Source organism: Aythya ferina (assembly GCF_964211825.1).
Source record: "Aythya ferina genome assembly, chromosome: 1".
Taxonomy (NCBI): domain Eukaryota; kingdom Metazoa; phylum Chordata; class Aves; order Anseriformes; family Anatidae; genus Aythya; species Aythya ferina.
The window spans coordinates 89,127,225-89,270,874 of record NC_140296.1 but is presented as its reverse complement, the minus strand read 5'-3'; the positions used below and the strand labels follow the sequence as shown (position 1 = coordinate 89,270,874).

General features: G+C 46.9%; 2 protein-coding genes and 3 long non-coding RNA genes across 8 annotated transcripts; 1 reads left to right on the top strand and 4 right to left on the bottom strand.

Annotated features, from left to right (window-relative positions):
* Positions 1 to 23,663: 23,663 nt before the first annotated feature.
* MID1IP1 (MID1 interacting protein 1) lies at positions 23,664 to 25,381 on the bottom strand. Its single transcript, XM_084506429.1, has 2 exons — positions 25,094 to 25,381; positions 23,664 to 24,888 (listed from the first exon to the last, which is right to left on the bottom strand). The coding sequence occupies exon 2, from the start codon at positions 24,785 to 24,787 to the stop codon at positions 24,287 to 24,289; it is 501 nt and encodes a 166-aa protein (XP_084362555.1). The 5' UTR covers positions 24,788 to 24,888; positions 25,094 to 25,381; the 3' UTR covers positions 23,664 to 24,286.
* Positions 25,382 to 25,906: 525 nt separating this feature from the next.
* Positions 25,907 to 27,699, top strand: LOC311430276. The gene is made up of 3 exons (XR_014688656.1): positions 25,907 to 26,336; positions 26,528 to 26,664; positions 26,787 to 27,699. It is a non-coding gene; the product is annotated as an uncharacterized lncRNA (long non-coding RNA).
* Positions 27,700 to 29,723: 2,024 nt separating this feature from the next.
* Positions 29,724 to 32,444, bottom strand: LOC311430277. The gene is made up of 3 exons (XR_014688657.1): positions 32,328 to 32,444; positions 31,238 to 31,343; positions 29,724 to 29,854 (listed from the first exon to the last, which is right to left on the bottom strand). It is a non-coding gene; the product is annotated as an uncharacterized lncRNA (long non-coding RNA).
* Positions 32,445 to 46,619: 14,175 nt separating this feature from the next.
* Positions 46,620 to 129,144, bottom strand: TSPAN7 (tetraspanin 7). Its single transcript, XM_084512878.1, has 8 exons — positions 128,986 to 129,144; positions 65,446 to 65,634; positions 63,179 to 63,253; positions 60,728 to 60,823; positions 58,324 to 58,479; positions 54,027 to 54,110; positions 47,892 to 47,964; positions 46,620 to 47,769 (listed from the first exon to the last, which is right to left on the bottom strand). Exons 1-7 carry the CDS (start codon positions 129,064 to 129,066, stop codon positions 47,896 to 47,898), a joined length of 750 nt encoding a protein of 249 aa, XP_084369004.1. The 5' UTR covers positions 129,067 to 129,144; the 3' UTR covers positions 46,620 to 47,769; positions 47,892 to 47,895.
* Positions 99,342 to 102,173, bottom strand: LOC311433597. Of its 4 annotated transcripts, none has more exons than XR_014690846.1 (4): positions 102,080 to 102,173; positions 101,740 to 101,836; positions 100,466 to 101,224; positions 99,342 to 99,667 (listed from the first exon to the last, which is right to left on the bottom strand). It is a non-coding gene; the product is annotated as an uncharacterized lncRNA (long non-coding RNA). The 4 variants fall into 4 exon arrangements; XR_014690848.1 differs by lacking the exon at positions 102,080 to 102,173 and having other exon boundaries at positions 100,466 to 100,987; positions 101,096 to 101,224; positions 101,740 to 101,975; XR_014690847.1 differs by lacking the exon at positions 102,080 to 102,173 and having other exon boundaries at positions 101,740 to 101,975.
* Positions 129,145 to 143,650: the final 14,506 nt, after the last annotated feature.

Below are 143,650 nucleotides of genomic sequence, written 5' to 3'. Positions count from 1 at the left end.
ACTGTCTAAATCTTTAAGATTGAGCTAATAGCATGGAAAATGCACTCTTTGCCATGCACATAATTAGTCCTGTATCACGAACATGAAATATTAATAAATAAAAATTAGCACCTATGTTGTGGCTGTGCTTCCAACTGCTTTTAAATTAATTAATTCTCACCAGCTTGCATGAGGCAGAAAACCATTATTAGCCTAGTTTTTACACGCGGAGGCGGAGAGCTTTCTCCAAACCGTGAGCTCCTCGTACGGCAGCATCGCCTCGCTCTTTAAATAGCACTTTTAACTCCTGGAGCTCAGATTACTTTGCAAAGGAAATTGGTTTCCTTTCCTGGAGCTGGGAGGAGCTGGGAGGAGAGGATTGCTGCCAAATCAGAGCAGCAGACATGTCTCCTTTGCAGGCACCCGGACCCAAGGAGGGTCTCTGTCTTGGCTCGGGGGCGATGCCCCAGGCCCTGTGCCACCCTGCTTTGGGCAGGCAGGATCCCCAGCTGCCAAGCAGGCTGACACACGGGACCTGCAATGTGAGCAGAAACCGCTGTGCCAGCTTTTCTAGGGCTTATTATCTGGTTCCTCTTGGCCAAGATCCTGAAGTCTGTCATCTCAGCCAAGGCTCCCGGGTCCCGGAGATGGAGACCTGAGCTGTGAGTTGGGGTTTGGGAGCCTCGAATCCCCTTCCTGGGGCTGGATGCCCAAGGACAGGGATGGGACAGGTATCCATGTGGCTCTCTTCCAAGAGGCTGCTTTTTAAGATGGTTTTGGAGGCTCCTCTCAGCTGCTACACAGCATGGGGGCAGGCTGAGAGCCCCAGCCACTGTCCCCAGCCATCACTGTAACTCATGCCCAAGCAGCCTCACTCCAGAGGAGCTGCTTTGTGCCGGGACAAAGCACAGCTAATGGCGCAAATTAAATTGTCCAGGGCTGGAATTTATGATTAAAATATCCACAGCCTTCTCCAGGGCTCAGTAAGGAGCACGACCCACCAGAACCTGCATATGGGCACAGACACAAGCCGGCCCTCCCTGCTGGCCCTGGACGTGAGAGCTCCTGTGGCGAAAGGCACGGCTGTTTTGTTTCAGATCTGTTTGTTTGAAGTAATTCCATGGAAGAAGGAAAATAAAAAGGGCATTTGGGTTTGCTGCTGACAGGTAACAAAGGCCATTTTCAGTAGGGCTTGGCCCAGCCTCAGCTCACCTTGCTGCCAGGTCTTCCTCCCCCATTGAACCCTTTCACGTGAGCCCTGTCCCCAGACCTCTCTCCCATTTTCTGGCACACCATGCTTCCCCTGACCTCCAAAACCCCAGACAATCCGGTAACTAACTTGCCCCTTTCCATGCTGGTAACAGGCAAAATGAAACAGGTTGTCCCCTGCAGCAGGATCTCAGCCCAGGTAAGTGATCCATGTCAAGTGCAGGGGACTCTACACAGCCAGAGGTTTGATTTAACTTCTGAGACAGTCCTGGGGGAAGAGAAACGAGAATTATAAGCACAGTTTTTGCAGAAGCATGCTATCCTTTTGCTGGAACACAGCTGTCACCATCCTGGCTTCTGCAGAAACATGGGCAGCAGCCAGATACTTGGTATGTGGAAACCTGTCCACCACCTATGGCCAGTGCAAGGCAGAAAAGCATGTTTTTTCATCTCAGGAGCTGATAAGGGGGGTTAGGGACCCCTAGATCAGCAGACCAGCTCTAACAGCTGCCTGCAGTAAGAGATAAATGCCCTCCCTGCCCTCTCCCCCTGACCATGGCACCCTCAGATGCCCAACTTGCTCCCCTGTGCCAACCCAAGAGCCATGGGAGATGCGTGGGAGCAGCACGGAGCCTCTGCCTCTGACTGCCCACCTTGCTGCCGTACCAGAGAGGGAGAAATGAGATCTGGGCTTCTATTAGGAGCCAAATGCCCCATGTCTTCACAGCTGGGGCTTGCTTGGTGAAGAAACCAACGGGGCTTCTCTGAGGGCAAAAGCCAGCAGAGCTTGTGAGGTCTGTCAAGTGGTCCAAAGTCTATGGGAGACCAAGGGCAGAGGCTCTGTGACTGCTGAGACACCAGACCTGGCGTCTGCTCTGTTTCAGCCTTTTTCTCACATAGGTAGCAGGTTTGCTCAGGTTTTACAGCAGCAGCATATAATTGAAAGGTAGCTGTTCCCCTTTCCAAATGCTCATTTAACTTTGGCTTACCAAGGCATTCATTTTATGCTTATTAACCTTTGGAGCATTGTTTTGTCCAGACTGCTAGACAAATTTACTTTTAAGAGGGGTCTGTATGGGTGTCTGCAAGCTCCCTGAGATGCAGAGCAATTCTTAAGGCATATTTAATGACACGCGTAACAGTCAGGTTATCTGTAAAGTAACACTTCACTGTGGTCAGCAGTTCATTGGAAGTATTGTGGGTAATTCCCAGGATTAAAAAAAAAAAAAAAATCATCTAAAGAGGTGAGTAGTGAGGAGAATAAGGTGGTCAGAAAACTCCAGAAGATTCATCCGTGGAAGAGCTGATCCCTGTGTGGAAAAGATTTACCTCGCTGTGGAAGGAGCTGCAGCTTCCAGGCGCTGAGGGTCTTGCAAAGATCCTCGCACACAGCCCCAGAGCTCACCCCATCAGCTGCACTCTTCAGCTCTCTCCTTCCTGATGACTGACGTGCTCAGGAAACTCCGTGCCCAACCCTGCCCCGTGCCGAATTTCCCTGAAAGGCCAACAATACGGAACTTGGGTCGATACTGCAAGAGGCGAAATCAAAGTCCGCTCTGAGCCTTGCTATCTCTTTAGAAAGGGACATGGTGCAAAGGTCAGCGCTCCCCTTCTCCTTTCTGCCCTGCACCAAACACACAAACGTCCCTTGAGGATGCAGGGTCCCAGTCCTGAGGAGCCCACGAGGCAAGCTTGGTGTGGTTCAGGAGCTCTGTTAGTGTGCTCTGCGATGCAGCTGACACAAATCTTTTAAAATAGGCTCTGAAAGCATGTGCCAGATCCCTGTGCAGCGCAGCAGTACCCAAGCACGAGCCTGAAGCAAGTTAGAGGAAGGAGGTGGCAGTTCCAGTCAATATCCTAAATCACTCGGGAGAAGCCCCGTGGAAAGCAAATTCCCTGAGAATTGCCTGGAGTCAGAGATCCTCTCGTGAGACATATTTGCACGCAGCCCGGGTCTCCCCTTAACATACTTTGCCTTTTCTCTTGCTTTTTGGGCTTCAAGCAACAGCCCAAACGAAATGCTGCAGACAATGAAGGCATTAAAGGGAAATGTCATGCCTATCAATATGCGCCTTTGTGGCTGTGGGAGTGGAGGATGCCGTGATGTCACTGGTGGGAACAGCTCAAAATTTTCCATTGAGAAAAGGAATCTGGCTCTCACGGAGCCAGCACGTTCCCAAAGATGTGCTGTGCCACCCGGACGGGCAAATGAGGGCCTAGCAGCAAGGCAGCACGGGCTGGGAGGCTGGATTTAACTGTGAGAGCAAGGATGTTGAGGCTAGCATTCCCTGTATGGTATTGAGAAATAAAAGCAAGCTACCCAGCCTGTTATATGTGGCACAGCGAGGCCAAGCAGTGCTGTAGGTGAGTGACTTTGCACTGAGCCTGGTGGCAGTGTTAGGAGTTTGCTCCCTCTCAGCTGGGGCCAAGCCGTGGATCCCAGCTGGTTTCGAGGGCACGCTGAAGGGATGGGTCTGAAGGGATGCCCTCCTGGTGATGGAAGTGTTAATTGGCCTTTTTAGCTTTGCTCCAAAGCGGACTGCAAGCAGCAGGCTGGCACCCTGCAGCAGCAGTGGTTCAGAAGGCTCCTCATCACCTCCCAGCCCATTTGGTTGCTCAGCTATTTTCAGTGAATTGTGTTACAGCTTTTGGGCTGGTGGCTCTCCCTTGTGCCAGATGTGCTGGATTTAGGTCGGGTGAACAGTTTTTGAATTTGAGACGGGCCAAAGCTGTGACTTACTTCCAAATCTGGATGTCACACTCCTTAAATTCCCAAGCAGCCAATTCCTCAGCGGGGGAATGAGAGGGGGTGGCTTCATTTCTGGGCTGGGGCAAAAGCTGCTTTAAAACACTTCACCACCTCTTCTACTCACCATAAACTTGCAACTTCCCCACCTGGGGATAAGAGTGAGAACACAGAGCCTCAGAGGGTGAAGTCCTGCCAAGTCTTCTGGTTTTCCTCTCTAGAGGCACCATTTCTGCTCCTTTCAGGAACAAATCCGGAGGAAAATTAGGGCAATTTACAACATCGCAGCAAACTTTGTAATGAGAAAGCAGGATTTCCTGTCAAGCTGCACTGGGATATACAGAGATATATGGACTTCCATGCAAACACCATGGGTATGAGCCTGACTGAGCAGCCTGTTCCTGAGGTCGTGGTCTCTGTGTAGCACATCAGTTGAGAGACCCCGCATCACACGTGGAGGAGGATAACTTCAGCCGAAGCGTGAGCAGTTCCTGCAGCCCAATTTTCTCCGGGAGAAGCGACGCCCTGGCAGTGCCGGGGCAGGGTTCAGAGTGCCTGTTTGCACTGCAGAGAGCAGCGCGGCCCCGCGCCAGCCGAGCTGGCTCTGAATGAGCTGCCCGAGGCGGGGAGGACGCGACCCGCTCTGGCAGACCTCCCCAGCTCACGTGAAACTCGGCCGACCGAGACCTTGGGCGGGCTGGGGCACCCATGCAGGCAGATCCCCATCCTGCTGCCCTGTGCCCAAGCCTTGGTGTTTGTCCCCGGGCACATCCTGCAGCCCCCCGATGTCCTCGTAGCATGCCCGAGCCCACCGGAGGGACTGCTGCGCCCTGCCTCTTCTCGCAGGGTGCAGAGGGCTTGCATTTCCCTCCCCTCACAGGCTACAGATCCTGTAACGTGCCCGTGAGCTGACCCTTTCGTCGGGACGGATGGTTTCTGGCTCACCTGCCCCAAAAGTCAAGTTGCTGCAGCTCGAATTCACTCGGGGCCCCAAGGTGTGACGGAAAGGCCAGTGCCGCTCGCATTCCCAAAGCAAAGCTGGATCTGCTCTAGTGAGAGAGAAATGAAGTATTAGCGATTTACTCTGTCATTAAATTCAGCTGTCCCAGCTTGGGCTTGCTCAGGAAGCAAACCAATTGAGGCTGAAGTTAACCAGGCACTTTTCGGGGTAGATTTGTACCGTAAAATGCAGCAGTTCTGGGTTGTCAGGCTTCCTGCACAGGGCTCCCATGCAATACTAGCGAGTGAAGGGTCACACCAAATGTCTACCATATGCTGCACAGGTATAGTTTCCTCTCTTGGTTTTCATCATATTACATTCTGATTTTTTCTTTTTCTTTTAAGATTTAATTCCCCAGGCTGTTGTTGTAAGTATATACGGTCGTAGCAGAAGGAATTTCACCTGCTCAAATCCAGTTTGAGGGTGCCAGACAGCGCTGTTTTTTCTATATGGCCTAATAAACATTCCACCCCTCGTCCCTCCGAGGTATGGCAGTCATTCCTTTCATATCCTCACACCTACCCACAGCACCCGTGGCTGTGCTGCACGGGGCTAAGGTAACATAAGAGCCACCTGCTTACTTAGCAGAAGTGTGTAAGTGAATGTCACTACCACCTCTAATGTCAAGCAAAAGTCAACACACACACAAAAAAATAAATGATTATATTCCACCAAAAGTCTTGGTCTGCAGGTCACCGTCCCCCTCTCAGCCTCCCCCTGCTATTCCAGGAAGGTCAACAGACCCCAGCAGGTCAGCTCTTCCCAGCGGGTCAACAAATGATACTGCTGACTTCATCCAGGCCTTTTAAGAGCATAACTGCTCAAAATGGGAAAGTGTATACAAAGCACAGACACAGTTAGCCAAATTACAGTACAAATCTTTCTCTGTTACATTTTCTCCTACAAGCATTGTGAGCAAAGACTAATCCAAGTTGCTAACTTGACTGAGCTGGTCACAAGCTACATCAGCCAATTCTGTATTTAAGATTCTCATCATGAATTTCTACATGTGCTGAGGAAAGCTTACCTGTCATGGTTTGTAGACCACTGTCTAGCACTACAGCTTTCACATCTTATGCCACTTGCTGATGCAGTTCTTGCGTTTTGGGTGGAATTGTTATTTTCAAGGGAACTAGTCTCAGGGAAGTTGTTGATCATATTTAACAGCCAAAGTTAAACAGAAGACAGCTGATCAGGTAACTTACAAAACAAATGCTTGGGAGGCCACTTACGTTACTCTTTACCCAGGCAGATTTCCTTGGAAGTACCTTCTATGAGCTATTTAAAACCAAATTACTTATCTTGTTGTAAAGGAGGAAGAACTGGGCTCAGAGATTCAGGGTAAGTATTGTTAAGAGTTAAAGGAGTACTTTTGCAGTGATTCATTCTCTGTTTCCTGACTAAATCTGTCTTTCAGTCTTACTAAAGACACTTAGAAAGTATTTTAAACTTTCATTTGATGTGTAACATAAGGGTTTGGTCTTATGTTTAGTTAACAGTTATGCTGCTCATGGCCACGGTAACTTTGACTAGCTGTTTTAAGATATTTCTGTAGCCATTAGGAAATGGAAATTGTAATATTCCACTTGTGTATAATAGAAATGTGAATACCAGAAGCTCTTGAAGCAGAACTCATCCTTCAAATCGTGGGTGGGAGCAACATCTTCCTCGATTTCATAGCTTCCTCCATTTCATAGCTTTATAGCTCAAGCATCAATAAACTTCCACCTCAACATCCACGTGCTCTGGAGAAGAAGGGTGCCAAAAAGGATGAGACTTTATATTTCTCTAAACTTTCCCATTTTATGGAACATGTATTTCAGACCTCAAGAACCATGGCTTCAGCTAGACATTGGGCTGTTCACAACCAGGTAGTGCTATACCAGCACTGCTGGGCTAGGAGGATGAGTAAACCAGAGAGGAGATGGCGTGGTAGGTGCATAGGCACTCCCCAGTCGATCATTGTACACTTACTGTTCTTAAGACCACTGGTCACACTCAAATTAACTCTTAAACAGTGGATAGATTTCTTTGGGACTTCCCTGAGCCCGTAAGAAGCTTTTTGCTATTTCTTTTTCCTTGATGGTTAATAGCAAGATATGAGTCAATGCACAAGGCTGTGTCTTTTTGGCAGCCACCTTTCCCTTCTCTAGCCTTATCTCTTTAATGGTGTTTTAATCTAGGCTAACCACGTCCCTAGCAGTGAATCATCTTCTAAGTGACAATGAATTATGTTAGGAGGAGGGTGCCACTGCAGGCAGCACATGGCTGGTAGGAAATAAGGGGGAGGATGAGGAGAGGGCTGCAGGAGTCTGGGTAGAAAGTGTTACCTGGATGTGAAAGCACAGATAGGACCGTGAGTAAACCATTAATGCCCAGCACTAATAGTCTGCACTAGCCTCCAGAAAAGCCCTTGATGGATCAGTACCATGCTCAGTATTGGTGTGGTGTTTTCTTTTCCAAGCTACCCAGTGGAAACATGGAGGGCACAGGGAGCAGTGCGGGATGGCTGTGCCAAGACCTGCAGAGCCTGGGCAGACACCAAGGACAGAGGCATGGAGCATGAGAGGGTGGCACAGCCCCCTCTGTCCCCTGAGCCCTTCGTTTTCCAGGGAGACACAGTACTGGGGATGCTGGGTGTCTGCCGGCCTTTCAGATACCCAGGGAGACAGGCCACATGTCAAACGTGCTATTTGCCAGGAAGCACTCTTATTGATTTTTTTGATAAGAGAGTAAAATATTGGCAAGGGTTTATCTCATTGCTTATCACCCGCTTCAACACAGAGCAAATTTCAGGCATTAGTCCTGTACGTTCTCGGCAATCGTGTAGAAAGCTTGTATAAATCCATTCACCTCCCAGCAGTGTTGTTTCTGGAAGAGCTGCTCTGGAGCAGTTATTCAAGTGCTGTGCAGGACAGATCACCAGGCAAAGCACAGCCAGTTCTGGCACTCCGAGAGGATTATTTGGGGCTCCAGAACTGCCCCATGCAGAAGTCTGCACTGGAAAGCATTTGCTACACTGGTGTGCCCTGTCCCAGAGCTGAAAAGTACCCAGACGGGATTGTGGATCGCAGCCCTTCCTCCATTCCTTGCACGTGGCTCTCATTTGCTTCAGCCCACACAATATGAAACCAGGCTGATGAGAAAGAAAGAAAGGAAAAAAAAAAAAAAAAAAAAAAAAAAGACATTTTGTATTACACATCTGCTACAAGCAGCACAAGGAAACAGGGCAAGTTCTTCTCAGCAGGGAGAAAACATCCTTGTGCCCTAGACCTAAGGGACAGCTCTCTTTCAGCAAGGCTTAAGAGAAACATGATCCTAAAAAGGCAGTAAATAAATTGAGATTCAGCCTGAAAGAATGCAGGCTGGTACGTTTTGGGGGAGAGGGGGAAGGGAGGAGTACGAAGTTAAAGGCACATGAAGTCATGAAAAAGCTGAGAATCTGTAAACAGACTGAAGCACGGCAAATGCAAAGCACCAGGGTTGAAAACAACAAAAACAACAAAAAAAAACCACCAACCTTGGGGAATTTGTGCTGCATATACTGCTGCAACAGGGTAGGGAAAAATAACCATGGGATCTAAAACTGTCAGTGGCCATGGCCGAAAACCCTGTGCCTCTTTATTTCCCAACTCCAGAAAAGCCCCAATGTTTTTCCCCCGCAAGCTGTCCATGCCTGGGATCCCAGCCCTGAGGAGCCAGCACAGCTGTCCCATGCCACACTCACAGCCTGCACCCGGAGGGGTCGGTCCCACCCGGTGGGGCTGGGGGCACCACCAGGAATGGAGGTTTTGGAATTTGCTTTGGGAGGTTTGTTAACACGACGTACGTACCCCATGTTCTCAGCGCTACACCGAGTTTCTGAGAAGCATATGTAATATTATATATTTATCTGCCTGTACTTCCTTCTTCAAAACATGTTGTCACAAACATACCGGGCTTGTTAAAGCATTGGATCCTATCTTTGCAAGATCCCCTTTTCCTGTTGGGGATATGCTTTAAGCCCGAGGTTGAGCACAGGGAGCTCCGACAGCAAAGCAACATAAACCACTCCCACCGCTGCCTGCTATGACACTGAGCGGAAAAATAAGATAATTTCACCAGCACCTGCTCCTGCCATGAAAATGCATGGAGAGGAGCAGAAAGCTGATGGAAAAGCGCCCCTATTCAGCACGAGCACTCCCATGTCACGGCAGATTTGCTTCCGCAGGGACGCGAGCTGTGTTGCCAGTCGGTGCAGGGCTGTGAGGTGGCGTGGTAATTCTGGCCCCAGCAGCCCCTCTGGGGCTGTTTCAGCAGCCTGGCCAGCCCAGCCAAGTGAGTGTTCCCCTCTGGGACTCCTTGTACAATGGCAGGGAGTCAGAGCCGATGCTTTCCCACTCGTGCATCATCAATCTTGCCGTGGAGGAGTGGACGAGCAACCAGAGTAAAACCAGCAGATTGCTCCCAGGCACGGGCATCGCTTATGCTTCTTACACAGAAAACAGACAGCCAGATTTTGATCTGGGTGTGCGTGAGTGCCTGGGTCTCCCTCGATGATTTTTTGAATCTCCAAGTTTGGTGATGGAGTTGGCATTTCCAGGGCTTCATCACGTTCACGTCAGGTCAGGTTCTGCCAGCAGGGAGCCCACATGCCAGAGGAAACATGGTGGGGATGGACCTCATAGCCTCCCAGCTTCAGCAAGAGCTTCAGCTGAAGCTTTTATTTCCTTAGTAAGTCAAAGCTGAGACAGAGATCTGTAGAAAACCATGCGGTCACAGCCCTTTTCCTTGCTGCTCTTCATCTTTCCTACCCGGCCTTCCAACACGCTCTACCAGCCTGCTTCGCTTTGGGAGTACAACACTTAAGAGGAAAGTGAAGTTAAACCTAATGGGCATAAAAATCATGTTTTATAATTTATAAAAATTTTATCCCCTGTACATCTTCACATGTGCCACAGGCTTTTCTCAAGGCCTCAGTTCCACAGCCAGGACTCTGAAATCACAAAATGATCTCATGCATTTTTCTTTGCTCTCATTTCAGTCTCCCCACCCTTTTCCACTGTATTTGCTACAAATGAAGCATGCCTTCCAGTATTCATTTTTAACACTCTTTTTAAAATTCCATTCTAGCCTCTTCCTCCTCCTTGTTTATTTTTTTTTCCTTTTTGCCTATCTTTTGTCTATCAGTCCTTCTTCTTTCCTTCTGCCCTATTTCAAAATCTCCCTATCAGCTAAACCTACCGTCTCTAAAGAGCAATGTTGTCTGCTTCAATAGGAGCCAGGTTAATCCCCATGGCTTTCATCTTCACATACTTTCACATAGTTATTTATTTATTTTTCCTGCATCCTGTTTCTGACCTCCCTTCCCATCCCCGTTCCTGTTTCAGTCTTTCTCCCCTGCACCTTGCTTGAACTTCTCTTTCCACTGCTCACCTCACACCGCTCTGCTCCAGCCCCTCCTTGCTTCTCTCCTGCCCTTTTTCATCTAACCATCTCAAGACAAACAAGCTGCCTAATCTACCATCTAGCTGGCTATTGAGCTTTCCTGTCCACACCCACCGCTGCTGTATGTGAGCACCTAATGTATATTAAGATTAGGATCTCTCTTGTACCCTCCCCCTGCCTTTCCAAATTATGTTGAAAAGATTGATGTGTGTGTTTTTGTTCCAGTAGTTCTGCCTCTTCCTTCAGTGCTCCTTGATGTCCTGGAGAAACAGAGAGCCAGGGATGTGTGGTACAGAAAACTGTTGTTAGTGCTTACCCTTTAAATACATGAGAGCTTCACTGCCTTTCTTCCAAAAGATGTAATGACATTCAAGTCAGTGGAAAGACTGAGACTAAACTCACCAGGAGCAGGAACAGACCCCTGGGAAAAGAGAGGTTGCAAGGGGACGTGTGAAAAAAAAAGAAACGGATGTGAGAGAGGTTTGCAGAAAATACAGGAATAAAAGGGGTCATTAGAGGAAGCCCATGTCACCTGAAATGTGATCTTCTCCCTTGTAATCAGGATCTCCATTGAATTTTGTATTTTCCTAAAACCAATCATCTCTTCCCAGGGTGGGTCTTCAGAGGCTGACCGAGACAGCAGGGTAAAGGAGGATCCACCCACCATGATTTCAGCTATTTCTTTGCCATAGTTCATAAGAAAGCCATTTTCCCACAGCCACTGCTTCCCCCGAACATCTGCGCTATTCCGGGAAATAAAACAGAAACGTGGGACTTCTGCTTCACCCAAACTGAACCACAGCAGAAATATGTGTAGGTCTGGAAGGGATTCAGTAGCCCTGACAATAGCAAAGAGGAATGGATTCTGCTCCTCTCCATCCCCAAGTCTTCCACAAAAACAGAAGAAGACAAAGAGAGACCCTTACTGGAGTCCCTGGTCTCTCCATGGGGCCAGGAGGGAAAGGACACAACAGAAACCAGCCAGAAGGGTGGAGAGATACAGACCTCTCCTCTCCTAGATGCAAGAGAGATGAGGAGATGGGAAGCGAGGACAAAGGTCTCTTTGTGGTCTGTGAAGTGTCTGGGAAAAGCAATAGCCCTGAGGGCAGGGTGCTGGGGGTTACACAGGAGACTGAGCACAGCCTGGCGGGTTGGAGATGTCTTTGGTGATACAGTGGGAGAGGGACAAACAGAATCACAGAATCACAGAATTTTCTAGGTTGGAAGAGACCTCAAGGTCATCGAGTCCAACCTCCAACCTAATGCTAACAGCCCTCCACTAAACCATATCCCTAAGCTCTACATCTAAACGTCTTTTGAAGACTTCCAGGGATGGTGACTCCACCACTTCCCTGGGCAGCCCGTTCCAGTGCCTCACAACCCTCTCAGTGAAGAAGTTCCTCCTAACATCTAACCTAAAACTCCCCTGGCTCAACTTAAGCCCATTCCCCCTCGTCCTGTCACCAGGCACGTGGGAGAACAGGCCAACCCCCACCTCGCTACAGCCTCCCTTGAGGTACCTAAAAAGAGCGATAAGGTCACCCCTGAGCCTCCTCTTCTCCAGGCTGAACAAGCCCAGCTCCCTCAGCCGCTCCTCGTAGGACTTGTTCTCCAGGCCCCTCACCAGCTTCGTCGCCCTTCTCTGCACCCGCTCAAGCACCTCCATGTCCTTCTTGTAGCGAGGGGCCCAAAACTGAACACAGTACTCGAGGTGCGGCCTCACCAGAGCTGAGTACAGGGGGAAGGCAGAGTCCTTCTGCACCCACCTTTTGGAAGGCATGCTGCCAGCTAAGGCTGGCTAGGCTTCTGCAGCAGGCAAGCACTTCTCCAAAACACAGGGGATAAGCGCAGAAAATGCAGACAGGAAAAACACCCTGAGCTGCATGCCAGATTTAAAATAAATAAGTAAAAGAAAAGGAGAGAGACGGAGAGAGACTGGAAGAGAGACAGTATGTGGAAGGAGAAAGGGGGAAATAAAAACAGGATCATAGAAAAAAATATATTCAAAATCTATTAGTTCACCAAAATGCAGATCAGCAATGTTCTGTTAGATCAATTGTGCCAGTAAACTAAAACCGCCTTGACTTGCCCGATCTAGTCACCAGAGTTCTTTAACTGTATTAGCAGTAAATGATGTGTATTTTCCACAAGGTTCTTGCCACCAGAATCGAGCTCCTGTAGGTTTAATTTCTCATCCTTTCCTTCAGCAGGAGCTGAAATGGAAACAATGAAAAACTGGATTCATGCTGCTCACTATTTCTCCTCTCTTGATTACTCACACTTTCTACTACAGGCTGTGTAGTCAGCAGCTCCTCCAGCCATGGTGAGGCTTTGCAGCACATACAGCATGACAGCAGCTGCATGTCCTATTCTCAGATCCTGAAACCACAGTATTTGGGGAAAAGTCACATTCAGACATGCAGTCCCTTTACAAGTCTTCCACCGGTACCTAGTCTGTGGGGCTGCTGCCTCTTGCCACAGGCTGAGGGAAAAGTAAAAAGGAAAAAAAAGGAAGGTACAGTGGTTGGAGAAGGTAAGTTATCGCTTAATTTTAGGCATGGGGCTCTACTTCAGTAGCATTTGTGGCCCAACCATCCTTTATCATACCCAGCAGATCCCAGTGATCGCCATACTAACTAAGCTTGCACTGAATCTCACAGGTCTGTTATCCTGGTATTCCTACAGAAGGGAGATCCGAGTAAGTACTAGTGCCTGCCAGAAGTACATCTCACATTTCTGCCAGGCCCCAAACCTGCTTCTTTACGTATACCCACAGGCAACAGCTCATCACTACTGGGTAAAATGTGGCCTTGCATTTCCTGAATTCAGTGCAATTACAATGTCAGTCCATAACACTGAATAAATATAGTTTATTTTTCCACTGATTGTCTCATAGATTCAGAGAAATATCTGCAGGAAGCAAAAGACATTAATTCTATGTCCATTCAGATGAATTACAACCCCAAAATAATAGCTGTGGAGTTGTTTGCAAAAATCAGTAGACTACAAAAACAACAGTGTGTAGTTTGGGAAGAAAGATAATTGTGTTGATGTACACAAGAAGAAGAAGGGTTGCAGTATAAATAATGCAAGAGCAAAGGAAGAATGGACAAACAAAAAGAGTGTATTATTGGCAAAAATCAATAATAATCATCATACAGTTTTTATAAGAACCAACCTTTCCTGGATACGTAAGTGCATGGGGTGTACCTTGGTAGCCTAAAAATCAGAACGTTAAGGAGAAGTAAGGAAAATCATGTTTTTACCACTTGTCAGATAAAACACAACATATTTCTGAATAATTAAGGCAGTATGCCTGCTGGCAGAGTAGCAGTGTACAATACTGTCATCGCTATATTGGGGGAACTCGGACCTGCCAACTCGGAGAAATTGTGGCTTCATAGAAATTAGCAATTCTATCTGATTAGCAATGAAAAGATTTTTTTCTCCTTCCTGATACAATGTGTTCCCTTTTGGGGATCGATTTCTTGGGGATCTCCACACATCAAACTTCAACACAAAGAGCGTGCCTGATGTAGTTCTGGAGACCAGCTGCATCGCAGAGCACAATTTAGGAAGCATTCTCAGAAAAGCACTTCTCTGATATTTAAATGCCCCAGGTGGCGAAGAGAATAGCTTTTCCGCCGTGCCCACAGGCTGCTTTTCCCTGCTGCAGTGAATTGAAAGGACCCCAGCTGAAACAGCAGATCATGCACCGTGTTCTCGGTGCATCTCGGGGTGCTTTTCTTTCCCTCCATAAGAGCGTCTTGATTTCTTAGTGGAAACTGAAGGATGCTTATGTATCTTCGTACATCCTTGCCACTCACAAATAATGGATAAGACTTGAGAAATGCATTTGTGTTTTCTCTGCAGAGAAAACTGAGAGGACTGAGGTCAAAGAAAACTCACCATCTCCCTGACACCAGTCAACATGTGGCATCTGCACTTAACTTTGCTCCACATGCTTTTGTGTTATCACTCCTAACTGTTTACATCTGTTACCTTGAGGCTGGAGCAAAGGTGTCCCACTCTCGTTCCTTTAAAAACGATTTGGAAAAGGGAAACAAAGAAAAGTGAAGACGTTTCTCTAGAACTGAAAGGATGACTGGGGGGTAAATGCTCAGGCAGCATGAGTCACGCTGCTTTGCTAGGAAGGGCCTCTTATCCTACACTGGGGGTGGATCACTCTGGGCCTTTTTTACTCAGAATGCTGCTTATAAACTGAGCAAAGCCCAGGCCATGTCCTTTGGGGTAACTGGGTGCAACAGGATCGCCTGTAAGCCAGCCAGCAGCGGATGAATTACCCACTATCGAGGCAGTCCCCCCGTGTTCCCCACGATACGTACTGTCAGCCCGTGGGCAAACAGCGAGCTATTTGGTCGGTGCTGGCCTCCCCTCCCTGCTTCTAGCTGCAGCAGCACCGTGTTAAAGGGAGCAGGAAGCAAGGGAAGTTCCTACTCCCAGCCGTGTATATAAACAATGGTTGCATCAATGCGAATGGAAAGGGACCCTGTCCAAAATAAACAGCCAAAAACAGTAAGTGCTTCGGGGCCTGACGGCCGGTTTCCACCGAGCCCAGCCCTCACAGAGGACGCCTGGAGATTTATTTCCCCTGCTGTGGAGCCGGGGGAGGAGGAGGAGGGAGCTGGCATGGCCCGGCTGAGGAGGGCAAGCCACTGCTGCCATGACGGCCCTGACCCGCCACAGCCCGGGGGGACAGCTTCCGGCAGAGGGACAGGCTGGGGACAGGGACATCTACGTCCTCACCCCGCGTGGCCCTCGGGTTCAGCACAGGGGTCAGGGCCCTGGGCTGCCTGTACAGTGGGAACTTTCCCCCAGGACTTTCTGGCTAAGTGGCTGCTACGTAGATGCAGGCCAAAGGGCCACTGTGGACTTGAGGGCATCTTCCGAACCCTCCATGCTGACCCCACATCTGAGGAGGGGCTGGTGAACAACATCCTCCTCTGTATCCCGTTTTCCATGTGAAGGAACCTGGGCAAGGAGGCTCTGTTTTTACTCCAAAGCTCTCAGACGCCTAAAATATTGTTTATGGCCCAACAAAAGCACCTGATTCTTGCAAGTGCTGAACTGCTCAGCATCTCTTCCAGGAAGAGTTCATGCATTAGGCAAGGCTGACTTCAGGCTATGGGGGTGATAAATCAGCTTGAAAGAACACTAGGGATTATCACCCTTGTTCCCACTGCAGCAGCTTCTCTGCTCTCCTTTCCCATGAAGGCAGCATCCCCTGGCAAACTCAACAAGCAATCCCTCCTCTTCTTTCCTGATGGTACAAGCTCCTGCCTCCACCCTCCCATGTTTTCCAGGTGGTTGCTGGATGAGCAGGGAGGGAGAAGAGGAGGAGAGGTGGAGCTGGGCATGGCAAGACTCCAGTGCCACAGGGAAAGGACGAGAGGGAGGCTGGCTGGGAAAGCCAGCACCACACAGAGCTGCCAACCCAGCAGAGATAATTGGGCAAAATTTGCTGGGAGAGGCTGCCTCCCTCAGCTCTCCACCTGCTCCGGTTGCAGCAGCAGCAACAGAAAAGTCAGCTTTAGACAGAAGTGTGGAAGCAAGAGAAGAAATACAGTTGTTCCTGCAGCACAGGCAGGTGCCATCTCCTACAGGAGATGAGCTGAGCCACAGAAGAGAAGAACTACATCAAAATCTGTGCTCCTCTAACTCATCAGCCCCCAAAAGAAAAATCTCCAGCCTTGTCAGCAGTCTTGGGGCACATCTGCTGAGAACGGCACCCCACAAAATGTGTTTTTACCCATTAGCAACTTTGAGCGCTAATGGAGACCTTACTTTCAATCCTCTGAGCAGCTTCTAGTTCACCTCTCCGAGTTCCTCGAAGAGTGTTTCCAGCCCCTTCAGGACCAACCTGCTCACCTGGCTCCCAGCCTTCCAGCTGGAGCTTGATTTTGCATGGCATCCTTTAATTAGAGAGCAAGATAGACCTTGTGGTCAGGGCGCTCCAAGGGAGGGCAAGTCCTGGGCTCCAGTCCCCGCGTCCAGACCTGGGACTTGGCACGCACTGGTGTCTGCACATGAGATGAACCCAGCATTCCTGTTGCTTTTTTCTCCTTCCCTCCCACACACTCCATAAATATTAAAGCCTTCCGCACCAAGCAAAATTGCTACCACAGCATACTTGGCATCGCTGCCCCATAACACCTTCTAGTTTCATGGTTCAGATGCTCTCCGGGGAGCTGGGACATTGTACTTCACAGCCACCCCTCAGACAGATGCCGGGAAGCCACCCAGCAGTGGTGGCAGGGTGACAGCATTGCTGTCAGCTGTGCTCTGAAGGAGCCAAATATCTCAGTCTTAAAGGCCACATGGAGATGTCTCCTCTTGGTGATGGCCACCACGAGTGGATGGAGGCACCCAAGTCCTGCTCTGCATCTTGGCCCAAGCAGCTGCTGGTTTCAGCGATACTCAGGCTCATCAGCATACAAATACCTTTTGAAGATGGGACTCAGAGTACACTTTCACAACTGGCTTAATACCATCGATGTGAAAGTGGCTGCCAGCAGGGACAGTCCCACTCTGCCTCCCGGCAGTGTGTTCCCAACCCTCCGTCTGCACTGATACTGCTGCTAATGCAGCTACCTGTTCTCTGAATGATGCTGGAAGCATCAAGCTGGAAGATTTTTTGTGTGTGCTAGTTTTCAGCTGGATCAGTTCTGTGGTCTGGTACCAGTATCACTGCAGGAGCTTCAGTGGAGGACAGGGGACAGGACAGGACCAGCCCTCTCAGTGCTGTACAGACTTAAGCCAACCAAGAAATAGCCACCTCTGTGTCTTAAAATACATAGCCCTTTGAAAACAGAATGTGTATTCTCAGATGGATCTTAAAAATAAGACTTACATGTTTACATTTACCATTTTACATTTAGATGATGAATTATTTTAGCTTTCATTAATATTGTATGAACAATACCAATGAAAGCTGAAAGAAATCCACCCTCTGTTTCGTTAAAACCAGGTTTCTCAACTTGTTTACATGGGGCGCTTTTTGCATTACACTGAACCTGAATACCAAAGCCAACATCATAAACGTATACAACACAATCCGCCAGCTCCTGTGCTTTTCCTTGTTTTTGTCTAGGCTCGCTACAGGGTGTATTTTCTTCCCAGTGTGAGTGTGACGCTACAATTAATACTAATGGCAATTATCAGGGCACATCAAAAGACGAGCACTGTACACATTAGCAGCAGAAACTAGCTTTCTGCACTGTTGGCTCTGTCTTCAGCACAGCACTCTGGTATTTCTCAAAGTACGGACTGGTGATCAGCCATCATTCTCAAAATGTTCTCAGAAAAGCAAGGCCTCCACATCAAAAATACTGGGATAATAAAAGAAGCCAGGTTTAATTACATGATTCAGACAAGGAAATATCATGGAATCGCCTAACATGCTGTTACTGACAATTACAGTTGAGTTCAAAACTGAGACCTTTCTCAGTAATGAAATGAAAATTGGTTTACCAGGAATTCCAGGGAGGAAAAGCCTCAGAGAGCTGGGAAAGGAAACTGGGAAGGGACGAGCCCCTAGGACAAATGGTCTTCAGGGAGCAAAGAAAACGTGTAAAAGGCATGGGCAGCCCGAGTGAGCAAGCAACAACCAAGGCAGGTGGTCGGAGCCATCCTGAGTGTCACCCACTGGCAGATAACTCAGATAAAAAACGAGTGAGGTCAACAGAGGTTCGGATGAAAGAAAGAAAGGCTATGGCAGGCTTCCTCTGTAAGCTGTTCACAGCTGCGGGGACAGGTTCCTTTGTGGTCAGGAGTTTCATTAGCGTATTGAGTTGGTGGCTTTGTCTGCTTCTAGCTTCGGCAAATGTAAATAGGCAATTTTGTAACTAGCCCCGCAAAAATGCCAAGTATCAGCGTACCTGTCAATGTACCCTAATGAGTGCGTATTTGCATAACTCTTTAGCTAGGTGCATACAACCAGGTTCAAGGAGTACGTGCCATGAGAAATACATGCATTCCAATTCCAAAATGATCTGATAATAAGAACGCAATGTAAAGTAAATGAACAACATGCACGAAGCCTTGTAGGTTGCTTATCCTACCTGAAACCTGAAGAAAACCAGACTTCAGTTCCAGACTTCCAGGGGAGTTCGCTCATTCCCCTTTTCCTGCTGACAGGCCTGGGGAAGCCATTTCAAATCTGAGCAAAGTGAAATGCAATACCTCAGAAGTACAGATATTAAAACTTGAAAAAATGCTTTTAGGTATGCCTAATTGGGACCTCGTGTCTCCTTGGGTCTGCTTTTAGACCATACACCTGCAAGAGAGAAGGGGAGCAGGATGTTACACATGAACGTTGGAGAGCTGAAACTCTTTCTTTGCACGCAAAAAAAAATAAATAAATAAATAAAAAATCATTCTCAGATTCCAATAAGATCCCTGCTGAGTGTGGTGTAAGTGAAAGCAGCTGACCAGTCAGGCTTCCCGCAGACCCATAAAAAAAAAAAATGCTGAAAGGGTGTAGCCTATCTAACATATCTAATCTCTGCATTCAAACAGCCTCCATCCATGCCACATCTGCTTGTCGGCAGACAAGTGCTGACTTGGCAAGTCTTTAATCTGCCAGCCTCCAGGTGTTTTGATAAACCACGAATGCCGTCAGCGTGGGCCTCAGACAAATCTCTCCTGCCCCGTGCGTGGTGGAAAGCCCTCTGAGCGTGGGCAGCAGCCCTGCCGCTTGGCAGCGGGGAGAGGATGCTCCTTTATTGCCCTTCCTTGGCTCCCCGTGAGAATCCACGCCAGTTTTGGGGCAGTTATGGGGCATGAGGCAGAGGGATCCCCCTTTTTGTGTGCTCCCTGCTCTCCTGCAAAGCCCAGCTGTGGTGCACACAGCTTCACCTTGTCCTACCCTGGCATTCCTCCCTCCGCGCCAGCACGCACATCAATGGCAAAGCAGCGATCCCACGGCGAGGGGATCATCCTGCTTTGAGTTATTGCTGCAGACACGGTGCCTGCCTTCCTGGTTCAAACACGGATGAAAAGGGAGATGTGTTTAAAAAGGCTCGGCCCCAAGCAGTGCGTCTGTGCCTCTGGGATGACAGCCCTGTTGCCTGCAGCCCAAAGTTGCTAAGGTAAAACAGACTGGCACCAAAAGAAGGAATCACATTAGGATCACTTGTATGTAGATAAACATGATAAAAAAGGTACAACACCCTAATTGGTACTGTGACAAACCTCACAAACATCTCTAGGTGAGCTCATTTGCTGCCTCGTGATTTAATGCGCAGGCCCTGGTTATCTCTCCTCTCTCTCCAAGCTTCTTCCGTGCCACCCCTTGCAGAAGAAAACTCAAAAGCGCAAAAACTAGAAGGTGTTTCCCTCACTCTGGATCAAGCAAGTTTGAGATCGTTTGACAGGAGAAGGAATATTTCTTCTTATAAAGAGTGTTGATTCTGGCAGCTGGCCGCTAACAAAGAGGTGTACCATTACTGCACTCCTATTTGCAAATTTCCTTTTGGAAAGGAGCTTATAATTTAAATCCTTAAAACTAATTTGGACTCAGACTTGTCGTGCAAGTCTGTGGCCGGGAACAAAAAATGGTTTTGCAATTTCAGAACTAATATGTTTGGGTATTTCTGCTTGTTTAAAGGTGACGACGACAAATAGCAGAAAAATGCGTGCAAAGCTGGAACTGCAATCGAAACGCTCACCTTGCATGCACTCTGTCCAGATTTTATGGCAGGTTATAATCCGATGTGAACCTTTATTTTATTTTTTTTTTTCACCTGTGCATATCATCATCTAAGATCCTTGAGCTCTTTGGAATATAGTACCTCGCACACTGTGAGCAAGATATAAATAATAAAAGGCAGTGCTTCCAGACAATCCCCTCCCATACTCAGTGCTTCAGGGAAGTAAGTCTCTGGGAGAAATTGCTGCAGACTTTTCCGCAGAGAGATAAGCTGTGCACCAAGCGAACAGGCACAAAGAGAAGCTTCCTATAATCTTTTTTTTTTTTTTTCTCCTTCTGGTAGAACAGGGTGCAGATCTTAACTCCATCATAATGAGGTCCTAATATACCCTTCCATCTGGCCGCTGATGGCTGCTCATCTTTCGCTACTGATGACTCGTGCCTCTTGGTGCAAGTGCCTGGGGAGAGAGGAAGGGAGAACAAAGCAGAAAACCCAGATCTCTTCATCAGTTAAAAACCTTTTGCAAGCAAAAAAAAACTTCCAGAGAGGCAGGAGGAAGATGACAGCCTGGCCTGACTCAGCCTCATCCACCCCCTTCCAGCAAGTATTGACCGCCGCGAGCTCTTGGCCACAGCACAAGAAGCTTGTGCCCAGGAGAGGAGGCTGAGGAGAAATGCAAGCCCCCAGCGGGAGGGACAGCCACCAGAAATGGATACGGCAGCCCACCTCTGGGAGGGGACGGAGAAAACCCGCTGGTGCCAGAGGCAGAGATGATTCATGCAACGCGCACTTAATCCAGCCTGTCCAGGACAGCTGCCGATGGTCAAAGCAGCCTTTGAAAGCCGTTCTCTCCGTAGGGCTCGTGCCCGATCCCCCAAACCCTTATTTTATAGCTATATACGCACACATGCCTTGAGACCAAACCTCAGCGTTGCCCCTGTTTGTCCTCCCATTCTTTTGTATATACAAAAATAAGAGTTAGCTCATAAACTGCAATGACGTGCGCCGGGCACTTTTATATACGAACTGATGCATCCCGTGAGGAATGTCCTTGAGGCTCCTTGGCTGTAAGATCCCTTGGGCTGTAATCAATTCACGAGTGCAAACTGTTCTGCGTCTCCTTATTTATTACTCTGCTTACTGTATATCGGGCCTATTTAGTTTCAACGAGCTAAAAACTCCAGCTGCTTGTCGCTGTGTGTCCGTATATCCCACTGCTTTGCACGTGGACACTGCAGCTCCACGAGCTGGCTTTCTGTTCAGGCCTGGCGTGGAGAGCAAGGCACTTATCAGAATATTTGGCATCATAAAGATACTTTAAGTTAGATTCGCGTCACATTTCATTATCACTTACAGGTATCAAAAGCGCTTTACTGGAGCAGACTAAAGGTTTGCTGGACTTGGTATCCGATCAAGAGCACTTAAAGTTGCCCAGTCCTTCAGAAGAAAATGCGACTCCTCCTAAAAATAAACTTAATTGTATTACCTAGCACCACTAATGGATTTTATTTTTCCCCAGTTCAGCATCTGACATACAAAATCCGGGCACTAAAACTTTGCATTTCCATCGTTGCTTACTGCAGTGTCAGGTGCTGGTATTTACGTAATTGCCCGAGCACTTTTCAGGCAAAGTTGCTTTCCTCAGCGGTGCCAGCCACCAGCAGCTCCCTTCCTTGTCCTTCGCGTGCCACACACATCCCTGTTGGTATCTGATATTATTTTCCCCTCCCCTGCATCATGAGATTGTTCTCTTGATCCTCAGAGCCTCGATTCGCCCAGATAACCTTGAAAAAGGGGAACTCTGAAGCAGCTCCCAGGTAGAAGGTGACAGAGTCTCTCCTGGTGGGCGTCTCAGCGGTTTCTTGCCCAGGCTGCTGCCAGTCATGAGGCAGGGCCCCACGCAGGAGCCACGTGCAGCTGGAGAACCACGGGGTGGTCACCCACACAGGACAAGCCCTCAAAATGCTGTGTCATCCCCTCAAAGCACCATGTCATCCTCCTAGAACCACATCTTCTGCCACCCACAGACAGATTTGTAAGGGAATTCCTCCTTTACTGCCAACTGCTGCTAGTTTTTAGCTGCTCTTTCACTGAAAGAAAATCTTTTTTTTTTTTTTTTTTTAGGATGCAAGCAGAACAGATGTCGTACAGGGCGATCCTGCACTAGCATAACACCAGCTCTTTTCCTAGCGTTACTCATCCTTCAATTCAGCAGCTCCCTGCCTCTTGCGCAACCCCCAAGCAGCGCAGAGCCTGAAGCTGGAAGTTAGCAGGGGTTCAGAAGTTAGCGCTGCTGCGTTAGCTGGTTGAGTCCGGGCTTTTACAAGCCCTCCTGAACGGGGCTGGAAGGCGGCTTTCAGCAGGCCCAGCACAAGGCAGCAGGGCCGAACAGCTTCTTCCTCTCGCCCTGGGGTTCAGGAGAGCAAAACCCCACCACGAGGCACCCCAACTTGTGCACCCCATCGGCTGGGCCATGCAACCAGGGTAATCCCCCTCGTTGCTCCCTGGACTTTTTCCTGGCATCCTCCCAAAGGGGGAGGGGAAGGGAGGGCTAAAAACATTACAAAAGAGAACAATCAGCACTAAGCTTAGAAAATCATCCGGCCTCCTGAAGTTCTCCTTTACCTTAGAAGGGCAAGCCTTCTAAAATATGCATTTTAAACATACTTGCAGGCTGATTCTTTTAGCTGCACACACACATCAACTGGTACGATGCCTGGAGTGCCTGTGCTTTACTACAACGCACTAACAGAGGAGCTGGGCAAAAAAAACAAAACAAAACAAAACACACATACAACAATGTAAGCAAAATAAAAATCCTTAAAGCTAAGAGGAAAAGTTATCTTTAGAAGACACAAACAAACCAGCCCTGTATTTGAGAGCAGTAACAGAGAATGAAATCTCAGTGTAAGAAGGTGCCTACACACACAGCATGCCCTTGCCTGCAGGCTTCCTACCTTACGGAAGATGTCTGTACTTATTCGATGGCTATACACACACTTTAATGTAATCAAAGACACTTTTAATATTAGAACTTACTCGAGGTCGAGCCTAAACAGCAAACCTGGTATGCAGACCCAATTCTGAGGCACATTACTTCAGCAAATGGAATAATAAAGAACACAGAAAATGAAATCGATACGATTTGCATAACATAACACCAGTTAACTTCTAGCTACCAAAGAGGGTTGCAGAGGAGAGGAGACAGGGGAGGCAAGTGTCCCAGACCTATTCTGAGGCAGAGAAAAGGGCTGCCTGCAGTGCATTCAGATACCTCCTGAAAAAAAACACAAGTCATTGCTAGGCTCCGCTCCAGCCCCCATGAATCGCTGCCTGCGAGTAGCCATGACTCCATCTTCTCAGATTCTGTTAAAGAGGCGCTGACCTTCACGCTCCTGCTCGTACAGAACCCCTGCACGACTGGGTTGGGAATAGCTGACCAGCACTGGGGACGCCTACAGTGTGCTTAATTCACTCACTGCCAGTTTTAGATCTGCCGAGTTACCATCGTACCTAGTCACTCCCTTTGGAAACAGAAAAAAAAACAAAATCCAAACAGCAAGTCTCTTACACACACAGAGAGATTTCTGTGTCTACAAAGGCAGTGCCGGAAATAAGAACAACAGATGAATTTCAGATGTTAAAAATATCATTTAATTAATGAAACATAAATCATACCAAAAAGTTAAGTCACTTTTAGTCAATACATTTGCATTTATTTTAGAATATACTCTACATCTGAGTAAAAAAGTTTTAAATAGGCTTCAGTACATGTACAACCGTGGAACCCTTCATCCTTCCCAGTGAACTGGGGTGTTTGCGAGTCCACTGGGTCCCGTCCCGGGTAAGACGAGCAATTTTAAGCCAGTCTCGTTATTTTCATCGGCTCCTCTTTAGCCTCAGACCGGCCAGCTATGCAACGCGCTCATACACGTACAAATCCACCCTCCCTGCCCGGAAGAGGCACAGCTCGCCCCACACCATACAAAAAAAAAAAAAAAAAAAAAGAGGAAAAAAAATTAATAAACTAGTATCGATTAATTTACATCTCGCTCGCTCTCTGTTTTGTGCGTTGGTAAAAACGACTGCAGTCCCGGGAGCACGCGGGGAGACCCCACCCCCGTTAGGAAAGTAGTGCAAAACAAGGGAGGGGGGGGGTCCTGCGGAGGGAACCCCGCTCCCACCGCCGCCCCCCGTCCCGTCTCATCCCATCCCATCCCGTCCCGTCCCGTCCCCCGCCCCGCGCTCCCACCCTCACTGCCCCCAGCTGCCGAAGCCGATCTCCTGCTTGTATCGGTTGGTGAGCACGTTGGCCTTGCGGGTGAGCTTGGAGAGCACCGTGTGCAGGCCGCTGAGGTGGTAGTGGAACTGCTGCTCCAGGTCCTCCTCCGCCTCGCCCTCCTCGGCCGGCCCGCCGCCCAGCTTGTCCTTCTTGCGGGCGGCCTCGTCGGCGGCCGGCGGCGGTGGCTGCACCACGCCCCACTCGATGTCGTTGCGGATGGACTTGAGCAGCACGTAGTGGCTGTACATGTCCCGCCGGGAGAAGTAAGCGCCGGGGCTGGCGGTGGGCAGCGGGGCCTCCCGCTGCGGGCAGACGGCTCCGGCCGCGTCCAGCTCCTCCAGCAGCAGCGGCACGTCGCGCAGCAGGCTGGGCACCATCACCGTCTGGTCCATGTTGTTGACGGCGCCGATGAAGCGGTTCATGGCGTTGAGCAGCGAGTACTTCTGGCTGTACGAGTCGCAGAGCTGCATCATGACGGCGGGGATCACCTCCTCCTGGTCCTTCTCCTCCTCCTGACTAGGCGCTGCGGCTGCCCTCCGCCGTGCCTCGGCTGCTGCCGTCCCGTGGGGAAGCCCTGCGGGGAGGAGGGCGTTAGGGATCGTGCTGCACCGAGCTGTGCTCCCCCTCTTATCCCTTCCCCTCCTCTCCCACCCCGGAGCCACCCTACAAGCGGCCCCACCCTCCCCCCTCCGCCCGAGAAGCCAGGAAACAGCCCCCAAATGACACCAACAAAGGCACCCGTGGATGATGGCTGACACCCGCGGATCCCCGGCACCCACCGTGTGGCGCAGCCGCTCCCCGCCGCCGCCCGTGTCCGCGCTCCCATCCCCGCCGCCCTATTTATAGGCGCCTGCCTGCCGACGAGGTGTTCCCCAGTGCCACCCCCCCGCGCCGCCGGGACAGATAAAGGCGGCGGGCGGCGGCCCCGGGGCTCGGCGGCGGCTCCGCCTCTCTCCCCACAGCCGGGGGAGGGAGGGAGGGGAGGGAAGAAGGGGAGGGGGGAGGAGGCCGCGGCCGCGGGGACAGAGCCGCCTCCGGCGCCCGCCCGCCTCCGCCGGGGGCCGCCGCGGACTGAGGGGGCCACGCGGGCCGCGCGTGCAGCCCGCCTTCCCGCCGCCCTCCCATTGGCTGCCGCCCGCGCGCGGGCGCGCGGCGCCGCGTGCACGGCTCCGCGCGCGCGCGCTCCCCCCCTCCCTCCCCTGTCCTTTTCCCATAATGGCGCCGAGCCGCCCGGCCCGCCATCACCCCACGGCCTCACCTCCGCGCCCAGCCAATCAGCGGCCCGGCTCCGCGCCCCCCCTCCCTCCCCAGCCAATGGGAGGGCGGCCAATGGCATTGCTTGGTGGGGGGGGGGGCAATCAGGAAGAGCGGCCCCTTTCCCCCCCCCCCCCCCCGCCGCGTCCCTGGTAACAGGCGGCCTGCCGCGGGTCACGTGGGGGGGAGCGCGTTGCCATGGCGACGGGGCAGCCGCGGGGAGGGGGGGGGAGCGGGGGGGGCGGGGCCGGCGGGCGGCGCGCGGGGCGCGGGGCGGCCGTTAACGGCCGGCGGGCAGCCGTTAGCGCCGCGCTGCCTCAGCAGCCCCTCAGGCGCCGGGCCGGCCGGCCGGCTGCCGTGTTTATTTATTCAGTTATTCATTCATTTATTTATTTATTTATCTATTTATCTATTTATTTATTTTGATTTTTAATTTTTATTTTCAACTTCCTGGCGTTCCGGTCAGCCCTGACGCGCGGCGTGCGGTGCACTCTCTCGGTGAATTAAAAAAAAAAAAAGGCGCCTTAATGCGAGTCTGCGTGCTCAGTGTTAAACCTGCGGGTAACGTGATAACGTGTGGCTCCCTCACCGGGTGAGGCCCATCAATGTGTATCTCTAACCCCCAAGTCACGCCGGGGCGCAAAGCTCTGTGTGCAAGTAGCGCTTCCTTAACGTGTTCCTTCGTCTGTGCCTGTTAGCGAGCCACTTCTGATATCGGCAAGTCCTCTGTCAGTCAGCCCTCCGTAAGCCACCGTTAGGAGCGCTGAGGTAGGTGGGTGCTGGAGGAGCAGCACCCGGCCGTTCCCCAGAAGGGCTGGCAGTGCTGGCAGCTCCCTTTGTAGGGCCGGCCGATGCCCAGATTGGCTCCTCAGCCAATTCAGGTCCCAGCGTGCGTGCTGGCACGGGGCTGGTGCTGTTGTTTCACACTTCTCTCCCACCCTTTCCCTTTCGGGGTCCAGTAGTACCGAGCTCTGAACCAAGGAAACCCGTCGCCCCTCATCCAGAAGGCACGCATGTGAATTTATTGTTTTAATTGATGTCTCTCCGTGAGTTTCGTATAATCAGCACTTGTAAGCTTAACATGCTAATGAACGGGGTAAGTAGGAACCTAATACGTTAAAGGAATGCAGACCAATTTGTCTGAGTCCCGCTGAGATCTGAGGCATAACTTTCGCAAAGATTTACTCGCGTTTCTGCCTCTTCCTGCTGCTCCTGCAGCTCCTCTGTGAGGGGAACGATCCTCCAGCAGCCATGGACACCTCCGGGAAGGAGCACGAGGGCTCAGGACGAGGCCGTTTGGAGAAGGCAGTGGCGATCATCCATCTCCTCTCCCCCCGGTGAGCGTGCAGCTCCGAGCGAGGCTGCGTCGTGGCAGGGAGAGCCCCGGCAGGCTGCAGGCAGAGCCTTGCTGCGAGCAGGATCACAGCGTGGTGGGAGGCAGCCCGGCGCGGGGCTGCCGGGAAGGCCCTCGGAGCCGCACGGCTCTGCAGCTTGCGCTCGGCGGCCTGCCAAGCCCCGGCTTCCTCAGCAGCGTTCCTGGAAACCATCCCAAGTTCAGCTTCAGGCTGCTTGCCGGGGCCTGGAGTCCCTCGCAAACAGCGCTGGCGGGTCAAAGCAGCCTGATATTCCCCAGACAGGAGCTGGGAAATGCTGCTCCCGTGCTGCGGCCCTCCCCCTATCCTTTTGGCAGCCTCATCCGTCCCCAGTCCCCACCGTCCGCCCGTCAGAGTCGGCACTGCGATGTGATGTGCGGTGCCCGGGACAATGGTGATCCTTTTCAAACGGCTCCTTAGCACTGCCATAATAAGCCTGATAAATAAAACATGGGCTGCAGGCGCGGATTTACTGGAGAGGGCTGAGGGGGCTGTAGCTCCCTCATTAGTATCTCCCGGTGCGGCAGGCGCGCTCCTCATTATGTGGCACGGTAGCAGTTGCCTAGTCATCCGCGGTGCGGCTGCAGCCACTCCAAGGATGCACCAGGGATCCGAGGGTTTTTTTTTTTTCTTCCTGCATTAATAACAGGAATTTACCACGGAAAGAAAAAAAAAAAAAAAAAGATGAAAAACCCCACCAAGTTGAATCTGAAGAGGATGAAGGGGAAAAGAGTGTGATACCGAGCCTGATTTTCTCTCTCTCATGTCTCAGTAAATGCGGAGAAATCCACCTGGCCTTGCCACCTCCGCTGCCCTGCCTGGCCCGGCGATGCTCCGAGCGCAGCATCCACCACAACCTTCCCACCCTGCGTCATGCAGGGCTCGCTACGCGGGGGCTGACAGCAGGAAAGGCATCGCCTGCAGCGTCCGTGCGGTTCCTGCTGTCCACCCTGCGTCCATCCCGACAGAGAAGTCCCCGGACAGAGGGGACAAGCCCTCTGCTTGCCCGTCCCTCCCCAGGCCCCGCCGTGCCTCGACTGCCTGTGTGCCTCGGGGGGCCCGTCCCCCCGCTCCCCCTTTGGCAGCGCAGGTGGTAAGGCGGGCATTGTCTCGGCGCAGGGCTCTGCGTCGGATAATCTCAGCGGCTCAACTGTTTTTATCTGGATCTCCCTCCTGAACTGATAAATCTAAATTGCACATTTTCTAAACCGCTTAGCTTAGGGGTAAATCTTGCAGGTATTCTCCGATGGCGAGCTGCTGTCTTTTGCACCTGTCTAGCACCATCTACCGTAGCTTCGCTGTACTGTTACCCCTTCCCTTCCGTCTGCGCGCTTGCCGGTCCTGCAGGAGCTGCCTGCACCCCGAGGAGCTGGCGGAAGGACGTGAGCTCTGTTTTCACTGGAGAGGCTCGCCGAAGCTTTCCCTGCTAGCTGGTGGAGCTAGAATTTGGGACGTGGCAGGACGAGGGGTGGGAACGGGGCTTTGTCTGGGGCAAAGAGGGTCCAAACAAGAAGAAATTTTCCAGTCGCTGCTAGAGGATGCTGAGACTTCAGCTGGGATCCCTGCCACCCATTGGGGAGCTATGGGGCTGCTGTGGATTTGTATGATTAACTTTACAAAAAGCACCTAAAGCTGGAAGTCAAAATCAGAACTAAATTGTGCTAAGCATTACAGATGGCGCATTTTTTTTCTTAATAAATCTGTTGATGTGAGTATTTCTGCAGGTGATAGATTAACATAAAAACACTGCCAGTCTGTTCCAGGGCTGTAAAGCACAGAACAAGGTACACCTTACAGTTTTGGTTGTTGTTGTTGTTGTTGTTATTAATCCCCAATTTAACTCTTTGAAGCTACTTGCCAGGAGAAGTAGCTTGTTTCAGTAGCAAGCAGCATGTTTTCCTACAACCCTTGTGAAAACTGGAAACGAAGTGGATTTGGCAGCTTCGCCTTTAGAGCGCTGCAGCGAACCCGCAAACCTAAAGACCACAGGGTTTTGTCCTGGCTTTGTTTCTTGATGAAGTTCTGAAAAGAGTTAAATTAAATCCATGCTCTAACCATCTGTACAATTCCTCCATCCCCCCAGCGCTGTGTAAGGGGCGATGCAGAAGTCTGAGGATTACCCTCCCCGGTAGTACCATGCATTTGCTAGCTTAAAATTACTCCAACAGCACTTTTTCATTTGCATGGCTGGAGAGAATCTGTTTTTGCAGTAAGTTTGTGTTTCAAAGCGGATTTCGGTGTCCATCATTATTGGTGGTTTACAAGACTTCTCCTTTCTTCCCCCCCCACCCCCCTCGCCCCGTTTGGGGAAGTGGGAACAAATGAAATAAACCCATCATAAAAAATAATTTTGTCCAGGTGGAACATAAATCAGCCAAAAAAATATTATTCTACATGGCAAATAAAAAGCATATGCTGTATTATTTAAAGCACAGCCTCCATATTCACATGCAAAATTAATGCTACAGTGGGAGGCAAAACTGATGGAGGCAGACAATGAAAATATTAGGAGTAAAACATGATGCCAGGAACAATTCAAGCAGAGCCACTTGCAGGGTCATGGTCATATTCCATTTCAAATGGGCATGGAAATACTCTGTGGGTTATTCTTCTCCAGAGATGCACAGATAATAAGCACCTGCTCCCCATGTCTGCTCGTCCCTTTTAACTGTTGATTTATTGAATGTTTCTGAAAGCTGTGGCCAGGCTAGCGAGGGACACAGACCTCGGTGCCTGCGGGAAGAAATGGGAGCGGACAGAAGCGCGCTGGCAGGTGCCCCGCCGGTGCCACGGGTTGCAGCGCCCAACGGGGTCCGAAACAAAAGCTGCATTTTGTTCCGGGTCCCGAGCAGAAGCACCTTACTGGTAGGTAAATCAGGAGTCGTCTCCTTGCATCTGCTTGTTCCTCCACACCTGCAAAAGCCACCAAAAAAACCCTAAACTATGCTCCTCTCCTCAAACCAGAGCAAATTTTGGTTTCAGAGCAGGCACATTCAGCAGTACATTAGGGCCGAACGTAATCTTTAGACAATGTTGAAGCCGGGTCACTACGAAGACGCTTTGAATTTCTAAGATCTTTTTCCTTGTAATTTAATAAAAACAGTAATAATTGCATAAAGGGCTTGCTTGGTGTAAGTTATGGTCTTTCACTATTCTCTGCTATTTTCTTCTCTCTAGCCAGAGTGGAGCTTTGCAGCCCCGAGGTCCCAGTCATGGATGTCGGTGAGACTGAAGCCCCGCTGCATGGGAGAGGCATGTGCCCGTTTAGAAACAGCAGAGAGAAGAGGCTGTTTAATTAAAAATGTGAATCTGGAAGCGCTGGGCTATTGAGAATCGTTCCGAGCTGCATATTTTACATGCACGGCTAAGGAAAAGGCTCACCGTAGCAACTGGAGTAAGGCACGGTTCAGCTCCTCCACGATGCCAGGCAGTTTATTAACCTGGAACTGCAGAATCACTCAAAATGACATTTAGCGGTGCTGAACTTCTGACACAAATCCCCCAGCGCAAGGAAGCGGAGGGGCAGCCCCGGGGCCGATCGCTGAGCCCTGCTGAGTCTTTGAACAGCAGCGGGAGAAGTGCTGCAGGGGAGCTGGAGCAGGAGGATAAAAGAGCCCTGCCAGAGCCAGAAGCCGTCGCGTTTTAACCCCGGTTCTGGCCGCCGCTGCGGGCCTGAGCGGGTCACCTCAGGCCGGGGATTTGGGAGCAAAGCAGCTATGGGGAAAGCCGAGCTTTGGACACGAGTGGAGCTTTTCCAAATGAAGTTACAAAGAGTTTTGTCGAGACCAAGAGGCCTCCTGGTGCATTTCACAGCTTAACAGCTGTATTCCCCCCTGCATAAAGCACAGTTTTCTCTCCTCCCCAATGGCTTGTGCCATCGGTCCGTGACCAGCATCAGCCAGAGGCCAGGTTTTTCACTTCTGCAGGTACCAGTGGATTTCTGACTTGACAATCAAGAAAAAGTTTCCCCATCCTGACCCATGTGCGTGCTCCACGTGTGCTCTGCTGCGTAACTGGAAAGGAGAATTGGGGTACAGAGAGCACTGCCAAATGTTCCCACACGCCTCCCGATATGGGGGAGATAAATTTACCCTCAGATGTTTCTCACCTCCAGTAATCCCAACCAATCCAGTAATCTCAACCGGTATAAATAAGGCTGCCAAGGTTTTGCAGCAGGAGAGTTATCGTTTAGCTGACAGTGCCCCTTTAAGCGCTCAGACGCCGTCGTGCCGAGTTTTTCCTGTAGCCAAACAGGACCAGATTGAAATCAATAGCCCCATTTCGCTTGTCACTTACTTAAGCTTGATTTGAACCCATGTTTGTAAAGCTGAGAGGCTTTTCTCTTCCGTCGGTGCAGTGCGGTGCCTCCCGCTGCCAGCCCACCTGCGTGAATTTCACACTCCTGCTTTTAAAAAAGAAATATGACAGACAAGGAAAAAATGTTTTAATACGTGTACCTCGACAGATAATATATAATACCTCTGTTATTAAGACAGGGCTGAAAGGAGGCTGCCTGAAAAGGAGGCACATCTGCTCAGAGCACAGAAAGTCTTTCATAACTCATTCAGAGTTATTGGCCTTGCCCACAATATTAGTGATAAAAATTGATTATCCATTCCTGCTTGTTTCATGATCCATAGTTATTTTTTCATTCTTATTACAAGTTGGCTCGTGCAGAGTGAGACCGTTATTTAAATGCCCAAGGATGAGCACAATACATCTTACTTGCTACGAGCCACACCAACTGAAAACAGGATTTTTTTTTCACATTAGCCCGTCCCTGTCCTAAATGGAGAGGTTATCTGGACTTGGCAACTGTCAAGTTTTCTCTCCTCTCTGGGGAGAAAAAACGCCCTGAGGTCACTGTCTGCGCAGCTGACTGCTGCTTTTTATCCCCAAGTGCAGAGTTTGGGAAAGTATCCCGAACTTAACCAACTTACACCGAGGCAATGTCTAGGTATGGTGTGGGATCTGAGACTACCCCCAAAATAGGATAAACTAAAAGGTTACAGTCATGAAGAGGAGTTTATTGACAAAGCCATAATTCCTTTACAAAAAAATAGGATGGTAACACCAAGATCAGTGCTTTCTTTCCCTTAGGCCTTGAAGATTTCGGTGATTTGATCCAGAACTGGATCCTGGAGATTCCTCCTCTCCCCTGTAAACTCCTTTTAGCATAAACAGATATTATCTGCGCACGAGAAAGAGGAGAACAGGCTCCCAATAAAAATACCTCGCAGCTCAACTGTATAGCTGGTAGCTTCTCGCAGGCAGTAAAACAGCCAACGCGCAGACTGACACAAAGTGGAAGGGAGAGGTGTTTCCCCGGGGGACTATCAAACGCAAAATCTCTTGTAGCTCAACGAGGAGACGAGCTTTCACCCACATTTGCTGGGAAATCTCCCCTGGAGGAAGGGCTGCTCGTCTCGCCCAGGGTCCAGAGCTCCCGAGGGCAAAACCAAAAACCAACGCCGGCGACAGCCGTAAGAAAAATATCTACGAGTGCGTCCCTTTTGTCCCTCCTAGGAGCGACGCCCGACCCCGACGGCTCGCCCCACGAAGGCGAGGGGTGCCAGCGGGCCCCATCCCACGGGGATCCTCTGATTTTGGGGAGCCGGGGGTGCCGGCCGGGGCGGCGATAGCTGGCGCTGCCTTGCCACCTAGTGTCGCCGGCACGGATTGCAGGTCCCCGCCCGCGCCCACCCCCCGCCGCAGCGCTGCGTCCTAATGGCCGGGTCTTGGGAAGAAATCCGGGCTTCTTATCTCGCTGGAATTACAGGAACTTCAGCTTTTTTACATTAATTTGCATCAATATTTTATGCGCCGTAATGGCCGGATAACCCCGGCGCTAAGAGACTCTATTTCATGTTGTCAATAGCGATGGGAAGGGGATAAATTACCACCGGCCGCACGCGCTATCTGTGGCTCATTTGGAAACGGCCCTTTAGCTGATTAGATATCGCCCAAAAGTAGATATTTAGTGTCACTCAGCCCCGCTGCATCTCCTGATTTAGTGCCGAAGCCGTGGCGGGACCGAAGCCATTAGCCAAGCGCCGCCGCCGCCGCTCAACTTGTTTGGCAAACGCGGCCCCTCCGCTTGCGGCTGCTGTGATTTACATATGGAGCCTTGGGAGCAGAGCCAGGTGAATAATTTTCGGTGACAGTGAATAATGAGCCCGATCAGTTCTCCGGGTCCTCCCCCTCCTTTGGTAATTGTCCATGAGTAGGGGCATGATTTTCATCAAATTTATCCGTTCTTCTGAATTATTTGGTGGATAATTTCAGGGAGCGTAGGATGCCTGCAGAGTATGAGCGAGCACTTTTTTGGCGGAGCACTGGAACCCAGGGGATTTTAGCTGGTGGACTGCAAGTACAGAAACACTGCGCCAAGTCTATTGGTCAAGCAGCACAGGGGTTACTCGTGTATGAAAGTGTGATTTACTTTCTAAAATCATTTTCCCTGTTCATGTAAAGTGTGCTGACTTTGGTGCCATGACATTTTAAAGATTGTAATTAGATACAGGAAAGAAAAAAAAAAAAAAGGCGAAAAAGCTGCAATGCAGTCCAACCTGATTTTCCATGAAACACAGATTAATATTTGCTGAGCCTTTTGGGTTTAGTTTTCATTTCAGCTAATTCTAGTCACATCCAAAATGGAGAGGGCGGATTAAAGTTATTTTGTCTGCCCCACAGTCCGTTCCCAGAATGTAGCACTAAAGTCTCAGCTTCATGGACTGAAGTTGACAGTGGGGAGTAAGACAGACGGGTTTGGATTTGGAATTTCATTCCCTTAGAGAAAAAAAAATCTCCTTGTTGGTAAGCAATTGCAAGAAACCGATTTAGAAATAATTTATTATTTTGTTCTATAAAACTTCCTGCTGCAGTTGGATCCATACACCCATCTTCACAGGCACAGGAACTTGTCGTAGGTGAGCGTCAGCATTGCTTAGGTAAGGCCAAGAACATAGATCACATGCTGAGTATGTTAAAAAGTGGATGATGACGGGGCAAAGCAAAAAAGGAACTGATCTGAGCTGGGGACTGAGAGGCAGTCAGGAAAGAGTGAAGAAAATGAGGATCAGCCAAGGAGCTGTATTCGGCACACCTCCACCGCCGCACAGGAAAACAGGGCAACCAAGCGGAAAACTTGGCAGCCTTCAAGAAAAGCAATACCACACCCTGTAGGCTTGGTGAGCTATGAAAATCACCGAGGATCGACTTTACATGCCAGCACAGGATTTATTGTCATCTACAATTCAAATCTTTACTTAGAAGGTTATTGGGTTTGTTATCGAGAGAGAATAACAAAGAAGTGTTTGAAGACTAGATCCAGTGAGACCTGGTTTTCTACCGATTTATGGCTTGAGGCTCAGCACCTAGGAGGACTTTGTACTGCATAATAGCAGTTATGCTCACACCGTACCCTTTCCCTCAGCTGGGAACATTAATAGGGTCTTTTCTACACGGCTTCCCGCTTTCATGCAACCCACAGGAAATTTTTATCTTTGACATCTTTGGCCCTCTGTCAAATTTACTTAAATTGGCCATTGAATTTAAAAACCGTCGAGGTTACCTGGACTGCAAATCAACCCAGGTGATTGAATTAGCCTTGCTTCCTTAGCAAACTCAAAGTTAATCAACACAGAGTTAGGGGGATGAAGACTTCAGGCTTCAAAACGGAATTGAACGGCGGCAGAAAGGATGACCTTTTTGAAGCCAGGCAAGCATTTTCATCATTATCAACAATAATGACTAATAAAGTAACGACAATAACAACTGACCTTTTACGTAATAGCTTACATCCCAAAGTGCTTTTCAAGCTTCTTTTTTTTTTTTTTTTTCTTTCCACTTTCAAGAGTAATTTTCTCGAAGTGCATTATGACTTACATTTTTTGCAGCATTGCTGAAGGCTAGGCCCCCTTCGGATAGGACAAAGGCAATCACGTGGCTGGCAACACACTGCGCGTCAGCGGAGGGAGAGGAAATTTTAGACAAAGACATTCAGATAGAGTCTCTCTGCAACAGAAAATACCAGGTTTTCTTTACTATTAAACCAAAAAAGCCAGGACCTGGTTGGTAGATGTCTTACTCATTGTTTTCTTGGCTAGGCTAGGCAAATAGCGGGCATTATTGTAGATAACACACCCCAAAGCAAACGTCTTGTCAATACGAGGAGCTGAGTTAGGGTTGGAGTTGTGCTGTGAATGCCTAACCACAGCAGTTGATTTTTATGAGCCGTGCAGGGATGTGCGATGGCACAGATTCTAAAAGACACACAGCACGTGCCAGGTGCAGCCTCAAAACCAAACCAGTAAACGCTCCCAACCCAAGGACCTGAAGGCCAAAGACGTGTTCAGAGGCAGAGAAGTGGCCATCAAAAAAAAAACCCTTCAGAAGTATTGCTGATGAGCTGCAATTGAGTTCAGCTTTTGGGACGGTATGGCTTTTTTTTTTTTTTTTTTGGTATTCTTATAAAATAAGAATAGAGCCTCAGATATATGGGGATATGTATGCAAAGAGACAGAGAGAACAAATTACTGAGTGCTGTTTTTTTGACATTTACAGGTTCTGAAATTGTTGGAGGATATATATTGAGAGGAGGCTGCGCTCTCGTTACTCACCTGCCATCAGCACACAGATGTGAGTGTTTCCTCTGCAGTTTAGCAAACACACAGAAAAGGCACTGTGACACTTACTAATTAGTTTCCCTTTGTGGTATTTCAGTTATTATTTTTGTTGTTATTAGTGTTATTATTGTTATCCCAGTGAGTGTGCACAGAGAATGACTAAACGGTTTGGGTAGACACAGCACGATTAGGGAAGAAAGAGGTTTCTAAGCACTTCATTTTTTTTTTTCCCCATTCCTTTCCCTCCAGCAACAAGAATAAAATCCTGTGGTTTTCATGCGGAACCTTGTGCAGGAGACGGGTAGCAAATAATTAAGCATTCCTTTTCTACAGCCCAGCTTAGGCCTTGTCTGCAAACATGCAGATAATACCGCTGCAGAAATGAGGTATTAGCGGCTGGGTTAGCTTACTGGTAAGGCAGCAAGTGCAGAAAGGAGCTGTACACAGTCGGCACTTGCTCACTGCACTGATCGTTGACAGAGGGTGGAAGCACAACAAAAACCTTAAGGATGGGGAAAAACAGCAAAGTGCCATGGGCTGCACAGGGATGAGCGCCATACAGGCTTAGGGGGAGAAAGGAGTGGCACGTCTTCAGCTTTCCTCGCGCTCACAGGAAAGGGAGTTACTGACATAACCCATGTCCGTTTCCCTAAATTAGACACGAGGACAGCCAGAAACTGCTGCAGCAGCCCCTCAGGTACATTGGGTCCACACCGGCTGCTGGCATAAGGCTGGTGGAGCAACGTGCATCCTGGCTAGCCAGTGCTCCACCCTGCGGTAAAGGAAACCTGGGGGGCTCCTTCAAAGCTCCTTTGCTCTACAGAAGCTCTGCTATTTTTTTTTGGAAGGGCATAGGGTAAAGTAATGGATGCAGCTGGAGGTGGAATTGAGTTGAAAGAAAGGTAAGCTGGGCTGAGGTTTCCTTCTGTACTGTACTGATGCCAGCACCACACGCAGCTAAACTGAGGTGTGGGGCTTCAGAGATAAAGGGAGTTAAGGAAAGGGCTGAAACAGTCTTCCGTGTCAGTAACGCTGTCAGAAATGCCCTTCCAATTCCTTTTTTTTTCCAAAATGACAATACGTGAAGTTGTCTGAAGAAGGATAGGAAATACTAATTGTGTGTAAAAGTTCTGCACGTGCTGTAAGTGAGCTTTACCGAGCAGCTTACAGGGGTGAGAGGTCAATTTTCATTGAATTTCAATGGGACTTGTGCATCTGTTGTTTCACCGTCTTGAACAAAATTTTAAAAGTGTTGGCTTTCACAGCAGCAATACTCACTGCTTTCTTCGTAGTGTAGTGAAAACATCAAAGTCCTTTAGCTACAAGCCAATATAATGGACCAAAATTACCATTTTAAGGTTGTAGGCTACTATGTTCATTTAAAGGAAACATTCTGAGTCTTTCTAATCCCCATTCAAATAAATCCAGTGACTACTTTAAAAGACATACAATGATCTACTGTACCCAGCCAGCTCTGCATCTTCTTGAATAACTCACGGAGAGAAAACAAAACAAAACAAAACAAAACAAAACAAAGCTCTGGCCAAATGCCAGATGGAGATATGGTGCAACCTCGTAAATTAAAGTAAGGTGGGGGACAGACAGAGGCCCTTTTAGTTGGGTTTTGCTAGTTAAAATGGTGGTGGTTATCAGGTGCTGATAAACTCCTGGCTACCAATCGCCCAGAGCAGATTTGGACCTAATAAAGCTGTGGGTATCTGGGAGCCGCAGCCTGACATTAAAAGTCCATAAATATTTCAGTTGACTCCGCAACTCTGCTGTGCTTGAAATCTGAGTTATATACTGGAGGGCTCAGGCGTGAGCACAGCTGGAGCACTCAGGATGCCACAACGAGCAGCATGGGTGTAGCACAGCTGATTTGGGCCAGCCTCATGCTTGAATCTCTCGGGATGGAAACAGGGGTCCTTCCCCCTGCCCGCCCCTGGACTTCAGGCTGTTTTCTCTCCTTTTTCAAGGCAGGGAGCAGTCACTGCAAAGCGCTTTCTCACACTCCCCCTTGCGTGCTCTCCTCCCCAGCACCGTGGGAAATACCACGGGAATGGCTCTGGGAGGGCTGACTACACCACCCTTTACTTTGAGTTTTTTTCTGCTGGTTGTGGCATTTCCTCTTTGGCTGTGTTTCCTTCCCCGCTCTCCCCTTTTTTTTGCTAGAGATCTCTTCCCGTGACTTTTTGTTTTCAGCAGCTTTCCGAAAGCAGAGACACTTGATCATCATCTCAGCTCCACCGAGCATGTTAAATCTGCGCTGCACATCAGCAAATGTCACGCTCTTTGATGGACTACAGTTTAAGAATAAAAAATACGGCCATCCTAACGAAATAGACACTTGTGACGGTGGGAGCCAGAGACCATGGAACATTTTACAGTCGTTGCCACAGCCTGGCAAAGTCCTGTTATTTATTTACAGCCGCATTTTGGCCTGCAGCATAAGCCTGACGGCAGTGGCTGAAGGGGAAGGAGGAGGAGGTGCTGAGTGGTGATGCTGGTAGGTGCTTCACACCTTTGCTCTCACCTTTTCTCTCTGTCCAGTGCCCTAGCTGCCATATTTAGTCTGTGTCTGAGCAAAGCAGTTTCTTTAGTAAGCGTTTGAGCTGCATTGCGGGGCGTGAACGCATCAGCCTGCTTTAACCTCCTTTGCAGTTTCTAAATTTCCTTGTTTACCTCTTTCATTCTCAGCTTGTTCGCTGTCGCTAATAACCAGCAGGCTCTACTCCCTTTGTGGCTGTTTTCTCCAGACGTAATTAAATTGTCTGGGATTGACATTTGGCTCGGCTGAGGTTTGGGTTGTATCTTCTTGGCTGCCTCAGTGTCCTCCTTCATTTGGGATTCTGATCACTGCCTGCCCCCGCATGGCACATGATCAATGGATGCTTTCACTCCTGCCAGACTCCCTTGTGCTTGGAATAAGGCTGGTAAGTATTTCTGGCACTCGGAGCACTCCGGAAGGGTATTTTCAAGTCTCAGCCTCAGCTGCAGCGCCTACCGTGCATGCTGGAGCCTGCACCACACCACAGCAATACACGGGGGGCTCTGTCTCTTCCCAACGACGCTGTGAGCAACCCAGGGCTGCCGTCTCCCTTCACACCCAGCTGCAGCTCTGCTTTGGAGCTTTCCTTCATGCTTTGGTGACTGACAAAACCCTGCCAAAGCAGCTGATTTACCAGAGTCTGCTCTCCTGCTGCTGCCAGTGCACTTGCCAAAGGGTCTAAGGACAACCTGGTGCCTCTGCTGCCCCTCTGCTTCTCTTCCACTGGTACGAAGCCTTCTTTTGCAAGTTCTGTATACAAGCTATGCTATCTGCTCTGCTGTTTTGCAATGGTGCTTTTAATCCCCTAAATTTCAGGTTTGGGAAACAGTGCAGATAGTGATGATAACAGGCCTCATCTTCTCCATGACATGTCGTCGTGTCCCTGGGTGACCGCCGGTGTCTTTCACAAGGCTACAGTTAGTCCCCTTGCTCCTGGGGAGGACTTCTGTTAGTTTCTGCTCTCACTTTTGGTGACATACACCCTCTTGTTCAGGCCCAAAAGCACATGTACGTACGTGTAGGTCATGAGAATGACCTACTACTTTTCATTGTCAAACCCACTGACCTTAGTTGGTGCAGTGGCAGGTCGCCATTCTAGAGATGTCCGTGTTGGATAGTTTGATATTGTAAGTTTTAGTCACCATGTTAGGTTTCCCGAGTTTTCTGCACCTTTGCTTGCCCACCTGCCCGTGGTTAGCTTTGCAGTGACCATCGCCATATCTTTTCATAGTCAGATCCTTAACCATCGGCACGTCTCACTGCAGCTTGCTCATATCTTTCCCATAAAGATCCTTCACTTTCTACCTTCAGCTCCCACCTTTTCCCACTCTGCAGTCTCAGTGACTGCTTCTAGCTGGGAGCGTTTCTGTGTGTACATCAAATCTGTCTTTTCATCATCCCTAGCTGAAAAGAGGCTAATTATTTCCTCTGAGTCTGTTTAAAGTACCCTTCCATGTTCCCTACATTTTATCTCCTAAGAGAGGCAGTTGATCTGCAGGATGCATTTCTAAAGTAAGCAAAGAGCAACCTGCCAAGCAAGCAGCCCTCCGGGGCCACCATGGTGTCGCCCGGCTGTATTCAGGAACTGCTTCCCAGCTCCCTGTTCAAGGCACTGTGAAAGTCAGCTGGAAACTGGGCGCCACACGAGACCCGTTTCGGAAACACGGTAGCTTTAGATTTACTGCTGGGCTTAACACTTCATTGGAGATTACCTCTGTGTGCAGAGATTGAACCTTGCACGACACGGGCTCCTCCAGCTTGCGCTGAACGAAGCATCCTTTATCAGTGACATAGTGGGAGATTGTGTTATTAGCAAGATGAGTTGCTCTGATCTCAGGCATGAGGGCAATACATTAATTTCACCCTCCCTCGGTTAGGCAGCCTTCTCCCAGGCACCTGCAGTGCACAGAAGCATCTCTGGCCCTGCAGCGTCAGCCCTCGCCAAGCCCGGGCTGCGCAGCGCGGCAGGCAGCGCTCCTCCTGGCAGAGGATGGAGCTGCCGTGGGCTCTGCGTGCTGGCGAGCAGGCTGGGTGAACAGGAGGAGGCTGCAAAAACCTGGTCTTGTGCCTGTGGTCACGACTGTGTAGTGAGGCACCTTTTCTAAGCCCGTGGTGTCGGTGCCGAGGTCTCCAGGCTGAATCTTCCCCAGATGATCCAAGTGTCTAAGTGCACGTTTCGGCGGCACCTCATCACACGTGGGCTCATTAGTGAGAGAGAGATTTAGAGAAACAGCCACTGCTGGAGAGAGGGGGCTCCTCTCCTCCTCTGCTCATCTCCCTGGCTCCTGACTGAAGTCACTCCTAGGATGAAGGGAGGGAACCCGCAGACACACGGCACCCAGCACAACTTGTTCTCCACCCGTGGATCTGGCAGATCGATCAACAGAAACCAAACCAGGGCCAGTTTCAGGGGACTGCCCTTCGCTTGCCACTGACTCCAGAGCTGCCTCTGGGGCGGGCTGATGAGGATCTGCCTGATCTGATGCCAGGCGCTGCCAGGGAGTGCCACGGCGCATCCCTCCCCGTGACTGAACTTGAACTGCCTCCGCATCACAAAGCAGCGAGAGCAACTTCGATACGCTCCAGAGGTGAGCCGGCAAGTACAGCTGCGGAGCTTGAAAGGGAAGCACCAGAAAGCAGCAGAGTACAAGCTACTGCTTGTCACCGAGCAGCGACGAACGTGAGTGCAACCAAAACAACAGCATTACCCGATTAGCAGCACCTGCAACCACCAGAAGCAGATCTGCGAAGGCAGGGGAGCTGTCAGCTGTCGTTGCAACACCGCTGAGCGTGCCACAATTCAGCGAGTGGGAATAAAGCGCCATGGTGTAACAGGTGTAGTCGCAAGAGTGCTGAAAGGGGCACTGTCAGCGCTTGCAGACCTGAAATTAGAGCTCCCCATCTTGTGCGTGGGTGCGTGGGAGGTGCGAGGGCGTGCTACACGGCGGCGCTGCCTGACAGCTCCCCCAAGGGATGCAACAACTCTGCTCCCAAGCACAGCGCTGGTGAAACTCCGAGACCTGCCTGCTCACAGCCCAGAGCAAGCAGAGGGCTGCCGAGACCGGGAACACCTCAAGGAAAGCCTGGGGTACGCCCTGATGGGCCCACTCTGCGGGCGTGACAAACACGTCTCCGTAAAGCTACCTCTCCGAGACGTGTGCCAGCTCTAAAAGCACTCAGCCACTTTTAACTTGTTCGTCATCTGTCATATACTTTCCCTTCCCATGAGGCAAAAAAATGTATTCAAGTTGAGCCAGCACACAAGATACATGGGTATATATACACAGTGATGTTGTTGTTGTTGTTGTTGTTATTGTGATACATGGCATAATAACTGCCTTTTACACGTGTACCCAGACATGATTGCCACCACACACTTACTTTTCTTTGTTACAGAAAATATTCAGTATATGAAATGCCGCCCGAGTGCAGTTTATCAGGTTGTACTTCTTCCATGAGGGGTAAGTGGTAAAAATAAAGAGTATTGATACATTGGGAAGTCCATATAGGGGTTTTTCATGGCTCGGGATTCTTCTGCTCATCAACCTGCACAAAACAGAGACGATGGGGATCGCATGGGGGCTGGTGCATTGTGCTCACCCTCCACTTCACAGCTCCTACAGGACAGGTTAATAGGCTGCCAGACCAATATACGTGGTTTGTTGGCAACAGAGCTGACTCGGGGCTGTGCCTCAGCTGCAGAGATGTGCCCCCTACCCCCTGCCTTCCCCGGAGGCACAGAACTTCATTTCCTTAAGGCACCAAAATGCTGAGAACCTTAATTGGGGAAGAAAAGGTTGAAAAGATGGATTTGAATGGAGTGTTGAAAACTGCGCCACCTGCATCAGTGTGGGCTTCCCAGGGGCTGCCGGGAGACCTCTGCAGTGGGGTCTGTGGGTGCCATGCCACCAGAGTTGCTAAGGTTTGGCCAGCTGGAGAGGGACCGCGGTAATTCCAGCACATCAGAAAAAAAAAAAAAAAAAAAAAGGTCCCTTAGCTATTGGCCCTGGTGCCCCAGCAGCCCTGCCGGACGAGTTGCCCCGCTTGAGGCTGACCACAGCACGTGGAAGCACATCAGTCGTGAGGAGGAGGAGGCAACGCCTTGAGCTGCAATCTCCCAGCCTGGTGCTTTCAGTGATGAGCCTCTCGTTTTTCTGGATACACGGCCTGGCAGGGTGCCCTGAGCCTGGCAGTGCTGCCCGCAGCCCCTGCCCAGCCCCACAGCCCCTGCCCTCACCAGCTAACGGCCCCAGCACCCCGCAGCTCCCTGCTCCTACACCTGCCTGCCCAGGCCTTGGGCAGCCGATGGGAAAAAGAGCAAGGGGGGAGAGGGGAGGGAGTTGTGCTGGGCTAGGGTAAGTTACAGGGAGGATTTATGAGCATCTCCCACTGTAATACATGCACTGGTGTGCTGCTCACAGCTCCTGCTGCAGCTAAACAAGCACGGCACTGCCAGCTGGGGGGGCCTTACCTCCAGTACTGTGCAGTCTGGGGCCTCACAGTATAAAAAGGACATAAAACTACTAGAGAGTGTCCAAAGGAGGGCTACAGAGATGGTGAAAGTGTATCAGTTGCGGCTGAGGTCCCTGGGTTTGCTCAGCCCCGAGCAGAGCAGGCTGAGGGGAGGCCTCATGGCGGCCTGCAGCTCCCTCACGAGGGGAGCGGAGGGGCAGGCGCTGAGCTCTGCGCTCTGGGGACAGCGACAGGACCCGAGGGAACAGCATGGAGCTGGGACAGGGGAGGGTCAGGCTGGGGGATAGGGAAAGGGTCTGCACCCAGAGGGGGGTCGGGCACTGGGACAGGCTCCCCAGGGACGTGGTCACAGCACCGAGCCTGATAGAGCCCAAGAAGTGTCTGGACAGTGCTCTCAGAGACGTGGTCTGATTTTTTGGTGTTCCTGTGTGGAACCCAAAGTTGGACTCAATGGTCCTTGTGGGTCCCTTCGCACTCAGGATGTTCTATTTTTTTTTTTTTTTTTTTGTGATGTGAAAACACTTACCCTGTTCCTCCTTTGAAAGGCCACAGGCACAGCCCGGTCTTGAGGCGGTAGCTGCCTTTGCACCGTGGAGTCTGACCTTGGCTCTGTGGCTGTGACATTAGAGGACACTTTCCTTCCTCAGCTTCAACCATTCCTGCAAAAATTACTCTTCCTGCTATAGCAAGTAGATGAATAATGGATATTACAGGTTCCAGAGCACTGTATGAATCCATAGGAGACCCACACCTGGTCTTCCTCAGCTCTGTGCAGTAAGGTCACACCAAATCCTTACTCACAGGTTTGTGGAAAAAATCAAAAATCAATCAAAAATGGGCAACAGTCCAGAAAGCAAAAACTGCAAATACACAAATGTGAAATACCTTTAGGCTACCAAAAAAATATAATCCTCGAGCCCAGATACTTTAAATGTGCCAATTACTAATTCAAGTTTCAAAACTAATCACAGCTAGTTGACCTTTTGAAAACTTTTAAGTTGGAAAAAAAAAAATGCATATTTTTCCACTTGTAAAACTTTCCTCAGAGTTCTGCCAACCCTTCCAGCGAAACGGGCTGAAAAGGGGGTGAAACAACGGCTGATATTAAACTGAGGAACGTCCTTTTTCCCTTCACACTGCAATCACGGTGTGGCACGCGAATCGGCCTCCCCTGTGCCAGCATCCCCTCAGTCCCCAGTTCTGCAGCCAGGCAGCTCTGGTAGTGAGGGGCTGATGTAGAGATTTCAGCCCTGCTGAAGGTCCCTCAGAGTATGGCTATGATTCCACATGAGAAAATAAAAATAAAAATACATATCTTGCTGCCTAATCCTCTTTCTCCGTGTCGTCTGCCCCTGTTTGTTCCTGCCCCTACACTCACAGCCTCAGCTCCGTGCCCGAGCGTATTTCCTTGCCACATGCAGCAGGACGATGCTCTGATTCTGCACGGCGGCCCCCAGGCAGTGCTGCCGTGCACGGCAAGCCATCATTGCACTCACTGCTCCTCTGGGCGTTTCATCTGGCTGCACGCAGCGCGGGGAAGTGCCGGGGACATGGCCACCACGGAGGCGTTTGGGCTGTGAAGATTCGTGTCAGAGCTGGTGCTGCTCTCTCCCCCAGCTCCCCCCTTGCTGCTGGGGCTGCAGCACCATCTCCTGGTCCTCCTGCCGGGCAGCCCCTGCTGCACTTGGAGCTGGCTCCTGCCTCGTGACAACGTTTTGCTCAAAGACACGTTCAGCAAAGGTTCACGCACCAAGCATGGGCACATCCCCACCAGCTTCATAAGGTCTGCACCCAGGGACATGCATCATTTTGGGCGCTTGCCTTCACCTCCTCGATGAAGACGTTGATTTCAGTGCACTAAACGAAGCAAATGGTTGATGGGCTTTTCATGGCGAAGCCGCCTGCTCCGGCGCTCGCTGCGGTCCGACTGTCTCCTGTTTGTGGCAGCCCCGCTGCCAGCGTTTTCAAACAAAGCTGGTTTAGAATAACATGAATCTGAAATGGATTATTATCGGGCTGACTGCCCCTTGGGGTCTAATGAAAAGCACTCATTAATTCTCAGGGCAGGAGAGCTAATTACTTTTTTTTTTTAAAAAAAAAAAAGACTGTGCTAATTGCCAATAACTTTTTTATTGAATTGGCCCCGTAAAGCCATTTTTTTTTTTTTTTTTGATTTCCCTTTCAAACTGTAGCACCAAAAGGGCATCGTCCAAAAAAAATAGGGCGTGCAGGGTTGAGGTGGGCTTCACCTCGCAGGCAGAGAGGAGGCAGTCCTGGTCCCCGGCCGCACCAGGGACTGCACGAAGGTGAATACAGCAGCACGCAGCAGCAACCCGCTGGCCCAGCACGCTGGCTTTGTACCTGGGAGAAGGACTGACACATCCAGCGTGTGGGTCACAGCGAACTTCGGGATGAAGAAAATTCCGGGCAAGTTTTGCTTGCTTTAATTACAAATAAAAAGACATCAAATCATCGCCATATGTTCTTTTGACCGAGCAGTAACCCACAAGCATGGTGATACAAGTAAATCCCACAAAAGCACACCAAGGCTGTAGGAACAAACTGCTCCTGAGCCTCAGGCCATGCCATGGGTTTATGCTGGCCACGAACACCTCCGCCCGTGCACTGCAATATTTTTTTTGCAGTCTTGCAGTCCTTACAGCAGGCCAAAATACTTCCTGTTTCAAGCCCCTTTGACTGAAAAAAATAGAGGGATGTGGGTTTTGCTCCTTCTCCCACTCCAGCCATTCTCCCCCTGGGCATCAGCCTTCCCTCGCACCGTGTCTGCTGCTTCTCTCCTCCTGCAGGTGAAGCACCCGAACCGTGGCTTCCTACCCTGCCAGGCAGAAAGCTGTGCTTCACCTCTGGAAATACGGCTTATATTTAGATGAATACTCTCCTTTTTAAGAGCACATAGGGCTTTTATATATGACTTTTCACTTCTGGAGAGGAAGTGAAAAGGGGGAGCTGGGGGAGCACCGTGCAGCAGCCCCATTCCTCCCTGTGGTGCCCCACGGCGCAGGACTCGCTGAGGACTCTGGAGAGCAGCGATGCCAGCAGCAGGGACACGCTCTGGTCTTGGGGCAGGCAACAGGGAAAGGGCAGTGAAGCAGCAGGGCAGACTTAAACCCGTGGAGCAGCTTCCTCTTTTATTTACAAGTCTCTGCTCTGAATTGCTTTTGAAGCTCAAGGACGGACTGGTGGAAGAGGTGGTGTCCCCACACTTCAGGGTCCCCTACACCTACTGCTGCTCTCATGCAGAAATACCAAACCTTTTTGTCCCCATTACCAACTTACAAATAGGGAAAATGGGGGTGATGAAGAAAACACGACTTGCTCATGTGTTTCACGGGGTACAGAAGCGCATTACCCCGTGCACAGCCCTCAGCACAGGCAGCTCCTGGGCACCACGCTCACACGAGCGACACCACCGACTGCAGGCAGCCAGGCTCATCTTAGCGCCCTGCTAAAAAAGACCTCGTGGTGGCACGGGGCGCCTGCCCTTCCCCATTTCAACTTTTCACGGGCCTTTGATCAGCCCTTCAGCTCCCCGCACATTCAGACGAGGAAGAGACGAGTGCTGCCTCTCCACGACTGCAGCAAAGATGGCTATTAGCCCCCCTCCCCGCCCCTCTTCCCCCCACCCACACGCTTACCAAAATCAAAGAGATGCTTAATGCCAAAATCATGTGCAGCGCGAAGGACAGGATAATTAAACGCTGCAGATTGTATCAGTCACAAGCGGAGAAATTGCAAAGCAGAGGGTATGGATTTGTCACATGGTGAAACCAGCTGTGGAAGGTTTTTCTAGGAGCTTTGAAACAATTCCAGCTCTTTTTTTTTTTTTTTTTTTTTTTTTTTTCCAGGGTAATAACATTTTTCTGTCAAAAGCAAGTTAGTTGTTAAAATATGCATAAAGGCATGTCACTCCAAGCTGTGCACTTGTGTTTCATTTGCACTTCCCCCCCTCCCCGCCCTCCCCAAAAAGAGTTTTGTTACAACTAAAGAACAAAAAGGAAGCAGCTAGAAATCTGTAATGGTTCCATTTATTAATACGTATATCACAAATACTCACAATATCAATGCATTCTCGTTGGCATGCTAGACAGAGGCATTATTAAAAAAGTCCTATTTTTTAAAAAGGTTTTAAACTTTTGCTTTCCCCCAAAAATATTTCATATGCCTGTGTGTGTTTGTTTGTTTTTTTTTTGTGATTTTTTTTTTTTATTTTGATTTGATTCAACGATGTATTTGGTGGCTGCAACCTCGATGCAAAAAGAAAGAAAAAGGAAGGACGGGAAAAAAAAAATAATAATCTGAAGGCCGCAGTACAGCACGGTTCAGTTAGTTCATAGCTATCTACTGAAAATAAAGGAAGCAAAATTACTGCCTTCACGGTAAGCAACAACACAGCTTAGTAACAGTATTACACAGGATCAGGTTCAGAGGCAAAATGCACTAGACAAAGCCTACCGGGATACGCACTAGGCATACAACACTGAGTAAGAATCAAAGATGTAGAAGAACACCAGGAGCAACGCTTCCCTTCAAGCACAACATTTTAACATCATTTTCAAGTATCTTTATGTTATGTTACCGATTCCTTTTGTTTTTTTTGGGGACAGGGAGCAGGTGGGAGGAAGGGGGAAAGGGCGAAAACCTTAGTAAAGCAAGAAACAAACCGAGAAATTAAGGTTGAAAAACCGAAAGAATAGATATTTCATATACCGGTCTTATATGAACGTGTGCGACACTTATTAACCATGGCGAAAGGCTGGTCGCGCCCTCCGGTCACTACATGCACAGCCTGCTCGATGCTGTTAATGAATTAATTACCTGTGTTAACTTACAATGCAACTACTGCGTGACGAGACGAGGAGCAGACGGACGGCGCCGCGTCCCCCGCCCGGCCCGGAGGTCGGGGGTGGAGGCCGAGCGGTGCCGGCGGCTCTCGGTCACGCCGGGACTCGACAGGATGGTGGCAACACTACACGGGGGGGCAGAGGTCGGGATTTCGGGGGGTGGCGAGCGCGCACGCGGGCGCACGTGCTTGCTTGTGGTGGGGGGGTGTGCGTGCGTGCGAGAGACAGTGTGTGCTATAACATTCGTGTCAGTCTTTCTTGGGTGCTGCTGCAGGTCCCGGTCCTTAGACAGGCTCTGGACGTCGCGCTTCTGAAAGACTGGAACAGAAAAAAAGACAGAAGATTGGGATGGAAAAAAAAACAAGGAATCACGTGGGAAGACTTAATTCCCGATGAATTAAGCGGCATCTTCTGTCTGCAGCACGCGCAGCAAGGCTCACCTTGTTACACCATCTCGTACTGGTTAGCAGTAATAAACCGGGACAGGCAGCACGCCAGCAGCATCCCGATCAACTGTTGCAGACAGGAGGGGAAGCAGAAGAGAAGAAGTTGGATTAAATGAATGCAGGGCGAAGGAGAGGCCACGGCAGGCCAATATTTCTTGTCCTGGTGTTATCACCCGCAGCAGAATTTACCCCCTGTTTTAGGGACCGCTCTGATTAGAGGAACAGCATTAAAATCTCGTCCTTTCCCACCGGATCCTCCTCTGGATTGTTACCCAAGCCCGTTTATATGACACCCAGCAGGTGTTTTTACTACTTTTCGATCCTGTTTCCACTCCAGGCCCAGCCAGGCACGGATGGGCAACCAGCGGGCCCCACCGCGGGTCCTGACGGCCCGGGGTGGGAATGCTCTCCTTACAAACGATGCAGCACTCGATAAACCAATGTTGTAAATCCAGAAATAAAATAAAGGTTTTTTTTTTTTTAAAAAAAAGTCTTTCACTGTTCCCCTGGATATTACTCAGATTATTGGAAACAGATCCCTCGCCCCTTCAGTAACCTCTGAGCCGGCTGTTTTAGCGTTTTGTGTGCTGCAGTTTGTTGGCTTTTCCTGCACAGGCCAACAGCATTAGCGCGCTGTACATAACTCTGCCTCCCTTTTCTCACTGGGATCGGCCAATTAATTAACTCACGAGCAGACCCACACTGTCACCTTCCATCACTGGCCACGGGGCGAGGCACGAGGGCTGCCTCTGACGGAGGATCAGCCTCTCCCTGACTTTGCCCCAAGCATCCACAGCAGCTTTTACCAAGGTTTGGGGTCCCCTGGCTGCTCCAGCTCCCTTGCTGGTGCCCTGGGGTGCCTGGTGGGGACAGTTTGACGTGGAGCAGTGCTCAGGAAGGCAGATCCCAACCCCGTCGCACCACCAGGCCATGAGTCTTCCCCTTAGAGCCCACAGCGCGCCCGCAGCTAATGGCTGGCTGGCTGCTCGCCCAAATTGGCTCCTTCTTTCATTTCACGCTTGGGAGTGTTTGTCATTTCCCCTACAGGATCAGTGCTCCCCGTAAACACTATCATCATTGAAATATTCACCTTCTCCACTGGCCAATTGCTCGATCCCCTGTTACGCTACACCTGCCTTACATCGCTTTGTGGCGGCATCTCAGTACCGAGACCACTCAAAGGCTTCATGACTCCCACAGCTGATAACCCTTCCTCAACAACCTCCAACAAAAGGCTCAGCTACTAGGCTTTGCAGGCTGTATTTTCACAGCTGCCAGAAGAGATGTGGGTGCTGGAAACGCTCCCCAGCCTTGAAAATCTTACTTGATACCAAGAAGACATTTTAGCCAAGAGAAAACTCCATCCCAAACCCCAAACCGTTCCCCCCTCATCCTACAGTGTTCCTGTGTTCAAGTTAACTCATCTTGCGAGCCTGTGCCACGAGATCCTCGTTATTTCCTATCCCTCACTAGAGCCTCAGTCTTCCTTTGTTGCTAATTCAGACGGCATTTCATTGCACAGCCCCAGACGGCCACAGAGGGGAGGAAAGTCGGGGCAATGCCTGGAGAACAACCATGTTCTGATTTAGCCAAGTCACTCGTAAGACGAATGGCAGGTTACACAGGGATTCATCTTCCTGATCCCTGGTCCACTTACCAATTCCTGGCCTGGACTATATGCTGGTTTACACATTTAAGTCACTATAGTGCCAAAACATCCAACTTCTGTATCTCAAAAATGATGGTTCGCATATCAAGCCATTGCGTACACTGATTTTGTAAGGCACTTCCAGGTGTCACTAGGGCACAGCAGGGCTGTAACAAATATCTTAGAAGTACTCTGAACACATATAAAACCTCGTATTTCACAAGGCATGTGGACTTTCACACCGAACCACAAGAGTACTGTCCCTCCTGTACCAAGAAGAGGAGATGCTGCATTAAGCTGCTGAATTTCCCTCGCGGTGCTCTCTCATTACAGCCATAGCTACAAGTTCCCTGTATTTCAAGCAGGTTAGAGGCTCTCTGTCTGTGAACCACAAATGAGCTCCCTCCACCCCCTCTTGCTCCCCGTGTTTGCTCCATCACTGGCAACCTTCAGACGGACGCCCCTCATCCCCTTGTGCAGCAGGTCCCTGCAGCTCCTTTGATACACCAGAGGAACCAGCATAAAAGGGTTCCAGCAAAGAAACTAGCCGCTAGAAGTTGCCTTCATTTCCTTAGCTCCCATCATCTCTCAAGTGCCCCAGCTCAACTTTTATCCACTTATTAATTCATTTTTTTTTTCCTTTTTTTTATAGTCCCATTTTTTTGAGCTCTAAGAATGACAAAGTTCAAACATCACTCCACCAGGGAAAGTGCCAGACGTGGTTCTGTAGTTGTCTCCTCTCTCACTTTTTCCTTTTCTTCCCACTTTTCTAAGATCACCTTGGTCTCCTGAAATATTACACAAAACCCAGAGAGTTTGTCTTGATACCTCTGGTCTTGCTGCAGGAAACTTGAAAATACTGACAAATTCTTTGGCTTAGAGCACTGGAAAACCCACATCCCTCAGGTGCATCTTCCTTACTACCAATCTGTTGGCGAAAGTTCACTCCAGACAGCTCAATGCAGCCCATACATTTTTCATTTCTCCATGGTATCAAGGGGTAATCTTAGGCATATCTTGGATTTGATCACTGAAATCCATCCATGGCAACTTCCTAGCAACCTTATCTCCCACCACATACACGATGACTGTTTTTTAAATATACTTATTTCACAGGAATTAAAATTGAGTGGGAGCTATCCTGACTTATTACGTCTTATTATACGGAAGAGAAACTGAAGTGCAATTTGAATTTCCATTTTATTTTGGATCTGCATTTCCATTTTTCCATTTTGTGCCTTGGTATCTTCACCACTCCTCGTTCCCTGGAACCCCACCAAACTCTATAAACACAGATGCGTTGAAGTAACCGCGAATTCATCGCTGGATCAGGTAAGCTAAAACTGTTTTTTTTTATCCATCAGGAATAACAGTACAGTTTGATGATTTACCTTGCCGTATTCTCAATATGCAGAGCTTCAAGCACCCTGCTCCCCTGCCTCTATTTCATAAGACAGCAAATTTTCCATGTCACGTGCTGCTTACCCCAGCCAGCCTCCAGTGCCGCGGCACGCCTCTGGCACAGCTCCTATCTCCGTGCTGAACCCGCAGTGACTGCTCTGTAGAAGCAGCAGACGTGGTGCTACATTAAATTTCAAGTCGCACGTTGCATCCCGGTGTGGATCCAACTCCCCAGCCCCGGTGCAACGGGGCGCAGAGCTGCACTCCCCTCCCTGGGGGCTGTGCCAGGCCAAGTCTCAGCCCCCGTGTCTCCAGACAGGGGCTGCAGCAGACGAGGCTGACGATGTCTCTACCAGAACTGTGTCCACAGCCAGGTAGACATCACCTCCTCTATTCAGAACAGAGTGCTCATTTTGCTGCTCAGAAGAGCACCTGCTAAGCCGAAATTATTCCAGCTGAAAGTCAGCATCGGCATCTGATGCCAAAAACTCTGAAATTGCATTTCATTATTGTTATTTTGAATCCGAGGCGCAGTGCCTGCTTCTCAACACGCAGGCAGCGACAGCAGCACAGTGGATTCGTTCAAGCCCCGTCTCTGACTGGGAGGTCTGTGCCAGGCCTGCGAGATGCAATGCCATTACATCAGCCTCCCCCGTTTTGGGGAATCAGCACATTCCTCATGCTAGTCAACACCTCACAAATCACGCGAAGGAAAGGCCCTTGAGCATGCTTTGCTGGAGACGAGCGACACGTCCTAATTTGCCTTTTATTTAGATTAAAACTGTTCTCAGTAGGAAGAGCAAAACCTCGCCTGCAGCTGGAAGGCTGCCTGGCACTACTGCCAGCCAGGGCTGACCTGAAACCAGTTTGTAAACACCAACCCTAACCGGGTCCAGCAAAACAGATTAGCCAGGAAATGACAACTGGACACCTTCTCTTCTTCTTCTGCTCCTTTTTTCTACTCAGCACACACACCTTGGGTTTCCCCCAGAAGGATCATGCTCTGTGTGGTTTGCCTGCCCCTGCTGCAGCGCTGCCTGCCTTCCTGCATGGCGTTCACAGAACAACTCATGGCCTACAGCAAACAGCCAGGCACGTGCCAAAATGCTGACAGCTTCGGCTGAACTCCCCCTCCCAGCTGCAAGCAGCTTCCAGGCAAGGTGTTTCTTTGCCTATCATACATGTGGTAGACTGATTAAAGTTTTTCACATAACATCAGTCCCGATCGAAGCATTAACCCTAGCAGCGCATAAATGACTCATAAAGTTCTGCTTATCCCATTATTTTGGAGGGTTTTACAATAGATATTTAAAAAGATGCTATACAGCCTTCTAGCTGTATGGAAACCGAAGTGAAATGAAGAGTTCAGAGTTCTACAGAAGTAATCAAGTTATAATCAAGGTTGGAGAAGAGCATCAAGACAACTTTGACCATCCAACAAGAACTAGAATAGACTATTTTTAAAAGAAAATCTCTCCCCCTGCTCCATGCACCAGCTCCAGACTGCTGGTTTCACTGCTTTGGATCACAAAGAGCTGACACCCACATGCACGCTCCGGGTGCCTTGAGGCATGGTGAAGCTAGACCTAACTGAAGATTCATATAAAACAGGATGAAAAGCCAAAGCATGGGGCTTCTCACACTTGAGACCAAGAGAAGAAGGAGTCAGGTTTCCAGATACGCCCAAGGCAGAGGCAGCAGCTGGCCTGAGCCCACCCATTTCCAGGGCTACCCTGGGTTTGTGTGTATGTTGACCAAGAGCCATTTTCCACACAGCTTGTGGACTGTTACTCTGAAAAACCTGGAGGCCACAGTAAATGCTGAGTGAATTAGCCTCAGAGAGCTCTTACTAAATAGCGTGCAGCCAAGCACAGACCGAACAGATGGGGTAGCCAGGGCAAGAGAGGAACTACATCTACTTGCCCACCACCAGCAATGGCACTGGGAAATCCTTCCAGTGCAGCACAGTATAAACCTGCACCTTGCTGACTGAATCCATGAGTTTTCAGAAGTCAAATGATTTGTCCTAGCACCTCTCTTCTTCATACCACTGGATAAACATAAGTCATTCAAGAGACATTTGTATTTTCAGTGTTGCCTCAGGACCCAGGTTTTTAATGTTGTGGGAATGAAGCAAGTGAAAGTTGCAGGACAGTTTTTGGATATGACACTTGCAGTCGCACCACACGCTCTCCACAGCGAGAAGGCAGGCTGCCTCTCAAACGTAAGCGGATTGGACATCAAATACATCGTCACGCATCTTGCTGCACCATTCTGTAAGCACTTCTGCATTGCTGGTGTCTCCCCCTCCCATTTTTGCTCATTCGCAGGAGAATCCTTGCCATCGTGCATGAAATGAGTAGTATAAAGGAGCACAGGTCTTGTTGAAAGATGCAGGTGCTTTCCTGCCACTTCTTGATTAAAAGATTCTGACCAGTCCTTTGGTTTCCCTAACCCTTGTCCAGGCTATTCTGTTTGAATATCAGAGAGCAGCAAGCACCTTCTTAGTTCTTCTCTTCCCCTACCCATACCAAGCATTTTAGTGCAGGCAAGGAGCTGGTCTAATAATCTGCTTTTGGCAGATCTCTGCTCAAAGTGTTCAGAGCTACAAGGAAAAAGAAAGATCAATCACCAAAACCCAGTGCCCCTTGCAGGCTAGGCTCCCTTTTCCCCTTCTCCAGGATGCAGAGGCCTGAAGGTAGACCCTTATTTGTATTCTTCACTCCTTTAAAAAATAGTAAGAGCACTTAGAAGATAGAAGCTTATCCAAACAATGGACAAGCTATTTGTCTTCTTTGCTGTTTATGCTCCATTTAAGCCAATGTTTTATTGGGTTAACCTCTATGTGACCCGGTGAAGGGACAAGTTGTTTTCCTTGAGCTAGTCATTAGCTCAACCGTAACTGATATTCCCAAGGAGAAACTTCATTTAAGTTGAAAAAAAGAAAATCAATGAACAGATGACCTCAGGACTAACGAGCATGCTGAGCTCAGTCCCTTACCATAATCCTTCCTTCCTTGATGTCAGGATAAAGAGAAAGAAGAAAAAAAAATGGGGGAGGAAAGCGTTTATGCACTTACCTGTGAGAACGCAATCCCAAAAGCAACTCCAGCTATAATTCCCATATTTGTCTCCATAAAACTGGTCACCAAATCGTAACAGCCCTGGAAAACAAACATAATAATTCTTTGTATAGATCTTCCCTGGCATGTACACATACATACATACCTCTCATTTAAAATGTTCTTGGGCTAGACGATGTTTTTGCTGTTATTTCCAACAATGTCACCTTTTTTTTTCTAACAGCAATTCTGAGTGAATGATGGAATATGATGACAAAAATAGCTCTGCTTAGAAACAAACGCATCCGAGTATTTTTAACAGCTAAATGTGATGTTGCAGTCATTTTCACTCATTTTCATAGGTCGTATTAAAGAAAGACAGTTTGCAGTGATTGAATAAACATTATACCTTTGATTTGAAACCACACCAATAATGATGTAAAGTCATGTTATAACACAATACAGGTGCCAAAAATGAGTAAATGATGCTGATCTCTGAATATTCCAGATGTTTAGTACAAGCACACTTCAGGTGTCCAGTAAGGCATTCTGCTTACCTTCATCAGTCAAAGGAGACCAGGCAAGGTTCTGATTGGTATGCAACCTCAAACTATCTAATGAAGTTATCAAGTGTTCTGTATGAAGCTTCCTGGTCTGTTTGCTCTAGGATATAAAATTCCCTGAGCAGCTCCCCAGACCCAATTTTCTATCTCTAGCTCAGACCCTGACTCCATCAGCTGACTTGCTTCCTCCTACCCCATCTCATGGCACACACCAATGCCAGAAAATTCATACATGTAAGCTGCCCTTCTCTTGGACAAGCTTTTTTCAGATGTCCTGTCAATGTTAGCTTTACCCAAGTTTCTCCAATTGCCTACTCTGTCCTTCAAAAAAAGAGTTTGAAATTAATTTTCCTAGTTTGTGGTCCCTAAATGAATCTAAACCCATGACATAAAACTTGAAAAAAAATATTAATTTGTCTTTTATTACTAACTCATTTGCCCACATAACACAAAGCCGCATGCCAACCTTTTGCCACACTTCCCCAAAAGACCAACAACACTCTGCATAAAGTCATTCCCATGGCCTTGCATGTAATGTTATAACTTTATCCACTTTACTGGAAGTTGGAAAAAAACAGAAATAAGAGTGAGTTCCCCTTCCCAGTTGGGACTCTAGTCCTGTACTGGAGATACATCGCTACGTTCCTCCTCCATCCACACACCACTTCTGCAAGTACTGGAAGAACTCTGCATGATTTCAGAGCATTACACTGCTTGTGAAGAGTAACAGCTAGAAGGAAAGGACAATGTCATCTGTTGCAGACAGGCCATTCATGACCTAAATTATATCATTTCTTTAACCTCTTCTGTAATATCAGAAGACATTTTATTTAATCCTGGGAGTAATGAAGTGGTAAACCTAACAGTAACTGAGGACCAGCACAGCCATAATTCAGTTCTGAAATGTTTAAGCATATGTATTAATTATGTCTTACAACACTATACAGTATGTTAGATTCAAGCTTGCATATTTAACACATCAAGCAACTATAGCTGTGCGTGTGTTGTACATATTATGAAATGAGATTAGATTTCTCAACCAGTTCTTTCATTCAGTCTGACACGCTTAATGTTCTCCTAGCTTTTCTGAAATCTGTTCTGTTCAACAGCCTTCAAGAGAAGCAACATCTAACAGCAATGGCAATTTGAGGGAGACAGAAGATCTCGTTAAAAAAACATGCAAGTGAGATAGGTGTGATCATTCTCCTCATTTGAAGACCGTATTTTCCCAAATCACAATCATCTGTTTCCTGAAGTGCACCGCATAAATAAGGCTAATTTCTCAGCCCTTGCTATGCACATGAAGAAGAGTGCAAGAAGCAGTGGTACAAATATTTGTGAAGCACTGTGTGCAAACATCTGGGTGCTGATTCAGAGGTCAGGAGTGACGATGTAGCAAGGATATGATGTTTCTTCACACATCTGTTCCTTTATTAAGATTTTTGAGAGAAATAGTTCTTGGGATTTGCTGCTAAGGAGCTCTGAAGATTAAAAACACAATATAAACTTCAATTAGCTAATCCTAATGACAGCTTTTAAAGTTAGGTATTAGTCCCATCTGATTTCAGGGATCTGACAGACTACATGATTTACACAAGGTCACCAAGCAAGTTAGTGGCAGAGTTTGCAAAGAAGACCCAGGAATGTTTTCATTCAATCCTTCAATTAGATCTTTAGCTAATCCTCTTTGGGTAACGTATCATTATTCTTCGGGCAAAACAACCCTTCCTCCAGCTTTGCTTTTTATTCCCACGCCCCTTTCAGAAACATCCCACCTTGCTCAAGAGTTAGGGACAAATCCAAGATCCGACAATTGCTAAACTTCCCCATGGCAATCAAACCCAGTAATGAGGTCAGCTGCCTCCCGAGGAATCAGCAGCTCTCTTCCAGCAGGTGACTTGGGCGTTAGACAAGAGGGAGTCTGAGGAGCAAGCATGACTGCAAACGAGTCACTGGCACGACTAACACAAGTTCCTTCATCCCACAGCTGCTCCCTACACATTTGCAGGTGTCCTTTGCCAAGAGGAACTCACAAATGGACGGGGATTCCTCTGTGCATGCAGAGCATGGGGAGTAAGCCTGGCACTTTTGGGAAACACCAGACTGGTAGTGGGAATGCAAGCAACACCTGCACTGTTATGCAGGCAGGAAAGGGTCAAAGAGCATGGCCATTCCCAGACGGATCCCCTGTTAGAGGACAAGGCAGTCTCTGAGGATGCACACACAAACCAGAAAGCTTTCCTGCCGGGGATGCTGGCTGCACTGCACATCCCATAGATCTACACCAGTCCTGTCTCTGACTGTCTTCCCACTTTTACAAAAACAAAAAAGTTGCTACAAGTTCATAAAGTGCGAACGAAAGGAGTTGCTCATCCTAGATATTCTACATCTATCCTATACATAATCCTTGCAACCCAGCAAGATTACTTTGCTGGTGATGACTGTGAGTTTCATAACAGATGGACGTCACTACTGTTCCAGGTACATCTGCGACAAGTGGCTCTCATTAAACTATTACAGAAAAGAAAGTGGTTAGAAAAAGTCAGTGGGAAATAATAATCTATTATCCTTTCCTTTTTTTTAGTACATGCTAGAAAATGTCCACTTGACTGCTTTGAAAAAAAAAAAAAAGATGTTGCAGGCCGTGCTCAGCCACCACTTCAACTTTCTGATCTATAGGTGACTGAGGTGAAAAAGACAGAAACAGAAAGCAGAGAGGCATTTCCGTATTTCCCCTGCTATCTACTCAAGACATTTTCTTCTTTTTTCCTTTTTTTTTTTTCTTTTTTTCTGTGCAACACTGAAAACAGAAACAGCAAGGCAAACAGTTCTGAAGTCTGAGGTGTGCTGCAACTTAGCTTGGTGGTTTGGCTACAAATTCATTAATTTTATCAATACATTGTCTGTTGCTTTTCTTGCAAATCTGAAGTAGAAAGAAAGAACTGATGATGCACCAGCAATTAAAGGAAAAACCTGAGCTGTACTTCTGCAGTCCAGTGCCTGTGATATATGATGTATTGTTTTCCCTTTATTCCTCCCTTTCCTTGTGCTTTCTGTATTTTTATTCCTCAATTATTCATTTTCTTCCTCTATTTCCAACCTGCTTTCCCAGTCCTGTGCTGTTTTCCCAATCTGTTCCTTCAGGTGACCCCAAGCTGTGCTTTGATTGCAGTGGCACGCGTTCAAAGATTTTCTTAAGAGCCACTGCTCAACGTACCCACACAAACATACACTTGTCAGTCATCCCTATTTTCTCTGTTTGGGATGACAATTATGCAGTGTCATTTCTAGTAGCACTTCTAGCACTGAAATTTCAAGTAGACCATAAGCAAGAGTAAAACCTGTCCTTCCTTTCACCTAGACACATCTTTCTTCTGAACAAAAAAGCACAGCATTCAGCAGGAGAGCGCAGAGAAGCACTGAATGACCTAGCTTTCAAGGGCAGCCAAATGCACGTGCTGCACACACTCCTTTGCCTGATCAGCACTGCTCCTGTGTGCAGAGCTGTACCTGAATCAGTTATGAGGAACGGGAACAAATTTCCTTCTCATCAGCAACGTCACCACAACTGGTCATTGGAGAGAAGTCAGCTTAAGGAATTTGAAAGCAAGCGAGGAGCAAAGCCCACTCTTACCATTACTCTACCCCAAAACACATCCTAACCAACCAAACACTTGAAACTAAATGCCACTGTTCCACTGAGGTACTGGATGGTTTCACAACAATTGCCCCTGGCACAACGTTACTAGTACCTTCTGGTTTACTTTAGTGGCAGCCACGGTCATATTGCGCAGATCCTGAGTGTTACAGTCACTGGAGTTCATGCAACAGCTTGTAGGGATGCCATGTTTGAAGAAGTAAGGGCTGGTGCTCCAGTTGGTATAGCTCTGAATGCCACAGCAGCTCAGCTACAAGAAAAAAGAGGCAGATTAAAATAATTAATAAAAGAGAAAAAAAAGAAAAACAAAAACAAAAACAAAAAACCAAGCACAGAACTGAAACTAGTACAAAATCATCACTGCCCACTTAAACTCGTAAATAAAATAAAGGCAGGTTCTCTCCAGATTTGAAAAGTAAATACTAATCCCCACTATTTATCAAAAAAGTGATTAAAAAAGTGTCCGGATCTCCCATCAGGAAGACAGGAACAGATGAACTACTAGGAAGAGACATCTTACGAGAAGAGCGCAATTATTTGTAACATTTAACAAAGGTCTAGTCATGAAGCCATCTTTTTCACTGAAGCCATCTTTTTTTTTTCTTTTTTGCTCATTTATTTATTGGGTGAAAGATGATCCTGGAAATTCAAGACAGAGCCTCACCATGTGGTCATAAATATGACCTTAAAACCCCAAATTTTATAAAGTATTAAAATGAACACAGACGGGGTCAAAGCAGTACGAATTCCTAAGGTGAAGCAAACTTCCTTAACTCACCAAAATAATTTCTAGGAAATTTCACTGAGCTGTGAATAGGAAATCATATGTTCACAGATATGTTCACTATAAAATCAGCCGAAAAAACATAAGTCGGGAAGGATGTTCTGCTCTAGATGCTAAACCAGAAGACTGTCATTCAAAGATATGGAGCGTGTGCTGAATTCTCTGCATGAAAAAGGCTTATAAACGCAGCTCCTGCGAAAACAGAGCTACAAACGGCGTGAACATTTTGCTATGACAGAAACACCAGACAGTTACTCGGAACTATTTAGTTCAGCCAACTCCAAGGAATGAGAAATCCCAACAAAGAGTTAACGTTTCGCAAACAGGCGATCTGACAGCTGAATATACTCTATTTAGAGCAGCACTATAGTCTGCTGGGCTGGAGGAGCCAGGTTAGGGCAATTTCAAACGTGCTGAGGGGCTCTAAATAACAGTTGTCATCTCTAGGACAGACCTAGAAGCCCTCTCAATACAGTTACATTAAAATTTCATCCATTTGGCAAGTTCCAATCCTACGAAAAGCCAACTGGCTCAAAACACGTACTGTGAGCTGCAGGGACATCTTTTGGCTATGGAATAACTTCCTGTGAGAATTTAAATGTGAATTTTACTGCCCTTTGCTCCAGTCGGTGGACTTGGCCACTTCAGATTAGTTTGGCCAGGCTGCAGCATTTGCTCATGCTCTACTCTCTGCTGGAAGGCACGGAAACCTCCCATTGCTCTGTCACTGCACCCCTCAGGTCCCAGAGCCACATTTGTCTTTCCCTTCAGACAAAATACACTCAGTTTCTTCCCTTATCTCATTAAGTCTCCTCTGCCAGCCTCTCATTGTGCTTCCAAACAGAACAGCTGCAGTTGATCAGCGATGCAAGATGCTAGATTACGAAATCCTGTCTGATCCAGCTCAGATTTACAACATTTTATAATCCTATTGATAGATTTCCCTGAAGAATAAGGGCTGCCCACTTTCCACCACAGATAAAACTGGCTCCTAAATGTAATTCAAGCTCTGGGTGAACCACAAGCAAGAAGGATGGGCCCCATCTTCACTGGACAGCTTGTACTGAGCTCATTACAATTTAGCCATCTTGTACAAGCATGTCAGTTGAAATACTTTTTCTTTCGATCAGTTTTGCCACTCTCTAATTTGGGCTTACATCAGTTTGTCTGAATCAATTGTAAAACGTTTCCATGCCATTGGTACATGTTTTTTAACATAGCCCAGGCACAAGATTAGAGGTAATTGCAATTGATTTGACGCAACAACAGAATTAAGAGCATACCAGCACGGTGCTGTTGCAATACTGGTTTTGAAATATCGCCATTTGGTATCTCCTGGTGCCTTGGGCATGGTACCCAGCAAATCTCCCAAACAAAGCAGGGCATTCTTGGAGAGACTAACTACTCTATGAGTAGCAGATGTTCTGGGCAAAACCTATTTTTACTGGTGCGTATGGGGAAGTTCCCATTGACTTTGTCAGGGCAGCATGTCCTCTCAAGCATTCAGAAACCTGATTTCTTACAGCAAAAACTTGCCCTGCAACCAGACAGGGCTATAATCAGAACTGGGGAGCAAGACCAAACCTTAAATGCTGCATTTTGCTTCCAAAATACAGCTTGCAGTCATCAGCACATCATGCTCTGTGATCAGATCTGAAGGTATGCTTTGTCTCTACCAGTCTACTCATTTTTAATCTCCACATTTCAGACTTACGCTTTCCTGTACGTTATCCACTGCATGGCTCCGCTCATCGTTCTTGTTGTAATTCTGGATTGCTTCAGTGTATGTCCTAAGGAAGGTATCCTTGATCTAAGAGGGGAAAAACAAAACACAACAAAACAAAACAACAAACCTGCCCACTCAAAAAACCACAAAGCGTAACATCCGAGGCACTCTTTCCAGGAAACAAAAGCATTTCTAAGCTGAACAAGGCAATGAAACCACCCCTTCACACTCTTCCTGAAGTATGCTTTCAGAGATGGCAGAGCTCCTTCCTAACCCTCAAAGTCCACTCATGGTATTTCCCAAGTGGGGCCTATCAGACTTGGCCTGTTCCAAGAGCACCCACCCTAGCACACTGCTTTATATTTTTAAAAACAGAATTCTGACATTTTGGGTGTTAATGTAAAAACACTGCGCATTGAGCAGGTTATTGGGAGGCCCGGGAGATGTATGTACTGGTTCAGTTGAATGGGGGCTCTCTAGAAGGAAAACCAGACAGCAAAAGGATGGCTCCATGAATCCCACTTCAAAGCAAATGCTTCGGAATCACAAATCCTTGGCATATGTAACGGGATCGAGGAGATCCCATGCTGACAGCTTCAGACCACATAGCTCAGGCTTTAAACATTCTTGAGACTGAGAGAAAATTGTTGGTTTTGAGGATTTTCCTTCCTTTTCAAGACAAGCAGCAGAAGTAGCTGCAATCAAGAAAAGCGTAGAAACGTGACCACTGAAGGCACACCAGAATCGTTAGTGGTTAACCAGGGAAGTCCCTTAAGAAACACGGGGACGATATGGAGAGGAAGCAGGTGGATGTATCACAACCCGCTAAAGGTGCTAGGAGAAGTCAAGCTTGCCAGGTGACCAAAAACGGATTGGAAAATGACTTATCCTATAAGAAAGATGCTTTTTCCCCAAATACTTTGCTCCAGCACTGTGTTTGAAGGAGGCTTCATGCTTCCCTCTGCTCAAGGGGGATCTGCCTGATGGGAGCTGGAGCTTGCTCGGACTCCTTGGCACAGCACACGGCAATGACCCAGAAGCCATCAACGTTACTAAGTGTGCCCTGAGGAGCCAGGTGGGCACCGAGTGCCTTGAGTACATCACCTGGGCACACAATGAAAACGAGACCTTTCACTAAACATCAAGCAGGTGTGAGGCAAGGAGCAAAATTATGAACAGTTGGGGTTATCTTCCCAGCTACGTTGCTTTGGTGCCCAAGGAGATTACACCCACAGCAAGGTGGGGGACAGAGCTATGTCAGAAAGCCAAAAATACCAGTTTGTGCAAAGGAAGGGAAAGGAAGCAGTCTGCACTTCTCTGCCAGACAGACCCAGCCAGGAGACAGAAGACAGGGGCCTCAGAAGAAACCACGAATCCCCTGATACAGTAAACGTTATCCCCAGCACCGAAGGCCATTGGGGAAGGAATAAAGCTCTCTCAGGTGAAGAAGGTCAAGCACATTGCTGCAAAAGGTACTTCAGCTGGGTGGTAAAGGGGATGCGTGGCAGATGGTTTGGTCAACCCAGGTGGTTGTGACCTTCGCAAGAGATTTGTCTCTGCCAAGAGGGAGCAGCAGTGTCACGCTGAGGCTGCCACCACGGTTTAGGCCCGATGACATGGCACCTTCAGCAGGTGGGCAGGTCTTTCAGGTTCAAACTAAAAAACATCCACCACTTGCAAGGGCAGACACCAGAGAAGCCTATACCAAGGGAATTTTCACATTGAAAGAGGAGACTAGAAAAGCAGTTAATACAAAAAGAGACAAAGAAGGTCTCTGGGGTTGTTCTGGTTCAGTATTAACAGCATGTAGGTGTATGGACTTAAAACCAGAGACAGACCTGATTAGAGTGGATAAAGCAGAAGTGCTACTACAAATCTAGACCGTCATGTGTCTCTAAAGCTTCTTCCTGTCTCAGTTTCCTACCTCATGCTATTTCTAATCTCTCCCTATTCTCAGTATAGAAACACAATCCCATTCCACATCCTCTCCCCGCCCTCCTCCCTCCACTCCCCCGCAAAGAAAAAGATTTACAATACATCAAGTCTGATCTGACGTAAAAGTGCTCTCTGCCTTACATAAGCAAGTGCTTGGCTGGCTGAAGAAGCTGTGTTTAAGAAAAGATCTGGCCTGTTTTGCAGTCTTCAGCATATGTAAAAGAGTAAAGATCTTACATGATGTACACACACACAAAAAATGATAGCTCCGGAGTAAATATCAGACAGCTGAGGCCAAGAGCTTTGGCTCAATCCCTTCATTTGGAATCGTATCATTTTTTAAGAGCTGCACATGTTATTGTTGAACATCGGCCGCATCCCTGGAGATGCAGATGGAGCTGTCGAGCTCAGCGACCTACAAATTGTCCACGCTCCAGGGCACTTCTCAGCAGCTCCTGCCCAGGGAGGCACTGCCACATGCAACCTCAGCACATTTCCACCTACCTCGTGGCGAAACACAAACCCTGAAATGCCAGCCACTAGCTCAGCCAGGAACACCAGGGATAAGAACATGGCATACTGAAAAGAGAGGAGGCAAGAGATGTTAGAGTATTACAGGCTTTTGTCTCAGCACAAATACTGCTCAGTTATCACATGAAATTTAAATTAAACTTTCTGATCTAGACACCCTTTAAAGACATGAATAAACGTATTTTGGAGATGATACCCAGGTTACTGCATGAACGTATTTTATGCATTAATGCAACTCACAAATTATACGCATTGTGTAACTGCTAAGTTTTCTGACCCCGTATTGTTTAGCATTTTCATATAAATTAAAACACATTCACGTACCAGAAACAGATCACAAGCCACTAAGGTTTTGATCTTGCAGGAAGGAATACAGACTCTTTTTATTTGGATGGCACTCTGCTAAAGTAAATAGGCTTCCCCAGGTGTTTTGGCTCATGTTTATCTATCTCTTGCTGCTAGATTGGGATTTCCAGCCTGACTCCTGAAGTTTCTCAAATGAATGAACTGACTGACTTCACGGGAAATACTCTCATGGTAATAGTAGACAGATGCCCCATATAGTTTGCTGAGCCAAGGCCCGTGTTTGGATTTGGGAGCAGCATTTGGATTCAGAGCTAAATAAACCTTGGAAACAGTGGCTTTCAGTGTAGCCACTCACAAACTATTAAAAATACATCTAGGCCAAAAAAAAAAAAAAAAAAATAAGGTAAAAAAATGCAAAGCAGGGTGGTAAAATTTGAAGCTGGGGCTTAATCTTCTCATGGGAAAATGCCTGTTTTCTCCATGTGCTAAATAACTCAACAGTTATTTTAAAAAGGAAACATTTTAAATTAAATTCAGTCCTAATAGGATTTAATGGAAAGAGGGAAATTTATTTTTAATAGAAGGTTGTTAGGGAAGGGAGGACAACAGTGAAGACAACTAGAAAAATAATTCTCTGCAACTAATACTGCTGTCATATCTCTTCTGTATTCCATTCAGGAAAGAAGTAAGATTTTGAAATATTTCTCATGTGTACAATGAAAATAAACCTATGTGTTTGGAACAGCAACATGCCACACTAAGCTAGGGGACATACCTTAAAACAGGCTACACGACTAACAGAGCAACTAGCAGAGCCTGATTTCCTATGGATTTATATATTCTTTCACACTTTCCCATCTGGACTGCAGGAACTCTGACAAGCCTCTACACACACCCTGACAGCACATCACCAGCAAGAGACAGCAGTGGTGCACCTGCAACGGTGTTAGGTACACGCCGACTGGCCATCCACACGTACCCACTGCTCAATCTGCAGCTCCTGCCTCTCCCCTGCTGTGCCATCGCTTTAGAAAATTAACTCCCTTTAGGATGTCCTTTTTAAAGCCCGCTTCACATCGGAGAAGAATCGTCTCATCTCCTCAGGAAATCAGCCCTAAAATGGCATGGCAGCAGATGCATCTACTGTCAAGCCCTTTTCCACCATGTCAGCGTTTCACAAGTGGTATTTCCACCCTTCAAATCATTACACGTTTTACATTTCACTCTTGAATATTCCTAGGAACACGGTTCATGATATGGGTTTGTTTAACTGCTAGCAACTTTGCATTTCAAGGTGAGCTGGAAAACTTGGACAGAAACTTGTAGCAAGAGAGGTTAAACTGGTTAAGGTGGCTGCTGTACCTCAGCTTAGCATACCTTGACTCCACGGTGCTTTTGAGATGTGGAAAAACATACAGTACAGAGCTGTGCTCTCTGGGGTTGACTTACTTTATTCCGGTGAGTGTTAGGAAAAAAGCAAGACTGGTGTGCATTTAGAAGGTACCAAATATTTTTCCACGGATTTCACATCAGAGACCCCTTTAATCTACATTTCAAATAAATTTTACATTTATGGTGCTGTGAGCACTTTTAAGATTGTAAATACACCTGTCTGGCTCACAGAGACACAGAACGACCGTAGAACTGCTCGCAGAGCGGCACTTTACCCTTGCTCCCAACCACGGATTGGCCTGCATGCTGCGCAGTAGCGAAATTCATTCAAACTCAATCAACAACTGGTTTTGGCAAAGACTTTTTTTCGCTTCTTTATCCAAAAGACACACGTGTTGAACATTAAGACCCATAAAATCTAGCGTATGTGCCTAAAAAAACATGTTAACATCTGGCGAAGCTTGGGGCAGGAGCGGGAAATCATAATAGGTTGACAAAGCCTCTTCCCCTCTCCCATACAGCAAGCACCTTGGCGTCCTTACCAGTTTCAGCATCCATGGGCTGCCGCGACAAGTGGCAAAGCAGCCGAAAAGCCCGAAGACAATGATGGTGGTACCCGTTCCGATGAGCACGTAGGGAGCATTGGTGGAGTTCTCAGCGATGAGAGAGATGTACGTGCCTAGAGTGAGCTTGCCCCAGACGCCCACTGCGAGAAGGATAACACCTGTGATCTGCAAAGGAAGGGGAGAAAGCTGTCAGTGAAGGCATCCAAATCCAGTGCACAGTGATCCTGAAGAGCTCCGTTGGTGCTGTTGTGTTGGCAGACGGGAGCTGCAAGACTTTTACTGGCTCCAGAGGGATGCACAGAGAAAATTAATTTCCAGTCTCTGGAGATGTTACATTACGGCTGCCATTGGAAGACAAACATCTAGGACTAATCACTGCAAGGCTGATGATTGCCAAGGGAGAGTGCAGTGCTTGCTCATAGCCCCTCTCTGTCTAGAAACAGGCTCTCTGCTCCTACAGCATGCCAAGAGAGGTGGCCAAGTCCATCATTCTTACCAAAAGCCAATAATAACTGCCCATACCTCACACATCCCGACTTTTGCCACAAAAACTACCTGGACAACAAAACTTGCTACCTCCTGTCCTGTCCTTTTTTAATCTGAAGTGCTCAGTTTCAGGAATGCAAGCATCCCTTGCAGTGCATTGCCCTTGAAGCTGAGCCTTCCCCGCTCCCATGCACAGCAAGCGAGACCCCTGGCCACACAGAAGCTTTCCCCCTCCAAGTACATGGCCTTGGGGATACCCAGTTTCATGCCTAAAATGTGAAGACGATGCCCACACCCCCAAAACCCAGTGGGCATGCATGGCTAGCAAGAAGAATTGTGGTATTTTTAATTAATTGAAAAGCATTAAGACAGTCCTGAGCACCGGGCCTGCAGACGCTGCCTGACCTCCTCTAAACCACTTTCCAGCTCCTCAAGGCCACTACCAAGGGGCTGAAATGGAAGAAATGCCCTGACAGTATTCTTTTGTGTGCTTTCCAACTTCTCCCTTGTGGACATCTTTATACTGCTGTGAAAACTTTTAATGCCCTGCTGTCACACCAGGGCTGCCCTGCGGTTGTTTATGGAGGGGACTGGTGCTGGCAGGTGTGTTGCACAAAGCCGAGCTACTTCGTTAGATCTCTTTCAGCCACTTTTCATAAGGGTTGATGTGAATTAATTCAAGGAAAACCTTCTCAAAGGAGAAAGGAAAGCAGTTTCTTGGCTTTTTATATCCAGGCTCGCTCAAAAAACCCACACAGAGTGCACCCTTGTCACTGCCTTCCCACTGGGTCATTTCCACTGTCTTGCTGCTCAGTATTAGCAGGTGAAGGAGCCTGTCATCTTTTCTGAATGTGTCTGACAGAGTCACAGCAAAGCTGCTCTGATGCTGCTCTGATGCTGCTGAGGTGCAGCACTTCTGCTCCTGAGGGAACCGCATTGAGCGGAGCTGCTGAACGATCAGAGCCACGCAGGGAAAATGCCAGGAGGAGAGAGGATACAGAATAGGTGCTATGAAGAAAGGTATTGGAGAGGGATGTTGAGGGGAGGAATGGAGTGGAAGAAGCGAAGCCAAAAGAGAGAGAGAATAAGGAGAGAAACCGAAGGAGAGGAGGCCAAGCAGAGAAAATTGAATTAATGTCTCCTCAGAGGGAGGAGAGCCTTTCCATAACAGAGCAAATCATCTCATCTGGCAATTTTAACACTTCTTAGCTCATTCTCTTCCTTCTCCCACCACCTTTCGGAGCTGTAGGGAAAGAAATGCCCCCACTTGGCTCCCACCCACAGCACACCAGGGTGCAGCACTGCCAGAGAAACCCGTCAATTCCTGCGGTTTCCCGAAACCTCCCCTTCTGCTCCCGACCTGCCGCAGGTGTTGGTATTTCTGTCACACCTCCAGAACAGGATTAGCAAAGATTTCTGCTCCCCTGCCCACAGGGGAGTTAAGAGCAAATCCAACTCCTCTTCATCCCTCAGTGCAGATCTGTGGAAAGTGCTGAATCCTCGCTGTTGCGGCCCGTCAACCAACAATTTAACGTCAAAAAAAAAAATCACCACGTAGCTTATGTAACCACAGGCATCAAACACCTCCTGAGTTTAGTCCCATCCCTCCGCAAAGCCCTTCAAGGAAAGGAGCATCTCTCTCTCTGCTCCTATACAAAAGCTTGTTCAGACAGTCCAGATTAGCAGGTTAAAAGCAAAGCCAGCAAGAGAGCTGTGAGGGACTCCGAAGCCCAAAGAACAAATGTTGGTTTCTTGCCTCCAGTGGGACAAAGGTCTGGTTTCTGCGCCTGAGCTGAGCTGCTGAAAGTTTTACCACTGTCCTCGGGGAGAAGTAAAAGCAGCCTCTGCTGCCAAAACAAACAAGCGGCTTCACATTGGAAAGAGAACTCCAGCCTGGCAATAAAAAGCATTTGTATTCTGCTATTTGAAACAATTACTAACCCTTTACTATGTGTTTTAAGAGTCTGGTTTCCCTGTACCTCCAGGGGGCCTATCCATTTTACGATATACAAAGACTTTGGGAGAAAAGGAGCAAAGTCTATTGGCGGCTCATTCCCCTTTTGTTTCTTAGTAGAGCTCTGGTGTAGATGGGTTTAAGGAAATCCTGCATCGGGGGTGAGGCCTAAAATCCCAGCAAATCTCACTGTGCAGAGGGATGGGAAGTTTCCTGAGAGAAGTGCTGCAGACACCCTTGGGCTGCAGTCATGCAGCTTGGAACTGTGCTCATGAAGAGGAAAAAACAGAAGACTTCCTTGCAGATATTTTACTGACCTTTATTTAACAGAGCACGAGTGGCAGTCTGACCAAAGCCCACTTCCACCCAAAGGCAAACCTCATTTCCGTATTTTTGAGATACACTTTTTATCCCTATCTCTCTGTTCCATCACATAATTGAGGGAACAATCAATGTACCAGCTTCTTTTTTTTAGGTTTGTTTTCTTTAAAAGCAGGAGGGACATTCATGGCAGGAAGGTCTAACAGAAAACTCACAGTACCTCCTGCAATGCACGGTCTCCCCCTCATCTGCCCTGCTCCCTTCCGTTCCTTTCAGACCATTATCACACATTTCAATGGGAAAAAAAAAAAAAAAAAAATCTAAGGCTGAATGTCCTGCCATCAAAGCACACTAAAAAGCCCTTTTAAATAAATTAGGAAAGTTTGATACAAACACAGGAGCTGGGTTTGAGGGGAGCACGCCCCACAGCGCTGAACGCGGCACCCTGCTCACCGCCACGCTGGGATGTGGAGCCAGCAGCAATGCTGGCAGCTGTACTGCAGGGAAGCTGTGAAACCTTGTCAGGTTGCTCACGAGGGAGATTATCAGGGCATCTAAAAGTCACCTCAAACAGGCAACACTATGAAGGTAAAGGCTTGGGAATCAAACAGGGTACCAGGATGCTTTAGCACTCCCAAACCTAGCCATTTGCATTCCCTTGGACTCCTCAGCATCCCTTAAAAATAAATACACAGAGTAAAAAAATAAAAATAAAAAATAACAACAACAACAACAAAACAGTCAAGGAAAGGAGGGTCCATTTTTCTTTAGCTCACATCCCAGACTAGAGATCTACAGAAAGGCAAACTGTGCAACTAAGCTACCCCATGCTCCACTATACAGAATTACGGTTCTTCCACTTACTTCTTGCAAGTACCTCCTTAATCAAGGCAGGCTGATTCACTTCTCTGGTGCCTCCCTAAAACAATGGTAACACCATTAACTTCACAGGGTTCTTGTACAGCTTTAATATCTGCAGTGCTCCGATGTCCAGGTGAAAGATGGCATCTTCCTCCTGTCACTCAAAAGCTACCAAGAACTGCTTACCCTCAGAAAATCTGAAACAACAGTGGCAAGCAGCTATATATATTTCAGATTTCTCTGTTATTCAAGGAAGGAAAACATTTGTACTCATTGGGAGACTCAGGCTGGCTCTGTCAGCTTTTAGTCAGTAGGCTTCAAAAACGTTGAGAGCATGGGTGTTCAGAAGTACCCTTGTTCTTCCCAAGGCTCTGCTCATTATGAAATCAGACATTTTATACATATGAGCCAGGAAATTTTAGATTTCATGGGAGAAAAAAAAAGTACCTTTTTATTTGAGATATAGGGTCTTACTCATGTGTGCTTGTGCATGCATGTATTTTTTTCTCCCTGTAGAGTTAAGCAAATCATCAAGATAAACAGCAGTAGCTATATGCATATGAGAATACGTTGTCCCCTGGAGATGTGCACAATACTTAGCTATCCTAGCAGACACAGGACAGTCACTACAAACCTTTTAGAGCCCACCAGAGCCACAGTTCAGATTCCACAGCCACGTTACACCTAAACACCTGCAAAAGCTGGCACGCATGGGGCAGGAGAGCAGCAGCAAAATTTGTCCTTTGTGTGGGCCTGCTAAGAATTAAGCTTCGTCTTGGAAATGGGATGACGTTCCTGGCAACCTGCATTCTCTGCTAAGGTTTGGCTAAGACAGACAGTGCAGTGCCTATTCCCAAGCATGTCCAGACCTGAGCTCCTTGGCAGACAGAGAAAAAAAACTACAGTGCTTCAGACCAGAGATCTGGAGTGGTACAGTACAACAAGGCCATCCCACCATGGCTCTGGGTGGCCTCGCCAGGCCTCAGCCCCATCTTACGCAGTGTCAGCTGTGACAAATGTAAGGTGACAGGAGACCGGCCTGGTCACTGCCTGCTCGCCCTCATGGCCTGACAGCCGTGGTGGGCCTGCCCCCTCCCTTTCTATTGTAGATTAATAGAAAGCAAAAGCCTGAAATATCAGCTTAAGAGAAAGCAAAAGAGCAAAACCCCAACATGGCAGGTTTCAAGGCCCTTCCCATGCACCCTCAGATTTTACAAGAGCTTTGGTTTAAACCATAGTAGTCCACACCCAGATAAAACAATCACGGTGCCAGGGAAGGCCTGACTTATGGGTGCTCAGGGCAAGCCCAGCGCGCACAGCCAGCCTCCAGAAACTCGGACAAGCTTCATGCCCACGAACGGGCTCGCATGCTGCGTGTTAGTGCCGACTTTTGTCAGCTCTTTTTAATTCTTGCAAATTGCCCTGCCTCTCGCGCGCAGCAGGGTGTTTAATCTATTTTGACGGATGCTCCCTGTTTGCATACATTTCTAGGACAAAGCGCTCCGTTTAGGCTCCTGACGTATGGCTCTCTTCTTCCTGCCTCACACGCAGCTGCCATCAGTCAGGGAAGTGCGAGGGCCTCGTAGCCTCGTATTAAATCCTGTTTGGGGAGTGACTGTTACTTCTGATTCACCCTAATTCAGGATTTTGTCTGTCTGTTGTCACCCTAAATGTGCATAAAGACAGTCATTTGCCTCATGACTCCTGCCTCCTTGTGCTGACCATCCTCCTGCACTGTCCCCCAGCTGGGGAGGGAGAGGAGGGACAGGCACACTGCCTGCCTCCCCACCATGCAAACCACCTCAGGCAGGGAGCTGGTACCTCCACGGGTGCCCAAGGTGCTGCGGATGTCCCTGTTGGAGGTAGGATGCTGAAACCCATGGATACTGCAGTGGTACTGCATCGACCTTTCAAGACAAGCAACCTTGAGACACCAGTTACTCCTCCTCGGGACCCAAAAAAAAAAAAAATAGTTAAAAAAAAAAAAAAACAACAACAACATGCACCTTCTGGTTCTTTTCTGTGCCATTTCTCCAGCCTTACACATTATTAGAAAGATATTTCATGCTGGATTTCATCAAAGGTAGTCCATTGCAAAAATTCACTGCCACAGAAGCCCCTTGACTCATGCTTCTTCAGCACAGAAACCTGAGATGTAGCATTCAGTTTACCTTTACTAGGCCTGCCTTTCATTTAGGTCAAACATTCCGAAAAACAATAATAATGTAGCAGATACCCAAGCAGAGCAAGGATTGTAAGGACTAGATGCAGCTAGAGATTGCATTGTTTAGGGCTACAAGGCCTCACGCTGATTGCTTCTGAACTCAGGCTTGGCAAATACAGCCCTGAAGCCCTTGACTGACTAGATGGCAGGAAATGAAGCAGGTAGGCAACCTGGTCATTTTCCAAGAAAAACTCCACTGCAATCAAGATGTTCCCATGGCGTGTTTGAATCTAGATGAATCAGCAAGTTCTGGCTGATTTTTTTTTAAAAAAAAAGAACCTGAAAAAAAAAATCCAACCAGCTCTACCCCTTGCTCTGACCACGAGCCCAAACCTCACTGGCCTCTCAGGAATCTTTATTCGCTTCTGCTTCTTCCCAGCTCACGTCTCTGTGTATAAGTACTCTTATTCAGCATCTGAACATATTGGGGATTGTCAGTAGGACTGCGAGACTGCACGTGGAGCTGACTGGATGTAGTGAAAAAGCTCATGTGCTTCAGATGGGCAGAAATACAACTGCACTGAATGCTAGGCGTAACTTCACCTGTCCAATAAGCCCTCTGCTCTTTAAAGACACACAGGCAGAGATACGGCCAATAGCTTCAACACGAGGGTATGTGCTGCAGCTTTACAGGAGCCAGGGACAATGATACCCTGATAATGCTATGCATTTCTGAAATCAGAACTCATACTGAACATATACATTTTCTCATTAAGGGACAACACACAAATGACTAGGAATTACTTATTTTAACAGGACCAGAACAAAAAATAAATAATATCAACCCCCCTCCTTCTGGGTAACAGAGGAGAAGCATGTAAATAAGAGAAGAGGATTCAGAGAATAACTTTTGAAACTGCACTATCTTTAATTCTGTCAGAATAACGCAGGAAAACATTATGTACTCCTTTAAACAGGATGCACGCTGCATCCTAATGGAGTCTGCTTTCTTCACACCCCAAATCTCACAAAGCATTTGCAGCACGGTATAAAGGGAGCTGCCGTCTTAAACCGAGATGGGAGATATAAAAGCTACTCCATCTCACATCCACTGAGATTTCAACAGGCCCAAATGCAGAGGAACTAATTTATACACAGGGCTTCCATATGGAACATTTAAAGTTTATCATTTACAGAGGTGAAGATAAATGTGCAGCAGTAATTGCTAGTTTATTTGTCTACATAATTCATGTCCTCCTGTTCATTACAGATGTCAGCTATTTTGCTTCCTAAGCTCTGGCAAAATAAGACTCAGTACCCAATCCTGACTGATACTGAGCACAACAGCAATCCCTGCTGATTTCAGAAGCAGCTGGGAGAACACAGCATTTCTCTGGACCAGTTTTTTACTCACAGAACCAAAAAGCAGGAGGTCAGCTTCATTAATCAGGCTCTCGTTGTAGGTATCATTTTTACCGTTTCATTTCATATTCACAACCTTGCTAAATGATTGATTGCAAAACGTGTGCGACTTGAAAAGAGATCCAAGGCAGCAGAAAGGAGGCAAATGCAAAGGAAATAGGCATGCTTTTGATATTTTCAGCTCCTTGATTTCAGTCCTTCCAAACACCAGCCTCCTTGCCTTTTGGTAGAGGCGTGCTGTCTCAGCACCTCTCTGCTGCAATCTTTTCCTCTAACGGACTAGAGAAAGTCTGTGCTTAAAACGGATGAAGCCAGGGGAAGGCAGACAAGAACTAATGCAATCCATCTTGGCTGAAGCTGAAGGGTCTAGCGATAGGTTTAGCAGGCTGTGAGGAAACGAGAGAGGACCACAGCACACAGCTAATTAGATCTACCAGACTTCTCCCCACAGGACGGAAATTTTTTCATGAGGAAAATGGTCGACCTTGAGCATACCCTGCATTAAAAGCATGCCTAGAGAGGCTTAAAAATAACTGGCCTACCTCTGAAAATTTTATAAGTTTCCTGAAATAAGCAAGGGATCACATTCAAAAATGTTCTTGCTTTACAGCCTGCCAAGCAAGGGGAGTGGCTGGCTTTGAATCTTTTTCTGCCTCAGCCTCTGGGTTCTCATCAGGCAGGCAGGGGACTAAAACAAACATAAATCTTCTTCGGATCTTCAGTGTTAGCTCTTCACAGGCTGGAGCAAAGCAGAAAGAAAAGATAGGATGTAATGTGGAGATGCATGTAAGGCAGCAACACAGCTGAATTTTCTATCTTCGCATCTAGTGATTTTGACTACACCTTAGAAGTCACCCTCAGTTACGTTTTGCACAGTATTGACCTCTGCTGGAACTAAAAGAAAGCTGTATCTTTGGAAGGAGGCAACTATTCCACATCTTTCCCTCCCCTTTGGAAAAAATAAAAGATGCACATTGGCAGAAAAAAAATAATAATACACAAAACTGCCACCGAAGGTGCCGTCACCAGTGTTACTGCCTAGTATTTCCACAAAAAATAAGCTATTAAAAAAAATCTGATCAAAGAAAGAAATATTTTTTTTCCAGAACTTTTTTTTTTTTTTTTTAAATCTATTTATTTATTTTTAAGTCCACCGTAACTATACTGTGCTCAGGGAAGACTCTACCGAAGAAAAATTTTTTGTCTCCCCTCTTTTCTAACTCAGGCATGTCCCTCTCCTTCCTTTCCTTTCCTGACAGAGTTTCCCCTCTAAACAATCCCTTTAAGAAAACCCAGTCCAAAGGATGCAAAGAAAAATGCCATGACCTTAATTTGGTAGCTTGCATCCCTCTCCATGATCCACTGCTTGTCTCACCTCGGTCAGCTGCAACCCTTTGCGTTCGGAGCTGTCTCTTTCTGTTGCGCAGGTAGGATGTCCAGCACTACAGGTCTTGGTTTGTCCCTTTGCCCTAGCAATCTGTTTGAATTACGATCCACGTGGCTCGGCATCCATCTAGTCCTAGCTGCTGTCACAGAATGGATTACCTCGCACAGCCCTTGCTCGTTCCTTCCCAAACTGGGAATCCTGTATATTAGGACTGCTGGTCCATGCCCTCCCTGCAGAAAATGACATTAGGGATACCAGCACGGGCAAACTATGGCAATAGGGATGCATTCACCACTCTCCCATCCCCACCAGGTCAGAGCTGGGTACCTAGTGCATCCAGGTCAGCAGACAGCCACCAGCTTTGCTCTGAAATGCAGAGCAGCAGATTTTGATTAGATACACCAATGTCAAGCTTAACAACCTCTTCTTCCCCAGCTCCTTTCCGTGTGTGGACTGACATCCTATTTTTTTTTTTTTTTCAAAAATATTTCTAATGTTTGCTTATCTTCCTTGCTGTGATGTTATTACAAGCGCATGAATATTTGTTATAAGTGAGCCACCACCACATTAATATCCTTGGAGCTGAAATTGTAGGGCTGTTTAAAAAAACACTATGGAAATGAAATAAAATCCCAACTCTCAGACAGACACCAAAGTGACTACTAGGTTGTCACAAAGAATGCAGTTGATCAGGCTACTCACCACCAACCCTGCAGAAAGCAGTGTGTCCTTACCCCTAACTTTAATGGTGCCTCTTTCAGCATCAATTGAGTTAAACGACCTCCAAAAGTAAGTGCACGTTGTATGTACAGTCTGGGTGTTTCCCAAAACCCCCACACATCCATACACTAACCATACATGTTATGGGCTTCAAAATAAAAAATAGGTTAAACCAGCACTTAGAAAAAAATTAAAAAAAAACAGAGAGGATAACAGCCTCCCTACGGTGCCTCCTTGCCACCCGGAGAAGAGGACAGTGTTCCTCTAATTAACAGCGGGGGTAAAATCCAAGTCCTCCAGTTCACTGAAGGATGAAAAATTGGATATGTCCCAAGAAGTCCTAAAAGCACTAACAAAGAGAGCAGTGGGGGTGGGGGGGACGGACATGACAGCTTGGAAAGCCCCTTGCAGTGTGGCTCAAAACTAATCATTTCTTGCTAACATAGTAGCAAATACCTATTCTTATGAATTATTTTTTTTTCCATAAAGAAATAACTAATTACATGCCTCTTACTGGGAGATTCAGGAAGAATAATGGGATTTGGTACTTGATCTCCATTCTAAGATCACGCGCATAATAAATGGTTATAAGAAACAGTCATATTCCCCTGGTGGAAAAGTCAGCTTTATCCCACCTTGCACTTAGGGAAATACTTAGAAATTTTAGTAAAATTAATATCTTCATTATTAGGCGGATATTTATTTTTGTGTAAGACACTTCATTAAATGAGAAGAAATATTTTATTTTATGGTTTGGTTACAATCTATTAATTGATGTATCTCCTAAGTCAGCTGCAGACCAAAATGTGGTCATCTCTGGGTAAAAAATAAAATGCAAAAATACATTTCTGCTGGGAATTTTCAGTACTAATTTCTTGAAACTTAGCTTTAAATATGCATGCCTGAGTGTCCAAGGAAAAAGAGCTTCCCGTTAGGAAGTAACAAAAGCAGCATCCCGCTCTGCAAACTGCAACACCTCATTAGAGAAAGGAGGAGCCCCCAGCACTTATCTCCTCAGCTTGTGGAGCACGGTGTAAAACCTGCACTGCTTTGCACAGCCACAACCTTGTCTGCAGCTCAGTTCCTCCAGCTTTGGTTTTTCTTCTGAATATCCTTCTTCCTCCACTAGGTATTTTCTCTACAGAGTGCCCAGCCTGTCGGGTATACGGGTGTGAGATTACCTGTTGCTACCAAAGTCTGGATAGGGCTTACCCTTTAATGAGCTGGTGTTCAAGGAAGGGCCACCAAAGCAGAGGAGCTGACGAGAGGAAATGAAGTCACCGCCAGGATTTCACAGCAGGACCGTGGGATGCCTCACAGGACAGAGCGTGCAAGGGGAAAAGCAGCCGAATAAAGCCCAGGTGTTTTAGGAGTTGAAACAAGAGCATCCCGCCTCACCTGACTCTGAGCTAGCTCCGCTGCCTGTGCCACCAGAGAAGACTTTTGCCCAGGGATGTTGCTCTCAAGACGGCAGTACTGCATCTCTTTCTGCTCCTCCTGGGCAGCGCAGCAATGGCTGGACGAGAACATTGCCACAGAGCTTGAGAGTCACAGCCACAACTGACCGGTCCTTTTTCTTCATTTGCTTGCCTGGTTTACAAAAATTTAGGGAAAGCCAAGCTTGCTGTCTTCCAGATGTCCATCCCAGCCAAACTCTCATGCCTTCTGAAGTGTCAAAATCTATTTTTCAACAATTAACATAGCATTGGGAATCGCCAAGCTTTCCACAAGTGTAATTTCAAACACGTGTACATTCAGTTCGTTATGAATGTGAGCACGCACTCCTAAGCAAAGAGCCAGTGGATGTTTTGAAGGCCTAGCACTATACACAGTGGGGCGGAAGGGAATAGCTCAGTTGGAAGGGACCTACAGACCCTACAGATCATCGAGTCCAGCTGCCTGACCTCCCCAGGGCTAACCAAAAGTTAAAGCACACTGCTGAGGGCATTGCCCAAACGCCTCTTGATCACTGACAGGCATGGGGCATCAACCACCTTGCTAGGATGGGAATAGAAGGAAAAAACTCATCATCAGTAAACGGATATTGCCAGAGAATATTTTTCTGTAGGACTTGAAATTGTGGAAGCTTAAACTCTCTGTCTTACACCCAGGCAGCAGCTGTCCCTCAGAATCACACTTTCAAACCCCTGCAGTAGCAATACACAAAGATGACAGCAATGGGCGTTTAAGAAGCACTCAAACCTTAAAACAGTTCTCCAGTTTTATTGAGATACAAGACCTTAAATGAAAATTATGCAAGGTAATCAAGACTAGGAGTATCCCCTATTTAAATCCTTTACTGTTTCTTACATGCAACAGCCAAACTTCTATAATCCCTATGTGAAGAAAGTAAACCAGGAAAATGAAACGCAGCTGATGGTGCTGACTGTGCCCACCAGACCAGTACGATAGCCAAAGCCCATGTCAGCACAGGTATGATCTATGACCACATGGAAAGACACAGCTGTACCCCGAGCCTGGCTGGGGTAGGGAAAACCTCTGCTGAAGGAGGTCTGGTAGCGTCAACAGGAGGAAAGGTGTTCTTCTGCACCAGCACAAGGGCAGGCACCATAAGCTGTGCCAGAAAAGATACTGTGAAAAAAGTACTGAGAAAAAAAATAAATAAAAAGTCATCAAAGACTGCAAATCAACGTAAAAAGTAAAAGCATCCCCTGCAGCACGAGAGCCAGAACCATTGCTCTTTTTGCAGGAAAGGCAGAGCTATCGGATTGTTTACCTGGTGTTCTTACAGAGTTAAGATTTAACAGGGAGAAAACTTGAAACGAATTAAGAACTGCTTAACAAGCTCATTAGTCACAGCACACGACGGCAGTGGTACGAACCTCTCTTGGCACCACTTTGCATTCAGGCTCCTCCGCTCCCAGCACCCTTCAGAAATAGCAGGCTACAGCCCAGAAATGGGCGATAATAGCGGCGTGCAGAAATTCAATAGCACTGAATTCAAGGTCACGCTGCTGGGACCCGTGCCAGAAGTTTCGAGCTCCGAAATTTGCAAATCGTAGCGGAGAGAAGGGGATTTTTGCCTGCCAGCTGACCGCGGCCCCTCGCGGCATGCGGACACGAGAAAAAGGCACACGCACAACCCCAAGGATGCATTTCCAAAGCCAGGGATCTCCACCAGTGGGCTGCCACGGGGGTGGGAGGGCAGGAGGCGAGGGCAGCGACAGGGTGGCTGCCTGCAGAAGGTGGCAGATGGGCAGCTTCACCCCCTCACCCACAGGAGGGGGGCTGCTGGGCAACGGCACAAGGGGGATAGCAGGGGGCCTGCTAAAAACCCAAATTGGCTGAAACCCCTCCGGAGGAAGCAGGGGGCCCCAAGCCTCCATCCGTCCACTCCGTGCCAGGGCTCCTCTGCCAAGAAGGTTGTCAGCTGCCGTGTTCGTTTTCGGTTCAATCCATGCAAAAATCAGCTCAGAAGCACACGCGGTGATCTGGTAAGGGCTTTGTCGGAGGTTTCAGAAAGTTTTTGATATTGCAACCCTAATGTACTGATCCCGTTCTGTTGGAAATCAGAGGTTATTTACACTCTCCTAAACATACTTAGAAGGAGCCAAGAGCTGCCATCCCTCTATATATTTGCCTCTTATATTTGCCTCTGCAGCTCTTTAAGGCACCACGCTGCAGGGAACTCCTCTGGTGGATACAGGTCTGGTTTGGGCAAGAAACATAGACGTGGTGGATCCCCACTGTGTTTCTGTACACCTCAAATCAGCTTCCCATTTCAGCTGATCAAAACCAATGTTCTTACAGTATTTGCTCTCACCCACACCTCGGCTCCTGCCCCTCCCAAACCCAGGCAGCAGTGCATCCCAGAAAGACAAAAAACAGCAAAACAAGGCAAAGTGGGAAAAACGTTTGGTTTGTACCACCCCAAAATAACCCAGTCTTGTCCCAGGCAAGGTCTAGCACTCTGTCTCAGCGCCTACACAGTAGTTTTTCATCCTGCTCCGTTTGTCCTTTGCATATGGCTCTGTTTTTCATGTGCCACTCCTACTAAAGAAGCCGAAGTCAAAGCCAGAAGCCGCGCTCCTTAATACTCGTCTGCTTTTTTGGAGCGAGGAAGGACACATCTGCTCCGGATCCCAACAGGAAGGCATTCCCACAAACTGTGGCGTGCAGATGCTCCGTGCACTCCCCTGCACTGCTGGGGGATGCTCCAATAACCAAGGGTGTTCGCTCAAGTCCTATCTTCCTAGCAGCAAAAAGGAGGAGGAAGAAGGCCAGTGAAACTCAAATTTGTCGGTTCCTCCAGAGGCTGTGCAGTGAATGGACACGGCGTGCTGCCAGTTGTTAACTTCTAAGAGTTCAGAGCCAGCCATTTGTGGAGAGTGTAAGCGTGCATTTTTAGAATATAATTCTTAAAATCAGCAGCTGCCTACAACAAACCAGACACACACACCCCGACACAACTGCGTGGACGGCAGGGTCCTTCCACACGAAACCGGTTGCCAGCTGGAGTGATCACCACCACCCTTCTCTGCAGGTTTAACAGGGATATCACATCTTTATCTGCAAGGCAGTTGGTTGTTCAAGGTGAGAGGTGATGCTCAGCTGTGTGTGTGAAGATGTGCTATCAGAATACACGTACACCTATCCTCAGCAGAAAAAAGACGATTTCTCCACAAGCCAGACTGGTAGAAAGGGGCAAGTAGCAACAGGGCAGCTTTGAAGGACTGCAGAAGAGAGGGAATAAATCCCTAGCATGCTCCTTGTTCTATATTTTTATACATAATCTTATACTCTTGCGTAAATGGTTGAGGTAAGTTCCTGTATTTGTGGCTACTGCATCTCAAAATAAAGGCACATCCCTCACCTAAGAGCTGCTTTTCAGTTCAGCACACCTATTGGAGATGCTCGATGCAAATACTGACACTTGCGTGTTTTCCTGTCCAAAAAAAAAAAAGATTTTATCTAGGCTTGCACTCAAGCTGCTAAATTCCAGCTGAAGCACACATTGACAAAGAATCCAGCCACAAACTGGAACAAAATTTCAACCCGGATGTTTGAAGCCCTGAAGTTGTGTGGTGTGTTAATAACAACCAAACCAAACCAAACCAAACCAAACCAAACAAAGGAAACCTTTCAATAGGAAATACCAGATAACCACAGTAAGGGGTGATGCTACCAGGCCACTACTAACACCCAAGTACCTACACTGATTTTATTTAATAGTCTTTTGAGATGCAAATACTCAGGCATCTCCATCCAGACACGTGCAAAACTCTACCTACTGCAAGTTACGGGAGATGCTGGTACGTCCCACCCTAAATGGATAAACTAATCTGTATCTCTGTTTTCCATCAGGACTGTGCAGACATCAGAAGAGCTTTTAACCGCAGGTCTCCCAACGCTTTGGTATGGATCCAGAAGCTGTGGGACACATGCTTATCCCATCCTTATCACCCAGCTTTGCCACAGCACCTCGGGGAGCACAGGCACTGGCACTGCCATTACTCGTAGCTGACTGCTCCGAATCACTCAGGAGAGCCTCAGAAGTCTGCTGATGCACAAAACTACAGTGATGTGCTTAACGACAGCCGGACCAAACCGTACCCAGCCTTGCGTATCTTATTGCTATTAAAGATGATTCACTTTGAAGTAAGTCTCCTCTATTCCTGTGCATCTCATCAGCTCCGATCCGGTTTTAATGCAACACTTAACACACTCCCTAACCAAATAGAGTCAAAGCAAATAAATGAAGGAGGTGGGCTGATTAAACAAGGAGGGAGAGAAGATTTCAGACTCTGGCCCCAGAAAGCCTTGCTGAGCACCCACCACGTGGCTCCTGGCGCTGTCCTCTGCTGTCTGCCGAAAGCAGGGCAGGAGCAGCTCGACAGGATTACTGCCCACGTCTTCCAGAACTGGACATTTGCAGGCAAAAGTGGGAATCTGAAGTTTAACGAGTGGATAGTTGCCCCAAATTAAGCTTAAACCCCGGGATGAAGCTTCTGCAGGTAAGTCCCCAGAACGCAAGATGAATTCCTCGTAATAAGAGAAAGGGATGAGGTTTGCTCTACGTGGCAGCTTCTCTGAGTTTCCTTTGAAATGCCTGTAACCGAGATAAGTGATGAAAGCCTCTCGGTGCATTTGGTGCTAGTGTGCTTTCAGCTTCACTGGAAACCAGGCTCATAAAAAAAAGCCCATGTTTACACATAGCAGACAAGAAATATGCTGGGGAAGCAATTTCATTTTCAAGCCTGAATGGAAAGCACCGCAATTAATGGAAAGCAAAAAGATAAATATAAAAAGTAGGCATTAAAAAAACCTGTTCTATATTTTCGAACAGCAATTAAAGGAAATGATTCAGTGCAGGGCTCCTGTAGAAAAGAAAAGCATCGCCTCTTTTTCAAGAAGAATTACAATTTGAAGGGAGGTCTCATGCTAGTATAATGATAGTTTATTTACAGATATTCAATATTTATCTTACTAGCATTCATACTACCAGTAAGACAAGCTAATGTTCCCATCATTATACACATCATTCTGTTTTATTTCGTTTGACTGGTGTTGTAAAGTTCGTGTCTGCACTGTTGCCAGTCATTCTTCTTCAAGCCTCATCTGCAATCGTAAAAGCTTCCAACCTGGGGAGCCACCTACTAACGAGAGAAAATAGAAAGCATTAGGAGGCTGGGCATGAGCCATACAAATTCTTAGCCGATTACTCTCTCACATACGTTTACCAAGCTTTCCTGTTTTACATCACCAGCTCTTACTACACGCCGCCAGCAGCTGTCACTAAGACCGTGCTGTGACTGGCTCCAGAACTGCAGGGATGCAGCTCCCAAACGTGCCGTCCTATCTGGCTGGAGCTGATGCTCACTGCTAATCCAGGATGACACACCACCGACGTGGTGGCTTACCAAATGGGCTGGGAAAAGCTTCAAGTATGGGAGTCTGGCTGCTTGGAAATAACATAGCAGTATCAGTGAGAAAGGCAACACCAAATAAAGTTGCTACCCACATAAAATTAAAAAAAAAAAAAAAAAAAGAGAGAGAGAGACAAAGAAAAAAGAAGGAAGAAAAAAATAGACTCAAAAGACTATAGGAAAAGACCAGAAGTCCCTTTTGCATTTCCTGTTGCCAACCTTGGAGTGCTCCAAGGTCAGCCTATGGGGAAGAAGACACAGCCCAACAAACAGCAGCATCTCCTCTGAGAGAGCCTACATCGTCGCTCACTTCTCAGTCTATAAACCTCTCTTGGGCTTCAACACTACAGCTGAAGGAGATGAGCATAACAAAACTCAGGGTAAGACTTTATGAAAGATGAAGGTGATTTTATTTTACAGAACTCCTAGGCTGATTTTACTTACTGACACTCTCACACTCAGCAAGCACCAAGATGCACATGCCCACCCAACCAGTGTGGCCAGGACCACCTGCGTGATCACCACAGAGGTCAGCAGACACGGGCTGTCCGGTCCTCACAACATCTCCGGGTTCTCCTTGCTCTGAATGTCCTGCCTCTTTATTTTGCTTTACGCCTCTCAGAAGCCTTAGGAAACACTCCTGGATCTCCCAGTTTGTTTTTTGTCTTTATCTGAGCATCCTATGGCTCCTGTCTCGTTCTTCATTGCCTTGTGCTGCCTTTAGGTCAGGTTTTTCTTCCTTTCTCGTGCCAAAAGGATCAGACTCCCCAAAGATATTTCAGATACTTTGTGAGTTAAGCTCAGAAGGACTGAAACTCACTGCCCTATAGGTTATTAAAGCACAAGGCATAACATTAATGAATGTTTTCATTTTTTAGTCTCCCAGAGGGGACTAACCCATGGCACATCACCACATACACGGCACAACTGGGGAGTTCGGCATAGCCAGAACTGGTGGCCCCATGTCCCCTTGCTGGGAAAAACACAGGATCCCAACAGCACGTCCCAGACAAGGCTGAAAACCCGGCTGAAAAGGCAGCCTGGTAAGTTTGGAGTAGCTGTGATGCATTTGGTCTGCTGTCGCTACCTGCTCACTGTGTACAGGGCACACACAATAAACGGATGCCAAGTTCTCCAAAGCCAATTTCCTTTTCACTGAAACGCCCCATTTAGCCACCCAGAACACTCTGATTTAGCAATCGGAACATCGCAGTGTTCCCCACAATATAAGAATATTTCCCCCATTATACTTAAACATTATTGCCAGTACGGTTCGGGGCTTGGCCCTTAAGTACATAATGCTTCGGAGTAGTTTTATCGTAGCTATTTTGTGCTACAGCTGACAGCACAGCAGTACACGCAGTTACTTAGAGAGCAGGAGTGGAGAGAAGATAAATACTGAAGCAAAACAAGAAAACACAGAGAACAGAGCAGAAATAAGTGCAAAACCGAGCACAGCTTCAAAAGCAAAAACGTGTTTTCCCGAAGAAAACGACTTGAAGTTTGTTACTCTTCACCCCACCAGTGAAAACTAAAGCTGCTTTAGGAGGCTCCACCATCCTTCCCTCATTCTCCTTCACCTTTGGATGCTGTTTTGCTCCCTCGCTAGGTTTTGCTCCTCACAAGTAGCTGGGCATCCCCCTCTACAGAGACTTAGACTCTAGAGCCCGGAGGTAGGTTCAGTCTCCACTGGAAAGTGATGATCTCTGCTCTCCCCTACCTGATTTCAAAGGAGTTGGCTAATGTGAACAGAATAATCTTGTCCATGGGGTTTAAAATCATAAGGTATTCAGAGCCTTGACTGCTGCTCAAAGTTGCACCCATGGGTGGCAGGGGGAGGATGGGGCTTGTCAAGAATGCCATTACTTCCCTCCATTTCTCCTATGTTTGTCCACCAAAAAATACATTAAAAGGGTGGACTTCTTCCCTTCTTAGCCAGATGCTACTGTCTTGCAGTCACGTGCATGAACACCTCATAGTTTTCTCCAATAAACTATTTTTTTTTTATCCAGTAAGTACTTGATCAGCTTCCAAGTCCCTGGTAAGTTTGATCTTCTGGCAATACATGACACATCTGAGGTCAGACCAATGCTGTTATCTGAGAAAATGAGGACTCAAAACATCCACCTAGTTGGTCATGGCTAAAATGCAGCAATGGTTTTGGAAAGAAAATGTAAATGTTATTTGTAAACATGAAAACACCGGCAGGACTCCACTGTGAAACATCATGTTAAACATCAAACGTCTAGGTCAGATGAACAAATCAAGTCCTTCAAAAATACAGCAGCCAGAATCAATGTTTGTGTTTAGGGTATGTCACACTCTGAATCCAACGGCAAGAGGACACTTGTTAAAGCTGGGACGACCCCTATACAGGCACTCTATTCTCCACTATACTGTATTACTTACTTTCTTACATCACGTAAAGACTACTTTGAGTATTTTTCAATGCAATCTGTTCTTGAACTATCATGAAAAAATGTCCTTTCTACATCCTTTTCCTTCTCTCCCAACAGGACTGCAGAAATACAGCCAAACTTCCCTTTGAGCTGACCTGATGTAGTGAGCCGAACACCCAAGAATGCAAAACAGGGACAAAAGGAGATGACGGACTGAAAGGGCACCACCTGATCCAATTTGATGACAAATTCATATCTGAAAGGGCCTCTGAAACACATTTACATGGGTTCAAGATAAAAGAAAATAATCTGGTTCAAATGGATATTTTAAAGTCAACACAAGGAAATGCTCCCTTGCAGCATCATTACAGGGACTGCACTGTTTAACAAAGCAAAGATAACTGGAAAGTAAAACATACTAGAAATTAGTGAGATCATTTTCACTATCCAAACTGATAAAGTGCCAAGAGAAACAGAAAAGCAAGTCCTACCTATTGAAAGAAACAAAAAAAAAAGACACCGAAGAATCATCATTTGCAATCAGGCATACCACTAGGTATGCACCGTTGCCTGCTCCACGTGGAATGGCTGGCATCTGGCAGCAGGCTATCAGCGAGGCATTATCTTCACTGTTATTTCTTAAACTCATAATGTCCCATTAAAATGCATCGATGTTATGAGCATAGTTTTTTGCAAACTTAAAACCAGCATTAGTTTTCAAACGGAGGTCACCATCGTACATCGTTAGCAGCATTGCCTGCATTACTGCTGCTAAATGAAGCCGAAAATGTTTTATCAATTTAAACAGATGCCTTTTTTCCTAACAAAAAAAATAATATATATATATATATATATATTTTTTTTTTTCTAGTTTGCCTCGCTTTATTGAAGGAAGGCATGGAGATAAGTAGGAGCTGGTACAAAGCCATGCAAAATAGCTTACTGAAGCGTAGTTATTGCATACTAACCCCAAGATTTTTTTTCTGAAAAGCTGACTCACTTGGACAACAGAAATACAACTGGAACCATCCAAGTTCCCTTCAGCAAACATGCTGACAGAGCAGCACACTGAAAACCGAGCAGAGGACTGTACAAAGCCAGCGTGACGAAGGAGCTGGCAGAGCAGGGGAAGCTGCTGTAGCCACTGCTGACAGAAAAACTGTTGGAGTCAGAGAACTCCAGGCATTGGAGTTGACTTATTTTTATGAAAGAATGTCTCAAAAAAAAAAAAAAAGGAATATCCTAAGGAAATTTTAGTGGTGATGTAACTGGCCAACACTTTCACACAGCGGAATACTGTCCCGCAGAGGATGCTGGAGGACATGGAAGAGTTTCAGAGCAAAACAGAAGGAACACAATTAACTGAGCAGTGTCTTCTGCTAAGAATCAGATCTTTGGCTCATGTTGGTCTCGGCAGTCAGGAGTTACAGAGAAAAGGCCTGTACCAGCTGCTCAGAAGATGAGCATTAGCTACCAGTGCAAATCGGGTGTGAAAGTAGCTGGTGCAAACAATGAATTTCCAGGAGTCACCTGGAAATAGGAGTGCTACAGAAGAAAGCACAGAAGAAATCTCCTCTGGAGCAGAGTAATGATTCTGGCTGTCCACACTGAAACATGATAAAGTGAGAGTGAGAAAGACCCAGAGGAGGACTGGTCAGCTCTTCCACCTCTGACGAGGCTCCTTAGCTTTGAGACAGGGTTTGGTCAATACAGGACAGCATCAGACACTGTAGCTAGCAGTCTAGTAGAGAGTCAGGTTTGGAGACACCAAGTCTAGCACAAACATTTACTTGCAGCAGAACCTAGGAAAGGATTAAAAGTGGCATAAGAAAGCAAGTTGTTGTCTTTTTTTTCTTTCAAATCTGCATCGGAAGACTGAAGCATCTCAAACTCTGGTGTGTGACTGCAGGTCAGGGTCACTGCTGCCTGCAGGGCGCCTCCATCAGCAACACAACTGCTGCAAAAAACAGTTTCCCAAGTTGTCTATTGGATTCCTCTTCTTCCTCCAGCAGCAGCACGAGTCACTCTCATGACTGCGTTGAGTGCAAGGTCTAAGGTTCGTTTCCAGTCATGCTCTAACTCGTATTCGCAAGCACGCATGACCCAGGTGGCTGTGAGCAACAGCCAGCTTAAATGAGAACTGGCTGGAAAAATGCGTGCAGGTAGTTTTGTGGGAAAGGTCTCATCCTGGTTTAGTGGTTTTACCTTCCAACCTGGCAATGCCTGTTCAACCTTCAAACCCCAGCTCAGCAGTGTCAAGCGTATGGCTCTGTAAGTAAATCCATCCAGCATTACTAGAACAGGATTTTCAGATCTCACTTTTCTTTTTTTAAATAGGTAAGCAAATGATTAGCTCTTCCAAGTACACAGAGCACCCACATAACAATGATTCTATAGAAACACTGAAATTAAAGGCTCAGAAGTCTCCATCCACTGAGGCAACTGGTAGACTACAGCCCATTTATTTTAACAGCTTCTTACAGACTTTACGTATCTGAATGCTCAGCCAGAGCTCCCATGCCTTCTATTTCCTCCGTTGCTCCCTCTGTCTAAAAACCCAGTGCTTACATGTGGCTGTCAATGCTAACTGCTAAACCATGCAGACTACACCCAAGAATGGGCATCGATGGGCATCAGAAGATAAAATACATGGGCAGCAGCTTTCTTAACTACTACAAACCAGATTATCAGAGGTTGTAAGACGCCCAGCATGTAAATAGGAAAGCTTTCAAAAGCATTAACACATTCAGAAGGGATAACATGATAGAAAAGAGGCATACATTTCCCAAAGACTGCCTTGCTGCACCAAGGTTCAGGTGCCAGACCACCCGAAAATCCCGGGAACCAACTGCACCTTCAGGTACCTGAACATCTTTAGAAACCGGTTTCTTCATAAACATCACCTTTTCTGGACACTCTCATACCTGCATTAATCTGTCCCTTTTCCCATATCCTTTGACGTGTATTCATTTTTCATTTAAGCTGCCTTAGAATAACACACCAAAATATTTGATCTTTCAACTTCCTACCCTTAGCCTTTTAACACAGACACAACATACTTACAAAGCAGTTTCAACACAGATGTGTAACCAGAAACACTAGCAGAGACTGTTCCCGTAAGGAAAAGGTCACATTAAATACAGTCTGCAAAGAACATCAAATCAGTGACATTTCTGACCACCAGGCCTTCAGGAAGGATCTGTGCTTCCCGCTCACCGGGCTCTGCTTGGTGTTGGGCTGATTCTGAGCAGATGGCTGCGGAGCACGTTTTGCTGGCGCCGAGCCATCGTATCGGTTCCCTTGCTTGTTAAGGTCGGCTTGTTTATTTATTATGTGGTCTGAGAAACTTGTGATCGGGGCATGATGGAAATGCAAACACGCCAACAGTGAGATGATGTCGCTATTGTTAGGGGGGATTATCAAACTTTGATTTTCTATGGCCAATTTCCCATTCACCATCTCTCGTCTAATAAACCTTTCCCTATTGTCTCTCCAGCTTACAACTGCTAATGAAATGCTTGAGTATTTCTATGAGAGGTGATATTAATGTGTTTTTCCTGGTTGTTTTCTTCCTTTAGAAACAGCACTGAGAGGATGTCAGCTGAGCTCCTGCAACCATTTCTTGCTAAGCTCAAAGGTTAAGGTACGAAAATAATTGGGGTAAAGACCAAAAAAAAAAAAAAAGCTTAAATTAGACGCAGCATTATTAGATGCTAATTTTCATACAATTGCTCAGAAGATGCGTTTTTAGGCTAGTAACATTCCCATTATTCCTTTCTTAAAAAGTTCCTTTATAAATGATAACTTTTTATGTTAAACTTTCCTATCACTTACATATGCCCATATTTCAAAAATACTTTCAAAAAAAGCAAAGCGAGAACCACATACACGTGAACGAATGGAAAAATAAAAAAAAATCCACTCCAAACTAGGATTCATACAAACTGTGCTGCACAGACTCAGTCAGTATTCTGCTCTTTGCATGCATACTTAAACAGAGCTAATCCTACACATAAAAGCGGCAGGTTTAACAATTACAAGATAATCGTTAGACAGACATTAGATCAGCCAGATGTCCAGAAATATACATTTAATCTCAACTGTAGTTTTACCTCCAAAATTATACCGCGTTCTCTCTTCTCCCCCCCGTGCCTCATTTTTAAATCCTTCCATTATTCACTCCATAGCTTTTTATTGTCCTCCCCTTAACTCAGTGCGATCGGTTAAGTTCCAGTAGATGAACACATTCTCCGTATGAATAGGAAATCCAGCGTAGGCACATCGCTGGCTGGTATTTACATGTAAAGTGGTAAATCTTATAAGAAGAAAATTAAAACGACATCAATTTATACTTTGCATTAAGTGGATCAGACATCTCCCCTCTCCCTTCCCCCTGCTCCCTCCCACCCCCCGAAGCCTTGCTGACGACAGTAGCACTTAATCTTTTTTTGCTGAGGGATGCTAACTGCACTGGGCTACGTGGACTGTTCCTCTAAGTTTTTTCTGTTATTAAATACTTTTTTCTGGTTGATTGCTTTCGGGCTTCGAGTCAAGTTAAAAATAAATGAATGCAGTGCAATTATTAATACCCGGTTCTGAATCAACCTTAAGCATGTCAGACACTGCGGGAAAACACAGTTGAGCAGAAGTTCTGACTAAATTTATTACCTTTATTTTGACTTAGAGGTAAGACAACAAAAACACAACACTTCTAATGACTGATAGCATCACGAAGCAGGACAACAAACACTGGGAATACATCAATTTCTAACCACTTTGATGAAAACTGAAGGCGAAGCCACTCCTGTCACCCCACCCAAGCTCCTAGCGAGGCCTCCTCGCTTTGCTCAAAATGGCTCTCGCCAGAGAAGGGGAGCCCCCTGGTCACAGAGGCTGACTGCCCCCCAGACAGACAAAACCCTGAAGTGGTTTTCAGGGCAGCAAGACCTGAGCCAGCAGACGAAGCTGTGTGGGAGCACCTGGGGATTTCTACCGAAGGCCAAGGCCTAAAGGCTGCCTCCCCCTCACAGGCAGAGGCCGCAAGCATCCATGCTTAATTCTCCCTCAGCGGCAAGGGCAGCACCTGAAGCTAGGGATCAACCTCTTGCCCCTCCAGAGACCAAGGTCCTGGCTGGAGGGACAGAAGGACGGCCCCCGTGTGGGTTTTAATGGCGAGGACATGATGTAGAACAAGAGGGTTAAGGCTGTTCCTCCACCAGCCAGGGAGCAAAAGGCACGAGCCTCCATCTTCAAGAGCCTCCACCCTCCCACTTTTTGGGGAAGGAGGGAGAATGGGAGCAATGATGAAGGCACAGCATCTGTGTGGTATCTCTGATACTGTCATCTTCCACCTCAAGCCAGGCACTGGTACCTGCCAGCTCCATGGAAAAGCAAGCACTATGAGTTGTACTCTGCTGAATAAATACCTCGTTTCCTTTCCCAGCTATCTCAAGTGACAGTCATTCCTCTTACCGCAGCAAAGCACGTTAGCAGAATGAACATTACCCAAGGCTAGAGTGTTATTTTATTTCAATTGTTTCTATTTTTTAAGGAGCTTCTGTTAGAGTAGCTAGCATGGGGGACACTGTCAAGAAGTTATAAAATAGCTCCAGGGATGGCCAAGAGCAGCTTGATTGCTAAGGGAGCGCCCTCGAGAAGGCTTTGGGTTCTTCTGTGAAATGTAACCCATGGCAGAAGGACAGCAGAGGGCATACGGCTTCAGCTGAACCAAGCAGGTCAATGTGTGCTGAAGTGACACACACACAGGCCGTCAGCTGTGATCAGTCACCAACCACCATCCTCTTTACACTGTGGCAAAGCACATGGAGAAAGATGGAAATGACACTACTCCACACCTCCTTGCATTCTGGTATCACTCCAGTGTGAGATTCTGGCTGAGTTTGGGCCAAAATACACCTTCTAGGGCAATGTAGTAAGCATGCCCACGGCCAGACTAGCATTCACACCAGCATACATATGCAGGACGGTGATCCTTGGCTGGATTTTTGTAGCTACAATCATGTTTTGTTTTTCTTCCTCAGAGAAGTGGAGCAATTCAAAGTTCCCCACAGAGCTGAACTTTTCAAGGGCTACACCTATACAGAATTCAGCTCCTAATTACATCCATTTGCTCACCTGCTTCCTTTTAAAAGCAAAAGCAGCGTGCCTAAAACTTCAGGCTGAGGTAACTTAAGAAGTCCTTTTCATACTCCCATTCCTCCTCGCAAGGAAAAGCCCGCCCCACTGTTCCAACAGGACACCACAGGCTGACCACAGCCACCACTGCACGTGCAGCACTGTCACCCTAAATTTGTTTCCTGACACACGAATAGCAACTCAGATGTTTTTCTGGAGGCCTTTTCCTCCCTGCGTTCTCTTTCGCTGCACTTCCTCCCACTGGCATCCAAGTGTCCTGAATACATCACTGGAAAAGGAGCCGCTGTCATGATGACAAAACAAATCCTGCCATGTCACCCACCATCCTTTATCCATTAGGCTTTATCCTTTTTATCCAATATCCTTTAGGCTGTATTTCCTGCATCTCCTGCACAGCCAGTCTCACCAAGACCTTGCTCCTTTGGCAATGGGCAATAGGTAGGGACACTACTACATGAGCACCACCACATTCACAGGCACTTGGAAATAACTTTGCCAACGGGCAACAGGGGGAATACAGACTGACTGGACGAACAATGAGGAGTGATAAAGTAAGGCAGCAAATGACGAGACTGAGGGAAATGAAACAACAAATGTCACCACGATGTTTCTACTGGTATTTTACAGCCCATCTGTGAAGTCCTATATTTGCTAGTGCATCTCTGTAGTAAGAAGAGATGTAAAGAAAAGCAGTCATTGATGTACAAATGGTTATTGCTGTAACTACAGCTGGTTCGTATTCTTGCTGTGCCTCCGAACTGTCCCTCTTTGACTGTGAGCCAATCCTCCTCCCCAAGTGCAATATGGTCAGCTACTTAACAAGGAAAATTCAAGGAGGTTAAGACCACAAATATGTAAGACAGCTCTCCGTCAAAAAAAAAAAAAAAAAAAGTAAATAAAATACAAACCCTGCTGCCCTCTAAAGACAGCACCAGGGATCTGGTTTATGGTCTTAAGCACCTCAAAGACGACAGATGAAGGTGATAATCCACCTTTAAGACGGCTAGGTTACCATTTTGTCCTCATATCTTTTTTTTTTTTTTTCCCCAAAAAAAAGCAATAGATAACTTATCCCAACTGTGTGGCTGTTACATTCAGGTCCAGATTTCGAGCAGTCAGTGCTAGACCACCCTAGCTGGCCATGCCATGGCAGACAGCTACCTGCATACTGGCCTTGCTCCAGAAACCTTTCCCTTGGCAGCCACCCCTGCAGTGCAGACAGCTTGGCCTCCAGAGGAGGAGGGTGCTGGAGGCTGCTCGGGTGACGAGGCACTGGAGCCCCGTTAAGCCACTGTCCCCCTAAATTTGGGCTGGCTTGGAGGGGGCACGCAGCAGGAGGTGGCTGTGGCAGACCCCTGAAGGAAGCATAGCGGGTGGCCCTGGCTCTGCTGGTCCATTTGGCACTCCGGCCGTGCTGTCACGGGAGGCTGCACAGAGCCACGAGGCAATTAAAGGAACAGCATTTCGTCTGGGCATGTTCAAAGCACTGTGCAAACAGAGGGATTAATTAATCCCCACAACGGCAGCGCAAGGTAAGCACCACTTCCCAGATGGAGAAGGATACGGGAGAGGCAGTAGAGGAAAGCCAAGAATAAAATGCAGACCCATAGGCCTGTCAGACTTGATTCGAGTCCCTCGGGCCACATAGGAAAACATTTGCCTTCAAAGAGAGAGTGATTTATGATGATCTGGATCTCAACCTTGACCTGTTTTAACAATTACAACTGGACAGGAAACATCTCTCCCAAATGTGAACTGAAGCTTTTAAATCAAAACCTTCTATTCCAGTGCAGAGACATTTAATGTAGGAAAAGAACAACCTGCAATAGCAAACACCTCCTGGCTCTGTGGTGGCAAGCTCCCAAGCTCGTTCCCCCAAGCAATTTGAGAAGCAAGCAGTGCTGGGACGTTTCTTACAACTCGGCTGTGCTACTGGCTCTCAGTCTTGTGCTGTGAGCAGCAACAGCAAGCAGAGAGCTGTCCTGGCGTTATCACAGTCACTAAATTGCAGCAAATACAGCTAAAATTCACTGAATCGGTACTTTCATACAGAAGTGGTTGGTGTAACCATGAAACAAGGCCTCTGTCTCATAAAGTTTTGGGGGACCCTGCAGTACCCAGAGATTACCTGCTAAGAGGAAACAGTGCAGTTAGCAAGACAGGACACAGCTTCCTCTGATAATACACATACTTGAAACGCATTTCCAAGCCTGTCAGTGTCAGCATGGGAGAAAATCAGAAATAGGGCATTGTTTTTTCTCCTTTCTAATGATGATGACTCCCCTGAGGGCACTGAAATAAACCAGGTGGCTGAAATATCCATGTGCTTCGGGCTCCTTTGGCAGCAAGTACAGGTGTATCATCCCCAGGCAACCTGCAAAGCTTTGCGAGGAACACCCTTTCTTTGTGGAGCACTGGGGCAGGAGGCACCCCACTCACTGCCTTAAATCCAGGCTGCCACAAAACCCTCCCATCTGCTGAGCACGGCCAGTGTTTTCTCAAGCCTCTTCTGCGCAGAGTTCAGCCCTGCAACGCCGATGGACATAAATCGTGACACTTGCCTCGGGTTTTCTTCGGGGGCAGCCAGCAGGGCTGCTCAAAGAGCCATCGCTGGTGCTGCTCTGCCCTGCTTCCAGGTCGTCTAGCAACAGACACCGAGAGCTGGAGTATGTGGCCAGCGACTGTGCCAGAGAAGTCAGGGCGATGAAGAAATGGCAGCTGTGCCTGAGGAGTGAGAACGGTGCAATCTCTTAGACAAAATCCAGCCAGAAAGGGGTTTGGGAGCAAGCAAACAAAAAGAAAACAATAATGATAAGAAAAAGGAGATACTCATAGCCACTGGCTCATTTGATTGCTAGAGAAACACGGGACAAGCTTTTGATAATGCCGTGGCATCCACATACAAGAACTGGCAAGACAGCAGAGCTTGCAAAAACAGGAGCCACAGCAGAAAAGCCCCTCCTTGAACGCAGCGCTCCTCGCTGCACAGCTAAGAAGCTGGGGGATTATGCTTCCGAGTATTAGCTGGCCTGTTTCTTATTTTGTTGCTGGAGACTGGGGAGGAAAAGAAACACAGCCGTTCAAGCACGCTGCCTAAAACTGGAACGAGAGCAGCAATCTGCAGCACGCCACGCAAAATTAATCATCATCCCTTTCCACTCCCACTGACATCTCACTACCCTTACCCAGTGACAAGACAGAGGCAAGGATTACAAGGGCAACCAGGGGAACAGAAAAAAAACAAAAAACATTATGAAGCAAGCTGCCCTTCCTGTTAACAGCACTTTCTGTCTATCTGTTCCTGCTACGGGTCTTCATGGAGAAACCAAGGCATCTGTCAGTGATGCAGCACCTGAGTATGTCCAGAGGGCTTCGTTCGCACCTCCTCAGCAGCCACACAGAGCTCAACCCCCTGGCTGCACCTGCTGCACGCATATGGGCATGTTGCCCCTTTCCTCCGCGGTTCTGCCTCTTCTCAGCACATAAGAAGGACAGGCAAAAGGAAAAAGGAACAAAAAGGAAGAAAAAAAAAAAAAAAGAAAAAAGGAAAAAATGAAACAAGGAAAAAAGGAAAAGGAAAAATGAAAAAAGGAAAAAAAAAAAAAAGGAAAAAAGGAAAAAGGAAAAAAAATTAAAAAAAATTAAAAATAAAAAAAAGGAAAAAAGGAAAGCTCAATGGTTTTTAGCAGAAGCAAATGTAATTCTCTTTCTAGCTGAGAATGACAGCCTAATTTTGTTTCCAGACTCGGCCATTTTCTCAGAGCGAACCAGCAAACTTCAGCTCATTTGGGGAATTAATTGCTAGAGCAAGAGATTGTAGAAGAGACAACCAAAATCCTTCACCTCTTCCGAAGCACTGCTATCATCAGGCTTATGTCCCATACATCAACGCAGTTCTGAGTGAAATTTCCCTGGCAACACTTTTAACCAAGACGTAGCGGGTACCTCCAGCTCACCATTTAGTTTCTGGTGTCTCGTGTATTAACACAACTTATTGGAGGGTCTGGTCAAATCCCACCTTTCTAGGAGTGTTCCCACCTGAGGGTGGAAGGACCACTCCAAAATACGATATCGAGAGGAAATGGTAGGTGTGTGTGTATATATATGTATATATATATATATATATATTTTTTTTTTCAGCAAAGCTACTGCAGTTTCAAAATATAATATCTGACTTTAAGCACACGAATTGCATTACCTGGTGCTGCCACCAGATGTCAGAGAGCAATAGAGAAAAATGACTTGCAGCTGCCCTGAGCGAAAAGCTGGCATCGTGGAGGGGAGGTAAGGAGGGGAGCCCAGCCAGCCATCTCTCTCTGTTATGGCAGTGAAGTCCACATGACTCTACCCCTATTTATTGCAACGTGTCTTATCACACCACGCTATCTGATATGTAGTCAGCCTTCTTTCACATAAACACCCCCAGGTTTGGAGGGTGCTGTCAGGGGAATTAAAAAAAGGAGAAAAAATTAAAAAAAAATAAATAAAAGCGCCTGGATTTCTGAAGCTGGAAATTCAAAAGAAAAAAACCCTAAGGTAATGCAGCAGCGTTATGTAGGTCTTAAAGGCACCTTGCTCTGAAACCCTCTGTTTGCAACGCGACGATCAGCTCTGCTTTGTGCATGTGTAACAATATTATTACATCCACTGTTATCTCCTCTCCTTTAATTATCATGCTGTTGGCAGCAGATTTTACACACTTTATTCAGATCCCCACCCTCTCCAAATCCCCTGTCAGCGATGAATAAAATACAGAAGGATGCATTAGACACTCGTCAGCAGCCACGGTCTTCCTGCCAAATTTAAAGAGCCCCTTTAAATCACCCTGTACCAGAGAACGAGAGCATGAACTGGAATGCACGATGGGGAAGGAGGGCATGCAAGGTGATTTCAGCATGAGTCTGAGATGGTGCATGACACACAGGTGGTAAAGCCACAGTTGGGTTTGGATTAGAAGATTGAAATGTTAAAAAAAAAAGTATCCTTACACTCCACTACCCTGCATCCTCCATATGTCGCCTTTCTAGAAACGTATCCTCCAGCCTTTCAAATCCTATTACAACTATTTTATGTGTATCCCTTCAAAATGATGGATACAAAGCTTGGAGGATGCTGAAGCCTCTTAAGAGGATGTAAAATACTTACGCTGCCTTGTAAAGTGAGTAAGAATTTAAAAAAATTGGTTTCTTGGGTCCTTTCCAAGGTAAGATGCAGGTGCTACAAGTCCCACTGGATAGGAAAAATTCCCACCTCTCTTACGGTGTAAATCTTCTTCAGGAGCACTCCAAGAAAGTGACTAAAGTTACAGCTGTTTAAACTGCACCTTTGAATGGTTTCAGGCAGAAAAATGTGGAAGTCCAGAGGAGAAAAATGTTTCTATAGCAGGTTGAATAACAAAAACCCATGTCTAACGAAGACATTTAAGGACTGAAACAAGGCTGAGAGTGCACATCGGGTACAAAGGAGAAAGAAGCCCGGTGAAGCAGCCAACAGCATATGGTGAACTAATGATTTTTCCTGAAATTCAGTGTGTGTATGGTTTTATACATTGCATGAATATGCATACGCATCTATATGCAATCACAAAAAAAAATAAAAATAAAAAAATCGAAGGAGCTCATCCCAGCACCCAAGGGTCACCCAAGAGGAGCAGAGGCAGGGGGCCATTGTGCAATGCCCTGCACATCCACCTGTGGGCTGGAACTTGAAGGATGGTGTCAGCACAGCACGGACAGCACTTTGTCTAATGAAAACTGCTTCAGAGGGGTTGAGGACCGAATGTCTCCGTGACAAGACGGCCCCGTCCTTCTGTTAAGGCGTAACGCGAGGGAATTCCTGTGAAGAGCAGCTCCGCTTGCGGTGGTGTAGCTGGGTGTTGCATGCTATAAACACAGGCACTGAGGCTGTACGTCAGCTCCACAGCACGTCAGGCAGCAGAAACTTCCCGTACGATATACTGCAAGCAGTATCTCCTCCTTAAAAATCCCCATCTATGCACTGGTGCTTTGGGTTATGGCAACCTGGGTGCGAAGCAGATGCTCTGGATTATAGTTTTGTTATCTGGTGCCCAAGGCTGCTTAGAGCTCTCTTTTGTACTCTTTGAATTTATTCTATAAACAGAATTTACAAAATCTCCAAAAAATGTGCTGGCGTCCTTATTTATTTATGAAACAGTGAATAATTCATGACAGAGGGCAGACAAAGGAAAGAGATGGGGACAAACGAGGTGCTCAGCATTATAACTTATGTACAGATTTGGAGAAAAAAAAAAAACAACAAAAACATTTGACTGTGGAAGGTAACACTGCAAAGTTATCCGACAGCACTGGCTTTAAAGCCTCATGATGTCATTTCATGCTTCCAAAGGCACACCAGCAGCCACAGGAGAGATTAATGGTTCAACGCTGCACCACGGAGATCCAGGCACCGACCTGCTGAGCTCGCTGTGTGCTTTCTCATAGAAATGGCCTTACCCCTGCGAGCGAGGGCAGGAGGCTGTACGAAGCACACCGACGTGAGATGAGTCTCCTTGCAGACCAGTAACTTGAGTGAAAGGCAAAGCCTGAAGAGCTGGGCTCTGACTCTCACGAAGGGCTGGGCGCAGCTGCAAATTGGGGTACAACCCAGATTCTACAGCCTTGAAAGCTGTGTTTGATAGATTGAAGTAAACTACCCTAAAAAAAACATGTCAACAACAAAAAAAACACAACACCCAGAGGTCAATAGTAGGCAGTGTACTTCACAGAGCTGTTTGTCCAGCTCTTTAGCCAAATGCAGAGCAGGTCAGTCACGCTCTGCAACGACAGACACCAAAAGGAGTTGGTGTCTTGTCAGCATTTGAGTTTGACAGAATGAGGTCAAAACCAGCCCTGCTCGGTCTGATATGATGCAGGCTTCTGGATCTTACCCTGCTCACTGAGAAGATGGGAGACCTCCTTCTCCTTTCACAGAGTCACGTTGTTAAAAACTGCCAGAGAAGCGCTAATGCTGTAGGATGACATGCCAGATACAAAAAAAACAACCAACACCACCACCTGAAATACGGTGAACGTCTTCAGAGAGGGCAGGGGATGCTGGGCCACTTTGTGGCCTCTGCGTTACAGATTAAAAGCAAATCGAAACTGCTAGCTTTCACCAAGAAGATAAACATAACAGTTGGGGTCATGAAACAAGATGGCAAGGCTGGCAGGAAGGATTTAAGACGTCTTGTTCAACACTGAATCCAAACCTTTGCCTTCCAGTTCCCCAGAAGAGCCGCTCTCCTACTCTTAGAATGAGCAGTAGATGATTGAATATGTATAGAAATCAGCATTTGCATCTTTGGCAGATGAATGAACGTATTCTCAGTAGCTACATCGTAAATTAAAGGAACACTTTAAAAAATACGGAAAGACTGCAACCAGTTGTCACAGAGGATACGTTAATTGATCTGGGGAAAGAAATCTCCACGAGCGCACTGTTATTTTAAAAGCAAACATAGCTGCTCCCAATTGATGGCCTTTCTCACGGCTTTTAAAGATTGAAAGTTTTAGATGCAAATACAAAGGGGAAGACAGATTTAATACCAAGGAGCTTTCAGTGAAGCCACTGACTTGCACCAGATTGAGTCCCATCTTGAGGCACACTTCCTAAAACCACAGAAAAAAAATAAGAGTGGATAACTTGCCAGATGAGGCAGGTACCAAAGCATTTAAGATAACTGCACACCCTCAAAAAAAGTATTCAAAGTTAGTATAAATCCTGATGTACTACTGGCATGTCTTGTTATTAATAAAAAGAAAAATAGAGTGAGCAGGATGCGATGTCCTCCCCTAGCTTCAGCTCCAGCAAAGCAACGCTTGGCAGCAAACACTGTCACAATCTCTTTTCCAGGAGATAGGTGCAGGTAAATGGTGCAAGTCAGGGAGCACAGGGGGGGGATGTAATTTTATCCACCTACCAGCGTGGAAGGCAATCTTAGCTAAAAATGGCCCGGGATCTTAGTGCATAAAGACGGTGTCTTCAGCGACCTTCCAGTCTTGAGAGTTTCTGTATTCCCAGGGGCTTCCGACAAAGCTGACTGACATGGTGAGGAGATATGTTAAAGGGAAGCACTGAGACTGTCTCTGCAAAGAGATCTGTGCGTACTCTAATCAGTGATGTTTTTTAATCAGACGAAAGCTTACTATAAATTGAAGGGGTTGCACAGAAACGTCAATAAGGTCTCTTAACGTTTCAACACATCTCCTACAATTTACTTGGGGAACGCAAAGCCCGATCTACTGCTGAATTACAAAAATAAAAACAAATCAATCTGAAATCCAGGTTAAGCAAGCCAGCTGGTTTTGGCGTTGGCAATAAACTTACAATCATTTAAGCAAAAAACCCCAAACCTCTGCACATTTACTGCTTCAGATACTCTGAGCCCCTAGGACAGAAGCAAGCAGTTAATGACCGCCTCCCAGCTAATTATAGAGCTGGTTTCGCTATCAAGCCCGGCTGGCAGAGCGGTGTGAAGGCAGACAGCTTCGTGACACATTCACCAGCAGTGCTCCAAAAATGACCAGCCCTCGCCTGCCCGAATTTCACAGCCACCATTTAATTGCTGGCTGCCGGGCCGGAGATACATCGCAGCGACCACCTGCCTCTCTCCCCACGCACGCCACCACGCACCCAGGGGTGGCAGCTGATTTCTGCTGCTCTAGCCTCACGTCTTGGTAATTGCACTTCCCTGGGAGTGCAGAGCCACTAATAAAATGAGAGCGTGGCGTGGGGCAGAGCCATGGCACCAGCCTGTCCCCTCTCCCCGGCACGCACCTCTTCGAGCTTGCAGCGAGCCCGAAGATGTGTCTGAATGCATCGTGAAGATGAGCACGTGCACCAGGAGAAGCCATGCCGTACGAGGAGGGCAAACAGCCCTCTTCTTGGTGTATGGAAACTCAATGGTAAACCTTATGGAGGAGGAAAGGGAGATTTATTTCTCTTCCCTGAAGACCGGGGTCCTTCGGCATGCTGGTCCCGCAGGTTCGCGCCCACTCCCCTGGGGCGCTGGTTAGGAGCAGTAACTGCTGCCCATTTATGCTTCAATTCCAAATGTTTGACAAGAAAGCAAAACAAAGCGGAGGGAGATCACTCCTACAATGTTTTCCTTAACCTGGAGAAAGCAACAGACCTCACGCTGGCCTGCCCTCGGTCAAAACAACTGCAAGGACTGCAGCACGTTATTTCCATCTCAGAGCTGTTTACGGAGTTTTGTCCTTCCCTCAGGCATTTTCCTGCCCATGATTAGCAGCGATGTGTGAAGATACTTCGGTATCAGTCCCCTTTCACTGGAAATGTTCCAGTCCACCAGCCTGGAATGACTGCTATGAAGTGCAGCGTTCGCCTCAGCCACTGAAATCTCTCATCCCGTGCAACTCCCCCAGGTTCCCTCCAGTACTCTCAGCGGCAGGCAACAAAGCCCTGTAAGACTAATACTTAATGACAAGAGGGCTGTACTTCTGATCAGCATGCAAACAAAACGATGCCACACAACTCTGAAGACTGCACAGCCAGTTAAGTCTAAGGATACACCTAAAATAAAATCAGTTTCAACTAGATGAGAAAAAAAAAAAAAAAGAAGAGATGGAGGAGGGATGAAAATACTTCCAACAAGATGGTGCGCCCAGGCATATTGCATCTTAGTTACTTTTCAATCCACGCAAGCTTCATCTTCTGGAATCAATTCCAGTTGCACCTAAACAAAATCTGATCAAATGTGCTGTAATTACTTGTACCCTTAAAGTACCAACTCATCAGTAAGAGTGAAATAGAGTGAGCTCATCAAATGTGTCTCATTATTACAGCCTTTCACAGCAGGAGTCTGCATCTTCCCTCACTGCAGACATCTGCTATTATCATCAGAAACCTAAAGACAAAGTTGCACAAAGGCTCTCTTTTTTTCAGGACTATTTCAGCTTGAGCATTTGTCACTGCCACGCACACTATTTCCACTCTCCCCAGCTGTCGCACCTAAGACGCACATAAAGAAGTGCAAAAAGTATGATGAAAAATACCTACTGGAAAACCCACGCGTTGGCAAGGGACCGAGGATATATATAGCACTTGAACCTACATTTGCCTTCAGACTATGAACTGCATTAGCTCTCATGTCAATGGAGCCACTGAATATGGGGGCTTGCGATGCCAGCGCTCCCCAACACCAGGATCTAGTTGTGCTATTGAACTTAAAAACCAAGAAAACCAATATTTACTACTCACCAGCTTCCAAGATCCCTGTATTCGTGGCTGATTTACATTCCCTTGACTGATTTACATTCCCCTGCATGATTTTTATCTGAGGTTAAGACAATTTTCAAGCGAGGAGCCTGCACAAACGCTAACCTTGTTTTGGACGTTCATTCACTGTTGCAACTTGACTGTAGTCAAATTGGCAGGAACACCAGTACACAAGCATCCGGTGAGTTTTCACTTCTGCAGGAAAGCTCCAGATCTCTGTGTATGAAATACTTTTGGACTTTTTTCTATCCGTACCTCATTGAATTCTGCACCCACAGATATTTCCACAAGCAACCAGGGAAGCAGAGTCTTGACGAAACCAGCAACGAACAGAGGACCCACACAAATGTCCATAAAGGGTCACTGTAGGAGTGAAAAGGGAAATCAAGTATGTTTCCCCCTTTTTTTTCTTGTGCTTGTTTCTATTTCATTCTGCTGTTAGTGAAGGAGAGGAGGAACTCCAGGAGATGTTTATTAAAATCTGCAGCACACGAGCACGCACGTCTGGAGGGAATGCAAGTACACCGGAGGACAAGATTATATCAGATTATTTCAGCATTTGAAGCCATGCTTTGAAATTCAACACAGCTAAGAGCGCAGCATCACACTCACCCAGAAACAACCAACCATATAAACACGGGTTGGGGAAAACTCTTCAGACAGCAGTTCATCAGAGAAGGCTTTGAGGTGGAGCAAATCCTAAGGTGAGTGTGATTCAGTGAAGTCATACTGTTAAGAAAACTGAATGAACCAAGAAGTATAAGCAGGCACACACATCACCTACAACAGAGGTCATCCTTCCATTCTGCTCAGCTTCATAAGGACGCAGATGAAGGATTATCTCCTGCCCTGAGCACTTCAAGTATATATATATATTTGAGGACCAAAAAAATAGAGGTCAAAAAGCAACAAAGAGATCTGGAAAATATGACTTGTGAGGAGAGGTTAAAGAAAACCATGTTGTTTTCATCCAGAGAGGAGAATGCTATGGGTGGGCTGGTAGAGGATTTCTAAGCACATAAAAGCATTTTTCAAAAGTAAATAGAACAACCTGTTCTCCATAACCAGATAAGGAATAATAACCAGGTAGATAAGAAATAATGGGCTGAAATCTGAGCAAAAAAAAGGCTCAGATCAAACATTATAAAAAGTACATCTGATGATATGGAAGCACAGGAATAGATCTCACGCTGCGTTCTTTAAACACAGAGCAAATTACCAGTGGTTATGAAGGGCTCAAGTATTGCTGATCATACCTGGGAGCACAGAGAAGAACTTGAAAACCTCCTTGCATCCTCCTCCAATCCATTTTTTCCTAGCTCTCTGTGAATCTCAGCTTTAAAACTGTAAGCACTAAGAGCACAATATTATAACTGTAAGAACTGCAACAAAGCACAGCAGCGCTTCCACGCCCCACGTCCCTTATTAACACTGAAAATTAAGTCACAAATGGTCTGTGCAACCTAGGCCAACGTGATGACAGGGAAGTGCCTTTTACGAGGGACCAGTTTCAACTGACATAAATTCAGCAGAAAAAGAGAAATTTCAGGCCAGCACCACCCTCATCTCCCAGCAGAGCCAATGGAGAGAAATTACCCTACAAATGCCCATGCTTGGTGTGTGCTTTAGGACACAGGAGATTGTACCAGGGAAATGCTCTTCAGTGGCTGGGCAGAGCCTTGCCCAGCTGGCTCAGATGCTTTCAATTCTACCTATTTCCCAATCAGTGCAGCTGGCCACAAAGAGATGATCTACAACACCTGCACAGGAGGTCTCAGATGGACTTCAGATTCCTCTTCTTAAAGGATTTCGTCTGCATTCTTTACTACATAAGGGAACAAAACACCTCAGTGTGTTTCAGGGCTTTTACTGAGGTTAGCCTACATGGGATGTTAACATATATTTAGAGTAAACCTTGTCTGAGAACTGTATCATCAGCCCTGGCTCTTGAGCACACACACACACTTTTCTTTTTTTTCTACAACACCATTTAGGACGCTACTGGAGAGGAACAGTTTATGTCCTGTCTTTGCTGTACTATCGGTCCTAACTTCTTGCAGGAAGGAAAAGCATAACCTTTCAGATCATGTTTCAGGTCTGGGGGTCTGCTTCCACCTTTGCGTTCACAGGATTTGAACATCAGAGAAGTGACCAGACACTGAAATTCAGCTGCTTGGTTCGCTGGGTTTTCTTCCTTCTTCCCAGCAGGGACAGCACAGCTCATCACTAGTCACTCACCACTGGAGAGCTCTTGCGCTACGATCCCTTTTCCATGCTAGATATCAGCACAGGATGGACAGATGGGCTTACCCCAAAGTTTATTTCTGTGGACTAACAGGGGAACCGAGTCGATCTCATCGGTCCTTCAGACCACTGACAGCCCTCAGGCAGGACCCAGGCAGCCCCCGGTACCTGTCTGTCCACACTCACCGCAGTCAGGATTCCTTACACACCCACCCACACTTTTATTTCTCACTTTCTTACTTTACGGCATTCATTCCAACCTCTTTGGGGCTGGTAGGGCGAGGAAGGCCCATAGAATTCCCCTACTGCAGAGCGCAGAGATATTTTCTAATTGGAGAAATCTAAATATGTGGAAGTCAGTGTCCATTATTATTCTGGAAACTTCGTACGGCAATAAAAGATGGGCTGAATCTGGCAAAATTTCTTCATAACAGAAGAACATTTTCAGAAGCACAGAGACACTTTCCTGTTTTTCAGTGTAATAAAGCCAACAAATATATTACAACAGGATTTATGCAGCCTGCCAGGCAGCTCAGCAGCTAGCTCTAAAGTGGAAGAAAGGCAAACTTTTAAATGTGAACACCCCAAGCAAAACACATTCAGAGAGCCCCTCTCCTCCGATAGATGAACCCATGGACAAGATTTCTGCCAAAAACGGCATGCAACGTTAGCTGAACAATAGCCACCGGAAAACTTGTGAATTCCCATTTAGCTGTGTCTCGGATGCTGATATAAGATATGTGGCTTCTCTTCCCTGAAATGGCTCTAGGAGAAAGGAACAGAGAAAGGAGAAAAAAGAGGGGAGAAAAAAAAAAAAAAGAGAAATTCCACTGGAACTGACTTTAGGAACAAATGCAATGTCAGCTGGAAGAAGCCCTTAGTGGCATTGAAACACCACTTTGCTATGTTCATCCACACAGATTTGTTTGACTGGAGATGGCTTCTCTCGGGGACGTTGACACAATAATTGGGAACATGCTGACATCTGCATCAGAGGCTGAAGCTAGACAGTAGTCTAGGCATTAGGAAGAGGTGGCAGGATCACCCTAAAGGGACTTGAAAACTTGCAGTCAGGAGAATGTTTTAGGGAGGCTGTCTTTTAGTTCAGTGAATAGCAAAAGGACTGGGGAAGTAGGGCAAATGAGACAGCTTCCTTTAGGAATATATCCAGGAGTTTTGACTTGACCTGTGTTTCTCTAAAGCCAGAATTAGATCTTTGTCTCGCGGGCCGGGCAGACAGACAAGGGGAGCCTCAGAGGAAATTAGCAGTCCAGTACAAGGAACAGGCATCTTCCCTCATGGCCTGGCGCTCCCTGGGATGCCAAGACAGGGGCTGCTTTGTCCTGCTCCTAATCAAGCTCAGGCAAATGGTCAAGCCAGTGCCCAGCCACCTCATTCTGATCATCCTCGTCCAAAACAGCTCACAGCACACAGGAGTTTATCCACAGAGAGGGTTTGCAGGTAGCTGTGCAGGTGGCCCTGAAGCCATCAGAAACAGCCAGGGGCTTTGCCTCAGTGGATGGCATTTGCTCTTGCAACGTTGTGTTTTCTGCTCTGTCTCCATCACAGACTGATCTGACCTGATATATGCCCTGCAAGCCCCTCCAAAATTGCCTTTTCTCTGTTCTGTGTTTTCTTCCCAGGGTGACTGTTTGATCTGGCCTTCAGACAGGAATCCTCGAGGGCAGAGGGCAAAAGGGAGCTGCAGAGAGGACAGAGGGGAGAGAAATCACACCAGCTTGTGGAGAGCAGCCCAGGCAAGAGCCAGCACCATAACAGCCAGGCCTTTCTCTCGCTGGTGGGGACGGCTTGTGTGATGGGGGTGCGAGCTGGAGCCGTCGAGCTTTACCTTGACCATGGATTGACAGGAGATGAGACCCTGTCAGCACAGAGAACCAGGGTACCTATCATCCAGGGGTCTCCCCTGTGATGGAGGTGGGCTGCATTAGCAGTCCCCATCACGGGGAACTGCTGCAGTCCAAGCAAGAAAGGGTGACACCACCTTTCACCGTCCTGAAAACTGCAAAGCATCGCCAGAAGACTTTTAACAGGAAGACAGGCGAGAGCTGGCGTGCAGGATTACCTCATCCTGCTACAGCATCCTTCCCCCTCCCTGCGGGCTGCCGCTGCCTCAGGCAGCAGAGCAGGCGAGGACACTGCGCTTCGCCTGCGCCTCGCCTCCCACGCCGCTGAGGCCGCAGCGCTGCATCACTTCAGGAAAAACAGAGCGTATTAGCCCCTCGAGTCACAGATATACGGCCCTTTGGGCTGAGAGCACGAACAGCTCCTTTCATTTAAAACAAAAGCGGCTCGGGCACTTTGCACTGAGGAGATCCAGGAGCAGGCGCCGTCCCCTCAGAGGCTGAAGCAGCAGCAGCCCCACACCAGGCCATGCTCCCACACTTAACGCACAAAAGAAAAGCCCCAAAGCAGCCTGCAGGTTTATAGGTACCGTAAACTCTATTTTGGACAAAAGATTGAATTTCTTCTTTGTCTAAACCCAACCTAGGTGCTGCAGGAACAGCTATGCCTTGAGGGGTTCGCTGAGGCAAACCAGTCTGAGGAAAGATCAGAGCAGGGAAAGGATCTTGTAAGGAGGGCATGCTGGCCGGTCCCTGCCTCAGTGGCTAGCCCCCTGACCAGAATACAAATGCTGAGCCTCGCTGACAGGCCAGTGTAACATCTCAGCCCCCTTCCCCAGCCACCCGTTCGGCTCACAGCACAGAGACAGTGCCTGCATTGTCCGGAGCACACTGCTCCCAAACAGAGCAAGAGGGAGGCCCGCAGACAAACGCCACCCTATGAGGCTGCACACAACCTCAAAACCTACCGACAGATACGGCTACGGACACGCACGCACAAAACGGGCTACGGGCAGAGCAGGCAGCAGTGCTCGGTCGCTCCTCAGCCTCCATTTCAAGCTAGCACGTCGCCCTGTAATTATCTGAAATAACCTCTGCTCTGCTCGACTCCTCTACCAGTGCGAAGCTCACGAGAAACATGCATCATCAGGGGAGGTTTAAAAATACACCAGAGTTTTACAGCAGCAGCTAGATAAATGAACCCTTTAGTTTCCTTGTGTGCTTTTTTTTTTTTAATATTGCAAGTGCTAATTAGCAAGGATTTCCCAAGTTTGACTCTGTAAAAACATAGTGGTGATGGACTTTTCTTACACTGCAGCTCTAAGACAAGAGTGCCCTGCCACTGTTTGGAAAGATTTGTGCATTTAATTCCTAAACAAAGGTGCATTGTAAACGCCAGAAGTGCCTCACTTTAAAACAGATCAAGGACAAAAAGTCTACCGTTAACACGAAATAACTGAATTTCCATAAGAAATACAAAGTTGAGGTTGACGTATATTTTGCTGACTGGTCTTCCTTGCAGAAAGACATTGGTGGGAACTAACTGAGAGCAAGTAAGAGACCCTACATTTCAAACAGCATATCATTTGCAGAGGTTTTTTTTTTTTTTTTTTTTTTTTTTCTCCGCACCTCTATTACTATGCGAGCATCTGATTCACTGGGCCTTTTGTGTTTTTTTCTTTAATTAAACATTTCAAGCCATTCACCCTCTCTGACTAATGAACCCTGCATATTCTTGTTCTGTGTGCAGATGGGTTGTACACACAAGTGTGAGCATTGTGACCTATGAAGCATAAAAAAAAAAAAAACAAATTTTGATTAAAAAAAAAGAAGAAGAAAACCCCACTAACGCAATTTTAGAAGCTTGGGGGAAAAATATAGTCTGGGTGCAGGGGAAGCTCAGGCTGTCAGAGTGCCAGGAAAATCTGCAAGAGTCACATATGAAGTTGTAAAAGATAAATATACTGAAATAACCAAATAATTATATGCAGGAGTTGTTTTTGTAAAGAAACAACGCTGCTTTCTTTTAAAAATATTTTCATCCCGTGTCATTTCACTCCTGATCTGTACAACTACTGAAATCCCATTGCAGGACACTGCCCAGATTGAATTGTTATTATGCTTGCAGGAGGCAAAACACTCGGGACGGGTCCCCGTACACCTCCGTTTAGTTCAAGCTGCACCATTACAAATCACCCCTGTGAAAAGGCGTGGAGCAGATCTCTTCTGCTGCGAGCTGAGACGCCGAAGTGGAGAAAATTATTACATACGGTGTCGAAAATGTTTCCTTTGGCAGCAGTTAAGAAAATGCCATTCATTCTGTATACAGCCTGCTTGCTCCTGCATAGTAAAGAGAGCAATTGAACAGTCTTAAGAAGTTTACTGGGTCGCATTTCTCCTGGACTAGGGCCAGCATTCCCATTATTCGCCAGTGCTGGGCGCCCATTACTCAAATCTTCTCCTGGTCTCGATCCTTATTGTTTTACTGGTGCTGACAGTGCCTGAAAACAGAAATACGAACCCTGAAATTAATTACAATGCAACGCATGTTTCCAGAGGTTGTTTAAGGCAAAATACATTCTCAAATGGCCATGAGAAGTGGATCGGCATCACCTGGCATGGGTTGGTCCCCAGGCAAAGCAGCATACGCCGCTCCTCAGAGGCATGGACAAGAATGAGAAGTGAAACACAGTGAAGGGTAGAATAATGTGAGGACTTGATTAAGCAAGCCATTAAAGTTAATGGGACTAGTCACACGAGGACAAATCATGCCAGAAGGTTTGGTGTTGCAGAAGAGTGCAGAGGATAAATGGTACTTTCCAGCTAGGCATTAGCGCAGCTTTCTAAGGCTGCCCACCCTCTCTCCTCCCTCCCCACCACAACCAAGGCAGCAAATTTGCCAAAAAGCACACGGCACAGAGCCCATGCAGCAGTGCTGCCCTCCTCCTGACAGGCAAGCTCAGTGCCCTGAGCCAAAGGCCTGCATCCCGTGCTTCTCAGGAGAAACAGCAAAACACAGAGACATCGGCAGTCACACGGCCAGTGGCCAAGGTTGCCGTGGTCGGGGAGAACTGCGAGGAATCCAGGCAGCTTTTGCAAAGGGAAGCAATTTCTTAAGCAAGAAGGTGGCAGAGTATCTCCAAGTCCCCTTCAAAGCACCCCGTTTGCTACCTGGATGGGGACAAGCAGAGCACCCCCGGGCAGCAGCCAGCACTGGATGTGGCCTTAGAGCCTGCCCTGTCCTCCAGAGTGCTGCTGGGGTCACCTGCCAAAACCTCTTCCCCCACATCCCCTGGGAAAAGAGAGGCACAGGAAGGATGCCCGGCAACCAAACGGACCAGGAAAGAGGCATGGTTAGCAAAAACAGCAAATTTTTCTTTCTCCCTAGCTGTACAGTTGGGTTCCCCGCTTGTTTAATGGATTGGTTTTCTAGAAGCGTCAGTAGTTGTCTTTTTCTTAGTAACTAAGGAATAATTTTTTAAAATAATCTAGTGTTTTAATACTTCACGCAGCAGTTTTTAAGCAAAGCTCACAAACTACGTTTCACCAGCTGTCTCCATAACCTGAAGGCAACAAAGGTGCACAGAGCTTCCCACACGCAGAGAAGAGAAAGGAGCTGTGCACACAGGGAGTCAGCGATGGTTGTGCATCAGGAAGAGGGTGAGGGGAGAGAAAGGAAGATCAGAAAACCCATCCTCAAAACCAGCCTGCCCCTGCACACCACCACAACTGGTTCACTGCAAACAACCTGTGCGAAGAGGCGCACAGCCTGAGCACACAAGGGCCAGACAGTCTGGGATAATCTCGACTGCCTGCCCACGAGGTCCGTGTGTGCCAATTTTAAATCAGTTCGGATCTGAAAGCAAGAAGGGGAAAGCGAGGGTTAAAAGAACAGATGACGAAAGGGAGAAGACAGCCTTTGAATTTCTGCTATTAGCAGAGATAAGGAGCCCCGGCAGCTTAATTTCATGCCCAAGAACTAATTTAGTATGTACTCATAGCGCTGCCGGTGTACTCAGCAGAAAGAGCCATTTCTTTTTGTACTGCTGAAATGTGCCCTTTCAGGAGGTACTGAAAAGCCTGCAGGAAAGTCTCTGTTTTATTTATTTATTTATTTTTCTTATTTTGGAGAAACTGTCAGCAGCTGATCTCTTCATTCAGGTAGCTAAGCACAGGCTTAGCAAAATCACGCGCGCTGTTTTGCTGATGCTCTTGTCAGGGGTGGAAGGCAGCCGTGCACACAGCAGCCTAACACCTCCCCTGCTGCAGAAAAGGCCACGTTTTATTCTTTAATCTTTACTTTATTTATTCTTGAGTTACAGTTTTGAGCCTCCCGTTCGCTTCCCCTAACAACATCTTGGTGTGAAGAGGGGCAGGACTGCACCGATGCCTGGCCACACCAGGGCAAGTATGTGAAAAAAAAAAACACAAATGTAGGTGCCGCACCACAGACACTTGCAGTGTGTCACCCCAACGCTTCGCACAGCAGCAGTGCAACTCTCTAGGGCTCGAAGAAGCACGATGGATGCTCCCAGAAGGAAACCTGAGCCAGCTCTGCTCTCCGAACGCGCTTCCCACAAAAGAGGCAATTTTACCCACACGGGCTAGGCCACAGCCCACGCTTACATCTGCACAGGTTTAAACAACCACGGTTCAGTTTCCAGCCCGTGTAGATCGAGCTGTGGCAAAAATTCACAATGGAAACCTGTGCCACGTGCAGGAAGGAAGGCTGGGCTGATTGGCGGTGACTCAGGGGCGCTGGCACTGAGGAACAAGCTGACAGAACACGCAATTAACAGATTAGCTTTCCGCTCTCTTAAATCAGCATTACAGTCTTACAAACACCCAAAAACACAGCGTTTGGCTTCCCCAGCGCAGGCTACACCTGACGTTTGCCCAAGCTTGGCTCCCCAATTTCCAACCAAGCTCACCCCCTGCACCCTCAGACGCTGTGCTGACAGCGAGGCCCTGCTCCGCTTTTGAAGGAAATAAGAAAGATCCCTAGGGATTGGGAAAGCTGCTCTTCGGAATGGCTGGTGATTTTTGTCTCAATCTTTCTCCTTTAAAGCCGAAAACGTTTTTCCCCGACCTGCCTGGTACTTATTTTCCACCGGGACCTCAGGTGAGGAAACCACTGTGTTTGTTCTCAAAAGCTCAGCAGATTTTGTACTTCATACAGAGGAAGTGCGTAGCGTGATTTTGAAATCGGTGCTAAAGGAGTTAATATTTAAGTACGAAACCCTTAATAAGTCAATCTTTAAGTAAAGAAATGCAACCCGTTTGGACTCTCCTTTTCAAATCCCCTTTCCTACATGTACTTCCCCTCTGGGCTAGCAGAGAAGGAGCAGCCCGTGTGATGGAGCACGAGCTCGGCTCACAAAAGCAGCCCCTCCATCCCCACGCCGCGCTGAGGCTGCAGGAAGAATCGGGGAGGACCAAATATCTGCTGAGCACCGATCCCAAGGTCAACGCCTCTTTTCGGAGCCACTTCATCCCGAAAACGATGAGCTGGCTCCCTCAAAGGTAGCTCAAAATGCAAGCGTGGCTGCTACACGCCAAAACATAGGGGTGTCAAGTGGTGAAAGGCAGGGAGCCCCCTCGCAGAGAATCGCAGCCACTGCTGCAATATTAATGAAGCTCTTTAGAGGAGGGAGGCGAAAAAAGGACTTTGAATAATGCATTGCAGGCACCGGTACATCAGCCGTGGCTTCTTTATGCGGGAGGCAGCTGGCATTTTAAAAATAGACAACTTTAAACTTGATGGGGGTAGCTCACCCGAGGAGGAAATTATCCGCAAATGAACCATCATTTCAGGGGACAAAGCCGATAAACAAGCCGAGCACAAAGAAAGTTTATGAGCACCAGGGCTCTGAAGCAGTGCGGGGCTGCCAGCACAACCCTGCTGACCGTGAGCAATCAGCCTGAGCGATGGTGAAGCCGTGGGTGCCTCAGCACATCCCGGAGCCTCCACACCTGTGGAGCTAATTGGAAACCGGGGGTCCTTGGGTTTTGGGACGGCATTAAAGGCTCCATTTCCCCAGCACGAGCACACCGATTTTTTTTTTTTCCTGTTAAAAATAAGACAAATGCATCCCAAGGGCAAAATGCAGGAGAGCAGCGCTGAGCAGGGCACCCAGGAGCAGAGCACCTCGGCGCCTGCGCCCACCGCAGGTGCGCAGGAGGAGCGGCTGCCGCGCTCAGCCTGCTCAGTAAATAACTGCGGCCTCATTAGCAGAGCATTACAAATCCAAGATGCAGCTGGCACAGGATGGATTTAGCGTGGTTGTCCTATTCAGCATCCACATAAATCTCCTTTCTCTGGCGGCTAAGCCTCCGCTGCACACAGCCGCCCTGCCCGGCGCAGCTGAGCACAGCCGGCACACGCACAGCCAGCCATCAGCAGCGGCCAAGAGGCTGGTGAGCCCCCCCACACCGACCAGTAGCTTTCCATAAACCTCAAACTGGGGCAGAGCCACGGGGAAAAGAGGCTCCGGTGAGAGCTCTGGCTCCTGGGCTGTCAGACAGACTTAGATGGGGGCCAGAAGTGATTGATTTTAAATGAGAATATCAACAGGCGAGCAGCACCAGAAACCCAGCTACACGAAGGCAGGAATGGGAATCCTTACACACAAGCTACCTGTTACCTGGGAAAGAGAGACCAGATCATACTGGTGGGGCTGTAAACCTGCCTCCTGGCTGGAGAGAAGATTGAAGAACACAATCAACGTTTTGCTGCTTTGTTCGACCAGAACGCAAGCTAAAGGCATCCACAGTAACAGATTCAGAGCAACTTCAGGATTTTCAGTGTTATTATTGTTGATTTTATTATTATTTAAGTTAGACATACACAAGAATACCATTTTATTATTTGATCTTTCAGGGCAAACTGCTTACCATTTGTCTTTCCATTCCTGAAACCCAAAGGTGCAGCCCCGGTGTGCTTTAGAAACACCGACAGACATGTCAGGAACAAAGACAAAAATTTCAGGAGCACAATATTCTGAGTAACTATGGCACTTCATAAAGAGAGCTTCAAAATAAGTGATGCCAGGGCTCTTCCTCCACCAAGTATCTTTCTATGTCATCACAGGTCAAGTTACCTCAATTCTTCCCATTTTTCTAGATGAATCACCTTTCACGTACTGTTTGCTGAAATACAAAGCAAATAAAAATAATATTTGAAATAAAACCTTCTGTCTTCACAGGCATCCTCTGCCCAAAGTTTTGCCTAGTTCAAACTTGAATTTGAATGCATCAGGAATGTGAATGTCCAGGACAGAAAGCAAGCGCAAATCTTTACACTTTACAGCTATCCTGTGCTTTTCTTGCCAGTCTCAAAGGCAGGCAGACAGTTCATTGCAGTACACTCACCAGCGAGCTAGAGGAAAGATCAGCGATGGGTGGTGTTATGACACCGATATTCTCCTTCCCAAACAGGTAATGAACTGCCTTCTCCTCTCGCAGTGCTCGTTAGGCAGACCACACGAAAGGAACCTGCCAATTTCCATCTACCAGAAAGGCTGACACGCGAGGTCGAAGCATTACGACAAAGATCTTTTTGCCAGTCACCTTCTAATATACATACAGCTCTTTGAAAAGGGAAGGCACTGCATTTAAACTCTGGAGTTAAGCATTGGGAGGAAGGGGGTGGTTAAATCATGAATCTATGTAATGTACACAGCCTTTACCATCGTTTCCTAGGTAGCTTTTCATGTCCATCAAGAACAGATTTTATCCCCAGCACCCCAGATAGCGTATGGCACAAGAGGAAAGCACCTTCCTCCCCAGCCAGCTCCTGATCACCCAGCTGCAACAAGGAGGGAAAGAATACACTTCTGACTGCTCAGGAGACACCTGACCGAACCGAAATTCGTTTGTTAGGGACCCTCTACCCTCTCCTTTCTCAGCTGGGAAGAAAGGTTGGAAGGCCACTAGCAAATTAATGAGGTACTTCTCAAGAGCAGAGCTTAAGGAAGAAGTGCAAGGGAGAGTTGGCATTAAATACTTTTATCCCTTCAGCAGCTTAGGTATAAAAGCTGGTGCTCCCTTACTTGCTGTTCTCCAGAAGGCATGCCATGGATCTATCGCACAGCTAACAGAGAATAAAAGAGACAGAAAAGACTCAGCTGTAACCTCCACCAAGGGCAAGTGCATTTGACCATTTTGCACAGTCATGTATTCAGGAGCTCCTGGAGCAAGCGAGGATAAACTCACCTCTTCTTCCCCTGAAAGACCGACCATGCAATTCTAGTTCCATCTCCATGAATGAGACCACGGGTGCAAATGCAGGGCATGTGACTGGGCAAACATTTAAGTTCACTGCTCAGAAAATATCCTTGCAGCAGTTCCGGCTGCAAGGATAGAAGGCAAAGGAAGAGGCAAACTTACTGCAGTTCTCAGCTTGGTCGATTTGTGAGCAAAAATAAATTCACAGTGTGAACAGCAATTCACCTGCTTGGTGTCAAACACTAATTGAGAGATTCGGAATAAATTGCAATAAATAAATAAATTTCCTCTGGCTGATTATATAAATTATAGAATGATTTGCTCATCAGGAGAAGTAAGTATGTGTATCAATATATGTATGAATAACATGTCTCTCCAAATGGCTGAATATCACTTCACCACACCATAGACCACACCGTCTATGAGATGCCTTCAGAGAAAACCAGAAGTTCAAACATTTTGGAGAGCTTAGATTAGCGAGGATACTTAGAGCACATCCACAGTGCACACAGTGCAGCAATGTGGAGCTGCTGTACGTCTGGAAACAAGACAGACAAACCTGTGCATCCCTGGTATACAGCCAACGAGTCCTCCCGAGAGGCAAGGAAGAGCATGTCTTTAATCCCGACCATGTTTCTTCCATGATCTGGGTGCCTTTGAACACTTCTACACTGTGCTTGGAGGACAGGTCGAGCTCAGAGGTTGCTCAGCTGTCTTTGCAGAGATCTGGGCTTTGCAGTCCTGATTCCTTTCGAATTTGGATCTTCCTTACATTACAGTTAATTTCTGCCAAACTAACAGACTAGCACAGAATTACTCTCCAAAGGCTGTACCCAGAAACAGGGCTTTGGAGAAGGCCACACAGTTGTGTTGCTGATGTCCAAGATGGTAACACTCCTAATGAAGGGTACTTTTCTTCCAACAGAATGAGCCTTGAAATGACCTTCAGCTTCAGACTAGCAATGTTAAAGTGAAAGCATATGGAAATGCTGTTAAACATGGTAATTTTGTGACAGCATTGCCAAGGTGACTCCTGTCACGCTACAGAAGGGCTCTTAGTCCACCGTGAGCAGATCCCTTCTGACTTTCTAATGCTGAACATGTGGAGAAAAGACTTGTTAGCACAAGCAATCAGGATTGGGAAGAAAACAGACAGAATAAATCTTTGTGGTGGAATCCCCTTCCTTGAAAACTCAGAAGAAGGCAATACGGTCACTTGAGTCCTGGGAGCTATTCATTTCTATAAGCTGAAGTGACTGCCTCAAGGCAAACAGCCTTCTGCAGAAGAAAGCCAGTTCACAAACACAGAATGGCCCAAAGAAGGCTTTAATTACCTTTGTGATGACTTTAACACCACATAAGGCAAAAGGTGCTTTAAGTGGAGGGAAGCGTGTTTCCAAAATAAAAGGCCTCACGTTAATTTGGTAAGAGGGCGCAAGTATACCACTTGTCTCTCTGCTTCTTGAATAACCAGAAAAACTTCTGAGTGAACCCACACAGAATTTGGCTTTACCCTAGACTCAAGCAACGAAAGTACAACTTTCATAACCCAAACCGAGAGAGAGAAATGCTTCCAGTCCAAGCCGAGGTGAAGTGTCTTCCCCTCGCCCAGCCGCCCAAGGAACAGGTCTAATCCTGACAGGACCACCTTCAGCATCACTGCCTGGACACTTTTCATGTATTTTATCTACTAAGGGTTATCACCCTCCTGTAGGGAAAAGAAGCCAGGGCATTACATTATCCCATAGTTGACATAAGCTCTGGTCACCATGCATGAAGCAAGGACTGCTCAGCCTCTGCCCACCCAGAGGGAAGGAAAAGGGTTTTGATTCAGGAGGAGGACAGAATAAAATGAAAAAGGACAGCCACCTCCCTCACAGAGATTTGGTTTCTTAGTTTCAAGAGGGGATAGATGTTAGTTAAGAAATACACTGTCAGAGCCCTCAGAAAGGCCTGATCTACCAAACCTCAATCAGAAGGCCACATCCAGGCCTTCCTCTCAGCCTTTGCCTGGTAACACCCCTTCTTCGCAAGCAAGCAACATAGCACCGTACACAAAGCAAGCTGTAAATTTAGTGGTTTTGGCAAAGGAAGCCTCGGAGACCTCAGCAGACCCAAAGATTACCTCAGCAGACTGTGTTTAAGATCGCAGCTTTCTTCATCTGCTCTTTTCCCCTGCCCCATTACAGATGCACCTACTGCTACACCAGAAAGCCACCTCAGAGCGTGGACGGTGCTGCCTGCCCCACGTTAAGAAGAAATCACTCTTTGGCACATCCCCCTTTCCTCTTTCACCCTTTGCCCGCTACGGTATCTAAGCATTTCAGTGCACAAGCCAGGCTAGAAGCGGGAAAATTGGTCCAAAACATCTATGACTAATTCTGTTTTTTTTTTTTTTTTTTTTTTTTTTTTCTCCTGCAGCTTTTCATCAGTTACTACATTTCAGGCTATCATGTGGTATGGCGCAAATGGAAGTGAGATTACATAATGGCACTGACTGCTCTGCTCTGTGTACTTACGTTGTCACACAGGACTTTTGATTACAGGATAAGCCGAAAAGGGGAGAAAACAGCAAGCACAGCGATTTCTTCCAAGCAGGGATATAATTTCGATATTACTGATACAGCCCAACACGAACCGCATCCATTAATTCTCGAACATGCCAAGAGCTGGAATAAAGAACACCACAGATCAGATGCCCCCGATTCCAGCGGAGTTGTGTTCCCTCCTGTGAGACGCTCATGCAGAGATCCAAAACACACATGTAGACAACAGTGGCTCCCACCCTCACGATCCTCCCTGTCCTAGCTAGCATGGGCCATCTGCTACCACTTAGCAGGCAGCCCTGCTAAATACAAGATCGGTACCACTTATGTGAAAAGGACGACTTAAACTGCCAGCAGAAATGCTATTACAAAGCCTTGCCTAAATTACAGTAAGAGCAGCTCGTAATTTACCCATTTGGAAAGGGCAATTTAAACCATGCCAAGCGAGGTGATAAAAGATAAGAGACTAGGAACTAAGGCACAGGCCAGTCTCATTCTCTACCTGATACCACTCATGGAGGAGAAGTAGGAAACAGAAATCATGCTGGAGCTTACCTAACAATTCCCTTTTTTAGATGGTAAGATGCAGGAATACCAGAGGAATTAATAACCTTTTGCAAAATAGAGTCCCTGCTGAACCCATGCTCACCAGCCCACAGAAGCTAAGAACAAAAGAGTGACTGCTCTAAACTATCCTGCTCTGCTCTCTGCCCATCCAACCTAGCAATAGCCATTACAAGAGACATTAGGATAAAGCTGCGGCGGTGGAGGAAGGGGCCATGAGAAGAAAAAGAGCCTGCCGTTCACCCAAGCCTGCTCAGCTTCAAAATGAGTAATAGGATGAACGATCAGTGCTTTCCATCAGCTGCCCCCCTGACACCACTAGCACCAAACAGCAGAATACACCTCAACCTGCGGATAGTTAAAAACCTTAATTAACTCTGACATAAAACCAAAGGTATTGAGCGTTCATTTCTTCCAGACAGGCCTCACTGTGGGTGTGGGAGAAAGCAAAGAGCTATAGTATAGGCTACAGAGCAGGCTCTCAGCACAAACAATCTCACTTCTCCTTGAAGAAATCCCCAAGCCAAGTGCTTCCTCTGAGTAGTAACTTATCCGACACCCTTCCCCTCACAATCTATTCTGGTTTTCAGTGGCAGCTTGGGAACCTGACTCTGTCTGTACCAGCACAACTCAGCCTGAGCCCAAGGAGGTGCTAATGCACTTTTCCTGCACCAGAGCAGACTCCAGAGAGCTGCCATCCCCAAGCAGACTGCACGTTGTAGCCATCCGATTAAAATTCAGCTAAGAAAACTGCCAAGAAGTCTTCACAGTTGTCATAGCATCCATTTCACAAGTAAATTAGAGACAAATTAGTTAAGAAGTCAGTCCAATTCCTAGGAGCACTTGGCAATCTCCCTGAGAAAATCTGTGGCAAAATCCACAAATCACAAAATTCTGCGTGCTGGTCTTTACGCAGAGCTCCACATTAGCAAAATCCTTCTCCATTGATGCCCACAGGGAGGTAAAAATAAGCAAACTAGCTTGTTCTGAGGTCGACGCTTAAACTTGATCCTGCTTGCCACACTTGGTACATACCATGGAGATCACAGATCACAGACACTGAGCATGGTGGGGATGAGGACGTTCCTAAGTTAGCACACCGTTTCCTTCCTTTGGGGTGAGCATGTCAACAAATCCTTTTTACTCACCAGCCAAATCACCTTCCAAATTAGAGGCGGATATCCATTGACAGAAACGTGCACTTATTTCCCTGAAGGAAGCCACCCTGCCCAAGGCGTGAGGGCAGGAGAGGTGCCTGCCTCCTTCCCATGCAACTGGTGGCCCCTCACCATGCACAGGCAGCTCTGCTCCCTCTCCCAACACCCTGAGCAACCTGATGTGCTGGTTGCAGTGCATCCCGTACGTGGCTTCAGAATAAAGAAGCATCGCAGCCTGCCATTTCATAGCTCTGATACAGCCAACTGCTCCATCCAATAATTTCTTTCTGCAAGCACTATTCATTAGGCTTCTCAGAAATACTCCCTGTACTCTACAAGCTACCTTAACAGCAGGGAAAATTCAATTTTTATTTCAACTCGCTATTCCAGCAATTGAAGTAAGACGTCAAAGTGAGCCCTACTATTAATAATGATTACAGTCAGGGGCTTAAAATAACTGATTTAAAATGGTGCCCAGTTTGACTGCCAAACTGTTCCTTAGACATCTTGCTTGACTTGCATCAGTGTCTCCTTCAATAAAATGGGCAGAACGACTGTTATTTTTCACGTACTACCCATTGAAAATAAAGCTGAAGATTTAGTTTTCCCCTAAATAATTACCCAATGCCTCTTAAGCACAACAGTAGACAAAATAAAAATAAAAATAATTAACCTAACAGGAGCAGCCAGGCTCTGTTTTTTTTGTGTTTTTTTTTTTTTTTCTTCTGATTTTAATCCAAACAACGTGCACTCTGCCATGCCCTCTGATTCTGGTCATAATACTCAGCATTTATTCATCTACCAGCTGACTGGTGCGTGATCCCGCAGCACACTGTCTCATCAACACATCTACAGATTGAGTGTTTTGCTCTCGCGTTTTTTAGTTTAGGCTTTGGTTTTATTGAAGCTGCAATATTTTACACACAATTCTACCTCCTTTGGGGTCCATCTAAGCTCTAGTAGAAACACCACCCTGGAGAAGCCCACATCTTCTTGCAGAATGGTGCTGTGCTGAAAAACTGAAGGGCAAACGAAACAAGTCTAGAGACGTAAGGTAGAACTTAACAAGTCTTCCATCTTGACAGTTAAAGGGAAAAATAAAGGTTTATCCTTCTTTGATATCCAGCAAAAGAATGAGCAATAAAAACCTCCCAACCCCAACTCTGACTCTGCCATTGATCTTTGAGTGAAGCCATGACAAGCCACAGGCTGTCTGCTGCAATTTACTAATCAAGGTTGGCTTTGGCAGATGGGCCTTAACTGAGAAACCACTGACTATTTTATGGACAAATATCTTCAAACTTTGGTGTGCTACTGCCACAACTCCTAAACTAATGAGCCTCCTTTGATTTAAATGTGTGATGTTATCTTCCCTCTACATGGCTTTGTGACTTCCACGTCATCCTCACGAGCAATGGACAGCAGGACAGAGAAGTTTTATGGTCCTCAGAAACCACACAGATATGGTAAAATAGTCTGAGTTAGGAACAGAGCAGGTACCAATGGCACTGCAGGTTTAAGATCACTAAGATCACTGTTACCCACTTTATTTTGAGGGAAAAAAAAAAAAAAAGAAGAACAAAAGAAAAGGAGCAGGAGTGAGTTATGGGAACTCTGTGGTATCCAAGTGAGAAGAACATTCTGTTTCTCCATACCTGAATATTAACCATGAGAGAGTTTTAAAAACAATCAGCTAACCACGTAGGACAGTCTGCTCATATATGGTTCCCACTGATTTTAAGCAGAGCAAGATGACCTTGTGAGATATTTTACACTTTTCATATGGACAAGCCTCCGTCTACCCACACACAGTCATCAGCCTCAGCTGATTTAATTCCTAAAATGTCATTTCACATCATATGCTTCTGCTTACCAGTACAGCACTAGTACCAGATACAGAGCAAATACGCTTTCAGAAGGCAAATGTTACTGCTAACCAAACTCTGGCTTGGGTGTACAACTGGCCCGATGGGGAATGGTGCTAGAAGCAAAAATGGTTAACTGTCTGTTTCTCGTTAATGAGGTGGTTCTTCTATCATTACCAGCTTGAACGTTTGCCTAAAAGCAAAGACACAGCACAGAATTTTGAAATTCTTCCTGATATCCTTCAGACGTGTAGGCCTGCCGTGTTATGCATTTTATATATTCAGCAGTGCTGGGAAAAAATAGGAAGTCATTTTGGTCTAACACCGGGCATGAAACAGCAAAGCCCAACATTTCATGAAATTAGAAGAATAAATCAACTCCGTGGTTGCAGCTCAGCTGCATTCTTGATCACTTTGGGACTGCACTGTTCTAGGAAACGGCCCGGCTCCTTACTTTAATACTGGATATCCTTCAGGGTGCAGGGATGAATCCTTTCTGGTCCCTTGGCAATCTGAGGTCAATGACTGAGGGGGGAGGGAATACTTTAAATCTGATACTTCTGTTAAAAAATAGCTATGGAGCAACATGCTCAGGTTTCGGTACAACAGGGACCGAGCGTGTTTTAAGCTCAAGAGTATATGTCTCTCTGCAAAAGTACTGCAAGTATATCATGCCAGCTCTCAGAAACTGAGGCAACTTTTCCGTATCATTTTGGACAATTTCACCAGCTGAAAACTCTCTCTCCCACAGACATATCTATTTTAAGCACAACTACGTTTCACAAAAGCAAGCAAGGAGCTGTTGCCTACAAAACACAAAACGCAGGAAAGTGGGAGGTTTTATTTTTGTTGCTGGTTTCAGCTGAAACAGTAAAATAAAATAAAAAAACATAATTGTGGGATGCGACACTCCATTTACGACCAGGCTCTGCTTGCCCGGCACATCTCTTGCAGCTTGCCACTTCGCAGGATGGCGAGTACCATGGGACTGCTGAGGTCCAGGGGCTGCTTGCTCACCCCTGGGCTGATGCAGGGACCAGCTCATCCCATCTCACGCACCTGCCCTGGTCAGCACAGCCAAGGATGCACACTGCACAGCAAAAGCATCGCTCTGAAGTAGCAGAAACAAAGGGAAAAGACTTGAAAAAGAACATTTTCCCATAAGAAAGCATTTACCTACAAGCCTGCAGGCAAAGAAGCACCATCGTATACCATCCTACCAGCAAAAGGCTGCTCAAACACTCTAGAGCACTGCAGAGGTGCCACGCATGCCCAGCAAACACAGTAAGACCTAGCTGCCTCCTAGAGAGGCTGTGCGCTGCCTTGATCTTACCAACCTTGACAAAAATAAACCAGTAATGCCGTCCCTGCAAACCACATTTTTTTCCCTCTTGAAAGGTGTGACCTTCTGTCAGTACATCCTGATCCAACCCCTCTGCATCGCTCCTTGCTTTATGAGAACAGGGAGCAAGGAATAAATTTGGGCTTGGCCTGTATGCTCCATGAAACAATACCGAAGCACTCCTGACAGCCAGTTCCCCGGCGTCCTGGGATCCTGATTCCTTCCCCACGAGTCTTTAAACTGCACTTGCATGTGACTAGAAGTCTGTAGGTGAGGCATAGATGGCCTGTAAGCTGCTCTGGGATTAAGGAGATCAATTTAAGCCTTTACGTCATTTTGCCTGCATACTTTAACTCAGCAACTTTTCCTCAAGCATACAAGAAAGAGAAGCTCAGTCCCAGACAACATGGAAGCTGATCTCAACATCAGCTAGCAACTGCAAACTGCATCTGCATCAATTGACTTAAAAAAACAGTATCTGTGAATCGTAAACAGAGAGGAGGTAAAAAAACACACCTCCAAACATACAATAATATCAGTTGTTGGGTTCCTATCAGACATAAATTTTACAGGTAAATGTAACCACACACTGCAATCAATGCACGCCACAGAGCAGGAACTACCACATGCAGCACGGGGCAGCTGCAACAGCAAAAATGACCACGTCATCAAGAAGCAGAAATCAGGCTGAACTTCAACATCTTGAGGCTAACTCGCTGGTATTTTGGTTTCTTGTTTGTTTTCAAAAGGAGACAGAAGTGACATGCACTTAATTATGTTACAATTGCAAGCCTAATTAGAGCCATTTAGATGTTAAGTACTATTGAAGTGAACAGCATACAGAAGGATTGAGTGCCCATCTTTCCTTCTGTTACTACTTGCCTGGAAAGCGTCCTCTCTTGTATCTTAACCTATTCTTGTATCTTCACCTCTTGTATCTCACCCTAATGGAAGCTGCAATTTTCCTGACAGATTTCTGGTGTTTTGTCTTCTGATGCGGTGGTGGCCACAGCAAATTGTAATGAAAACCCTTTTGTCAAGGGAACAAAACAGAAAGCATGGGACATTTCCCCACGCACACACTTCCACCACACTGGAAATTTGCACTCATCCTCAATCACACGTAGCTTTTGGAGTTCCTCCACACCTGTTTCCATGAAGTACGCATAATGCCCTTCACCTTTGCTTTAGTGGGGTCAGAGTAGAGCATCTGACCTTTCACATTGTCCTTCAAACATGCACAAAATCGCTGGCATACATCGTTGCGGACTGCCTGAGGCCTGCAGTCCCCATGGCTGCTATGGGACCCGCCTCTCTGGTTTGGGCCCCAAGCCCCAGCCATGTCTTTGAAGCAAAGGAGCTCCTCACATCATCAAAAGGGCAAGCCTCGGTTCTACCTCGTTGGACTGATTAGACACATCCTGTGACAATTGGTGATCCTATAAAAATAGCCTAAGTTTGAAGTCGAGGTCCAAAGAAGAATGTCATCATTGTCTGGAATGTTCTGGAACTTCTTGCTTCTTTGAAGATTTTTTGGGGGTTAGGTCTTTTGTCACAGACAGGTTCCATCTCTGAGAGAACTACTTCCATCAAAGATTTCAAGTTTTAATACAGCTCCCATTTATTTTTATAAAAACTGACAAAGATGACTGCTTTTTTTCATATTCTGTTGCCAAAAACGCTGAAAGGATTCTTCTAAACACCTCAAAGTCCCTGCCAGAGAGCAACCCATTGGAAACTCTGTCCAAATAATAAACATCTTCAAAAGTTACCGAAGGATTAAATCAGTACAGTCAAGCTGAAACTTCAGTTGCAGGCAATGCATTTAGGTCCTTGCAATAAGAGTAATTTCTAGCATACTGGGGATCAGCTGTAAACATACTTTGCTGGAGGAATTTAGCACAATTTTCTGCTTCCGTGTACTATTTCCTCTGATGCGGTACTTATAATCTGGTCAGGAACACGATCCTGAGGAACTTGTTGGTTTCACTGCTAACTGCAATCCCCTGGCATCAGCAGACCTGAGCTGCCTGTTCCTATCCAAAGGCATTCGAGCCCAGGGGATTATCGGGGGAGGTTCTGCACTTTCCAGTTTTAGGGAAATGTAAGTGCTCCTCTTCTTGTGATGTTCACAGGGTTTCACCCTCTCCTCCCCTCTCATCCTCTGCTACATCACACACACACACACACACACCAAATTTCACCTCAGGTCTGCTCCCAGGATCCACAGCCTTTTGCAGAGTAAGTCCGGCACCTCATCATGCCACAGGAAGGGAGGGAAGGGGGGGCACTCGCTCATTTTAAGGATTTTAGTACTGTCCCCAGAACTATATATATGGAAGAAGAACATCTGGAAAACATCTTGCAAAATGTTACAGGGAAATTACGGCAAAATTAATATTAACAGCATATTAACAGCATCTCTTGGGTTCTTTTATTGCAGCTCCTAAAAGTCCTGTGGCCTACTCCCAGAGCTCAAAGAAGCAGCTCCGCTACGAAATAACGATAATCCAGCAAGACACAAGCATGCCATGCTTCGTACTGTGCTTCAGAGGCCCTTTAGTACACAAGAAATGTAAATGCTTCGCTCTCATAACCCAGAACTGCTATAAAGGCACTCTCTGCAGAACATGCAAGCCATCTGCCCACTGTGGTGAACGAGAGCTAAAACAGGAAAGAGGCCTGCTCCACAGATACGAAGGATTTGTTCTCTGAGAGATGATTAAATACTAATTAATACTGATAAGCCTAAAGAAATGGCACTATGCAAATAAAAATGGCTTTACAGTACCTGTCATCTGCTCCCTACAGTCTCCTCTGGAGTATCCTTCTAAACATTTGAGGTTTGCAATGCGCTGAGGTCAACAAGATTTTCACCCACAGATTTGGTGGATGACGAACAGATTCAGTAAGTACTACAGTAAAGCCAGCATCTCTGTAACACATCGCATTGGACTTAAAAGCACGTGGAAGACTGAAGGAGATGTTTCTACAAGTTCACATGCACAAACAGCCTCTCTAGATATTCATCTATTAACTCATTTGCACATAAATTTGTAGGACAGTTGCAACAACAGAAGAAACGATGATAAAAATCCAGGGATGGAGACAACTAACAGTACCAGGTAATCTAATTTACTTCCCTGACAGCACAGGGAATTGATAAACAGTCACATAATGAGAGATCAAATCAGATTCTTGGATCCATTTTAAATTCCCTAGGTTTATCTACGATAATTGCCTCCATTTTCTTGACAAGCAAGTCAGGAACGAACCAGCATCCAAAAAGAAAGGACTCTATTGCTTTCTTGACCAAAAAGTACCAACAAAACCTCCTGAGCACTCTTCCCTAGAATTAATATAGAAGCTATTTAGACCATACAGCCATTTTTGCTTTGAGCAGTAAGCAGCAGAAGTGTTTGCTATACAGATAGCAGTACTCTGTAACACCCCTACCCCATCACCTACAAAAGAGCAAGGACTTCTGCCATTGCTTGTTTATGAATTCATCCTGTGTCTTCCGAAATATACTGTAGACACTTCAAGTCAAGCACTATCCCTATTCACCAGTCCAAACTGATCTATCATGCATAACAGTTACCATGCCCAAACTAGAGAACTGTCCAGATACGAGCTCCAGGATCAAGGTGTAGCAGGTAGCTCATCAAGACAGCATCAGAGCTACAAAGACAGCAAGGTAAGAAGGACCATTTAGCCAAGCAAAGCTAAATTAGATTTTTGTATAATACTAATTTGCACCACACACACATTTTCAGAACATGAACAGGCAGCAGCAATGGAAAAACTACATGGATTTGCAAAGGATCTGTTCCCAAATAAAATCAACTAAACATGGAAAAGCAATTCTCTGCCAAGAAGGAGAAGGACATTAGGTCTGGAGGCCCAGCAACCTCCTCCCAAAGCCCTCTCACCCAGGCATCACCTGATGCAGCCATGGCACTTCTTGCAGAGTCCAAGCCTAAGTCACAACTTTGTCTTTTCTATTTACTCTCACTTACCAGAGTTGTCATGCTAGCACGGCTCTCAGGTTGGACCACAATTAAGGGTTTTTTATGCTACAGCTTCAATAAAAAGAAGAAAAACCCACCCCAAACCCTAAAGCTAAAACAAGCTGGATGAGTACCCCAAAAGGGAACCTAGAAAGCTGACTCTGGAGCTATGTTTCTAAACACCATCTAGCCTTTTTTTTTTTTTTAAATCTAGTTATTTATTTAACCAACAGAAATCACCTTAGGCTGTGCTGACAAGAAAACACCATTATCTTTAATCTTTCATGTATGTCATTATGTGAATGGAATGGGAAACAACCAAATTAGGGAGGCAACTGCATGAGGTTTGTGCCCAAACAACAGAGCACTTCAAATCCATCAACCTGCGGATAATGTGCATTTTTGAAAGAGTGATTTTCCTGGATTTCAGATAAATACATACAAAAAAATGAAATTTCTCTCAAAAAGTAGAGCAGCTTTGCAGGAAACTGAACCACCAAAAGACACAGCAATCTAAACTACATGGGAAAGCTAAAACATTTCCCAGGATACCTCCTTTATAACTGTTCAAGCAATTAAAAAATAAATAAAAGAAAAAATATAAGCATGATGAGGGAGATTAAAAAGACTGGATACATGCACAAACCAACACAGAAGCACCGAAAAAAAAGTTCTGGGGAGAAAACTGGTAATCCTAGTAACCCAGCTGGACATTCACAGTAAAGATGACTAATGCCACCAGTAACTCAAAGGGACACACAAAGTTAATGCCATATTATAATGAACAGTCTGAACCGCTGTATTTGAAGATGGGTCAGCAATTCAGCCATAAATTCGCATTACAGAGCAGGCCATCACGCTCGATCTTCGTCGGGCATTTCCCACGAAACGCCTTTGAGCTCCCGAAACCACACGCGAATGCCACCTCCTCCTCCTCCAAACCACTGCAGCATGAGGACCGGGTCATTGCAGCGGTGCCAGAGAAGCCCCAGAGGCTGACAAGGAGTGGTGAGGATGGCCCCAGGGCTGCTGCCAGCCCTGGTGGATGTGGAGGGAATGACGAAGATGCTCCCACCCCCCCGCTGCTGACCTCCTTTTCTGGGAAGCCTGCGAGAAGAGGGAGATGCAGGGGCTGCTCTTTCAGATAAAATCCCCCAAGCCCCTGTGACAGCAGGGAGCATCCTTCCATGACTCTCCTGTCACCTCCACGGGGAGGTACAAGGACTCACGGGTCCATTTTCCAAGCAGTAAGAACTAGGAAAACTAAATTGCTGTTTTGCAAATAGATTCTTTAGTCTCAATTCTATCACATTTCAAAGGGCAGAACGAGTTCTAAGAACCCGATTTAGTATCTCAAACATTGATCTTGGCCTGAAGATGCTCTTCCAATCAGTGAACCGCCTTGCAAAATATCTGAATGGGAACTCTCCTTGCATGCTCTTATTGCGTTAATTAACCTCAAGAATCCCCCATACCAGCAGAGCAGTACGAACAAAGCACTCACTCGAGCGCCAAGTGTCTCACAGGACCTAAAATCAGAAGCTAATCACCTTGCTACGGGGTCTGTTTGGGACAACAATAAGATTTGTGTACAAGAAGAAAACCATTTTCTGCAGAGGTATGACTTTAAGGACCAGGGGACGCATGCCTAAAGCTCCTTCCCAAAACACTGTGAGGCAGGCTGTTAATTTAATAACAAAATATATTCCAAAGCCTTTGCAATGAAATACTAAGAATACATACATTTTAAGACATCAGTCCATTTAAGAACTAGATAAATAAAAGGTTTAAGCATTTCATTCCCATATAGGAAATACACTTTGAATTCTAACCCAAAATTCACCTTCCCCTAATTCACCTTCCCCTAAAAATAAGGCAGGTGATATCTCAGATTTCTATGCAAGCAATTTATGATACCCAAAAGGAAAAAAAAAAAAAGCTAACAACCAAGCACTGTTTTTACTGCCTTTTTTAATCTACTGGTTCCAAACCACATGCGTTCAGTACAGCATTCTGATTAGGAAAAAAATGGCTGTTGAATTTTTATTACTACGTCCCTTAAGGAGCAAAAGCAGTAACCCTAGGCATTTAATGTGTACTATGAATAACAATACATACGAGGACATAAAAAGCTTGTTATCTCTGTTTATGGAATTTTTCTACCATGTTGATACATTTATGGGAAGAAGTTGGGAAATACGGCGAGGGAGAGGAGAGAAGGCTATCAAAATAACAAATACTGTTAAATAAAACCCATTTGGAAATGAACAAGCTACGCAGTACGAAACATGAATTAGCTGCGTCTCCTCATTACCACCCTGCAGCTCCCATGTAGTCAGCGAAGCCTCATTTAATGCCTCCACTAAAAGCCTTCAGCGACATACATCTCACCCACTGATAGAAAAAGGCAGCTCGGATTTAACCCTGACAAACTATCGCTCATGATAGGCACAATCTGCGCACACAGATTTCCCTCTTTCATACTCTGTGACAACACGGAGAGTTCCTTTTCGGCGTTTCGAAGCAGCTTGCCTGGATTCAAAGAGGAGCCTTCCCTCCTGGTCCCCTCGTGCCACAGTCCACAGCCACCCGGCCAGGCACCCGAAGGGCTCCCCCTGCACGTACCTCCCTGCCACGGGACCACTCTCCTCCGTGTGTTACACTGCAACTCCATCCCCCAGCAAGAGACAACAGGGAGCTCCTCGAAACCTGTATGAAACGCGGGACTTTCTCCTGCAGAAATTGGCTTACGACCTCCCCCAAAAACATGGGGAAGCTGTCAGGTGAAAAATTCTACAGACCAGCCATTTTGCAGCTCTGGTTTGTTTTGCTTCCAGTGTCTGGATAAATCCAAGAAATCAAATTTTAACACAGCTCCTTTTGTTGAACCTTTCCCATAGTTTCAGCTTTGAGAATTCACTGAGACCAAGTTTGAGTTACTCTGGCTCTGGAGCCAGTAGCATGTGAGAATAAAAGGGGCCCTCCAGAAAATAACTGAGGGGGACTGAGACAGTGCTACACATCCCCCAGCTCCCAAACTTGCCTGTGAAAAGAAAAATAGGATACAGACAGAGAACACCATGTTTCTGCTGGACTCCTGGCAATAGGTGGAGCCTGCTCCAATTTATATTAAGTGGGTCAATTCAAACCCCCAAAAGGGGCCAAAAACGTGAATTTTTGTTCTCCCATGCTGAAAGGGAGGACCCATGGTGAAGACTTGGGGTCTGCTGTCAACTACTCTTGATCTTTACCAAGCCTTTTGTTGTCTTCTCCCACTGAGATCTGTGTAGGTTCCCCTAGGTCAGTGCCCTGGGAAAACAGATGCACCACAGAGCATGATGTTTGAAAAAAAGCCACTTCTTTTTTGCAGGTTTCTGTCTCCAACTGTTCATTGTCCTCCTCCTTCTCCAGGCTCGAGGAAGGAGACAAACTGACAGCTGTCAGGCTCTAAGTGCCTCAAGAGCCACCAGTGGGCCATGCCCTTGGGGAAGACTGGGGTGCATTGGAGCCTGACAGCCTGTTTAGAGGAAAGGGATTTGCAGAGGAGCATCCCACCAGCACAGGCACACTGCTGTGGCCCAAACCAGAGCTCAGCTGTGTTATTTACCCTGCGCAGTCCCAGCTGTCAACCTGGCCTGGCATCAGCACAGCCTGCAGCGCAAATGCCCTCAGCCAGCTGCTTGGCTCCACGTACCGTTCTCTCTTTTTTAATGAGATTAGCCTTCATGAAATGTGCTGGCTCAACGGGCACGACGGTTTCAGCCCTCTGTTCAGGGGGTGTAATGGATAACAGCGGTCACTTTTAAAGAGACGTCACTGGTAAAGAGACCACGAATTCACCGGAGTTCCTGCAGCTGCTCCGTCCTCGCTGGAAGGAGAGGGGCTTCACGCAGAGCCGCCAGGCTCGGAGCATGCAGAAGGATGAATCCTCACCTTGGGGGACGTGCCTAAACTTAGCAGCCTGCCTACCTGCGACTGGCAGCAAGGATGTCCTCCACGGCAAAAGCCAGCAGCGCACTGCGTGGCTACAAGTGTGATCAGAGGAAGGGGGGGTGTATTGAATGTGCATGGGGAGAGGGGGTCTGCAGCGTGGGCATGGCTCCGCAGAATGACTTTGGGTTGGTTTGGTTGTTGTTTTGTTTTTTTTTTTTTTGTTTGATGAAGGATATGGAGCCAAACAGGACGAGTCACAGAAGATGTCAAGTATCATGGCGAGGCACCCGCGAGGCTTTGTTGGGAATCAATTCCTGAGCAGCGTGATGAAGCTCCGAGTCACCCTGCTCCATTGCCGCCTCCCCCAGCACCAAAGCCGTGACAAAACGCTGGGAGACAACCAGCCCTGCCCTGCTGCCAGCCGGCAAACCCGCTCAGGTTTGCCTTGTTATCGCAGCTCCCGATCCCTACGGGCACACGGACCGGGGCGCCGCCAGCATCCCCCCCGCCGCCCCGTGAATGCATCTGGGTCACCGGGGCGGGCTGAGCGGGTTATGAAACGCTGGGAAGGGGGTGCAGCAAGCACCCACGGGGGGCTAGGGGAAGGAAAGGGGGCTGGCGACTCTCCCCTTGCGGCGAGGAGAGGGGAAACGCGGCCGGGGGGCAGGTGGGGGCTGCCGGGGATAGGGAGGAGAGAAGGGGAAAGGGATGGGGAAGGGGAGGGCGGCGGCACCGCGGCCGCGCCGCACTCACCCAGAAGACGAAGGAGTAGATGATGAGGAGGGTTTTCAGACACGTTATGACGGGTTTGGTCTCCATTCTCCTCGATGCCATAATACTGAGCTCCCGGCTGCAGGCTGGGCGCGGGAGGAGGAGAAAGGGAGGAGGAGGAGGAGAGAGGGAGGGAGGCGGAGGCAGCGGGAGGTGAGCTCAGCGCTCGGCTCGCCCCGCCGTGCGGCTGCTCGCCGCAACGCCCTGCCGGCCCCCGCCACACCGCCAGGGGGAGAGCGGCCACACACGGCCCCGGGGATGGCCCTGAGGCAGAAAATGTCTCCCGGAGACACTGCCCGCAGCGAGGGGACGAGCTCCGAGCGGAGCCTGAGGGAGCAGGGCTCCCGCAGCTCTCCCCCTGACACCCCCGGCTCTGCCCCCTGCCGCCTCTCGACATGGCAGCTGTTGGGCTGAGGTGTAGTTGGGTAAATGTTGCCTCAGAAAAGCAGCTCGTGAAGCTGGGATGCTGCAGGGGCCTGATCCCTCACCTCGGCTTCGCCTGCAATCTGGACTCTGTCCTAAAACTGCTTGGATCTTGCCTGCCTTCCTTAGGTGGGGCTAAATGGGGCTGGCGGTGTGGCTGCCACCAAGGAAAGCTCGCTCAGAGCGAGTGTGCACACACACCCCGTGCCCACGTGCGCCTCAGTGACCTGAACTGCTGCACCAAGATCATGGCCAGGTGTGAAGGGAAGGCTTTTAGGCTTTTGGGGTTTTCCTTTCCATAGTTTATGCTTCACAGGCTTGTGTGCATTGAGGTGAACGCCGGAGCATGCCCCTCCTAAACGGTGTGCCTGGGCACCCCCAGGGCAGCGCTCCAAGCTATGCCTCTCTAATTTCGATTAAAATCGAAAAAAGGTCAACCTCCTCGAGCTACAGAAAGATGCAGTTCACACAGCTGAGACATCCCAAGGTGATAAACCAGGCTTTACCATTCAAGGGACGATGTTTAGCAGCAGAACAGAACAGTCCCTGAGCAAGCGCTCTTGCAATACGCAGAAGTTTCACCATGAAGAATGCGGCAAGATTTTGCTGGGTTTGACTTACGGCTTTTAAGAGTTGGTTATTTTAATGGATAGCCTACTGTTTGCAGAAACAATGAAGGCATTTAAAGGATGCTTGGAGGGGGAGCATGCCGCAGGAGCTACTGTTTTTTGAAGCATTCACCACTTTTGTGGAAAATTTGTATGACAGATGCATAAATCTTTGTTGACTTGGCCATTAAAATGTAAATAAGTGCAGTAACTGCAAAAAATTATATTGACACTAACAACAGTTACAAATATTCACTGTACAAAAATTACTGGAAGATTTTTGACAGAAAATAGCTAAGCAAGAGCAGGAGAGACTTAATCTGCCTGCCCCTCACACATGGGCTTTAGGAAAAATAAATGCTGCTGTCACAGGCTGGGGGACAGTAACCATTTATTCCAGTAGCTATGGTTGTATCTCCCCTCCCCTTCAGGTGTTTTTAATAAAGTGCAAACAAAACATAATATCAACCAGAATTTACATATCCACCCAAGAGGAAGCTGTCTTGGTAGAAGCAGGTTTTAACACAGGTGACGGCTCACATTTTTTCTGATAGTCTGCCATTTTAGCCCACTCTGTTTTGCAGTGCCTAACTTGAGATACTTAAGGCGTCTGAGCTTAATCTTGGGCATCCTGAGAAGTGTTGACCATTAAAATATTGTCTTCCACTGCATGGCAGAGAGCAGCACAGACTAAATGACCATTTTTTGGAAGCAAGTGTCTCCTGCTTCCTGGGACTATCAAATGTATCTTCTGTTTCACACCCCAGGGGCAAAGGTACAGCAGCAGAAGAGCTTAGGGGAAGGTCAAGCTGATTTTGAAAGAAACATCAATCCCTGAGTTCTCTCAGAAAGATATGTCAGGGATTTGGACTCCATAAATGCCTACAGAGCCTCCCTTTCCAACATTGTTAAAACCCACAGAAGGTTTCAAGCCCTCGCACCAGGGAACCAGAAAGAAAGCAGAGGTACAAGGAGTCCACGTCAGGCAATGTGGCTCCTTCCTCCACAAACATCAGCCCTTGCTCCTCGAGGGGACGATGTCCTGAGGGGTGAGAAACAGAGACTGTGCTATCTGCACCCTAACCTACAGTCTCTTGCTCAGACTGCATTTGGAAAAGCACCGAGCTGCTTTCTGACATATGGTGAAACAGCATAAACTTTATTGGATGTAGATGCAAATTTTGGATTAAAAATGAGAATGTCGGAACAGAGCTGGGCATAAATCTGTCTGGTTACAGTAAATACCATTAAAATGTGACAGAAGCACCAAACCATCAAACATCTTAGGCTTAAATGGAATTACTGAACAAGTGCTGGCCTTTAAAACAAGTTTACCTTTTAAAATTATTTTATTGTATTTTTGCAGATTTGGGAGCGCTAAGCGTTTCTTGAACAAAGCCAAAGCGAGTCCTTCTGAAGCAAAGCACATTTTCAGTGCTGAAATCTGTGTTTGCAAAGTTAGGAACATAATTGCTCTTTACATCTCCCTGTAGAGAGAACATTCTTGTATTTATTTGAAAAAGGACATTTTTGCCTAGCTGTGTCATTTGAAAAATATTTCTTTAAAACACCAGCAGTTTGCAGGGGATTCATCTGACAGTCAGTGCCTATGAGCTCCTTTTTCTTCATAATGCACAGGGAATATCCTCTTTCTTCATAAGTCTTTCTGCAGCGCACCAGCCTAGAAGGAGCTGCAACAGGGAAGCATCACATTATAGAAAGTGAAGATGAAAACTCTCATCCTTACCTGAACCTAACATTCTTTATTTGATGGTTAAATAGAAAGTTGCTGGGGAAAGTGATGGAAGGATGTAAGCAGCCATTGTATCAAGTGTAATAAGGCCTAGCACCTTCCTGCAGTTACAGCAGGTGTGAGGAAATCCTGTGCTTTGTTCTCTTCATGCCCACTCTGGCCTTCCCCAGATTCCCTGTGGTGCTGTTTAAGGTTAAGACTGTCACTTCTGGCATCCTTTACTGGGCATTTAAGCTTTCAATCCATACCTGATTTGGCCTCCACTGATACCAGAGGGTTTTGTTTGTTTGTTTGTTTGTTTGTTTATTATTATTATTTTTTAATCCTCTCGTTCCTTCTCCCTCCACATCATCTGCCAGTGGCTGTCCTCAGCCAACCAAACCTCCATCCTAGGTCAGTCCATTGCAGATTAAAGATCAGCTGTTTGAAACAATGCAGAAAGCAACTCAAAAATACAAGTCCAAAAATTTTGTACTCTTGTATGTCTCCGGTAAGTTCAGGTAGCTCTGCACAGGCCCCATGCAGACCTCTGTGTTGTACTTTGGTCTCTTAAGAAAGCAGAGCTCTTGCACAGCAGCCATAGCTTTACATGGCTTGTAGCTGCTTGCTTTTGGCAGGTGCATCGGTGAGATCAAGCTGCCAGGCCCAAGCTCCAAAATGAGTCTTAGAAGGAAGCCTCAGGCTTTATATATTGCCAGGGAAGCCATGGAAAGTATGCAGCCAATCTCAGAGAAAGATTTGTCAGAAGAGAACCCATAAATCAGGAGATGCAGTGTTGATGAAGTCAGCTGAGGTACCCCTCCCCCTTTAAAAATGACAGATTACAAAGATCCAGTCTCCTGCAGCATAAAGACAGTGGAGCAAATATAGACATCATCTTCTGTAGCTTGGCAACAGGTGTGAGTTAGGATGAAACAAATACTGAGCCCCGATTTAGAAAAAGGGGCTTGTGGGATGGCATTGCTTTATTGAGAGACATAATGATGATGAGCGAGTAGTATGTGTTTACAGAGAAAGTAGAAGTAATGCTAAGAAACTTTCTTGGACCTTTTTAGAAAATCTTAGGATGCTTTACAAGAATACACATCATCCTTTACGAAAGGTGCTTAGTAAAGTAAGGGTTATGTTGTGCCAGAAAGAGATGTCAAGGGAATAAGAATTGAGAATAGTTTTATGAGAGAAAAACAGTAAAAGGAGTGAACTTTACACCTCTCGCAACTCAAACTAACCCCTTATAATATAAAAACTGCTACAGATGTTAATAAAACTGTATTAAAGGTTGCACTTTGCAGCTCCCATTCTGAAACTTTAGCAGATTTGTCTCCAAAGCCACCCAATTGCTGCTCTGTAATGTCTTTGAACTGGTGCATATTCATTTCCAGTATTAAAGATTCTTGTATTTCTATTAAGTTTAGTACAATTCAACTGTTTATTTATTTATACCATATTATTTTGGGTTTTATTGTTTTGTTTTGTTTTGCTCTGTTACATAGTTGTGAAGTTTTGGGAAGGTTTAAGTCCTCAGTATGAGGCTTCTCTAGAGCAAATTTTTCAAACTCTTCCAGCCCACACTTTCGTCTGCTTTGTAAAGGCCACGTATGCTTTTCTTTGATGTTCCTCAATGGGAAGGAGACCCTGAAATCATGGCCCACTCTTCCTCACCTGTTTTCCTTACCTGCTTCCAACCCCCCTTTTACACAAGAATGCCCGTTCTACACAATTTTAGGGCAACCATTGATAGGTTGGAGGTTGGACTCGATGACCTTGAGGTCTCTTCCAACCTAGAAAATTCTGTGATTCTGTGATTCTATGTGTGAAGGCAGGAGAAGGTGTGGGGTGGAAGGATGTCTTTCATCCCTTATACCTTCAGAGTCAGTACAAATATGCTTTTCGTAAGTTTTCCTGTTTCTAACAAATAGTTTGATTTAAAAAAAAGAAGTTTCTAGCATTTTTGTAGGCAGGGAATCCTGATGGCCTGTGGTGATTTTCCTAATTACTCCAAATCTGTGCAAAGTGTCCTCTCTGAAGGGAGCAGAACAGAAATACATTTTTGACTAAGCATAACTGCCATAACAAGATAAAGTAAGATCACCATCATTTACAGAGAAACACTGTAGGACTTTGGGTTCTTGGAAAAGATTAGAGGTCAGAAAGCAAGAAAATACACAAAGAACGTATCTATATTATTTCAGGAGGATCATTATTATCCCTCCAGAGTCTGTTAGTTTTGACACATGGCAAGAAAAATGGAACCATGAAAGTTTATAATCTTCATCTTTAGCAACCAGCTGACAGACAATTAACATTTTCCAAGTCACTCAGATTGTTTTACCAGAGTAAAACAATCTTTTTTTTACCAGAGGAAGGGAAACCATAACCTAAGCCTTGTGCAGGTATTTAAGCAAAAAGGCAATCCTAAACGTCTGCAGTTTATGGATAGTGGGATTAGGAAAGCTCAGGTGTAAGAGAGCTGATAGGCTGTGGACCACGTGGATGTTGCAAGGGGGAGGTCAGGACGTGGAGCTTCCACTGCAGTGGAAAGCATCATTACATTAGTGTGACAAAGCAGTGTAGGAGGAGGAGAAGCAATGTAGGAAGATGGTCATGTCAGGGACCTGATATTTATGTGGTTAACTTCAGGATACAGCTGACCTTGTGAGACCCAGAGTAACCCTTACTTTATACGAGATGGAGGAGGACAAGGTGCACTGTGCGGAGAGTCACGGAGGCCATGGTCAGCCCGAGAGCTCTTTCATAAACAGCCATGCTCAAGGTGCCAAAACGAGACCGTGGAAGCAGTGAAAGGAACTTCGAGCTACAGTGCTGTGGTTGTTGCCTAGTGATGGACAGCTAAGATCCACCACACAGCACTCTCACTCACCCTCCTCAAAGGAAACAGAGAAAATATGATGGGAAAAAAAAGCTTGTGGTTTGAGATAAGGACAGGGAGATCACTCAACAATTACCATCCTGGGTAAAGCAGTCTCGGTGTAGAGAAATTCATGTAATTTATTGCCTGTTACTAACAGACTAGACCAGTAAGAAACTAAAAGCAAAATAAAGACACCTTCCCCCCAGCTACTCTCTTTTATGGCCTCTGCCTGAGCAGCTCAGGGAATGGTGGCTGCGGTCAGTCCCTGAGGCTTGGTCTCTGCTGCTCCCTCAGGGTCCCTCCCTGCCCCTGCACCCCATGGGGTCCCTCCCACGGGATGCCGTCCTTCCCCAGCTGAGCCTGTGGGGGCTGCCCACAGGCAGCAGCTCTTCAAGCACTGCTCCCACACGGCTCCGTCCCACGGGGTCCATCCATCCATCCCCCAGGAGCAAACTGCTCCAGCACGGGTCCCCCACGGGTGGGCGGCAGCTCCCCCCAGACCCCCTGCTCCTGCGGGGGCTCTCCATGGGCCGCAGCCTCCTCCAGGCCACATCCACCTGCTCCATGGGGGCTCCTCCACCCATGGGGGGGCTGCAGCGTGGAGATCTGCTCCATGTGGGACCCATGGGCTGCAGGGGGACAGCCTGCTCCACCAGGGGCCTCTCCCTGCACAGCCCTGCACAGCACTGCTGCTGCCTGCCTGGAGCACCTCCTGCCCTCCTGCTGCACTCACCTGGGGGCTGCAGGGCTGGTTCCCTCACACATTCTCACCCCTCTCTCCCAGCATTTTTTCCTTTCCTTAACTCTGCTCTCCCAGAGGCCCACTCAGCATTGCTCCCTGGCTCGGCTCTGGCCAGCAGCAGGTCCCTTTTGGAGCCGGCTGGAGCTGGCTCTGCTCTGACATGGGGCAGCTGCTGGGCTCTGCTACCGAAACATTGCCACATAAACCCAATACAGTTGCATGAATTTTAAGCCAACATGTTTTCTCTTGATGCGTGGCCTAGGTTTCTTTCTCCTCCTTCAATGTCTCCTCTTTATGCATTCAGAAAACAAGAGAATTGATTTTTAAAGTAGCCAATTATTTTATAACAGCATACTAGTAATAAAAAGAGAAAATATTACCACAATTATGTAGTCAGCGTGTTTTGTCAAATGGAGTTAAGCTATATAAAGCAGTAACATTTAAAAACCAATTCATTACAGATCAAGTATCCTGACAACAAATCTTAGAACAAGAGTGATATTTAGAACATACCTTCTGCCCAAGTCAGTGCCAGTCTAGGTGGAGATCTCGATTTTTTAGGACAGGCTGTTGCGTGTTACACACGAGTATCTGTTAGACAAACATAGAAAAGTTGCAGCTCCAGCTTAGAGGCCCAATTGTTGTCTCTGGAGCAGGTTCCTTCCCAGTGGTGCTGGAGAATGGCACCGATGGGGCACTGCTCGCTCAGACACTGCTGGTTTCTTGGATGAGCTGAGCAACTCTTCCCTTGCAGAGGATTTCTTGCTCTGCACCTGCATCCCTTCCGTCTGGAAGAGCAATCTCATTATCTTAGAGGCATCCTTTGCTTATCCTTCTCAGGTTCCTTCAGTGAGCAACCTCATTTCTTCTACAGCCAAATGACAATTTCGTGAGCTATTGTGTGTAGTGCTGTGTGGAGCTCCAGTCCTCTAAACAGAGGAGCAGCTAACTGTGGGGGGATCGACCCATGTCAGTGTAACCAGTCATAACAACCTGTCAGACTCCTTAGCACACCCTCCTACCCTTCCTAACATCTTCACAGAATCACAGAATTTCTAGGTTGGAAGAGACCTCAAGATCATCGAGTCCAACCTCTGACCTAACACTAACAGTCCCCACTAAACCATATCCCTAAGCTCTACATCTAAACGTCTTTTAAAGACTTCCAGGGATGGTGACTCCACCACTTCCCTGGGCAGCCTGTTCCAATGTCTAACAACCCTTTCGGTTAAGAAGTTCTTCCTAACATCCAACTTAAACCTCCCCTGGCGCAACTTTAGCCCATTCCCCCTCATCCTGTCACCAGGCACGTGGGAGAACAGACCAACCCCCACCTCGCTACAGCCTCCTTTAAGGTACCTGTAGAGAGCAATAAGGTCACCCCTGAGCCTCCTCTTCTCCAGGCTGAACAAGCCCAGCTCCCTCAGCCGCTCCTCGTAGGACTTGTTCTCCAGGCCCCTCACCAGCTTCGTCGCCCTTCTCTGCACCCGCTCAAGCACCTCCATGTCCTTCTTGTAGCCAGGGGCCCAAAACTGAACACAGTACTCGAGGTGCGGCCTCACCAGAGCTGAGTACAGGGGGACGATCACCTCCCTAGCCCTGCTGGTCACACCGTTCCTGATACAAGCCAGGATGCCGTTGGCCTTCTTGGCCACCTGAGCACACTGCTGCCTCATATTCAGCCGACTATCCACCATCACTCCCAGGTCCTTCTCTGCCTGGCAGCTCTCCAACCTTTCCTCTCCCAGCCTGTAGCTCTGCCTGGGATTATTGCATCCCAGGTGCAGGACCCGGCACTTGGCCTTGTTGAACTTCATACAGTTGGCCTCAGCCCATCGGTGCAGCCTATCCAGATCCTCCTGCAGAGCTTTCCTACCCTCAAGCAGATCGACACACGCACCTAACTTGGTGTCATCTGTGAACTTACTGAGGGTGCACTCAATGCCCTCATCCAGATCATCGATGAAGATATTAAAGAGGACCGGCCCCAGCACCAAGCCCTGGGGGATGCCACTAGTGACCAGCCTCCAATCTTGACTGCTTGGGCTCCAAGCCAGCTTAGATAGTGGGTGCAGGTGTCACATCTTGAATCAAAGAGGTGTTTGAGAAAACACTGTGAGAAGCCTTTGGTGGGAATGGCTGCTCTTCTCTCAGGAGATGCTTTTTTGTGGGGCACTGCACCTGTGCACTCTGAGCTCCTCTGCATCTACATCACAGCCATATTTGTGCCCATGTCTTTGCTCCAAGCTGGCCACCCACCATGAGTGGTCTCAGTTCACGAAATGAAAGAAGCATACACAGCCCATTCTTAAAGTCCTTCTGGCTCTGAAAATAAAAGCACCATATGCTCAAGCAGCAGGAGCAAAAGGACAAGCTCAAGGCAAAGTGAGTAGAGAGCAAAAGGGCAAGGAGGTGCACAGGAAAGGCATGAGGACATCATGCTTCATGCTTCTCTGTTCCTTCTTATGAGGCAATGGGGGGACAGCAGTATCAGCAAAAAGTGTCAGGGCAAAGAGGTCGGGCCCTATACTTGTCACCAGCAGAGGACAGAACGCAAGCCATGGTGCCACTGTCACTGATGCATAAGGTTATCTGCATCACTGGCTATTCAAGGTGGTGTAAACAAGACTTACAACTACACATACTCAGATTTTTAATTAATGCAGAAGACAGACAGACTGCCCAATTTAAACAAGGCAAAACTACAGCTATATACAGGTTTTGTACTAGGTTCGGGTAATTTCAGGAGCACATATAATACTATAATACTTATGACTTACTGACAGGATATTAGTCCTGTGCAGGAGGAGGACTAAAGAGATGAGCAGTGGAGGTGGTGCCATTTCCATGAAGACGTGAGAGAACCAGGTACACCTTCCAGTGACATGTTTTGATGCAGAAATTGTTTTTTAGCCCCTGAATAACATGACTGAACTTTAGAACATTGCTGAAGATTGTAAAGTTATGTGAAATCAAATACAGACTTCTATATTTACTTTCTCCTAGAGATTTTTCTGTCAAATTGGGTCAACTTCTAAGTAAAGAAAGAGAGCATTTTAATCTGCCACCACTGCAGACTTAGCCTGAGATTTAAAAATTACTTTAAAAATTACTTACGTGTTTAGAAAAGTTGCAGATTCTGATTTTGGCGAGTGGCATTGTTGGTGCATAAGATGATATATAATCCAAACTCTGATCCTTTCAGCTTTGTTTGGTTTACCATTATTTTAGCATATATTTTTGCTGTGTTTTGTTTGTTTGTTTGTTTGGGGGTGGAATATGAAGAAATAAAAGCTCCATAAAGATAATTTTGCAAACATAGAATAAAACATAAACCAGCATCCCCCCCCTCACACACACACATTTTTTTAAGCAGTACCATTTACCACCTTTATAAAAATACCATCTATTACAGACAAGAATGCAGATCATAAAACTGCTCTGCGCAGATCTGTAGGGGAACCAAACAGATGGCAGATCCCACTGCAGTTTGGATGAAGATCTCATAGCCAGATATGCAAGAGAACAGCAAAGTGGTTCCAATGTCACAGATGAGGTGAAAATTGTGGCACGTGCAGCCTTTCTCATGCATTTAAAAGCAATGAAAAATTTTGGAAACAACAGTTACTGGGATACTTAGGCTTCCAAGCACAGAGTTGCACTGAGCCCAAAAAATACCTTCAATATCAGCAACAAATGTCCTTACTGGAAGGTGATATTGCAACAGGAGACCTTGCTTGCTTAAATGGTAATTTTAAATGCATATTCTACAATCATTTTTTTGAGTTATTCATTACTATTTCTGTGTGTGCATGTGTGCATATATTTTTATTTTAGTTAGATCTGCAGGTGGTTGTACAGCAGTTTGTAAATAACATTTGTTGTGAATTTTGGCAACAGAAATTATTCTCAAATAATGTTTTTTGTTATTCAATTAGTTCTGAGTCCAACACACATCTAAAGCTGTTGGCAGCTGATTTTTTCCTCTGTGCTTGTGTCTTTTATGCCCCTACAAATTTCCGCATTGAGTAGTTATGGCTTTAAATGGAAAATTCCCTCCCTGATTTGTTGTATTCTTTTAAAAACAAAAACCTCGAGCAGTCTAGCTTGTGACATCCATCAGGCTCAGCTACACAGATCTGCAGGCTGTATTTCTCCCTTGTTTCTGTTATTAGCCTGGTTTTAGTTAATTTTCACTTCCAGATGTCTCTCGTGCCTGCTTTTCCTGGTTAACAGGATATAAATTACTTTGATATGCCAGAGCTGTTCGCTCTGCTTCAGTTTTACTTGTTTAATCTCTGGTTACGTTTTACAGAGCCTCATCACCACAAAATAGCTGTTACTGGCTAACAACATGGATCTCACTGCCGCTGCTTATCGGTGTGAAATGTGCACGGCGGGCTGAAGAACCAGGCTTGTTCTGCCTCACAGGGGGATGAGGCCTGCAGGGGGATGTGCTGGGCTCGGCTCCCAGGCTGCAAGAAACACCAAGACCCTGGTTGGGGTGGCTGCAAGAAAGGACATTTGGGTTAATGCTGTGAAGGGTGGCTCCTACTTGCTCGACGAGGGTGTTATCCTCAGGAAACGAAGCTAAACTGAAGCAAGTTTAGCATCGCCTTTCCGTGAAGGGAAAGGGCTTTGATTTTAGTCATTATCAGTGAAAGAGGTGTTTCATAGCAGCACTAGCTGTCTTAGTAAGTGGGGTGGCTGCCAAGCAAATCAATTCTGAGCCGCATCGTCTTCTGCTGAGTCACTTCTGGTCCCGAGGTCGCCTCTGAGGGGGTGGAGGAGGCGGACAGCTCCTCCAGGTGCTTTCCTGAAGGGTTTCTGAAGAAGGGTGGTGAGGAGCAGTGGTGGCTGTTACGCCTTACTGGACTTGCCACATCCCCACCACACTTCTGCAGCTGTGGGTGGGTGAGATGCCTTTTCACAGGGACGTTTAGTTGCTGTACGTCGCTATAAAGCACTGCAGCACTGCACTATTTCCTGATGATTTGCCAAAGAGCTGCTGCAGGGACACTCTCATATTGCATACGAGGATCCCAGGACACCTTGTGCTTTTCCTTAGAGGTTTTGAGGACTCAAAGAGGTGAAAAAGCCTGGGTGTCGGTCATCAGGCTTTAAGTCTAACCACCAGGGACAGCCCCCGGCCTGTTCTGTGCAGCCATTTCCCCTCAGGTAGGCCAGGCCTAACCAACATTCAGCTCCATTCTGCAGCCAGAAGGAACAGCAAGGCTCCTAACATTGCCCAAAGCTCACAGAAATATGCATAGTCATGCTACTTCTCTAGCCAAAAAGGCCGTGCTGGGGGAGCTCAACTCCCAGCAGCATTCACTTCATTTAGGGACCGGCTGCAGGATCCTCTTGGGTACCTTTTTCTGCTCACCAGCTTAGCCAAAGAGGGGTGAGAAAAGCAGTCCACTAAGCAGCTGATGCACTTACCTAGTTATCACTGCACATTAATAGTTATTAAGCATTGTATTGTCAAATGCACTATTTTTGGTTTTATGCTGGTCAGCTGAGGTCTTGTGCTGATGCTGATGGAGGATCACGAAGGGGAACTATGCAGCAAGTCAGAGAGATTTGTATGCTGAAAGTCATTTGTGCTTTGAGAGCCTGCCAAAAATAATGTTTCAGAGGGCATGTATAACACTGCCAAAATCAAGCTGATGAATGGCTGTATCATTGAATTTGGATGCAGAATGAGGGTCAAGTTCAGAACAGTCTAGCAGTAGGCTATTCACACAATCCAAGCGGGGTGGAACCAAGACGTTTTGTAATTAACACTTATGAAAAAGAACTTATTTAGCCCTGTTTCCTTCTAAAGAGCAACAGGGGGAGGGCAGAGAGAAATTAAATCTGGAAGGTAGATGACTAGGCAATTTGGGGGCTATATAGTGCCAGGGCTTATGCAAGCATTTGGGAATTTCATCTAGTTAGGCAGAGTAAAACAAAGAAGGGAAATGTTAATGGCTTCTTCTGGAACCTGTATGCATCCAGAAGCTGACTCTGCAACACTGGTGTTCCTTCCTTGCTTCCACAAGTACCGTTGTTCATTCTTAGTGGTAATTAAAAATACAGAAATAAAAAGTCTCTAGATGAAATACTACATGCTATTTTTCCCAAACGTGAGACGAATTTACATTTAAATAATGAGGCTTAGATGTGAAAGCGTACAGCCTTGCATTTCATTTTTTACTGAAGAATCTTATCTCCCTGGACAATGCACAGGGGACAGAGCAAGAAGCATATCACTTTTCCCTGTCTGGAGAAAGACTGTGAAAAAAACCCTCAGATCAGGTACAGAAGGTATCAGATCTTGACTGAGTGCCTCCCCTCCTTGCTTTTGCTTTTCAGTTCCATTTATATCCTTCTCTTTAACCAGTGGGTGTTTTCCCATTGCTTTTTGACTTTTTTTTTTCCCTTTTTTCTTTTAAATGGCAAGTTACTTTCAGCTCAAGCCAGTTTTTACAGTTAAGTCAGGTCCACCATGACCAGTGCTGAGGAGAAAAATAAGATTACCTGAGAGATAAAACTGCCCAAAGTACTGCTGGTTACCATGAACTTATTGAAAGTGCAGTATCATTTCTAATACACACAACCATGGGACACTATTTGGAGGTTTATTGGGAGCATCATGGGCAATTTAATTAAAATAACTGATTATACAATTATTTTGACTACATTCTGCTATGATTTTAGTGATCTCCATGGTATCCTTTCTTATGCATCGGTCATAAGCTCTTGGGGTGATGACTACTCAGTACAAATTGATGGAAAATAGGGCCAGTCCTTGGTGTGGCACTATGTCCAGTTAATAACTGAAAAATGACTAAGAAAACCACTTAGTGAAAATTAGTTGTTTGTAACTGGAAAACCCATGCGAGAGCTCACGATGCACATGGCTCAATGGAAAACAAATGCAATAAAAGAACAGCAAACATAATTAAATTGAGTTTAGAGCTGAGGCTAGCTATCTAAAATTATCTGTATAGTGTTGACATAATATCTAGCTATGGAGAAATCCACCCCATTGGATCTGGACATTGTGGTTTAATAGGTATTAGTTGTTTCTACATCTGTGCTTAGATTACCGAATGGCTTGTACAGGGTAAATTAAATCTCATGGCAGAACATTGCATTAGAAATATTAGCTAAGCTTTATGGGCCAAATTGATTGCACAACTATTCCAAAACATAAGTGACGATTTATACCAAACCTTTTTATTAATTTATTGCCTGCCCCTAAAATGGAGATTTCATCTTCAGATAAAATGTCTCAGTTAAAAGAAAAACTGAGTTCCGGGAAGACAGAGGAGCTTGATTCAATATAGCAAAGAGGGCAACAAGGATTGCAGGGTTTCTGAACAACGCGTTAGTTTTCAGCTTGAATTCAGCTCCAGCAAAAATCGAGCCAAGATTCCCAGTTCTCTCTCCACAGTTGCCCCTGGACAGCAGGGCTGGTGGCTGTCCTTTCTGTTCAAGTGAGCAGTCAGATTTTCAACCATGTACTAAATAGTTATCAGTTTCTCATTCTTCTGCCCAGACAAGCCCATTTCAGTTATCTTGAAGGTCAGAGCAGAAGCAGGGCTGTGCAGAGTTTGTCCTTAGCCACAGTCTGTCATGAAACTCCCTCTGCCCAGGTGCTGCTCGTACACCTTGCATGCTTTGAGGCTGGACCACAAACACGTCAAGGACTTCACCATACCTCAAGGATTACTTCTCTTCCTCGCTGTTGCCAGTGGTGAGTAGTTTGGATAGTTTGGCTGTAGTGTTCCTGGTCACCCCATGCTTCCTCATGTGCTCCCAAATGGAAGAACTGCTCACCTCACCTGCCCACACGGTGAAGGTTAAGCCTGGGTGATACTAATTCCTTCCGCGTGTGTTTATCTGTGTACAGGCATTGATGAACTACAATTCCTCTCCAAACATGCCTGCAAACAAACAGTGCAATTCAAATGTTTGCTGAAAAAACAAAGGAGAGGGATGCAAGCCTGGCTGAGCTGGATTATCTGATTAGGCACAAATATTTGAGGCTACCCTTCCCCATCATTTTCTCAGCTATGTTCCAGCTACATACTTAACTGCTTGCCAAAATGATCACCCACCGTCAGCATCTATGGTAGAAAAATACTGATGGTCCCCAGGGAACTCTATGCTTCGTTCTCCTGGGCTAAACTGAAGGTGACAGTTCTGCAAAGCCTCGAGGGGGAAGGTAGGCCTGCACAGGAGGGAGGAAGAAGAGGTGG

What these genes read in the sequence shown, in the direction of transcription:
- TSPAN7 (XM_084512878.1), bottom strand. Translation starts at nt 129,066, where the DNA reads ATGGCATCGAGGAGAATGGAGACCAAACCCGTCATAACGTGTCTGAAA. An exon ending in GGTTTGTGTTTCGCCACGAG is followed by an intron (nt 60,824 to 63,178) that starts GTAGGTGGAAAT and finishes TTCCCCTCTTAG; the next exon opens with ATCAAGGATACCTTCCTTAG. An exon ending in TGGATAACGTACAGGAAAGC is followed by an intron (nt 58,480 to 60,727) that starts GTAAGTCTGAAA and finishes TTTTTCTTGTAG; the next exon opens with CTGAGCTGCTGTGGCATTCA.
- MID1IP1 (XM_084506429.1), bottom strand. Translation starts at nt 24,787, where the DNA reads ATGATGCAGCTCTGCGACTCGTACAGCCAGAAGTACTCGCTGCTCAAC.